We start from the raw sequence: 138,928 nt of genomic DNA, 5'->3' as shown, positions 1-138,928 counted from the left end.
GAAGAGAGACGCAGCTGTAGAAGGATCAGGAGGTGGAGACGGTCTTTAGTTAGCTTTATTACCACAGACTGATCCCTACAGACGCACTAATGCCTGGCTGTAGTATCACTCCTGATGCTGATGTCACTCACGTATCCTTACACCTTTCACTGCAGGAAAACTAGTGCCATCATATTATATTACACTCTCAAAACAGATGTGTTAAAAAGAACACATGATCATTTTAACACACTGGCGCGTCTAGTTAAGGACGTGTGTGTGCACATGGTTTATGATTGTTTTTTTCTAAAATGATCCTAAAATGTTTGTTTTTTGTTGCCCTTATACTAAAACTCAGATAAATAAATCACAAAATAACTGCATCAAATTCTGCTCAGATTTATTTGATTAATTTTCAGACAGGATATGATGATGATATGAATCTGGAATGATGCGTCCTTCTGAGGAAACGGCTCCTCCTTCCCTGGAAACATTTTTCAGAACTCTGCATCAAACTGAAAGAAGAAGATAAAACAGCAACCATATTAACAAGAGAGCCGTACCATTTATACTGCTGTGGTCTGAGACACTCCAAAATATTAGTAACAATCAAACCTTTTAGCTAGACCCTTTATTTCCTGTTGTTTACATGATGATGCTGAAATCACACTTTTTAAATATCTGTCAGCCTGAGTTAAACTATAATGTGTCAAATGATCTTTTTAAATAATAAATGAAGTTAGTCTCTTGCTCTAGTTCATACTCTGGACAGATCTTCACTGTTTGTTCATCTTTGTTTATGTCCATGTGATAAATCTAACCAGACTCAGAAATGTTTACTACCTCTGCCTGATGAAGGAATAAAACAGGAACAAATATTTAAACCAGTGACTGTTTCATTCAGGGGTGTTTATCCTGAAAGGTCTCAGGGTTTCCCATGGAGCTCACATACAGTCCACTGTTCACCCAGAGCTGTTTATCTGCTGCATGTTCACCACGAAGAAGATCGCATGAAGACGGTTTCAGCCTAGTAAAACGCAAAACAGGTGTGGCAAACCAGACTACGGCAAGAGAGAAGAAATTATGGAAGATACGGGTAAATGGCAAAACACTAGAAGGGATGAAAACCTGCCGACTGAAACCCCCAAACACACTCCAGGACCAGGAAAATACAGACTCCCCAGAAACAAAGCAGAAAACACATGAAAGCATTCAGTATTACATTAAATACAACAGGCACACAGTCCTGGTCCTGAAGGTCCTGGTCCTGGAGGTCCTGGTCCTGAAGGTCCTAGTCCTGAAGGTCCTAGTCCTAAAGGTCCTAGTCCTGAAGGCCCTAGTCCTGAAGGTCCTAGTCCTAAAGGTCCTAGTCCTGAAGGTCCTAGTCCTGAAGGTCCTAGTCCTGAAGGTCCTAGTCCTGAGGGTCCTAGTCCTAAAGGTCCTAGTCCTGAAGGTCCTAGTCCTTAAGGTCCTAGTCCTTAAGGTCCTGGTCCTGAAGGTCCTAGTCCTAAAGGTCCTAGTCCTGAAGGTCCTAGTCCTGAAGGTCCTAGTCCTAAAGGTCCTAGTCCTGAAGGTCCTAGTCCTGAGGGTCCTAGTCCTAAAGGTCCTAGTCCTTAAGGTCCTGGTCCTGAAGGTCCTAGTCCTAAAGGTCCTAGTCCTGAAGGTCCTAGTCCTGAAGGTCCTAGTCCTAAAGGTCCTAGTCCTGAAGGTCCTAGTCCTGAAGGTCCTAGTCCTAAAGGTCCTAGTCCTGAAGGTCCTAGTCCTGAAGGTCCCAGTCCTGAAGGTCCCAGTCCTAAAGGTCCTAGTCCTAAAGGTCCTAGTCCTGAAGGTCCTAGTCCTGAAGGTCCTAGTCCTGAAGGTCCTAGTCCTGAAAGTCCTAGTCCTGAGGGTCCTAGTCCTAAAGGTCCTAGTCCTAAAGGTCCTAGTCCTGAAGGTCCTAGTCCTAAAGGTCCTAGTCCTGAAGGTCCTAGTCCTAAAGGTCCTAGTCCTGAAGGTCCTAGTCCTAAAGTTCCTAGTCCTGAAGGTCCTAGTCCTAAAGGTCCCAGTCCTTAAGGTCCCAGTCCTAAAGGTTCTAGTCCTGAAGGTCCTAGTCCTAAAGGTCCTAGTCCTGAAGGTCCTAGTCCTGAAGGTCCTAGTCCTAAAGGTCCTAGTCCTGAAGGTCCTAGTCCTGAAGGTCCTAGTCCTGAAGGTCCCAGTCCTGAAGGTCCTAGTCCTAAAGGTCCAAGTCCTGAAGGTCCTAGTCCTGAAGGTCCTAGTCCTAAAGGTCCTGGTCCTGAAGGTCCTAGTCCTGAGGGTCCTAGTCCTAAAGGTCCTAGTCCTGAAGGTCCTAGTCCTAAAGGTCCTAGTCCTGAAGGTCCTAGTCCTGAAGGTCCTAGTCCTAAAGGTCCTAGTCCAGTAGGTCCTAGTCCTGAGGGTCCTAGTCCTTAAAGTCCTAGTCCTGAAGGTCCTAGTCCTGAGGGTCCTAGTCCCAAAGGTCCTAGTCCTAAAGGTCCTAGTCCTGAGGGTCCTAGTCCCAAAGGTCCTAGTCCTAAAGGTCCTAGTCCTAAAGGTCCTAGTCCTGAGGGTCCTAGTCCTGAAGGTCCTAGTCCTGAGGGTCCTAGTCCCAAAGGTCCTAGTCCTAAAGGTCCTAGTCCTAAAGGTCCTAGTCCTGAGGGTCCTAGTCCCAAAGGTACTAGTCCCAAAGGTCCTAGTCCCAAAGGTCCTAGTTATTTGGTCATAGACAGTGTTACTCAACCAAAGAGCCAAACTGGTGAAAAATATCTTTTCTAGATTTAGTGTAAAGGGGTGAAAATGAGGAGAAACATGGAAAAATGGTCAGAAAGTAGAAAAAATGTTCTGAAAGTGGCAAAAAATTGAGTGAAAAGTGACTGAAATGGGCAAAAAGCAGTCAAGATCGGCAAATTGCCAAAAAAAAAAAGGAAAAGGAAACAAGTGGTATTTAATGGCCAAAAATTGTAAGAAAAGGGCAAAAAAGTGGCAAAAAGAAGAGGCAAAAATTGTCACATCCAAAGGGATATTGAATGGAGAAAGATAGCTTTAAATGGTGAAAGTTTCCCTTTTTAAAGGTCTAATATTTAAAATGAAGACATAAAGGAGCCACAGGTTGAGCATCACGGGTCATGGTTATATCAGAAACATGTCTGTTAAAGAGTACAGTCGTCTACCGTAGGAGTTCAGCCCTGATGACCCCGACCCTGACCCTGGTTTACAGTAGCATGGCGGCGTTAACAGACCGTGGTATTGACTTTAACCTAGCTAGCTAAATGTTAACGTGACAGGATTCATGCTGACTTTACTAAAAGGAGCGATTGTTAAGCTGACTATAAATTTAAACCTCGCGTGTAATTTTGACAGTAAAGCAGAAATAAAATTAAAAACCAACAAATGAAGTTCAGCGCTGTGACATTAGCTAACTAGGCAGCCCTGTTGAAGACGAGCTAACCTTCATCATGAATTTCCTTTAAAAACGTGTCAGTGGAGATTTAATGCTGAATTTACCCTCCTATAGTTTAAAGATAAACATTTCAACAGTAGGAATGAAAACTTACCGAGGTGTTGGAGCAGACCCCGTCAGACAGACTCCTCAGGCTCCTCTGTCTTCTTTGTGTCTTTGGCGGGAACAGTGAGCGTGAAAAGAGCGCCCCCTACCTGTGATAAACTGTCTCCACATGCAGTGAGGACAACCAAGGAGTCACGCCGTAACTCATTACTGGTTTAGATAGTAACTATTGGTGAGTAATAGATTACTTTTTCTGAGTAAGTACCCCACACTGATGAGGACTGAGGATGAACGGTCTAAAGTTACTGATGCCAGATAAAGAGTTTACTGATGAAGGTGGTCTTACCTGAGTCTGAGTCTCCACTCTGAGCCTCCGCCCCCCCCAGGAGGAGGAGCACGACCCCCCAGAAACACAGCATCACCTCCTCTGAGCCTCCTCTGAACCTCCTCTGAGCCTCCTTTCTGCTCCGTCTCCTCTCAGCAGATAAACTCCTCTTTTTCTCCTCTCAGCAGATAAACTCCTCTTTCTCCTCTCAGCAGATAAACTCCTCTTTTTCTCCTCTCAGCAGATAAACTCCTCTTTCTCCTCTCAGCAGATAAACTCCTCTTTCTCTCTCAGCAGATAAACTCTTCTTTCTCTCTCAGCAGATAAACTCCTCTTTCTCTCTCAGCAGATAAACTCCTCTTTTTCTCCTCTCAGCAGATAAACTCTTCTTTTTCTCCTCTCAGCAGATAAACTCCTCTTTCTCCTCTCAGCAGATAAACTCCTCTTTCTCTCTCAGCAGATAAACTCCTCTTTCTCTCTCAGCAGTATATCTCCTTCTCCTCGTCCTGACAGCGGGTATAGCTCCTCTCCTCTGCAGCCTCTCCAGCTGACGGCTCTCCTCCTCTGTGGTTATGGGGGAGGAGAGAGGTTTGTGGGGGAGGAAGAGGGAGGAGGCGAGCAGAGGAAGGAGGAGGTGCAGCTGGGTGATGTTTTCACTCACAGGATGTTCTGTAAATCTGAAAACATCAACAGCGGGCTGCTGCAGCTCCTGATCAACAACAACAGCCCGACCTTTGACTCTGACGGAGACGCCGGCGTCTAATGACAAGGCATTTTATGACACGCCATATAATGACAAGCCGTTTAATGACACAGCATTTTAACTGGAAACCGTCTGATCCCACAGAGTCTCTGATCAAATCCTCTATGTAGATTCTCTCATAAAGGTCTTCCTGATGAGCTCCAGGTCTCATTCTCCTTTAAACACATCCTGACGTTCACTGAGTCACTGATGGTCCTGTTCAGGGTCAAAGAGGTCAGATCAAGTGGGCGGAGCTCTCAGAAGTCTAAATCCTGATCAGAATGGTCTCCATCCAGTCTAGTCTGTCTTTGGGGCTCTGGTATGAAATCTGCAGACTCTTCTTCTGTCAATCTGCAGCCATGGAGCAGAGAGTGAACCAGCAACCCTCAGACCACTTCCTGTCAACATCACTGCTCTGTTTTCAAACCAGACTGACACGTATTCATCAGATGAGTACAACAACAAGTCACCTGTCAACATCATCGTCAGAAAAACGACACTTGAACCAGCAACCACATCAGTGAAGACCAGAACAAACACACTACTATCTGTGTCTGCTTTGAATTACCATGAAATACTGATTAATACTAGAGGACCAGTCTAGAAACGGGCTCAGACCAAGACCAGGATCAAGCCATCTAAGACGGAGCCTACAACTAAACCAAGGACAGGTCTAGACTTAAAAAATGCTGGTATAGAAAACTACTACCACAGAGAAACCAGTATGTGCTGGAGGATTCAGACCCTTCAGTTAAAAGAACCACAACAACATTTTAGTTTTAACGGCTCAGCACCAGTGACGACATGGATTAAAGTACAATCTAAAATAAAATATTATGGCCCTGTGATATCCCTCAGATAACACTCATAATAAAAATGAATGTCGCAAGCCATGTGCCACCAAATAAATCCACATTAGACTGACTCATCATCAGTTTAAATGGAAGGTAACTTACCATTCTCTCTCCTCAGGCTCATTTTCAAGTGTTCACATTTTTAGGACTGTTGGAATGATGCGTCCTTCCCTGGAAACATTTTTCAGAACTCTGCATCAAACTGAAAGAATAAGATAAAACAGCAACGATATTAAAAAGGGAACCATACCCATTTATTCTGCTGTGGTCTGAGACAGTCAAAAATAGTAAGAATCAAACTTGTGCAATATAAGAACCATAAAAAGTCAAAACTGCAACAGGTCACAACAATCCCTCATGTTAACTCTGACGAATCTACACCAAAAAACTGTGTGCCAGACCCTTTATTTCCTGTTGTTTACATGATTTGTATGATTATGCTTTAAAAAATGCTTGTATGGGAACAAGATCACTCTAGAAAAACCTTAAGATCAAGCCATCAGGTTACATTAACACTAAAACTGGAACTAGATTAAAATGAAGCCTAAAAATGCATCAAGATAAAACCTAGAAATACATCAAGATCAAACCCAAAAATACATCAAGATCAAGCCTAGAAATACATCAAGATCAAACCCAAAAATACATCAAGATCAAGCCTAGAAATACATCAAGATCAAACCCAAAAATACATCAAGATCAAGCCTAGAAATACATCAAGATCAAACCCAAAAATACATCAAGATCAAGCCTAGAAATACATCAAGATCAAGCCTAGAAATACATCAAGATCAAAACTAGAAATACATCAAGATCAAACCTAGAAATACATCAAGATCAAGCCTAGAAATACATCAAGATCAAACCTAGAAATACATCAAGATCAAACCTAGAAATACATCAAGATCAAGCCTAGAAATACATCAAGATCAAACCTAGAAATACATCAAGATCAAACCTAGAAATAAATCAAGATCAAGCCTAGAAATACATCAAGATCAAACCTAGAAATACATCAAGATCAAGCCTAGAAATACATCAAGATCAAACCCAAAAAATTCATCAAGATCAAACCTAGAAATACATCAAGATCAAACCCAAAAATACATCAGGATCAAGCCTAGAAATGCATCAAGATCAGACCCAAAAATACATCAAGATCAAGCCTAGAAATACATCAAGATCAAACCCAAAAATACATCAAGATCAAACCTAGAAATACATCAAGATCAAGCCTAGAAATACATCAAGATCAAACCCAAAAATACATCAAGATCAAACCTAGAAATACATCAAGGTCAAACCCAAAAATACATCAAGATCAAACCTAGAAATACATCAAGATCAAGCCTAGAAATACATCAAGATTAAGCCTAGAAATACATCAATATCAAGTCTAGAAATACATCAAGATCAAGTCTAGAAATACATCAAGATCAAACCTAGAAATACATCAAGATCAAACCTAGAAATACATCAAGATCAAACCTAGAAATATATCAAGATCAAGCCTAGAAATACATCAAGATCAAACCTAGAAATACATCAAGATCAAGCCCAAAAATACATCAAGATCAAACCTAGAAATACATCAAGATCAAACCTAGAAATACATCAAGATCAAGAAATACATCAAGATCAAACCTAGAAATACATCAAGTTCAAGAAATACATCAAGATCAAACCCAAAAATACATCAAGATCAAACCTAGAAATATATCAATATCAAGCCTAGAAATACATCAAGATCAAGCCCAAAGATACATCAAGATCAAGCCAAGAAATACATCAAGATCAAACCCAAAAATACATCAGGATCAAGCCTAGAAATGCATCAAGATCAGACCCAAAAATACATCAAGATCAAGCCTAGAAATACATCAAGATCAAACCCAAAAATACATCAAGATCAAACCTAGAAATACATCAAGGTCAAACCCAAAAATACATCAAGATCAAACCTAGAAATACATCAAGATCAAGCCTAGAAATACATCAAGATTAAGCCTAGAAATACATCAAGATCAAGTCTAGAAATACATCAAGATCAAGTCTAGAAGTACATCAAGATCAAACCTAGAAATACATCAAGATCAAACCTAGAAATATATCAAGATCAAGCCTAGAAATACATCAAGATCAAACCTAGAAATACATCAAGATCAAGCCCAAAAATACATCAAGATCAAACCTAGAAATACATCAAGATCAAGCCTAGAATACATCAAGATCAAGCCTAGAAATACATCAAGATCAAACCTAGAAATACATCAAGATCAAGCCTAGAAATACATCAAGATCAAGCCTAGAAATACATCAAGATCAAGCCTAGAAATACATCAAGATCAAACCTAGAAATACATCAAGATCAAGCCTAGAATACATCAAGATCAAGCCTAGAAATACATCAAGATCAAACCTAGAAATACATCAAGATCAAGCCTAGAAATACATCAAGATCAAGCCTAGAAATACATCAAGATCAAACCTAGAAATACATCAAGATCAAGCCTAGAATACATCAAGATCAAGCCTAGAAATACATTAAGATCAAACCTAGAAATACATCAAGATCAAGCCTAGAAATACATCAAGATTAGGCCTAGAAATACATCAAGATCAAACCTAGAAATACATCAAGATCAAGCCTAGAAATACATCAAGATCAAGTCTAGAAATACATCAAGATCAAGTCTAGAAATACATCAAGATCAAGCCTAGAAATACATCAAGATCAAACCTAGATATGTATCAAGATCAAGAAATACATCAAGATCAAACCTAGAAATACATCAAGATCAAGAAATACATCAAGATCAAACCTAGAAACACATCAAGATCAAACCCAAAAATACATCAAGATCAAACCTAGATATATATCAAGATCAAGAAATACATCAAGATCAAACCTAGAAATACATCAAGATCAAACATAGAAATATATCAAGATCAAGAAATACATCAAGATCAAACCTAGAAATACATCAAGATCAAACCCAAAAATTCATCAAGATCAAACCTAGAAATACATCAAGATCAAGCCTAGAAATACATCAAGATCAAACCTAGAAATACATCAAGATCAAGCCTAGAAATACATCAAGATCAAACCTAGAAATACATCAAGATCAAGCCTAGAAATACATCAAGATCAAACCTAGAAATACATCAAGATCAAGCCTAGAATACATCAAGATCAAGCCTAGAAATACATCAAGATCAAACCTAGAAATACATCAAGATCAAGAAATACATCAAGATCAAGCCTAGAAATACATCAAGATCAAACCTAGAAATACATCAAGATCAAGCCTAGAATACATCAAGATCAAGCCTAGAAATACATCAAGATCAAACCTAGAAATACATCAAGATCAAGCCTAGAAATACATCAAGATTAAGCCTAGAAATACATCAAGATCAAACCTAGAAATACATCAAGATCAAGCCTAGAAATACATCAAGATCAAGTCTAGAAATACATCAAGATCAAGTCTAGAAATACATCAAGATCAAGCCTAGAAATACATCAAGATCAAACCTAGATATGTATCAAGATCAAGAAATACATCAAGATCAAACCTAGAAATACATCAAGATCAAGAAATACATCAAGATCAAACCTAGAAACACATCAAGATCAAACCCAAAAATACATCAAGATCAAACCTAGATATATATCAAGATCAAGAAATACATCAAGATCAAACCTAGAAATACATCAAGATCAAACATAGAAATATATCAAGATCAAGAAATACATCAAGATCAAACCTAGAAATACATCAAGATCAAGAAATACATCAAGATCAAACCTAGAAATACATCAAGATCAAGAAATACATCAAGATCAAACCTAGAAATACATCAAGTTCAAGAAATACATCAAGATCAAACCCAAAAATACATGAAGATCAAACCTAGAAATATATCAAGATCAAGCCTAGAAATACATCAAGATCAAGCCCAAAAATACATCAAGATCAAGCTGAGAAATACATCAAGATCAAACCCAGAAATATATCAAGATCAAGCCTAGAAATACATCAAGATCAAGCCTAGAAATACATCAAGATCAAGCCTAGAAATACATCAAGATCAAACCCAGAAATACATCAAGATCAAGTCTAGAAATACATCAATATCAAACCTAGAAATACATCAAGATCAAGCCTAGAAATACATCAAGATCAAGCATGTAACACTTGTCAAACCTAAGGATGGATCTTGTTCAGGAACTGGTCTAGAATTTGGGGAAAAGTGAAAAAATGACCTGTAACTCTTTGTAGCGTGCTTCCTGTACATTTTAGAGATCAGTCCCAGTAGGCTGTCTGTGTGTGGAGAGGATTTACATGTGTACCAACTTTTCTGAAGCATTTCCACAGATCAAACATCTCATGAAAGTTTCCATGGGCTTGAAAGTCATGCAACGTTAAAAACACGCCTAAAGCCAGTCACCCTGAGGATGCTAACCCCTTCAGTGTCTTTGGAGTCCTCGCTCTGAGGAGGGTGCTAGGGCCCTGGCTCTGCTCTCTTTCACAGTGGTTAGTGTGTGAGACTGAAAATGACTGTTAGTACCAGCAGACATGTTAGTGTGTGAGACTGAAAATGACTGTCAGTACCAGCAGACATGTTAGTGTGAGACTGAGAATGACTGTCAGTACCAGCAGACATGTTAGTGTGAGACTGAGAATGACTGTTAGTACCAGCAGACATGTTATGTGAGACTGAGAATGACTGTTAGTACCAGCAGACATGTTATGTGAGACTGAGAATGACTGTTAGTACCAGCAGACATGTTAGTGTGTAAGACTGAGAATGACTGTTAGTACCAGCAGACATGTTAGTGTGTGAGACTGAGAATGACTGTTAGTACCAGCAGACAGGTTAGTGTGTGAGACTGAGAATGACTGTTAGTACCAGCAGACATGTTAGTGTGTGAGACTGAGAATGACTGTTAGTACCAGCAGACATGTTAGTGTGAGACTGAGAATGACTGTTAGTACCAGCAGACATGTTAGTGTGTGACACTGAGAATGACTGTTAGTACCAGCAGACATGTTAGTGTGAGACTGAGAATGACTGTTAGTACCAGCTGACATGTTAGTGTGTGAGACTGAGAAAGACTGTTAGTACCAGCAGAGATGTTAGTGTGTGAGACTGAGAATGACTGTTAGTACCAGCAGACAGGTTAGTGTGAGACTGAGAATGACTGTTAGTACCAGCAGACATGTTAGTGTGTGAGACTGAGAATGACTGTGACTGTTAGTACCAGCAGACATGTTAGTGTGAGACTGAGAATGACTGTTAGTACCACCAGACATGTTAGTGTGAGACTGAGAATGACTGTTAGTACCAGCAGACAGGTTAGTGTGTGAGACTGGGAATGACTGGAAGTACCAGCAGACAGGTTAGTGTGTGAGACTGAGAATGACTGGTAGTACCAGCAGACATGTTAGTGTGAGACTGAGCATGACTGTTAGTACCAGCAGACATGTTAGTGTGTGAGAGTGAGAATGACTGTTAGTACCAGCAGACATGTTAGTGTGAGACTGAGAATGACTGTTAGTACCAGCAGACATGTTAGTGTGTGAGACTGAGAATGACTGTTAGTACCAGCAGACATGTTAGTGTGAGACTGAGAATGACTGTTAGTACCAGCAGACATGTTAGTGTGAGACTGAGAATGACTGTTAGTACCAGCAGACATGTTAGTGTGTGAGACTGAGAATGACTGTTAGTACCAGCAGACATGTTAGTGTGAGACTGAGAATGATTGTTAGTACCAGCAGACAGGTTAGTGTGTGAGACTGAGAATGACTGGTAGTACCAGCAGACAGGTTAGTGTGTGAGACTGAGAATGACTGTTAGTACCAGCTGACATGTTAGTGTGTGAGACTGAGAATGACTGGTAGTACCAGCAGACATGTTAGTGTGAGACTGAGAATGACTGTTAGTACCAGCAGACATGATAGTGTGAGACTGAGAATGACTGTTAGTACCAGCAGACATGTTAGTGTGTGAGACTGAGAATGACTGTTAGTACCAGCAGACATGTTAGTGTGAGACTGAGAATGACTGTTAGTACCAGCAGACAGGTTAGTGTGTGAGACTGGGAATGACTGGAAGTACCAGCAGACAGGTTAGTGTGTGAGACTGAGAATGACTGGTAGTACCAGCAGACATGTTAGTGTGAGACTGAGAATGACTGTTAGTACCAGCAGACATGTTAGTGTGAGACTGAGAATGACTGTTAGTACCAGCAGACATGTTAGTGTGTGAGACTGAGAATGACTGTTAGTACCAGCAGACATGTTAGTGTGAGACTGAGAATGACTGTTAGTACCAGCAGACAGGTTAGTGTGTGAGACTGAGAATGACTGTTAGTACCAGCAGACATGTTAGTGTGTGAGACTGAGAATGACTGTTAGTACCAGCAGACATGTTAGTGTGAGACTGAGAATGACTGTTAGTACCAGCAGACAGGTTAGTGTGTGAGACTGAGAATGACTGTTAGTACCAGCAGACATGTTAGTGTGAGACTGAGAATGACTGTTAGTACCAGCAGACATGTTAGTGTGAGACTGAGAATGACTGTTAGTACCAGCAGACATGTTAGTGTGAGACTGAGAATGACTGTTAGTACCAGCAGACATGTTAGTGTGAGACTGAGAATGACTGTTAGTACCAGCAGACATGTTAGTGTGTGAGTGAGACTGACTGTTAGTACCAGCAGAGATGTTAGTGTGAGACTGAGAATGACTGTTAGTACCAGCAGACATGTTAGTGTGAGACTGAGAATGACTGTTAGTACCAGCAGACATGTTAGTGTGTGAGACTGAGAATGACTGTTAGTACCAGCAGACAGGTTAGTGTGTGAGACTGAGAATGACTGTTAGTACCAGCAGACATGTTAGTGTGTGAGACTGAGAATGACTGTTAGTACCAGCAGACATGTTATTGTGTAAGACTGAGAATGACTGGTAGTACCAGCAGACATGTTAGTGTGAGACTGAGAATGACTGTTAGTACCAGCAGACAGGTTAGTGTGTGAGACTGAGAATGACTGTTAGTACCAGCAGACATGTTAGTGTGTGAGACTGAGAATGACTGTTAGTACCAGCAGACATGTTAGTGTGAGACTGAGAATGACTGTTAGTACCAGCAGACAGGTTAGTGTGTGAGACTGGGAATGACTGGAAGTACCAGCAGACAGGTTAGTGTGTGAGACTGAGAATGACTGGTAGTACCAGCAGACATGTTAGTGTGAGACTGAGAATGACTGTTAGTACCAGCAGACAGGTTAGTGTGTGAGACTGAGAATGACTGTTAGTACCAGCAGACATGTTAGTGTGAGACTGGGAATGACTGTTAGTACCAGCAGACATGTTAGTGTGAGACTGAGAATGACTGTTAGTACCAGCAGACATGTTAGTGTGAGACTGAGAATGACTGTTAGTACCAGCAGACATGTTAGTGTGAGACTGAGAATGACTGTTAGTACCAGCAGACATATTAGTGTGTGAGATTGAGAAAGACTGTTAGTACCAGCAGAGATGTTAGTGTGTGAGACTGAGAATGACTGTTAGTACCAGCAGACATGTTAGTGTGTGAGACTGAGAATGACTGTTAGTACCAGCAGACATGTTAGTGTGAGACTGAGAATGATTGTTAGTACCAGCAGACATGTTAGTGTGAGACTGAGAATGATTGTTAGTACCAGCAGACATGTTAGTGTGTGAGACTGAGAATGACTGTTAGTACCAGCAGACATGTTAGTGTGAGACTGAGAATGACTGTTAGTACCAGCAGACATGTTAGTGTGAGACTGAGAATGATTGTTAGTACCAGCAGACATGTTAGTGTGAGACTGAGAATGATTGTTAGTACCAGCAGACATGTTAGTGTGTGAGACTGAGAATGACTGTTAGTACCAGCAGACATGTTAGTGTGAGACTGAGAATGATTGTTAGTACCAGCAGACAGGTTAGTGTGAGACTGAGAATGACTGTTAGTACCAGCAGACATGTGTGAGAGTGAGAATGACTGTTAGTACCAGCAGACATGTTAGTGTGAGACTGAGAATGACTGGTAGTACCAGCAGACATGTTAGTGTGTAAGACTGAGAATGACTGTTAGTACCAGCAGACATGTTAGTGTGTGAGACTGAGAATGACTGTTAGTACCAGCAGACAGGTTAGTGTGTGAGACTGAGAATGACTGTTAGTACCAGCAGACATGTTAGTGTGAGACTGAGAATGACTGTTAGTACCAGCAGACATGTTATTGTGTAAGACTGAGAATGACTGGTAGTACCAGCAGACATGTTAGTGTGAGACTGAGAATGACTGTTAGTACCAGCAGACAGGTTAGTGTGTGAGACTGAGAATGACTGTTAGTACCAGCAGACAGGTTAGTGTGTGAGACTAAGAATGACTGTTAGTACCAGCAGACATGTTAGTGTGTGACACTGAGAATGATTGTTAGTACCAGCAGACATGTTAGTGTGAGACTGAGAATGATTGTTAGTACCAGCAGACATGTTAGTGTGTGAGACTGAGAATGACTGTTAGTACCAGCAGACATGTTAGTGTGAGACTGAGAATGACTGTTAGTACCAGCAGACATGTTAGTGTGAGACTGAGAATGATTGTTAGTACCAGCAGACATGTTAGTGTGAGACTGAGAATGATTGTTAGTACCAGCAGACATGTTAGTGTGTGAGACTGAGAATGACTGTTAGTACCAGCAGACATGTTAGTGTGAGACTGAGAATGATTGTTAGTACCAGCAGACAGGTTAGTGTGTGAGACTGAGAATGACTGTTAGTACCAGCAGACATGTTAGTGTGAGAGTGAGAATGACTGTTAGTACCAGCAGACATGTTAGTGTGAGACTGAGAATGATTGTTAGTACCAGCAGACAGGTGAGTGTGTGAGACTGAGTATGAGTGTTAGTACCAGCAGAAATGTTTGTGTGAGACTGAGAATGACTGTTAGTACCAGCAGACATGTTAGTGTGTGAGACTGAGAATGACTGTTAGTACCAGCAGACATGTTAGTGTGAGACTGAGAATGATTGTTAGTACCAGCAGACATGTTATTGTGTAAGACTGAGAATGACTGGTAGTACCAGCAGACATGTTAGTGTGAGACTGAGAATGACTGTTAGTACCAGCAGACAGGTTAGTGTGTGAGACTGAGAATGACTGTTAGTACCAGCAGACAGGTTAGTGTGTGAGACTAAGAATGACTGTTAGTACCAGCAGACATGTTAGTGTGTGACACTGAGAATGACTGTTAGTACCAGCAGACATGTTAGTGTGAGACTGAAAATGACTGTTAGTACCAGCTGACATGTTAGTGTGTGAGACTGAGAATGACTGTTAGTACCAGCAGACATGTTAGTGTGAGACTGAGAATGACTGTTAGTACCAGCAGACATGTTAGTGTGTGAGACTGAGAATGACTGTTAGTACCAGCAGACATGTTAGTGTGAGACTGAGAATGACTGTTAGTACCAGCAGACATGTTATGTGAGACTGAGAATGACTGTTAGTACCAGCAGACATGATAGTGTGAGACTGAGAATGACTGTTAGTACCAGCAGACATGTTAGTGTGTGAGACTGAGAAAGACTGTTAGTACCAGCAGACATGTTAGTGTGTGAGACTGAGAATGACTGTTAGTACCAGCAGACATGTTAGTGTGAGACTGAGAATGACTGTTAGTACCAGCAGACATGTTAGTGTGTGAGACTGAGAATGACTGTGACTGTTAGTACCAGCAGACATGTTAGTGTGAGACTGAGAATGACTGTTAGTACCAGCAGACATGTTAGTGTGAGACTGAGAATGACTGTTAGTACCAGCAGACAGGTTAGTGTGTGAGACTGAGAATGACTGTTAGTACCAGCAGACATGTTAGTGTGTGAGACTGAGAATGACTGTTAGTACCAGCAGACATGTTAGTGTGAGACTGAGAATGACTGTTAGTACCAGCAGACATGTTAGTGTGAGAGTGAGACTGACTGTTAGTACCAGCAGACATGTTAGTGTGAGACTGAGAATGACTGTTAGTACCAGCAGACATGTTAGTGTGTGAGACTGAGAATGACTGTTAGTACCAGCAGACATGTTAGTGTGAGACTGAGAATGATTGTTAGTACCAGCAGACATGTTAGTGTGAGACTGAGAATGATTGTTAGTACCAGCAGACATGTTAGTGTGTGAGACTGAGAATGACTGTTAGTACCAGCAGACATGTTAGTGTGAGACTGAGAATGACTGTTAGTACCAGCAGACATGTTAGTGTGTGAGACTGAGAATGACTGTTAGTACCAGCAGACATGTTAGTGTGTGAGACTGAGAATGACTGTTAGTACCAGCAGACATGTTAGTGTGAGACTGAGAATGACTGTTAGTACCAGCAGACATGTTAGTGTGAGACTGAGAATGACTGTTAGTACCAGCAGACATGTTAGTGTGAGACTGAGAATGACTGTTAGTACCAGCAGACATGTTAGTGTGTGAGACTGAGAATGACTGTTAGTACCAGCAGACATGTTAGTGTGTGAGACTGAGAATGACTGTTAGTACCAGCAGACATGTTAGTGTGAGACTGAGAATGACTGTTAGTACCAGCAGACATGTTAGTGTGTGAGACTGAGAATGACTGTTAGTACCAGCAGACAGGTTAGTGTGTGAGACTGAGAATGACTGTTAGTACCAGCAGACATGTTAGTGTGTGAGACTGAGAATGACTGTTAGTACCAGCAGACATGTTAGTGTGAGACTGAGAATGACTGTTAGTACCAGCAGACAGGTTAGTGTGTGAGACTGAGAATGACTGTTAGTACCAGCAGACATGTTAGTGTGTGAGACTGAGAATGACTGTTAGTACCAGCAGACATGTTAGTGTGAGACTGAGAATGACTGTTAGTACCAGCAGACAGGTTAGTGTGTGAGACTGAGAATGACTGTTAGTACCAGCAGACATGTTAGTGTGAGACTGAGAATGACTGGTAGTACCAGCAGACATGTTAGTGTGAGACTGAGAATGACTGTTAGTACCAGCAGACATGTTAGTGTGAGACTGAGAATGACTGTTAGTACCAGCAGACATGATAGTGTGAGACTGAGAATGACTGTTAGTACCAGCAGACATGTTAGTGTGTGAGACTGAGAATGACTGTTAGTACCAGCAGACATGTTAGTGTGAGACTGAGAATGACTGTTAGTACCAGCAGACATGTTAGTGTGTGAGACTGTGAATGACTTGCAGTTCCAGCAGAAAGGTTAGTGTGTGAGACTGAGAATGACTGTTAGTACCAGCAGACATGTTAGTGTGAGACTGAGAATGACTGTTAGTACCAGCAGACATGTTAGTGTGAGACTGAGAATGACTGTTAGTACCAGCAGACATGTTAGTGTGAGACTGGGAATGACTGTTAGTACCAGCAGACATGTTAGTGTGAGACTGAGAATGACTGTTAGTAACAGAAGACAGGTTAGTGTGAGACTGAGACTGACTGTTAGTACAAGCAGACATGTGTGTGAGAGTGAGAAAGACTGTTAGTACCAGCAGAGATGTTAGTGTGTGAGACTGAGAATGACTGTTAGTACCAGCAGACATGTTAGTGTGTGAGACTGAGAATGACTGTTAGTACCAGCAGACATGTTAGTGTGAGACTGAGAATGACTGTTAGTACCAGCAGACATGTTAGTGTGTGAGACTGAGAATGACTGTTAGTACCAGCAGACATGTTAGTGTGTGAGACTGAGAATGACTGTTAGTACCAGCAGACATGTTAGTGTGAGACTGAGAATGACTGTTAGTACCAGCAGACATGTTAGTGTGTGAGACTGAGAATGACTGTTAGTACCAGCAGACATGTTAGTGTGAGACTGAGAATGACTGGTAGTACCAGCAGACATGTTAGTGTGAGACTGAGAATGACTGTTAGTACCAGCAGACATGTTAGTGTGAGACTGAGAATGACTGTTAGTACCAGCAGACATGTTAGTGTGAGACTGAGAATGACTGTTAGTACCAGCAGACATGTTAGTGTGAGACTGAGAATGACTGTTAGTACCAGCAGACATGTTAGTGTGTGAGACTGAGAATGACTGTTAGTACCAGCAGACATGTTAGTGTGAGACTGAGAATGACTGTTAGTACCAGCAGACAGGTTAGTGTGTGAGTGAGAATGACTGGTAGTACCAGCAGACATGTTAGTGTGAGACTGAGAATGACTGTTAGTACCAGCAGACATGTTAGTGTGAGACTGAGAATGACTGTTAGTACCAGCAGACATGTTATGTGAGACTGAGAATGACTGTTAGTACCAGCAGACATGATAGTGTGAGACTGAGAATGACTGTTAGTACCAGCAGACATGTTAGTGTGTGAGACTGAGAAAGACTGTTAGTACCAGCAGACATGTTAGTGTGTGAGACTGAGAATGACTGTTAGTACCAGCAGACATGTTAGTGTGAGACTGAGAATGACTGTTAGTACCAGCAGACATGTTAGTGTGAGACTGAGAATGATTGTTAGTACCAGCAGACATGTTAGTGTGAGACTGAGAATGACTGTTAGTACCAGCAGACATGTTAGTGTGTGAGACTGAGAATGACTGTTAGTACCAGCAGACATGTTAGTGTGAGACTGAGAATGACTGTTAGTACCAGCAGACATGTTAGTGTGAGACTGAGAATGACTGTTAGTACCAGCAGACATGTTAGTGTGAGACTGAGAATGACTGTTAGTACCAGCAGACATGTTAGTGTGAGACTGAGAATGACTGTTAGTACCAGCAGACATGTTAGTGTGAGACTGAGAATGACTGTTAGTACCAGCAGACATGTTAGTGTGAGACTGAGAATGACTGTTAGTACCAGCAGACATGTTAGTGTGAGACTGAGAATGATTGTTAGTACCAGCAGACATGTTAGTGTGAGACTGAGAATGATTGTTAGTACCAGCAGACATGTTAGTGTGTGAGACTGAGAATGACTGTTAGTACCAGCAGACATGTTAGTGTGAGACTGAGAATGACTGTTAGTACCAGCAGACATGTTAGTGTGAGACTGAGAATGATTGTTAGTACCAGCAGACATGTTAGTGTGAGACTGAGAATGATTGTTAGTACCAGCAGACATGTTAGTGTGTGAGAGTGAGAATGACTGTTAGTACCAGCAGACATGTTAGTGTGAGACTGAGAATGATTGTTAGTACCAGCAGACAGGTTAGTGTGTGAGACTGAGAATGACTGTTAGTACCAGCAGACATGTTAGTGTGAGAGTGAGAATGACTGTTAGTACCAGCAGACATGTTAGTGTGAGAGTGAGAATGACTGGTAGTACCAGCAGACATGTTAGTGTGTAAGACTGAGAATGACTGTTAGTACCAGCAGACATGTTAGTGTGTGAGACTGAGAATGACTGTTAGTACCAGCAGACAGGTTAGTGTGTGAGACTGAGAATGACTGTTAGTACCAGCAGACATGTTAGTGTGTGAGACTGAGAATGACTGTTAGTACCAGCAGACATGTTATTGTGTAAGACTGAGAATGACTGGTAGTACCAGCAGACATGTTAGTGTGAGACTGAGAATGACTGTTAGTACCAGCAGACAGGTTAGTGTGTGAGACTGAGAATGACTGTTAGTACCAGCAGACAGGTTAGTGTGTGAGACTAAGAATGACTGTTAGTACCAGCAGACATGTTAGTGTGTGACACTGAGAATGACTGTTAGTACCAGCAGACATGTTAGTGTGAGACTGAAAATGACTGTTAGTACCAGCTGACATGTTAGTGTGTGAGACTGAGAATGACTGTTAGTACCAGCAGACATGTTAGTGTGAGACTGAGAATGACTGGTAGTACCAGCAGACATGTTAGTGTGAGACTGAGAATGACTGTTAGTACCAGCAGACATGTTAGTGTGAGACTGAGAATGACTGTTAGTACCAGCAGACATGTTATGTGAGACTGAGAATGACTGTTAGTACCAGCAGACATGATAGTGTGAGACTGAGAATGACTGTTAGTACCAGCAGACATGTTAGTGTGTGAGACTGAGAAAGACTGTTAGTACCAGCAGAGATGTTAGTGTGTGAGACTGAGAATGACTGTTAGTACCAGCAGACAGGTTAGTGTGAGACTGAGAATGACTGTTAGTACCAGCAGACATGTTAGTGTGTGAGACTGAGAATGACTGTGACTGTTAGTACCAGCAGACATGTTAGTGTGAGACTGAGAATGACTGTTAGTACCACCAGACATGTTAGTGTGAGACTGAGAATGACTGTTAGTACCAGCAGACAGGTTAGTGTGTGAGACTGGGAATGACTGGAAGTACCAGCAGACAGGTTAGTGTGTGAGACTGAGAATGACTGGTAGTACCAGCAGACATGTTAGTGTGAGACTGAGAATGACTGTTAGTACCAGCAGACATGTTAGTGTGTGAGAGTGAGAATGACTGTTAGTACCAGCAGACATGTTAGTGTGAGACTGAGAATGACTGTTAGTACCAGCAGACATGTTAGTGTGTGAGACTGAGAATGACTGTTAGTACCAGCAGACATGTTAGTGTGAGACTGAGAATGATTGTTAGTACCAGCAGACATGTTAGTGTGAGACTGAGAATGATTGTTAGTACCAGCAGACATGTTAGTGTGTGAGACTGAGAATGACTGTTAGTACCAGCAGACATGTTAGTGTGAGACTGAGAATGATTGTTAGTACCAGCAGACAGGTTAGTGTGTGAGACTGAGAATGACTGGTAGTACCAGCAGACAGGTTAGTGTGTGAGACTGAGAATGACTGTTAGTACCAGCTGACATGTTAGTGTGTGAGACTGAGAATGACTGGTAGTACCAGCAGACATGTTAGTGTGAGACTGAGAATGACTGTTAGTACCAGCAGACATGATAGTGTGAGACTGAGAATGACTGTTAGTACCAGCAGACATGTTAGTGTGTGAGACTGAGAATGACTGTTAGTACCAGCAGACATGTTAGTGTGAGACTGAGAATGACTGTTAGTACCAGCAGACAGGTTAGTGTGTGAGACTGAGAATGACTGTTAGTACCAGCAGACATGTTAGTGTGAGACTGAGAATGACTGTTAGTACCAGCAGACAGGTTAGTGTGTGAGACTGAGAATGACTGTTAGTACCAGCAGACAGGTTAGTGTGTGAGACTGGGAATGACTGGAAGTACCAGCAGACAGGTTAGTGTGTGAGACTGAGAATGACTGGTAGTACCAGCAGACATGTTAGTGTGAGACTGAGAATGACTGTTAGTACCAGCAGACGGGTTAGTGTGTGAGACTGAGAATGACTGTTAGTACCAGCAGACATGTTAGTGTGAGACTGAGAATGACTGTTAGTACCAGCAGACATGTTAGTGTGAGACTGAGAATGACTGTTAGTACCAGCAGACATGTTAGTGTGAGACTGAGAATGACTGTTAGTACCAGCAGACATGTTAGTGTGAGACTGAGAATGACTGTTAGTACCAGCAGACATATTAGTGTGTGAGACTGAGAAAGACTGTTAGTACCAGCAGAGATGTTAGTGTGTGAGACTGAAAATGACTGTTAGTACCAGCAGACATGTTAGTGTGTAAGACTGAGAATGACTGTTAGTACCAGCAGACATGTTAGTGTGTGAGACTGAGAATGACTGTTAGTACCAGCAGACAGGTTAGTGTGTGAGACTGAGAATGACTGTTAGTACCAGCAGACATGTTAGTGTGTGAGACTGAGAATGACTGTTAGTACCAGCAGACATGTTAGTGTGAGACTGAGAATGACTGTTAGTACCAGCAGACATGTTAGTGTGAGACTGAGAATGATTGTTAGTACCAGCAGACATGTTAGTGTGAGACTGAGAATGATTGTTAGTACCAGCAGACATGTTAGTGTGTGAGAGTGAGAATGACTGTTAGTACCAGCAGACATGTTAGTGTGAGACTGAGAATGATTGTTAGTACCAGCAGACAGGTTAGTGTGTGAGACTGAGAATGACTGTTAGTACCAGCAGACATGTTAGTGTGAGAGTGAGAATGACTGTTAGTACCAGCAGACATGTTAGTGTGAGAGTGAGAATGACTGGTAGTACCAGCAGACATGTTAGTGTGTAAGACTGAGAATGACTGTTAGTACCAGCAGACATGTTAGTGTGTGAGACTGAGAATGACTGTTAGTACCAGCAGACAGGTTAGTGTGTGAGACTGAGAATGACTGTTAGTACCAGCAGACATGTTAGTGTGTGAGACTGAGAATGACTGTTAGTACCAGCAGACATGTTATTGTGTAAGACTGAGAATGACTGGTAGTACCAGCAGACATGTTAGTGTGAGACTGAGAATGACTGTTAGTACCAGCAGACAGGTTAGTGTGTGAGACTGAGAATGACTGTTAGTACCAGCAGACAGGTTAGTGTGTGAGACTGAGAATGACTGTTAGTACCAGCAGACAGGTTAGTGTGTGAGACTGAGAATGACTGTTAGTACCAGCAGACAGGTTAGTGTGTGAGACTGAGAATGACTGGTAGTACCAGCAGACAGAATCCTGGAGGACAGCGGTGGGTGGAGATGATGGGTGGAGGCTCGTGCCTGTTCGTTGGGTTGGTGTCGAGGTCTTGATGTGTGTGGTTAGCGTTCTCCTCTCTGCATGCAGGAGAAACAGAGAGCATCATGGGAGTGACATGGAGAAGTGTGGTGAATACATGCTCTGCCCCCCCCCCCCCCCCCCCTCCACTAACCACAGTCGTGAGGTTGGTATCTCTGTCAGCATCACAAACATGCTCGTCTGTGGTTTCTTTTTTCTGCAGGAATCTGACGAGTCTACGCTCAAACATGGTCTCTATGGTTCAGCAGATGGGTTAGGGCTCCGGATCTTTCTGCAGAGATCCAGCCTCTGGGACCCACTAAAACTAGCTGGTCTTTCACTCTAACGCTGTGTTTAAGCTGCACCGTCATGGTGGTGGCGTTTGGCATGTCTACCATCTCTGAAGGTTCATCCCATAACAGCTGACAGACTGACCTGCCAAGGCTCTCTGAGGCCCAGCCAAACAGGGGCCATGGAGGTCAGGAAATCTGGGTCCATTGAAGAGTCTAGCTCTGATAACTGTTCTATATGTAACTGAATGTTAACCATACTTAAAAAATGAGTTTGATTCACCTCTGCTGTAGTAGACTGAAGCCTGTCCCAGAAACACCTGAGCTGTGAGGTACACAAATATCAGCATGCATGAGGATGAAGAACTGAAATAACTTTAAAGGGAAAATGATGACAATGCTGCAAAAGAGACAATAATATGAAAAATAGGTGAAAAAAGTAGGTGAAAAAATGGGTTCAAGAGGCAAAAATGGGTACAAAGAGGCAAAAATGGGATGTAAGCTGCAGAAATTGGTTAAGAAGGGCAAAAATGGGTAGAAAAAAGGTGAAAAGCAGTTAAAAAGTGTCAGAACTTAGTTAAACGAGGTAAAAATCAGATAAAAGAGGCATGTTTGGATACTAGCTGTAGAAACTGGAATATATATATATATATATATCTCCCTCCATAGATGTGATTCTAACGAGGATAAACTCTACTGTTGTCGGGGTAAAAGATGAACGCTTACTCGTCCTAAAGCCTTTGAAACATGAACGTTTGATGGTGAGAAGTATTTTCAGCTCCTCTGACTGTTAGGTTGTAAAAGTGAGAGAGAAGAGGCTCACAGGGCAGGAAGTTCCTCCCAACACACACACACCCACACACACACACACACCCAACCACACAGGAGTGTGTGTACCTGCAGAGCTGTTTCTCTGCTCCAGAGCCAGAGCTGAACTCAGACGCGCTGACATGAGCAGGATTGTGTAGAAAGGTGTTGCAGCCAGTGTAAACAGGCTGAGATGACTCGTCACCACATCCTCTTCCTCGCTGCGTCTTCATCCTTTAAGAACACGCTGAGCTGACACGGGCTGCTTTGAGATTTAAAGGTGCAACACAGTGAAAACAGAAATTAGAACTGATAACCAACAATCTCCCTCCATGCTGGAAACTTCTGGAACAGAAGAGCTGGTAAGGAGTGAGAGCTTCCTACACTGACCTACTACTGGGCAACATCCCAGCTTCAGGAACATTCCATCCTCTGCCTTTGGAGATGATGTTATACCTTTAAGTTTGTAGAAATTCCATCCTTGCCTTTGAAGACTTTAACATTTGAAGTCAAACATTCCATCCTTGCCTGTAAATATGACATAAATCTCAAAATCTGTACAACGTTCCATCCTTGCCTGTAAAGATAACATAAATCTCAAAATCTGTACAACGTTCCATCCTTGCCTGTAAATATGACATAAATCTCAAAATCTGTACAACATTCCATCCTTGCCTGTAAAGATAACATAAATCTCAAAATCTACACAATGTTCCATCCTTGCCTGTAGAGGTAACATGAATCTAAAAATCTGTACAACGTTCCATCCTTGCCTGTAAAGATAACATAAATCTCAAAATCTGTACAATGTTCCATCCTTGCCTGTAGAGATAACATAAATCTCAAAATCTGTACAACATTCCATCCTTGCCTGTAAAGATAACATAAATCTCAAAATCTGTACAACATTCCATCCTTGCCTGTAAATATGACATAAATCTCAAAATCTGTACAACGTTCCATCCTTGCCTGTAAAGATAACATGAATCTAAAAATCTGTACAACGTTCCATCCTTGCCTGTAAAGATAACATAAATCTCAAAATCTGTACAATGTTCCATCCTTGCCTGTAGAGATAACACAAATCTAAAAATCTGTACAACGTTCCATCCTTGCCTGTAAAGATAACATAAATCTCAAAATCTGTACAACGTTCCATCCTTGCCTGTAGAGATAACATAAATCTCAAAATCTGTACAACGTTCCATCCTTGCCTGTAAAGATAACATAAATCTCAAATCTGTACAACATTCCATCCTTGCCTGTAAATATGACATAAATCTCAAAATCTGTACAACATTCCATCCTTGCCATTTAAAGGTAGTATACATGATGTTTATCTTAAAGTTTATAAAACATTCCATACTTGCCTTTAAGCAGGGGTGTCAAACTCAAGGCCCGGGGGCCAAACCCGGCCCGTGGGACAGTTACATCCGGCCCACAGGATCATATCACATTTTTATTATAACTGGTCCTGAAATCCAAATATCCTTCAGTCATAAAAAACTGTTAAAAAACAGATAAAAAGAAAATCGGGAAAACAAATTCATTTGTATTTTAATTTTATATTTTCAATTTTATATTGCACAATTATGACTTCAATTTATTATTTGGACTTTTATTTCATATTTTGATCATTTTCAAGTGATAATTTAGACTTTTTACCTAATAACTGGACCTTTTTAATTCATAATTTGGACTTTATCTCATATCTTGACCTTTGAAGTTAACACTTTTAGATTTTAAGTCATATTTTTGCCTTAAAAACATGATTGTGAAATTCTTTTTTATATTTTTGCCTTTTAAAAAGCATTATTTTAACATCTCTTTTCATGTTTTGACCTTTTGAACTAATACTTTTGACTTTTATGTCAGATTTTGAGCCTTTTAACTCATCATTTGGACTTTTTAAATCTCTAAATCATTTTTTCATCAGTGCTGATTTTTTCCCCATAATTTACTACTGGTGAAAATGAGGTTGACAGTTAAATGTGGACCCTGTTAGGCCCTCAGGTTAGACCTTAATTCAGAATCTGGACCTTTCTATGATTGAGTTTAACACCCCCGGTTTAAAGGACGGTCACTGCTGCTTCATACAACACTTTTAAGACACAAGCCCCGCCCTCAATGTTGGCATTTGATATGACAGGATACAACAGGATGTAAGAGATGAGACGGTGCTATCAGAAACTCTATCTATCCCTGAAACTCTGACTGTTGGTTAAACTTCTCACACACTACAGAGAGCCACCTGAGCAACAGGTAAACCACACACAGCTGGTGGGACCCCCCCGCTCCACCCCACCCCGCCCGCTGTGGGAATGTTGAGGCCTCCATGTTCACACAAAGCTCCCCATCATCTGTCAGGAAGCTTCTAGATCGAGGGTTAGACTGATGCTAGAATGATCTTTATTAAACACTGTCTGATAGACGAGGCTGATTTATTTTTAACCTGTTAACTTTAGTTAACTTTAGTTAACTGTAGTTAACTTCAGCCATGGTTCATTTAACCTTTAGGAGGGTCTACCTCCTCACTAACAGCGACATCACGCTGGCTGGTGGTTGTGTGAGTCACGCCTCTAATCACGGATAATCAAACTTAGAATCATGCATCAGACACAGCCACTCACTTCCACGGGCATTTTAGTGTCCCCAGTGAACCTACCAGCATGTCTCTGGACCGTCTAGGTCCTGAAGTACTGCAGCGACCTGAGGAACGGTTTTAACCTGATGTGTTTGATGATAAAGGAGGTCAGGCTTTAAGAGGGCAGGAGGAATAACTCAGATTCTAAAGATCAAAGGTCAGATTTCACTGAAAAACAGATTTATTGTTAATACCAGAGCTGTGGAGACGTCAGCAGGTCAGGACATGGAATCATCAACCTAAACGTTTTATTTTAAGACAAAGTTTCTAAATTTACTGATGAAACAGGAAGTGACTTCATCTCCTTAGACAACATTTACAGCTGTAGAGATCAGGTTCTATAAAATATAGATCTTTATCACTCAGAGATTAAACATTATCAGGTGAGTTCTTCATCTTCGTCTTCACTAAAAGATGCCTGAACATAAAGACAGCACGGCCAGTGTTTCTGTTTTCAAAGTGCAAATGAAGATTTACCGTCCTCCAGAAGACAGCAGGGGGCAGCAGAGCACCCAGCACATTGTATTGTTTAGGATTTCATTATTTAAATCAAAGAAGAAGAGTAAAAATAGGACGCTGTAAAAAGATTCAACATAGAAATACATTTAAAAAATGATCAAAAATAAAATAAAAATAAATCAGAGCTGGACATAAAGACATAAAATGAAAAAGGCAACGAAAAGAAAAAGACAGAGGAAGAGGATTCACGTCAGGGATCAGGCCGCTCAGGTTCTTAAGTTTTCCCTTAAACTGACTCAGCTGGAGGAGCGCTGGTCCGACTGTGTCCTAGGATGATGAAGGACTGGAGTTGGTCTGTGAAACCGCCAAGAAGAAGAAAGAAGAAGAAGAAGAGTGGATCCTGCTACTGTAGATGTTTTTATGATTTAGACCCCAGCATCGACCCTTGTCCTGCGCCCACGTCCAATCACAGCTCAGAGGAGGACCCGGACCCGTGCTGCTCAGAGACGGCGGTTAGGACTCCACGCCGTACCCAAGCATGGCTGTGTCACGTACCAGTAACTGGGAATCAAGACCTCTTCACTGTGCTAGAGTATGCCGCACTCGTCTTAACACCTCACCGATGAACCAGACTTTGGGGTCAATGGATCTGGGCCTGGGTCCCTGATGTGAATCCACTCACAGAAGAAGAAGAAGAAGAAGAGGAAGAGGAAGCAGGATGTGATGGTGGTTGCTCTGTCCTTGGTTTCATGTGGTCCAGGTCCACTGAGGATGAACCTGGTCCTGATCTCTGTCAGTCCGTGTGACATCAGGGTGGTGGTCTTTGTGCATCTCAGGGTTTTTGTCACGGCTGAGGTTTCATCCGTTTCTGTCCTGGAGCAGGTCCAGGTCGACTGTCAGACTCTGATGAGGAAGTCCAGTCCTAGCGAGGCGGGGATGTGCAGCGTCTCCAGGCTCAGGGCGGACGGCGCGTACGGGAAGAGGACCGGGAACGTCTGCTTGGTGTCCACCAGGAGCTGAGGAGGGTCATTCCGGTCCTGGAGGTTGTTCTGTGCACAGACAGGAACAGGAAGGTTAGAATGGGAGAACTCACTACAGGTCAGGGTCTTCACCTGAGCTGGATGGACCAGCACGGACCCCACCACCAACCCCGGACTGCTTTAGCACTAAAAGACTTAAATATCTGTTTAATCATGACTGAGATGTGCAGGAGTAGTTTCTGTCGTCTTTATAGACCTGCACGGTCAAACACTGGAGCTCTCAGCATTTCATCTCTGGAGGATTTCACATGGAGAAGATGCTGTGAGGAGGTTTCATCTCGAGCGTTTGTCAGGATCATCTCTGGGACCCAGGTCTGAGGTTATTCTAATAATAATAATAATAATCTAGGTTCTCCTAGAGACCTGGCTCGATGCTCTTAAGAGTTAAAAAGCGGTGTTGGTGTGGGACTGACCTGGATGTTCCTGATGAACGACACGGTGACTCTCTCCTCAAACTCGTTCAGAGGCGTGTAAAGGTTCAAGATCTTCACGATCTGAAACACAGAGAACAGCACTGATCAATACCAGCGTCACTGATTGGTTCCAGTCATTAATGATGTGTTATATTGATCTGGTTAAATCTGAAGGGGATGGTTGGTGTGCAGATGCCTGTTCAAAATGATCCAAACAGCACTGACACGCTAATACAATCTTCTTAGTGAGGTAAATATTTAGTCTAGAGACATTTAATTCTACATGAATGTAGACGTTTAAGAATGAGCCTGTTTTACCTTTAAATAACTAAAGAAAGGGCAAGACCAAAACAAACTGATCAGAAATCAGGACTCTGCTTCCATACGACTCATTAAAGCTGTTTAAAATCCTGGATTGTTATGGTCCAGAATGTGATTAATCATGATTAATTATCAAGTACTCTGAGATTAAACAAAATTTATTTTAAAAAACTAATCACAATTAACCATCAAGTCTTAGCAATCAATCATGGTAAACTATAAAAACTAAGAAATTTATCACGATTAGCTATGAAAACTCAGTGATTAATCACAATTAACTATTAAAACTTAGCAATAAATCATGATTAAATATCACAACTAAGCCATTTATCTAGTTAGCTATCAACCCTCAGTGATTAATCACTGTTAACTATCAACCTCAGTGATTAATCACAGTTAACTATCAAACCTCAGTGATTAATCACAGTCAACTATAAAATCTCAGTGATTAATTACAGTTAACTATCAACCTCAGTGATTAATCACTGTTAACTATCAACCTCAGTGATTAATCACAGTTAACTATCAAACCTCAGTGATTAATCACAGTCAACTATAAAATCTCAGTGATTAATCACTGTTAACTATCAACCTCAGTGATTAATCACAGTTGACTATCAACCTCAGTGATTAATCACAGTTAACTAACCAACCTCAGTGATTAATCACAGTTGACTATAAAACCTCAGTAATTAATCACAGTTAACTATCAACCCTCAGCAATTAATTACAGTTAACTATAAAACCTCAGTGATTAATAACAGTTAACTAATAACCCTCAGTGATTAATCAGTTAACTATCAACCTCAGTGATTAATCACAGTTAGCTAACCAACCTCAGTGATTAATCACAGGTAACTATAAAACCTCAGTGATTAATCACAGTTAACTATCAACCCTCAGCAATAAATTACAGTTAACTATAAAACCTCAGTGATTAATCACAGTTAGCTAACCAACCTCAGTGATTAATCACAGGTAACTATAAAACCTCAGTGATTAATCACAGTTAACTATCAACCCTAAGCGATTAATTACAGTTAACTATAAAACCTCAGTGATTAATCACAGTTAACTATTAACACTTAGTGATTAATCACAGATAACTATCATACCTCAGTGATTAATCACAGTTAACATCAACCCTTACTGATTTATCACAGTTAACTATCAGCCCTTAGTGATTAATCACAGTTAACTATCATACCTCAGTGATTAATCACAGTTAACATCAACCCTTACTGATTAATCACAGTTAACTATTAACACTTAGTTATTAATCACAGTTAACTATCCAACCTCAGGGATTAATCACCGTTAACAATCATAACTCAGTGATTAATCACAGTTAACTATCAATCCTTAGTGATTAATCACAGTTAACAATCATACCTCAGTGATTAATCACAGTTAACAATCATACCTCAGTGATTAATCATGATTAACTATACAACCTCAGTGATTAATCAGAGTTAACTATCATACCTCAGTGATTAATCACAGTTAAATATCATGCCTCAATGATTTATCACAGTCAACTATCATACCTCAGTGATTAATCGCGTGCTGTAAAAATTAATGATTTGACTGCCCTACTGTAGATCATTATCAACAACTTTAATCCAGCTCAATAATGGCTGGTGTGTTGTCTGGATCAGCTGGTGCATCCGTTGCCATGGTTACGCACCTGTTGGGTGGTGAGGGAGGTGCAGAGCGAGCAGATGGCCTCGGCGTCCTGAGTGGTCTTCTTCTTCATCTGCAGCAGCTGAGCAGCCTGAATGATGGGCTCCAGGGACGCCGCCGCTTTGCTCTGGTACAGGTTATTACCGCGGAGCCACTCCTCCATCTGACTGGTGTTATACCTGCAGACAGGTACGGGTTAGAGGTACAGCCTGTGATGTCACTCTGATGTCATTAACCTGTGGCGTCGTGGGCGTACCTCAGCTGCATGCCCGTGCTCCAGGAAACTGACCTGACCTCCAGCTTAGCTGGGATGACCCACGTCTGTCCAGCTGGGCGTGTGACCCTGCCAGCTGTCGGATCAGAGCTCCAGCGTAGACTGGAGCTGGTGCTAGAGGCAGCACTGAGAACAGACGGTGATGCCAGTCAAAAACACTGGAGACAGATGGACACTGGTTAGACATCTGCAGGATCACTGAAACCCAGTCTGTGATTTAACTTTATTTAAAGAGGAATCCTGATCCAGAGCAGTGAGGGAGTGACCATGGAGAGTTAACTTGGTAAAAAAGTTACCAGTGATCTCTGAGAGATTTATTTAAAAGAGAGACTTCCACTAGCAAACCTCTCTCTGTTCCACGGAGACAGGAACAGAACCTCAGAACTTCTCAACTCCTCTTCTCTTCTAATGATTCTATTCAAAACAGAACTCAAACAAACTCACCAATTAATCAAGATTAATTATAAATGCTAAGCAATTCATCACTGTTATCTGTTAAAATTCAGCAGCTAATAACAGTTAACTATCAAAACTCAGCAATTAATCACGGTTAACCATCAAAACTCATTGAGTAATCGCAGACAACTAGCAAAACTCAGTGATTAATCACAGTTAACTAGCAACACTCAGTGATTAATCACAGTTAACTAGCAAAACTTAGAAAATAATCACAGTATACCATCAAAACTCAGTGATTAACAGTGATCAGCAAACTCAGACTTTTCAGTGATTCTTCTTCAAATTGTGATCTATCACTGCAAAAACTTAATGTCTCTATCTCTGTGGATCTATGATCAGAGGACAGGATCCTCCAGCCGTGATGAGGAGAGACTTCTTCTAAACTAACCCTCTCTATCTCTGTGGATCTATGATCAGAGGACAGGATCCTCCAGCCGTGATGAGGAGAGACTTCTTCTAAACTAACCCTCTCTATCTCTGTGGATCTATGATCAGAGGACAGGATCCTCCAGCCGTGATGAGGAGAGACTTCTTCTAAACTAACCCTCTCTATCTCTGTGGATCTATGATCAGAGGACAGGATCCTCCAGCCGTGATGAGGAGAGACTTCTTCTAAACTAACCCTCTCTATCTCTGTGGATCTATGATCAGAGGACAGGATCCTCCAGCCCTGATGAGGAGAGACTTCTTCTAAACTAACCCTCTCTCTGTCATCTGTGGATCTATGATCAGAGGACAGGATCCTCCAGCCGTGATGAGGAGAGACTTCTTCTAAACTAACCTCTCTCTCTCTGTGGGATCAGAGGACAGGATCCTCAGCCGTGATGAGGAGAGACTTCTTCTAAACTAACCTCTCTATCTCTGATGGATCTATGATCAGAGGACAGGATCCTCCAGCCCTGATGAGGAGAGACTTCTTCTAAACTAACCCTCTCTATCTCTGTGGATCTATGATCAGAGGACAGGATCCTCCAGCCGTGATGAGAGAGACTTCTTCTAAACTAACCCTCTCTATCTCTGTGGATCTATGATCAGAGGACAGGATCCTCCAGCCCTGATGAGGAGAGACTTCTTCTAAACTAACCCTCTCTATCTCTGTGGATCTATGATCAGAGGACAGGATCCTCCAGCCGTGATGAGGAGAGACTTCTTCTAAACTAACCCTCTCTATCTCTGTGGATCTATGATCAGAGGACAGGATCCTCCAGCCGTGATGAGGAGAGACTTCTTCTAAACTAACCCTCTCTATCTCTGTGGATCTATGATCAGAGGACAGGATCCTCCAGCCCTGATGAGGAGAGACTTCTTCTAAACTAACCCTCTCTATCTCCGTGGATCTGTGTTTAGATCTGCTGACAGTAACCAGCTCACAGCTGTGCTAACGGTCCTAGCGCGTAAACAGAATCAGCTGATGAGTCAGAGGATCTCAGAGTATGGCTCGATGCTCAGAGTAGAGAGGAGTGACCATTAATGCTGGTAGAATAATGAGGAATTAAATGTATTTTATTTCAGTTAAATATTTTTGCAGCCTGACTCATGATGGACTCATTTGATTTTGGAGGTCAAAGGTCAAAGGTAGAAGTCGTTGCTTATAATATTTGTACCACAGGAAACATTTTAGAAATTTAACCCTTTAAATGCCATTTCAGGTTAGTAAAAAAGTGAAATTTGTAAAATAAAACACAAGAATTTAAAATTTTTCATTAACTCCAAGCAAAAGGAACTTTTATAAATTGTTACAATAATGCCTTAACCAGGAAAGATCATGTGATTTCCTCTCATACCAAATATGGTCAAATGTCTGACATTTGATGACAAACAGGAAAGACTGTAAATCTGAATCAAACCTTCAGAATAAAAGCCTGATATCATGAATGAATGTTTGACTGTGATGGCTGGAGGATCAGAAATGTGGTTTTAATGGTTTCACAGGTGAGCGGGTCTAAACGTCTACAGAGATTATTACTGACCGTTACACGCCCTGATGTTAAGATTCAAAAACGCTATTCTCTGGTCCAGGTCTTTTACATGTGAACAAACAGACTGTAGTCCTCTTACTGATGACCTTTGACCTCCTTAGTGAAGGATAACTCACCGATCATGGGCTGGATGATTCCCTCGGCCACCTTGATGAGCTGCTGGTAGATCTGGATGGAGAGGTCGCTGAGAACCTGCCGGTACTCGGCCAGGTCAAAGTTCTTCAGACAGTGCTCGTTCTGTTTGCTCGTGTTCTGGGTCATAAATGCCTGACGAGAGGGCGAGAACACGGGACTGAGAGTTATTATTCACCACAGGAGCGTTACAGTGTCAGAACTTAGAGTAGGCAGTGAAACATCCCGACACCTGTTTGATTGCACAGGAACAAAAGCAGAAGCTCTAAACTCTCAGACTGGGTCTTTTTTTCTATAAATACTGGAAACGGCAAACAAACCCCAGAACTGTCCTAGATTTTCTGAAAACACTGTCAACCTTTGGACTTACATCTTTGTCACATCAGTCTTTGTATTTGTGTACCTGACATTGGCACTTTTCAATTTATTGTGGACATTGGTGGTTTTTAGATTTGTTTATTGGACATGGATAATTTTGGGAACTTTGTTTAACATATCAGCAACACTGAGACTTTATATTTTCAAAGTTGTGATTTCTGCAAAAGACTTGAATGTTGCACATTAGCATCGCTGGGATTTAAGCTCTGGAAGAAACAGAAAATTGAATTTATGCAGAGTGTTGGCAAAAATGGGATTTTAGATTTGGCTGTTATTCTTCAGGTTTTGCAGCATGCTAACATGCTAACAACATGCTAACATGCTAACAACATGCTAACATGCTAAAAACATGCTAATATGGGTATTTATGTGAAGACGTCAGAGCTGTGATTTTTGCCTGCTGCAGCATTTTTTGTTGTTTGTAGAAAAATGACTGATTTTCTGCAGGTTTTTAAAGGTTCCTGTCTTCTTGAATACTGTCAATAATTCAAACAAAGACTGTGTCGTTTTGTAAGGCGTGGTATGAAAATGCCTCACAGTATCAAACATTTTAAAATGCTTAAACCGTGGCGTGACAGCGTGCTTCACCTCGTCTCCGCTGTACTGCTTCAGACAGTGCAGCAGGCGGCTGGTGTTGGCCAACCAGAAGGAGGTCATCTCGAAGTCATCGTTGTTTTTCTGCACAGGAAATGAAATGTAAACCTTTAACTCTCTGAACTTTTAAATGAAGATACTCTGACAGCGAGGCTGCGGCGTGCTGGCTCTCTCACCTTCAGGACCTTCTTGATGGCGTTGATGGTGGAGGTGAGCAGAGACTCCACCTTCTGGTCGTCGTTGATGTAGTCGGCGTGACGGATACACATAAAGAGGATGTAAGCAGGAAGACACGGGACCGTGGCCGACACCATGTTGGGCCTGATGTCTGAAAAGGAGAAGAGCACAAGAACCTGATGAACACATGAAAACCACAATGACAGCATGAGGCATGGAGAGGGCCAGACTGAGGACACTGGAGAGGGCCAGACTGAGGAGACTGGAGAGGACCAGACTGAGGAGACTGGAGAGGACCAGACTGAGGACACTGAGAGGACCAGACTGAGGACACTGGAGAGGACCAGACTGAGGACACTGGAGAGGACCAGACTGAGGACACTGAGAGGACCAGACTGAGGACACTGGAGAGGACCAGACTGAGGACACTGGAGTGGTTATAGCTAGTTTAATACGCTGGTTTAGGTCCTGTCATTCATCCTTTACACATCAAAGACTTTAAACCGTAGGATCCAACTGGGACCTCCATAGTCCTGGTCTCACCTGTGATGAGTGTTTTGAGCAATAGAGCCTCGTCCTCTTTGTAGTACTCCAACATCCCCTCGAAGTCCTTCTCCTTCCTCTGGACCGTCACCTGACGACTCAGCTCCGGCCTTCTGCTGGACTGAGCCGCCGCTGCTGCTGCTAAAGAGAGGGAGAGAGAGAAAAGTCAGGGACGAGGAGAGACAGAGACAGGATCAGGGACAAGGAGAGAGAGAGAAAGGATCAGGGACAAGGAAAGAGAGACAAAAAGTCAGGGACGAAGAGAGAAAGAGACAGGAATTTGGGGACGAGGAGAGAGAGAGACAGGAATTTGGGGACGAGGAGAGAGAGAGACAGAGAGTGAGGGACAAGAGGAGAAAAACAGGATCAGGTAAGAGGAGAGAGATAGAAAGAGGAAGTCAGGGATGAAGAGAGAGACAGAGAGTGAGGGACGAGGAGAGAGAGACAGGAATTCAGGGACGAGGAGAGAGAGAGAGACAGGAAGTCAGGTACAAGGAGAGAGAGAGACAGGAAGTCAGGTACGAGGAGAGAGAGAGACAGGAAGTCAGGTACAAGGAGAGAGAGAGACAGGAAGTCAGGTACGAGGAGAGAGAGACAGGAAGCCAGGTACAAGGAGAGAGAGAGAGACAGGTAGGCGGTCAGACAGGTACCTTCTAGCTCCTGGACTTTCTTCATGTAGATCCTCAGCTGTTTCTTCAGCTTCCTCTCGTTCTTCTCCAGTTTCTCCACCAGCTCCTTCAGATCCTGGTCAACAGAAACACAGAAGCATGTCAGAGCTGAGGGTTTGGTGGTCCAGGAGGACTGAGTTTAAACCATCTTAGAGGATGTCTTAGGTTATCACTGTTAGCAGAGTGCTGAGGGTATCCTGACAGTTTTGTTGAAAATCCAGAAAGTTTTTCAGCGTTTCAGAAGCTGAACAGAGCTCAGTTCCATTTGTTAGTCATTGAGGCTCATTATATCTGCACTGGGTTGGGCAACTGGTGGCCCAGGGACCACATGTGGCTCTCCACTTCACTCAATGCGGCCCCAAGTAAATTCATATATTTGACTGTGCTATTGATTTTCTTAATGAAACTGGTTGAAAACACTAAATACATGCAGTGCACAGACCATCCACCAGGGGGCAGAAAGCTGCAACAGAGCACCTTCATACAGCCCATCAAAAATAAAAACATGACACACAAAGTTTTCTACAGATGTTTGAACATTTAAACAGTAATCTGAAATCTTTAAATTATCAACCACGTCTTTCTTCACATCCTGAACCCTGTGATCATAAAACCAGCTGTGATTATGAAAACCAGCTGTGATCATAAAACCAGCTGTGATTATGAAAACCAGCTGTGATCATAAAACCAGCTGTGATTATGAAAACCAGCTGTGATCATAAAACCAGCTGTGATTATGAAAACCAGCTGTGTTCATAAAACCAGCTGTGATTATGAAAACCAGCTGTGTTCATAAAAACCAGCTGTGTTCATAAAAACCAGCTGTGTTCATAAAAACCCGCTGTGTTTATGAAAACCAGCTGTGTTCATAAAACCAGCTGTGTTCATGAAAACCAGCTGTGTTCATAAAAACCAGCTGTGTTCATAAAAACCCGCTGTGTTTATGAAAACCAGCTGTGTTCATGAAAACCAGCTGTGATCATAAAAACCAGCTGTGATCATAAAAACCAGCTGTGTTCATAAAAACCAGCTGTGTTTATGAAAACCAGCTGTGTTCATAAAAACCAGCTGTGTTCATAAAAACCCGCTGTGTTCATAAAAACCAGCTGTGTTCATGAAAACCAGCTGTGTTCATGAAAACCAGCTGTGTTCATAAAAACCAGCTGTGTTCCTTGCAATCCATGTTTTTATGTATTTGTTATTGTTTTTTATGGGCTTCTATGTCTGCTAATAAAGCTGCTGCTGCTGCTGCTGCTGCTGATGATGATGATGATGATGATGATGAAAAACCAGCCGTCCCTCTCACCAGGTTGTCGTTGGTCAGTCTGGTGATCTCCTGCTGGACGCTGTACTCCACCTTGGCCTCAGGTGAGAGCGAGGAGGTGTAGTTGATGATCTCCTGCTTCTTCTCGATGTCGTCTCTCAGCAGCTCGATCTGCGTGTGCAGAGCCTCCAGCTCGTCTTTGTGCTGCCGAGCCTGAGTCTGCAGCTGAGCCTCCAGCAGCCTGACGGGACACGGAGGTGGTTAGTGACCACGGATTTAACCAAATATTAAAATATGAGGAACATCTAAGGAGGTTTATAAAACCTGGACATGATGAGGACTACAGCTGTGCTCCACAGACTGATGCAACATCTCCTACATGTTACTGTCTATGTTCCTCTGTTGTGTTTTATTTTTACTCCTCTGGTTGTTTATGGAAATGTAGTTTTATTTATTGAGGAGATCTTAAGCAGAATCAGCCGTGTTTTTAAACCTCCAGCATGCATCAACCCATAGTGCCGCACAGGCTTCAGCTTCATGAACATCCCTCAGGAGAGTGACGAGAATGTTTGACAGTGAGCCGTGTTTTAGTGAGAGAGGAAGACGAGGAGACAGGAAGTGATCAGCAGCAGCAGCAGTAGAAGAAGAAGAAGTGAGCAAACAGAGACCTGGCCACTTGTTTGAGGCCGTGGTAAGCCAGAGCGAGCTCTCCATCCTCATTCAGAGAGCAGCAGTCCTGCTGAGAGCAGCTGATGAAGAGGAGGAGGAGGAGAGGAGGAAGAGGAGGAGGAGGAGGAGGAGGAAGAGAAGCAAAGGGAGGAAGAGGAGGAAGAGAAGCAAGGGGAGGAAGAGGAGGAGAAGGAGGAAGAGAAGCAAGGGGAGGAAGAGGAGGAGGAGGAAGAGAAGCAAGGGGAGGAAGAGGAGGAGGAGGAGGAAGAGGAGGAGGAAGAGAAGCAAGGGGAGGAAGAGGAAGAGGAGGAGGAGGAGGAGGAAGAGAAGCAAAGGGAGGAAGAGGAGTAGAGGAGGAGGAAGAGAAGCAAGGGGAGGAAGAGGAAGAGGAGGAGGAGGAGGAAGAGAAGCAAGGGGAGGAAGAGGAGGAGGAGGAGGAAGAGAAGCAAGGTTAGGAAGAGGAGGAGGAGGAGGAAGAGAAGCAAGGGGAGGAAGAGGAGGAGGAAGAGGAGGAAGAGAAGCAAGGGGAGGAAGAGGAGGAGGAGGAGGAAGAGAAGCAAGGGGAGGAGGAGGAGAAGGAGGAAGAGGAGGAGGAGGAGGAGGAGGAAGAGAAGCAAGGGGAGGAAGAGGAGGAGGAGGAGGAAGAGAAGCAAGGGGAGGAAGAGGAGGAGGAGGAGGAAGAGGAGGAGGAGGAGGAAGAGAAGCAAGGGGAGGAAGAGGAGGAGGAGGAGGAGGAGGAAGAGAAGCAAGGGGGGGAAGAGGAGGAGGAGGAGGAAGAGAAGCAAGGGGTGGAAGAGGAGGAGGAGGAGGAAGAGCAGCACAGGGAGGAAGAGGAGGAGGAGGAAGAGAAGCAAGGGGAGGAAGAGGAGGAGGAGGAGGAAGAGAAGCAAGGGGAGGAAGAGGAGGAGGAGGAGGAGGAGGAGGAGGAAGAGGAGGAGGAGGAGGAAGAGAAGCAAGGGGAGGAAGAGGAGGAGGAGGAGGAGGAGGAAGAGAAGCAAGGGGAGGAAGAGGAGGAGGAGGAGGAAGAGAAGCAAGGGGAGGAAGAGGAGGAGGAGGAGGAGGAAGAGAAGCAAGGGGGGGAAGAGGAGGAGGAGGAGGAAGAGAAGCAAGGGGAGGAAGAGGAGGAGGAGGAAGAGAAGCAAGGGGAGGAAGAGGAGGAGGAGGAGGAGGAGGAAGAAGAGGTGGAGGAGGATGAGGAGGAAGAGAAGCAAGGGGAGGAAGATGAGGAGGAGGAGGAGGAGGAGGAAGAGAAGCAAGGGGAGGAAGAAGAGGAGGAGGAAGAGAAGCAAGGGGGGGAAGAGGAGGAGGAGGAGGAGGAGGAAGAAGAGGAGGAGGAGGAAGAGAAGCAAGGGGAGGAAGAGGAGGAGGAGGAGGAGGAGGAAGAAGAGGAGGAGGAGGAGGAAGAGAAGCAAGGGGAGGAAGAGGAGGAGGAGGAGGAAGAGGAGGAGGAGGAAGAGAAGCAAGGAGGGAAGAGGAGGAGGAGGAGGAGGAGGACGAGGAGAAAGGGGAGGAAGAGGAGGAGGAGGAGGAGGAGGAGCAGGACGAGGAGCACGCGGAGGAGGAGGAGGAGGAGGAGGAGGAGCAGGACGCGGAGGAGGAGGAGGAGGAGGAGGAGGAGGAGGAGGAGGACGAGGACGACGAGGAGGAGGAGGAGGAGGAGGAGGAGGAGGAGGAGGAGGAGGAGGAGGAGGAGAGAAGAGAAGCAAGGGGAGGAAGAGGAGGAGGAGGAGGAGGAGGAAGAGAAGCAAGGGGAGGAAGAGGAGGAGGAGGAGGAAGAGGAGGAGGAGGAGGAAGAGAAGCAAGGGGAGGAAGAGGAGGAGGAGGAGGAGGAGGAAGAGAAGCAAGGGGAGGAAGAGGAGGAGGAGGAGGAAGAGAAGCAAGGGGAGGAAGAGGAGGAGGAGGAGGGGGAGGAGGAGAGGGAGGAAGAGGAGGAGGCGGAGGAGGCGGACGAGAAGCAGGGGGAGGATTCGGAGGAGGAGGATGAGGAGGTTGAGAAGCAAGTGGAGGAAGAGGAGGAGGTGGAGGAAGAGGAGGAGGAGGAGGAAGAGAAGCAAGGGGAGGAAGAGGAGGAGGAGGAGGAAGAGAAGCAAGGGGAGGAGGAGAGAGGAGGAGGAGGAGGATGAGGAGGAAGAGGAGGAAGATGAGAAGGAGGAAGAGGAGGAGGAGGAAGAGGAGGAAGAGAAGCAAGGGGGAAGAGGAGGAGGAGGAGGAAGAGAAGCAAGGGGGGAAGAGGAGGAGGAGGAGGAGAGAAGCAAAGGAGGAAGAGGAGGAGGAGGAGGAGGAGGAAGACGAGGAGGAGGAGGACGAGAAGCAAGGGGAGGAAGAGGAGGAGGAGGAGGAGGAGGAAGAAGAGGAGGAGGAGGAGGAAGAGAAGCAAGGGGAGGAAGAGGAGGAGGAGGAGGAAGAGGAGGAGGAAGAGAAGCAAGGGGAGGAAGAGGAGGAGGAGGAGGAAGAGAAGCAAGGGGAGGAAGAGGAGGAGGAGGAGGAGGAGGAGGAGGAAGAGGAGGAGGAGGAGGAAGAGAAGCAAGGGGAGGAAGAGGAGGAGGAGGAGGAAGAGAAGCAAGGGGAGGAAGAGGAGGAGGAGGAGGAAGAGAAGCAAGGGGAGGAAGAGGAGGAGGAGGAGGAGGAGAAGCAAGGGGAGGAAGAGGAGGAGGAGGAGGAGGAGGAGGAGGAAGAGAAGCAAGGGGAGGAAGAGGAGAAGGAGGAAGAAGAGGAGGAGGAGGAAGGGCAAAGATGAAGCAGAGGAGGAAAAGGAAGAAAAAGAGGAGGATGAGGAAGTAAAGGAAGAGGAGATAGAGGAGGAAGAGGAGCAGAGAGCGAGAAAGAGCACACAGAGTTAGAACACTCACAAACAGGAAGTGTAAGTGTGTCAGTACCTGGGTTCTTGTTGTGAACAGCTGATGGTCATGTGACTTACTTTTTAGCCTCACACAGGCCGTGGTAGGCTTTGGCCGCCTCCTCTTTGTCCACAGGATCCTTACTGTCATTCACCTCTGGAGCTTTATTCCCGTCCTGCTGAAACAGTGACACAGCCACTCAGAATTTACTGAAACATAACAACCCTTTCAAAATAAAAGCCTGACCCTTTTAGTTTCCATGACAGTAATATCTGCCATGTTGAATAATTATTTACCATAGGAAAGGTCAACCAGCGTGTCTGAGACTGTGATCTATCTCTGTCTATCAGCTATTCTGCTGGACGGTGTCTCATTAGAGCGTACTGTAGCATATCAGCACATATCTATCATGTTCAGTGTGGAGTCGTCTGTGAATATCTAGCTCTGTCTAATAAATCAAGACCGTTCTTCCCGCCTCTTTGACCTGTAGAGCTGGAATCTATTTCCTTGTTAGGATGAGGATGTTGTTAAAACTGGAACCCTCCCAAAGCTCCAGTTAAAGATCCTCATCCTACGCTTTAACCCTCTAATGCTCCGGGTTTTCATCATCTGTGGTTTAGTGGGACTTTGGCCTTCAAATGTCAGTTTTCCTCCTGAGGTCTTGACATAAATGATGTAGCGTCCGTTTGTGGTTTAAATAAAGTTTTGACTCGTCCTGTAGGGGCAGCTCTGATTCGCTGGTTGAATAAACCTGAATAATAAACACTAACAGGAAGCGTCACACTCACCATCTGGTCGTTCTTCTCCAGCAGCTGGGCCGTGCTGACGATCTGCGTCCTCAGGATAAGCACCTCCTCCTTACGGGCGTCCAGCTCCTCATTGGCCGATTTGAGCTGACTCAGCAGCAGGTTGTAGCTGTCCTGCAGCTCATTGGACGAGTTGTTCTGAGACGCCCGCTCGGCGACCGTCTTCCTCAGCTCGTTCAGGTCGTTCTTCAGCTTCTTGTTCTCCGTTTCCAGCTCCTGCCTCTGCAGAACAACCACACCACGGTTAAGACTTCAGGGCTGAGGTCAGAGACCTAGACCTGGATCTGGATCTGAAACTGCCAAACCTGGGACAGTGAGAACCAACCTTTAGGTTGTTGTAGGCCAGATCTGCGTTCTCCTGCTCCGTGATGGGACTCTTGGACTCAGAGCTCTGAAATAAAAGACAGATTTAACTCTAACAGGGCTCTTCTATCAGTCAGACAGAAAACACCAGAAACAACCGACCGACCGTGGCAGGAAAGGTTAGTCTGCAGAGAGGTTCTACCTGTGGATGTTTGCAGAGTTTGTAGCTCTGTTTTGACAGTGTTTGGATTTGTGGACTCTGTTGTGATTTATTTAAAGGACACTGGCTTCATTAGGACTTACTGATTACTGTGCTCATTAGCAGCACTGTTTATTCACTTTAAGTCTTTGCACTGCTTCAGTTTGTGGGTCTAGCATGGGGAAAGTTGGGATTGTAACCTCTGATTTAAGTTTTGAACAGTGACAACTCTGGGATTTATGTGTTGGATGTTGTTAATGTTTGGATTCGTCAAATGTACTTTGACAAAGTTGTGATTTCTTTCTAAGGGCTCTGGTAATGTTAGGGGTTTTGTGGATATTTACAACGTTGGTGTTATTATTGATAAAGACATTAGAAATGATTTTTAACAGTTAAAATGGGCAAAGCTGGACTTTAGTGTTTTACTGTCTGAGTTATTTTAGGATCTGACTGAAGATCTGAGTATTTTTAGGTGGCTGTTCTTGATATTAGATCATTAAATAACAGAAATGTAACTGTTAAAAAACTATTTCAGTCCTGACATATTGGGCCGGTTTTCCTCTCCTGAACTACTTTTTTTTTTTAAGATTTATTTTGGGCATTTTTGTGCCTTTATTTGATAGAGGAGGACAGTGGACAGAGTCGGAAACAGGGACGAGAGTGGGGGAGAGACATGAGGTAAGGGGCCTCAGGCTGGATTTGAACCCGGGCCGCCCGCGTACATGAGGGTGCGCCTTAAACCACTAGACCACCTGTGCCCCACTCTCCTGAACAACTTTTACTCTCATCATGCAGGATTATGTTACAGGATAAACACATCTAGATTTCTAGAAACTTTAGCCACAGGTAGTATTACCTAGGGACCTCTGGTAATCTGTGAAAATCATGTCTGTGTTTTTAATCCCCCAAAAATCTCCACCATGGCTGTCATTGTGGAGAAAACTTCCAGGTCAAATTACCGACCAAACTTCAGCTCACAGAGCTCCAGGTGATTCTGATCCTGTGAGTGAGCATCTCTGATTTAAGGTGGTAATTCTGTTTCTGCGGTCCCTGTGGCTGTTTTTTATAAATTTAAGCTCTGACATATATGACCTCTGCTCTCTGAACACACACAGCCCTTCTGCTCTGCTTCCACCGTGCCTGATCTTATATCAGGATTATTTAGCCGTGTATTTCATGCAAAACACAGTCTATGATTTACAACAGTATGTGGAGGATCGGCTACATGATGAAACTCCACATGCATGATGTGGTACTGTTGGATGTGATTCCACTGCTGCTGTCTGCAGATCCTTCATGCTTTCAGTAGAAATGTCTCTAATCTGAGAACATCACAGACGTCATCTATCCTGTTACTGCAGCGCAGCAAACTCTGACGTCAGAGGATCTTCATGAATAAATATTGAAGTCATATTCAGCCTGGATCATCCACTGTTATCAGAAAAATGAACCAGCAGGTTGATTCTGAGCGTAAATGTGAATGTGAAGGTGAATCTGTGTGTAAATATGAATGTGAAGGTGAATCTGTGCGTAAATATGAATGTGAAGGTGAATCTGTGCGTAAATGTGAATGTGAAGGTGAATCTGTGCGTAAATATGAATGTGAAGGTGAATCTGTGCGTAAATATGAATGTGAAGGTGAATCTGTGCGTAAATATGAATGTGAAGGTGAATCTGTGCGTAAATGTGAATGTGAAGGTGAATCTGTGCGTAAATATGAATGTGAAGGTGAATCTGTGCGTAAATGTGAATGTGAAGGTGAATCTGTGCGTAAATGTGAATGTGAAGGTGAATCTGTGCGTAAATGTGAATGTGAAGGTGAATCTGTGCGTAAATGTGAATGTGAAGGTGAATCTGTGCGTAAATATGAATGTGAAGGTGAATCTGTGCGTAAATATGAATGTGAAGGTGAATCTGTGTGTAAATATGAATGTGAAGGTGAATCTGTGCGTAAATATGAATGTGAAGGTGAATCTGTGCGTAAATATGAATGTGAAGGTGAATCTGTGCGTAAATGTGAATGTGAAGGTGAATCTGTGTGTAAATATGAATGTGAAGGTGAATCTGTGCGTAAATATGAATGTGAAGGTGAATCTGTGCGTAAATGTGAATGTGAAGGTGAATCTGTGTGTAAATATGAATGTGAAGGTGAATCTGTGCGTAAATATGAATGTGAAGGTGAAGACCTTGCGCCTGTTGAGCTCTTCCATCTTCTCCACGCTGAGCTGCAGCCTCTTCCTCTCCGTCTCCAGCTCTCTCACTCTCTTCTGCAGCTTCATGAACAGGCTGATGTCCATGGCTGCCTTCTCCACGCCCATCTCCTGCTCAGGTAGAGACACACAGGTCAGCCCTGCCCCCTTATGACCCCGCCTCCATCCCTCCCTCCTCTCTGACTCACCTCCACCAGCTGGATGGAGTCCTCGGTGTCTCCCACCTCTGAGGTGGAGATGGACGGGTAGTTAGAGTCCGACTCCAGGCTGCTCTGATTGGACGGGTTCCTCCTGTGGCCCGGCTGGAACTGGAGCAGGAAGGGGCGGGGTTAATATTCAAATGCGAGGTTATGATAGGTTAAACATGTGGCTATGAGGTGGAGTTAGTTCCACCTTGCTCAGAGACATCTCCTCCTTCAAGTTGTCGTATCTCTGCTCCACTCTGGAGAACTCTTTCAGAAGGTTCTGGTAGCGCTGGCGTTCTGCATCCAGCTCGCTCTGCAGAGACGCCTCCTTCTGGGACACACCGCTGCCATCTACTGGATCAGAAACATACTGGTGTTTATGTGACAGTGTGCTAAAAGGCTGTGTCTGCAGTAAGGTTAGTCCAGCTTCAGTCACATGAATAAGACATAAATATAATAGAAATGAACTCTTCATGGTTGTGGTTCACAGTTCTCTCTCACCTTCAGAGCTCTGTGAGATCTGCAGGATCCTCTGGTTCAGATCCTCCTTCTCACTCTTCAGCAGACCGTTCTCTGCCTCCAGCTCCTCCACCCTCTGAGAGAAAATAAAACAGGTTTTCATTAAAGTTAGGACAGGAGTCTGAAGGTCGCTGGATCTTGTTGATCTGGCAGAGATCAGATGTGAACACTCCTGCAGGGTCAGAAACCGGTCCTAGGATCTGTGGTTGAATGCTCGCCGGGATGTAGTCGTGGCTGTTTTTGTTCTAACAGAAACACACTGACCATCAAACATCTAACCTCTCCTCCTCTGCTCTCTGACCTGTTGTAGCGTGAGTTTCTCCGAGCCGTGCTCCTCCTCCATCCTCTTCCTCTCGGCGTTGGCCTCCTGCAGAGCCTCCCTAAGCCTCTCCAGCTCCTCCTGCAGGGACAACAGCTGCTGGCCGCCATCTCCCTGCTGACTCTTCATGTGCTCCAGCTGTTTCTGCAGCTTGTTGACCTCTGACCCCAGGTTGGTGTTCTGCTGCAGCAGCTGGTCATTCTGACTGCGTAACTCTTTGCTCTGAAAAGGCAGAAACAGGCGTCAGGAGAGGAAACAGGGGTTAGGGTGAGAGCCGACATTCAAAGATCAGAATGAGAGTAACAGTGTTGAGTAAGGAGCGGTGGATTTAGCAGACCACATTTCAGCAGCTAGGCCAATGACTGCTGTTTTTATTTACGGTTTACACAGCGTTCCAACTTTTTGGAACTGGGGTTGTATAAGGGATTCTAGACTTTTTCTGGATGCGTGGGTTTTTACCTGGTCGTCCATCTTCCTCTGCAGCTGTACGATCTTGTTCTCCATCCCCGTGTTCAGCTTCTTCAGGTGCTGGGCGGAGCGAGCTTCGATCTTCAGCTGCTTCAGCTGCTTCTTCGCCCGCATCCGTCTGAACGCACACTGGATGATGATGGCGGCGTCACGCGCTCGCCGGAACTTCTTTCTCGCCAGCCAGCCGCGAACGCTGCGCTGGATGATCATGGCTTTGTGGTGGAGGAGGAACTGAAGAGGAAGGAGGGAAGGAATGATTATGCTGAGCCGGCACCTTCAAACTAAAACAGACGAGTTTTTGAAAGGATCAGCATCCTTCATCTGTCATCATTAGAACACTAATACACCCACAACATTCCCTCATGGTGTCTGTCTGTCCCAAAAATGGAGCCAGAGTCCCAACAAGCTCCACCCACTTATACAAAATCCATCAAAGCATATAAAACATTCCATCCTCTGCCATTTAAAGTTGAAACCATCAAAGCTTATCAAACATTCCATCCTCTGCCATTTAAAGTTGATGCCATCAAAGTGCATAAAACATTCCATCCTCTGCCATTTAAAGTTGATGCCATCAAAGTGTATAAAACATTCCATCCTCTGCCATTAAAAGTTGAAACCATCAAAGCTTATAAAACATTCCATCCTCTGCCATTTAAAGTTGAAACCATCAAAGCTTATAAAACATTCCATCCTCTGCCATTTAAAGTTGAAACCATCAAAGCGTATAAAACATTCCATCCTCTGCCATTTAGAGTTGATGCCATCAAAGTGTAAAAAACATTACATCCTTGTCATTTAAAGTTGATGCCATCAAGGCATATCAAACATTCCATCCTCTGCCATTTAAAGTTGATGCCATCAAAGTGTATAAAACATTCCATCCTCTGCCATTTAAAGTTGATGCCATCAAAGTGTATAAAACATTCCATCCTTGTCATTTAAAGTTGATGCCATCAAAGCTTATCAAACATTCCATCCTCTGCCATTTAAAGTTGATACCATCAAAGCGTATCAATCATTCCACCCTTGCCATCTAAAGTTGATGCCATCAAAACATATAAAACATTCCATCCTCTGCCATTTAAAGTTGATGCCATCAAAGCATATAAAACATTCCATCCTCTGCCATTTAAAGTTGATGCCATCAAAGTGTATAAAACATTGCATCCTTGCCATTTAAAGTTGATGCCATCAAAGCATATAAAACACTCCATCCTTTCCATTTAAAGTTGACACCATCAAAGCTTATCAAACATTCCATCCTCTAAAGCTGATGCCATCAAAGTGTATAAAACATTACATCCTTGTCATTTAAAGTTGATGCCATCAAAGCATATAAAAACATTCCATCCTCTGCCATTTAAAGTTGATGCCATCAAAGCTTATCAAACATTCAATCCTCTTCCATTTAAAGTTGATGCCATCAAAGCATATAAAACACTCCATCTTTGCCATTTAAAGTTGACACCATCAAAGTTTCTAAAACATTCCATCCTTGCCATTTAAAGTTGATGCCATCAAAGTGTATAAAACATTACATACTTGTCATTTAAAGTTGATACCATCAACGCTTATAAAACATTCCATCCTCTGCCATTTAAAGTTGATACCATCAAAGCGTATCAATCATTTCACCCTTGCCATCTAAAGTTGATGCCATCAAAGTGTATAAAACATTAAAACCTCTAAAGCTGATGCCATCAAAGTGTATAAAATATTACATCCTTGTCATTTAAAGTTGATGCCATCAAAGCATATAAAACACTCCATCCTTGCCATTTAAAGTTGACATCATCAAAGTTTATAAAACATTCCATCCTCTGCCATTTAAAGTTGATGCCATCAAAGCATATAAAACATTCCATCCTCTGCCATTTAAAGTTGATGCCATCAAAACGCATAAAACATTCCATCCTCTGCCATTTTAAGTTGATGCCATCAAAGTTTATAAAACATTGCATCCTTGCCATTTAAAGTTGATACCATCAAAGCATATAAAACATTCCATCCTTGCCATTTAAAGTTTACACCAACAAAGTGTATAAAACATTCCGTCCTCTAAAGCTGATGCCATCAAAGTGTATAAAACATTACATCCTTGTCATTTAAAGTTGATGCCATCAAGGCATATAAAACACTCCATCCTTGCCATTTAAAGTTGATGCCATCAAAGTGTATAAAACATTCCCTCCTCTGCCATTTAAAGTTGATGCCATCAAAGCGTATAAAACATTCCATCCTCTGCCATTTAAAGTTGATGCCATCAAAGTGTATAAAACATTACATCCTCTGCCATTTTAAGTTGATGCCATCAAAGTGTATAAAACATTCCATCCTCTGCCATTTAAAGTTGATGCCATCAAAGCTTATAAAACATTCCATCCTCTGCCATTTAAAGTTGATGCCATCAAAGCGTATAAAACATTCCATCCTCTGCCATTTAAAGTTGATGCCATCAAAGTGTATGAAACATTCCCTCCTCTGCCATTTAAAGTTGATGCCATCAAAGTGTATAAAACATTCCATCCTCTGCCATTTAAATTAGATGCCATCAAAGCTTATCAATTATTCCATCCTCTTCCATTTAAAGTTGATGCCATCAAAGTGTATAAAACATTCCATCCTCTGCCATTTAAAGTTGATGCCATCAAAGTGTATAAAACATTCCATCCTCTGCCATTTAAAGTTGATGCCATCAAAGTTTATAAAACATTGCATCCTTGCCATTTAAAGTTGATACCATCAAAGCATATAAAACACTCCATCCTTTCCATTTAAAGTTGACACCATCAAAGCTTATCAAACATTCCATCCTCTAGAGCTGATGCCATCAAAGTGTATAAAACATTACATCCTTGTCATTTAAAGTTGATGCCATCAAAGCATATAAAACACTCCATCCTTGCCATTAAAGGTTGATACCATCAAAGATTATAAAACATTGCATCCTCTGCCATTTAAAGTTGATGCCATCAAAGCGTATAAAACATTCAGTCCTTGCCATTTAAAGTTGATACCATCAAAGTGTATAAAAACATTCCATCCTCTGCCATTTAAAGTTGATGCCATCAAAGCTTATAAAACATTCCATTCTCTGCCATTTAAAGTTGATGCCATCAAAGCGTATAAAACATTCCATCCTCTGCCATTTAAAGTTGATGCCATCAAAGTGTATGAAACATTCCCTCCTCTGCCATTTAAAGTTGATGCCATCAAAGTGTATAAAACATTCCATCCTCTGCCATTTAAAGTAGATGCCATCAAAGCTTATCAAACATTCCATCCTCTTCCATTTAAAGTTGATGCCATCAAAGTGTATAAAACACTCCATCCTCTGCCATTTAAAGTTGATGCCATCAAAGTGTATAAAACATTCCATCCTCTGCCATTTAAAGTTGATGCCATCAAAGTTTATAAAACATTGCATCCTTGCCATTTAAAGTTGATACCATCAAAGCATATAAAACACTCCATCCTTTCCATTTAAAGTTGACACCATCAAAGTGTATAAAACATTCCATCCTCTAAAGCTGATGCCATCAAAGTGTATAAAACATTACATCCTTGTCATTTAAAGTTGATGCCATCAAAGCATATAAAACACTCCATCCTTGCCATTTAAAGTTGATACCATCAAAGCTTATAAAACATTCCATCCTCTGCCTTTAAAAGTGATGCCATCAAAGCTTATAAAACATTCCATCCTTGTCATTTAAAGTTGATGCCATCAAGGCATATCAAACATTCCATCCTCTGCCATTTAAAGTTGATGCCATCAAAGTGTATAAAACATTCCATCCTCTGCCATTTAAAGTTGATGCCATCAAAGTGTATAAAACATTCCATCCTTGTCATTTAAAGTTGATGCCATCAAAGCTTATCAAACATTCCATCCTCTGCCATTTAAAGTTGATACCATCAAAGCGTATCAATCATTCCACCCTTGCCATCTAAAGTTGATGCCATCAAAACATATAAAACATTCCATCCTCTGCCATTTAAAGTTGATGCCATCAAAGCATATAAAACATTCCATCCTCTGCCATTTAAAGTTGATGCCATCAAAACGCATAAAACATTCCATCCTCTGCCATTTAAAGTTGATGCCATCAAAGTTTATAAAACATTGCATCCTTGCCATTTAAAGTTGATGCCATCAAAGCATATAAAACATTCCATCCTTGCCATTTAAAGTTTACACCAACAAAGTGTATAAAACATTCCATCCTCTAAAGCTGATGCCATCAAAGTGTATAAAACATTACATCCTCTGCCATTTAAAGTTGATGCCATCAAAGTGTATAAAAACATTCCATCCTCTGCCATTTAAAGTTGATGCCATCAAAGCTTATCAAACATTCAATCCTCTGCCATTTAAAGTTGATGCCATCAAAGCATATAAAACACTCCATCTTTGCCATTTAAAGTTGACACCATCAAAGTTTATAAAACATTCCATCCTTGCCATTTAAAGTTGATGCCATCAAAGTGTATAAAACATTACATACTTGTCATTTAAAGTTGATACCATCAAAGCTTATAAAACATTCCATCCTCTGCCATTTAAAGTTGATACCATCAAAGCGTATCAATCATTCCACCCTTGCCATCTAAAGTTGATGCCATCAAAGTGTATAAAACATTACAACCTCTAAAGCTGATGCCATCAAAGTGTATAAAATATTACATCCTTGTCATTTAAAGTTGATGCCATCAAAGCATATAAAACACTCCATCCTTGCCATTTAAAGTTGACATCATCAAAGTTTATAAAACATTCCATCCTCTGCCATTTAAAGTTGATGCCATCAAAGCATATAAAACATTCCATCCTCTGCCATTTAAAGTTGATGCCATCAAATTGTATAAAACATTCCATCCTCTGCCATTTTAAGTTGATGCCATCAAAGTTTATAAAACATTGCATCCTCTGCCATTTAAAGTTGATACCATCAAAGCATATAAACATTCCATCCTTGCCATTTAAAGTTGATGCCATCAAAGTGTATAAAACATTCCGTCCTCTAAAGCTGATGCCATCAAAGTGTATAAAACATTACATCCTTGTCATTTAAAGTTGATGCCATCAAGGCATATAAAACACTCCATCCTTGCCATTTAAAGTTGATGCCATCAAAGTGTATAAAACATTCCCTCCTCTGCCATTTAAAGTTGATGCCATCAAAGCGTATAAAACATTCCATCCTCTGCCATTTAAAGTTGATGCCATCAAAGTGTATAAAACATTCCATCCTCTGCCATTTTAAGTTGATGCCATCAAAGTGTATAAAACATTCCATCCTCTGCCATTTAAAGTTGATGCCATCAAAGCTTATAAAACATTCCATCCTCTGCCATTTAAAGTTGATGCCATCAAAGCGTATAAAACATTCCATCCTCTGCCATTTAAAGTTGATGCCATCAAAGTGTATGAAACATTCCCTCCTCTGCCATTTAAAGTTGATGCCATCAAAGTGTATAAAACATTCCATCCTCTGCCATTTAAATTAGATGCCATCAAAGCTTATCAATAATTCCATCCTCTTCCATTTAAAGTTGATGCCATCAAAGTGTATAAAACATTCCATCCTCTGCCATTTAAAGTTGATGCCATCAAAGTGTATAAAACATTCCATCCTCTGCCATTTTAAGTTGATGCCATCAAAGTTTATAAAACATTGCATCCTTGCCATTTAAAGTTGATACCATCAAAGCATATAAAACACTCCATCCTTTCCATTTAAAGTTGACACCATCAAAGCTTATCAAACATTCCATCCTCTAGAGCTGATGCCATCAAAGTGTATAAAACATTACATCCTTGTCATTTAAAGTTGATGCCATCAAAGCATATAAAACACTCCATCCTTGCCATTAAAGGTTGATACCATCAAAGATTATAAAACATTGCATCCTCTGCCATTTAAAGTTGATGCCATCAAAGCGTATAAAACATTCAGTCCTTGCCATTTAAAGTTGATACCATCAAAGTGTATAAAAACATTCCATCCTCTGCCATTTAAAGTTGATGCCATCAAAGCTTATAAAACATTCCATTCTCTGCCATTTAAAGTTGATGCCATCAAAGCGTATAAAACATTCCATCCTCTGCCATTTAAAGTTGATGCCATCAAAGTGTATGAAACATTCCCTCCTCTGCCATTTAAAGTTGATGCCATCAAAGTGTATAAAACATTCCATCCTCTGCCATTTAAAGTAGATGCCATCAAAGCTTATCAAACATTCCATCCTCTTCCATTTAAAGTTGATGCCATCAAAGTGTATAAAACATTCCATCCTCTGCCATTTAAAGTTGATGCCATCAAAGTGTATAAAACATTCCATCCTCTGCCATTTAAAGTTGATGCCATCAAAGTTTATAAAACATTGCATCCTTGCCATTTAAAGTTGATACCATCAAAGCATATAAAACACTCCATCCTTTCCATTTAAAGTTGACACCATCAAAGTGTATAAAACATTCCATCCTCTAAAGCTGATGCCATCAAAGTGTATAAAACATTACATCCTTGTCATTTAAAGTTGATGCCATCAAAGCATATAAAACACTCCATCCTTGCCATTTAAAGTTGATACCATCAAAGCTTATAAAACATTCCATCCTCTGCCTTTAAAAGTGATGCCATCAAAGCTTATAAAACATTCCATCCTTGCCCCCTCCTTGTCCCCCTGTAGTGACTGTATCTTGTTGCTCCTTGGAGCACAGAGCCCTCAGTACCGCCCACCTTTACCTGACTGTAATCCCCCTCTTAACAGACATGCTCAGACCGTGTGGGTGTGGCCCCCCTCTTAACAGACATGCTCAGACCTTGTGGGCGTGGCTTTACCTCCTTGAATATCCGTCGCGTGTACATCCCTCGGCTGTACGCCTGGATGGTCACCACCGCCTGTCGGACCCTCAGGAACTCCCGCCGGTCTCTCACCATGCGATACTGTTTCTGACAGATGAGCGCCGCTCGACTCAGACGCAGGAACTCGGCGTACCTGGGTACAAAACTCGGTTAGCCTGCCCCACTGCCTCATGGGAACTGGAGTGCACCAGCAACAATGTTTAATCATGAAAAGAATGAACTGTTTGGATGAAGAGGACTTCTGTGACATGGAACAAGCATCCGTATTGTTTTGATAACACATCTCAGTGGACAAGGAACACCTGAGGAGGATGAGCTTACCTGCGGGCCAGGTAACCTCGGCCGTATCTCTGTAGAGTGAGAGCAGACTTCTTGATCTTTCGGTATCGGACCCTCTGCAGCCATCCTCGGACCGTCTTCTGGATCATGATGCAGGCGGCGCGGAACTTATCGGTCCGGAGCTTCTCCAGGTACGCCACCTGACCCGCACGGAAGAAGATCTTCGTCTTTCCAAACTGGAACATGTCTGGCTCCTGAGACATAAAAGGGACTTTTAGAAACCTGCTGAGGGGGTACGATGATGACCACGGAGGCTGGAACCTTAACTGGACCAGCTCGTCTGTTTCTGATCAGACTAGAAGGGTCTCAGAGTCTAATAATCTTATTTTATACCAGTTTCTGATGAATATCCAGAGGATAGATGATGGGTTTACCTTGATCAGAGTCTCCAGCAGGTTTCGACACACCTGCTTCTTGTCTGAGGACATCATGTCTGATTTCTTCAGGAGAACTCGGTACCTGCTGAAGAAATCTGGGTACGTCCACCTGGAAACACAAAAGAGGAAACACTTCAGAGCTCCGATACAGCTCTTTGCTGTGACACAAAACGAGCCGATATAAATCCTGATGATGCTGTTTCCACATATGAGGACCAGTATTACCACAGGAGACCTCGCTCTGGTTCCTATTCAGACCTCCTAAAGACACCTCAGACGATCCTGAGACCATGCAGCCATGTCAGCAGGAGCTGCAGCTAGAGGCGTTATACTCTCAGGTTGTCCATCTTATAAATCCATCAAGGTCAAAATAATCTGGCTCTTCAACAGAAACATCCTCACACAGTCATGTCAGTTAATAAAAACCTAACCCTACAGAGGTCCAGACAGTTGGAGCTAGTAGTCTCACAGTTAGAGAGATGGAGATCAGCTGAGTGACTTTAGTATAAAGACACCTGAGTCTGGAAGGTCCAGTCACTGGTTCATCAGGATTCATGGCTACCATTACACCATGAAGACAAAAGAACACTCAGAGAAAAGGTGATTGAAAAGTCTAAGACAGAAACATCTCCAAGTCTCTGAACATCCCCCAGAGTTCAGTTAAATCCATCATGAAGAAATGAAGGAATATGTCACATGTGTAAATCTGCCTAGATCAGACCGTCCTCACAGACTGAGTGGGCGTGCAAGAAGGAGACTAGTGAGAGAGGACACCATGACACCTATGACTACTCTGAAGGAGCTCCAAGCTTCAGCAGCTGAGATGGAGAGACTCTGCAGACAACAACTGTTGGCCGGGTTCTTCACCAGTCAGAGCTTTATGGGAGAGTGGCAAAGAGAAAGACACTGTTGAAGAAAACTCAGATTCAATCTGGACTAGAGTTCACCAGAAGGACTGTGGGAGACTCCATGGGCAAGAGGAAGAAAGTTCTTTGGTCTGATGAGACCAGGATGGAGCTTTGAGACCATCAGACAAGACGCCAAACACTGACATCAGACTGAGACAGAGGAGACTCTACTAAAGACTGACTGGGAGGAGGAATATTTATGCACTCACTGATTTTACATAACAGATTTTTATTTATTGACATTACTGTGTAGAAATCTGTATGTGACATTCAAGAGTTTTTGTAGGTTTTGTTAAAAAAAAACAAATAACATTAACCATGATTGATTTCTAAAATCAATAAAAGAGTAAAACGTCCAGGGGGTGAATAGTTTTAAAGGTTCTCTACCTCATCGTCTGGTTAGGAATTAAAAAAGCCAACAGTTCAGAAAAAGCCAGACGATGACTCTGAGTTGTTTCTGGACACCAGCAGACCCCGTATGGACCAATCAGCTGATGGTCTAATGAAGAGAATCTGCAGATGAACTCTGTTATGTAACAGAAACCAGCGCCCCTTTTGTTTTTTTCACTGCTCAGAGAATCTTTATTTAATTTAGGTAGACAGAGACGATCTGTGAGTCCTCTGAATGAAACAAACACAGGGCTAGCCCAGGATTATTAAACGATACCAGAGCCAGACGATGATGGAGCTGACAGAGTTTAAGAGGAGGAGGACTCACCTGGACGGGTACCCGGCTGCACTGATCCGGATGGTCTCCAGGACCCCACAGGCTCTGAGCTGCTGCACGGCTCGCCTCGAGTCGAACCTGCAGGGACATGAAGAGTTTAACTGGTCTGTGCCGAGTCCAAGTCATAGTTTCAGGTCTAACCCGTCCCCCTACCTCTCCTTCCTCCTGGACATGACGCTGGGATCTAACCAGACTCCAGCTGACCCGTAGCTGTCAGCAGACCCTCTGACATGTGACTTTGATTGAATTTAACCGCCCTGACATGGCGAGCTCTCAAACAAAGATGGTCTGTCATAAGAACGGAAAAACAGGCGGTCCAACAGGTCACCCCAGAAAGGGGTTTAATTCTAAGAATCAGGGACTTCTTTAACCCTTGGTCCTGGTTTAACATATTTACCAGTCTAGATGGTCCTGGTTTAACACATTTAACAGTCTAGATGGTCCTGGTTTAACACATTTACCAGTCTAGATGGCCCTGGTTTAACACATTTACCAGTCTAGATGGTCCTGGTTTAACACATTTAACAGTCTAGATGGTCCTGGTTTAACACATTTACCAGTCTAGATGGTCCTGGTTTAACACATTTACCAGTCTAGATGGCCCTGGTTTAACACATTTACCAGTCTAGATGGCCCTGGTTTAACACATTTAACAGTCTAGATGGTCCTGGTTTAACACATTTACCAGTCTAGATGGTCCTGGTTTAACACATTTAACAGTCTAGATGGTCCTGGTTTAACACATTTACCAGTCTAGATGGTCCTGGTTTAACACATTTACCAGTCTAGATGGTCCTGGTTTAACACATTTAACAGTCTAGATGGTCCTGGTTTAACACATTTAACAGTCTAGATGGCCCTGGTTTAACACATTTACCAGTCTAGATGGCCCTGGTTTAACACATTTAACAGTCTAGATGGCCCTGGTTTAACACATTTACCAGTCTAGATGGTCCTGGTTTAACACATTTAACAGTCTAGATGGTCCTGGTTTAACACATTTACCAGTCTAGATGGTCCTGGTTTAACACATTTAACAGTCTAGATGGCCCTGGTTTAACACATTTACCAGTCTAGATGGTCCTGGTTTAACACATTTACCACTCTAGATGGTGGATCAGTGGGGCTGAGGGATGTGGACCTAACCCATGTCTGGATATTTTTTAACTGAATGGCGATACGCCGCATAGATCAGGATATTTTTAACCATAGAAAAACAGCTGGTTGCCACGGTAACAGCTTTCACATGTCTGTGTCCATGTGACATATGGTTACACTTTATTTTGGAGGGGCCTTATTAACTAGTAGTTAAATATTTATTTTAAAATAAATACCTTGTATTTTACTATTTTTTCTAAATAATGACCCATTGATTAATTATTTACCTTAGAAAAATCACCTCCTAATTAACTATTTATCTTAAAATAATTAACTTGTATTTAACTATTTATTTCAGAATAATAATAACCTCTAAATCAGTTATATATTTTAGAGTAATTACCTGGTAATTAATTATTTTTGTTAGAATAATGACATTGTAATCAACTATTTTTTTTTTAAATATCTTGTATTCAACTTTTTAGTTAGAATAATTGCCTTTTAATCAACTTTTTATTTTTGAATAAATACCTATTAATTAACTATTAAATACCTATTAATTAACTATCAATTATTATTATTAATTACTATTATTATCATTACTATTATTATTTTAGAATACTTACCTCGTGATTAACTACATTCTTAATAATTACCTAGTATTTAACTATTTATTTTAGAATAAATACCTATAAATTAATTATATATTTTAGAATAATGTCCTAGTATTTAACTATTTATTTTAAAATAATTACCTTGTATTTTACTATTTTTTTCAGAATAATTACCTATTCATTAATTATTTAATTTAGAATAATTCCCTACTAATTAACTATTATTTTAGAGGAGTTAACTCAAATAAAATGTTTATTTTAAAAGAATTAACTACTAATTAAGTATTTATTTTAGAATAATTACCTACTAGTTAAATATTTATTTTAGAAGAACTACCTTGATTTTACCAATAAACGTTAGTAATTACTGAGAAATTTTACAGTAATTACTGCGTAATTACACTGTTATCACAAAAAAATTATGTCGTTATGACATAGAAACCACTTAAGAAATTTTAGAGTAATGACAAATTAAATACCTGGAAATTTTAGATTAATTAAATACTAATTACCAATAAACTTTAGGATAATTACAGAGTAACTACTAAGTCATTTCTTAAAACATTGTCTAGTAAGAACATATGAATTAACCCAGAAATTACAGACTAATTACCGTGTAATTTTGATAATAAATATCAAATGATTTCTTAATAATGAGGCGGTTATGACCCAGTAATTGGAACAGAATTTGACCAAGTAATGACCCAGAAATATGTAAATATTAAGGAGGTTTTACCTCATAATTATGTATTAATCAACACAGAATTCCTGCTAATATTGTGGCTTTTCTCAGGCAGTTATGTGGTATTTTACCAGTGATTTCATGTGATAATTTTCTATATAAGTTGTGTGATAATTCCCAGGTAATTTCTTTATTTTGGACCACTTCATTAATGTGAGTCCATCCTTCATGTTTTCCAAGGAATTTACATGACATAAAAACAACCTTTATTGTGCTGTTAATGTTACCAAAGCTGTTTATTTAAATTTAGAAATTCCACAGGAGTCATGGAGGACGGACTGACTTCAATCTAGTGGGCTTTTATGGTATTTCTGAATGATGAAGTTTTTAAGAAATTATAAATGCAGCCATTCAGAAATGACCTGAAAGTTACTTTTAAATTATTCATGAAGGACTCACTTTATCACAAATTACCTGGGAATTATCGAGTAACTTAAACAGAAACTGATTATCTTATTTCTTAGTTGGTAAAATATCAAATTATTACCAGAGAACTGCCACAAGATAACAAAGAATGACTTCTACTTTATTACTGGTAAATACTTCCTGGGTATTACCGAGTTATTACTGGTATAATTCCAGCTTATTTTTAGGTAATTACCACTTTAATTTAGAGAAACTTCTAGATATTTACACTAATTATTAACATTATGTGGACCTTAACATCCCCTCCTTTAAAAACCTTTACCAGGACTGTTCCTGTGTCACAGAGGAGGAAGAACGCCTCATCTTCATCTTCATCAGCACTGAACGACTGAACTTCTTCATCTGAACTGTTACAGAGTAAACTGGAGCAACGGCTCCCCCTGCTGTTCATCTGGAGTACTGCACCCTCCCTGCAGATTTCTATGGTCCAAGGCTGGAAAGATCCTGTTTTAATGTGATTTACTGTTTAAATGTTTTATTTAATGTTTATTTAATGTGATTTACTGATTAAATGTTTTATTTAATGTTTATTTAATGTGATTTACTGTTTAAATGTTTTATTTAATGTTTATTTAATGTGATTTACTGATTAAATGTTTTATTTAATGTTTATTTAATGTGATTTACTGTTTAAATGTTTTATTTAATGTTTATTTAATGTGATTTACTGATTAAATGTTTTATTTAATGTTTTATTTAATGTGATTTACTGATTAAATGTTTTATTTAATGTTTTATTTAATGTTTTATTTAATGTTTTATTTAATGTGATTTACTGATTAAATGTTTTATTTAATGTTTTATTTAATGTTTTATTTAATGTTTTATTTAATGTGATTTACTGATTAAATGTTTTATTTAATGTTTATTTAATGTTATTTACTGATTAAATGTTTTATTTAATGTTTATTTAATGTTATTTACTGATTAAATGTTTTATTTAATGTTTTATTTAATGTGATTTACTGATTAAATGTTTTATTTAATGTTTTATTTAATGTTTTATTTAATGTTTTATTTAATGTGATTTACTGATTAAATGTTTTATTTAATGTTTATTTAATGTTATTTACTGATTAAATGTTTTATTTAATGTTTATTTAATGTTATTTACTTATTTAATGTTTTATTTAATGTTTATTTAATGTTATTTACTTATTTAATGTTTTATTTAATGTGATTTACTGATTAAATGTTTTATTTAATGTTTTATTTAATGTTTTATTTAATGTGATTTACTGATTAAATGTTTTATTTAATGTTTATTTAATGTTATTTACTGATTAAATGTTTTATTTAATGTTTATTTAATGTTATTTACTTATTTAATGTTTTATTTAATGTTTATTTAATGTGATTTACTGTTTAAATGTTTTATTTAATGTTTATTTAATGTGATTTACTGATTAAATGTTTTATTTAATGTTTATTTTATGTTTTATTTAATGTTTATTTAATGTTTTATTTAATATGATTTACTGTTTAAATGTTTTATTTAATGTTTTATTTAATGTTTTATTTAATGTGATTTACTGATTAAATGTTTTATTTAATGTTTTATTTAATGTTTTATTTAATGTGATTTACTGTTTAAATGTTTTATTTAATGTTTATTTAATGTTTTATTTAATGTTTTATTTAATGTGATTTACTGATTAAATGTTTTATTTAATGTTTATCTAATGTTTTATTTAATGTTTTATTTAATGTGATTTACTGATTAAATGTTTTATTTAATGTTTTATTTAATGTGATTTACTGTTTAAATGTTTTATTTAATGTTTATTTAATGTTTTATTTAATGTTTTATTTAATGTTTTATTAAATGTTTTATTTAATGTTTTATTTAATGTGATTTACTGTTTAAATGTTTTATTTAATGTTTTATTTAATGTTTTATTTAATGTTTTATTAAATGTGATTTAAATGTTTTATTTAATGTTTTATTTAATGTGATTTACTGATTAAATGTTTTATTTAATGTTTTATTTAATGTTTTATTTAATGTTTTATTTAATGTTTTATTTAATGTGATTTACTGATTAAATGTTTTATTTAATGTTTTATTTAATGTTTTATTTAATGTGATTTACTGTTTAAATGTTTTATTTAATGTTTTATTTAATGTGATTTACTGTTTAAATGTTTTATTTAATGTTTTATTTAATGTTTTATTTAATGTGATTTACTGTTTAAATGTTTTATTTAATGTTTTATTTAATGTTTTATTTAATGTGATTTACTGTTTAAATGTTTTATTTAATGTTTTATTTTATGTTTTATTTAATGTGATTTAAATGTTTTATTTAATGTTTTATTTAATGTTTTATTTAATGTTTTATTTAATGTGATTTACTGTTTAAATGTTTTATTTAATGTTTATTTAATGTGATTTACTGATTAAATGTTTTATTTAATGTTTATTTTATGTTTTATTTAATGTTTTTTTAATGTTTTATTTAATGTGATTTACTGTTTAAATGTTTTATTTAATGTTTTATTTAATGTTTTATTTAATGTGATTTACTGATTAAATGTTTTATTTAATGTTTTATTTAATGTTTTATTTAATGTGATTTACTGTTTAAATGTTTTATTTAATGTTTATCTAATGTTTTATTTAATGTTTTATTTAATGTGATTTACTGATTAAATGTTTTATTTAATGTTTTATTTAATGTGATTTACTGTTTAAATGTTTTATTTAATGTTTTATTTAATGTTTTATTTAATGTTTTATTAAATGTTTTATTTAATGTTTTATTTAATGTGATTTACTGTTTAAATGTTTTATTTAATGTTTTATTTAATGTTTTATTTAATGTTTTATTAAATGTGATTTAAATGTTTTATTTAATGTTTTATTTAATGTGATTTACTGATTAAATGTTTTATTTAATGTTTTATTTAATGTTTTATTTAATGTGATTTACTGATTAAATGTTTTATTTAATGTTTTATTTAATGTTTTATTTAATGTGATTTACTGTTTAAATGTTTTATTTAATGTTTTATTTAATGTGATTTAAATGTTTTATTTAATGTTTTATTTAATGTGATTTACTGTTTAAATGTTTTATTTAATGTTTTATTTAATGTGATTTACTGTTTAAATGTTTTATTTAATGTTTTATTTAATGTTTTATTTAATGTGATTTACTGATTAAATGTTTTATTTAATGTTTTATTTAATGTTTTATTTAATGTGATTTAAATGTTTTATTTAATGTTTTATTTAATGTTTTATTTAATGTTTTATTTAATGTGATTTTTAAAGATCTAATCACTGAGGGTAGTAAAACTCACGAGAAGGCCTCTTTTTCGTCGTTGGGTTTGATACAGCGGACGTAGTGAGGCGTGGTGGCGTTCAGCGTCTCCATCAGGAGGTGAAGGGAACTACGGAACTGGACACAGAAAACACCAGAATCAGAACCAGAACCAGAACCAGAACCTGGATCAAACACTCTAAACAATCATGAACTCTGTTAAACTCTGGTTCTGGGTCATGGTGGTGTCCATCAGGGGGCGCTGTGAGCTCACCTGGAGTCCCACTGTCTTCCTGTGTTCTTTATTGGGGGCTTTAGGGACGGTCTTCAGAGACCGGACGTTCACCCGGGCCGACTTTGGGGGGGCGACGTCATCCTTCTCATGGAACAGGTCAGCGACCAGCTGGAACTGAGACACAGAGGCGGCCATATTTATAAGGTCACCATGGGAACTAAAACAACCAATCAGGATGGAGTATTTAACACAGCTGTGAGGAAGCCATAAGAAACCTAACAACATTTAGGTAATAAAAAAAAGAAATATATTTTAAAACATAAAGGAAAAGAAGAAAAAGAAAATGTAGAAAAAAAACAAATAGAAAATTAAAAAAAAACAAAAAAAACAAAGAAGAAACAAAAACATGGCAAAAATGTAAAAAAATAAAAATAGCAAAGAGGAAAAAAAGGAAAAAAGAAAAGAAAAAGGATAAAGTAAAACTGAAACAAGAAGAGAAAACTGATAAAGATAAAGGTAAAGGAAAACAGAAAATTGAAAAATAATATAGCAGAAAAAAAATAAAAATTAACAAAAAATTAAAGAAAATAAAGTTTTATTTCACAAAGTTAAATAGAGGAATAAAATAAATGGATACAAAAGAGAGGGAAGAAAAAACGCCAAAGGTTGACAAATGGAAAAAAAGAAAAAAAACTGAAAAAAAAATTAAAAGATAAAGGAAAATAAAATACACAGAACATGAATGAATAAAAAAAGTGTAAAGAAAAAAGGAAACATGACAAAAAAAAAACTTAAAAAGGAGAAAAAGCAAAAAGAAATAATAAAAGGAAAAAGGACAAAAAACAGGATAAAGGAAAAGTGGGAAAATAGAAATGGAAAAATAAAGGTAATAAAAAGATGATAAAACTTCAAAGAACACATAAAATAATAAAAAAAGAAATGAAAAATAGATAAAAACATTAAAACTCCCCCAATAACTCAAGCACATCATAAAATTTCCTCTTCACTCTTTCAGTCACAAAAAATAGAAAAACAGTGACATGGAGACAGCAGAGCGTCTGTAAACCAGAAGAAGAGGAGAAAAACACTCTGAATGAAGACGGAGGGTTAGAGTTAGCAGGATAAATGTCTCTGTTAAACTCACTTTAAGACAGACTATCAGCCGGATCATAAACCCTGACTCTGTGAGGGACTGGTCTAACACAGAACCTGGAATATTCCAGACTCTTCCACCAAGTTAGCAGGTTGAATCGTCTCTGTGGGGTTTGTTTCTAGTTAATGGATCAGAACCGTGCAGCTCTACAGGACGAAGGCCCTCCATCAGTCTGGACCTCAGACCTGTCTGGACCTCAGACCAGACTGGACCTCAGACCAGACTGGACCTCAGACCTGTCTGGACCTCAGACCAGACTGGACCTCAGACCAGACTGGACCTCAGACCTGTCTGGACCTCAGACCAGACTGGACCTCAGACCAGACTGGACCTCAGACCAGTCTGGACCTCAGACCAGACTGGACCTCAGACCTGTCTGGGCCTCAGACCAGACTGGACCTCAGACCAGTCTGGACCTCAGACCAGACTGGACCTCAGACCAGACTGGACCTCAGACCAGACTGGACCTCAGACCAGACTGGACCTCAGACCAGTCTGGACCTCAGAGATCAGATCTGAACCATGAGTGAACAAACACAAAGAGCTCTGACCCAGTTCTTCATGGTTAACCCTTCACCTGCTGACAGAGACTGAAAGTGCTTTGGTTTAATGGATAATGGAGGGAAAAGGAGGAGGAGGAGGAAGAGGAGGAGGAGGAGGAGGAAGAGGAGGAGGAGGAGGAGGAGGAGGAAGAGGAGGAGGAGGAGGAGGAAGAGGAGGAGGAGGAGGAGGAGGAAGAGGAGGAGGAGAAGGAGGAGGAGGAGGAGGAAGAGGAAAGCCAAAAAGAGTCTACCCCTGTAGAGAAAATCTGGTTCACCTGGCTGGCCTTCAGGATGTTGATCTGCTCCTCGTAGACCGTGTCTCTGTTCTTCTCCAGGAAACCTTCACACTGGTACTCCACCTGAGGAAGAGGAGGTCAGAGAACATCTCAGACTGGAGCAGGACTGGAGGTGGGTTAAGGAGGTCCTAGACTCAAACAGGACTGGAGGTGGGTTAAGGAGGTCCTAGACTAAAACAGGACTGGAGGTGGGTTAAGGAGGTCCTAGACTCAAACAGGACTGGAGGTGGGTTAAGGAGGTCCTAGACTAAAACAGGACTGGAGGTGGGTTAAGGAGGTCCTAGACTCAAACAGGACTGGAGGTGGGTTAAGGAGGTCCTAGACTCAAACAGGACTGGAGGTGGGTTAAGGAGGTGCTGCTATGGTTTAAGGGTCAGGGTTGGATGACTCTGAGGATGAAGGAGCCCCCCAGAGTCCCCCTCAGGTGATAGCGGACTAAGATAAACCTGAGACAGGGAGGTTAGCCACCTTGTCAGCGAAGTGAACGATGATGAAGGAGACGTTGGACATTCGAGGTTTCTGGAAGTGAGCGCTGCTGGAGTGCTGCTTGTAGAGTTTCTGGGCCCAGTTCTGATCCGTCCCCTTTGGCACCTGGTACAGAAAGTGGATTAAATCACAACTGAGAATACGGATTAATCCTGTACCTGGACTACCTGGGCTAACGGGCTAAAGCTAACGGGCTAAAGCTAACAGGCTAAAGCTAACGGGCTAACCAAGGCTAAAACCTTCCTGTGATGTCACAGAGCAGATTCTCTTTCTAACCAATCATCAGAGAGAGACTTCACTGAGACCTGGACCCCTAACCCTGGTCTTACCTTACACTCCTCGTCCAGCAGGTCCAGGATGCCGAGTCGAGCCTCGATCAGGTCTATGCAGGGCTGGTTATCGTAGAAGTCTATGAGGGTCCAGGGGATCTGCTCCTTCATGTACTCCTCCTGCTCCAGCTTGAACACGTGCTGAAGAAGACCATCGACAGGTAAAGGTCACTAAAGGTCATCTGACCCTCACTGAGTTAAACTGCTGAGACCAGGTTTAATACACAGACAGCACAGGTAAAGGTCACTAAAGGTCATCTCACTCACTGAGTTAAACTGCTGCTGGAGCTTTTCGTTGGCGTAGTTGATGCAGAACTGCTCGAAACTGTTCACCTCGAACGTCTCGAACCTGAAAACCATCAAACAAACATCAGCATCTTCATCATCAGCATCATCTTCACATCCATCTACAGTACTGTGCAGAAGTTTTAGGCATGTCAAGCGCTAACAGTTCTTCACAGGTCCTGATGTTCCACAACCCCGGGCTGAAGAGAGGAGGGAGGGCGGCCAGAGTCAGTGTCCACACATTTGACATGTACGTGTGTCACCAACAGCCAAGGTGGAGCTTAACAGTATTTCTTTGCATCCCTGGTAATCTGCCCAGCAACCATCAACAGTTTTCAGGAGCTTAGAACATACACACGACAACCAGGGGGGTGTGGCAACCCTCCTACCCGCCCTAACAGTACCCTGGGCTACGTTGAAGCACCACATCTACCCATAACTCCGCCCAAACAGTAGCCTAGGCTATGTTGGAGCGCCACATCTACCCATAACTCCGCCCCAACAGTAGCCTAGGCTATGTTGGAGCGCCACATCTACCCATAACTCCGCCCCAACAGTAGCCTAGGCTATGTTGGAGCGCCACATCTACCCATAACTCTGCCCTAACAGTACCCTGGGCTAGGTTTAAGCGGCACATCTACCCATAACTCCGCCCCAACAGTAGCCTAGGCTATGTTGGAGCGCCACATCTACCCATAACTCTGCCCTAACAGTACCCTGGGCTAGGTTTAAGCGGCACATCTACCCATAACTCCGCCCTAACAGTACCCTGGGCTAGGTTTAAGCGGCACATCTACCCATAACTCCGCCCTAACAGTACCCTGGGCTAGGTTTAAGCGGCACATCTACCCATAACTCCGCCCTAACAGTACCCTGGGCTAGGTTTAAGCGGCACATCTACCCATAACTCCACCCTAACAGTACCCTGGGCTAGGTTTAAGTGGCACATCTACCCATAACTCCGCCCTAAAGCTGTGGTTTTTGTTTTCATCAGATTATTTTCCCTTGGTAATGTACAAAGACTTCGGTGGCGTCCGTCTTACCCGTAGATGTCCAGGACTCCGATGAAGGAGTGCTGCTTGGACGACGTCTGCAGCGCCATGTTGATGTGCTCCACGATCCAGTCGAACATTCGGGCGTAGATGTGTTTGGCGAGCGCGTCGCGGGCGTTCAGCGCCTGTCTGCCGGACATCTTCTTCACGTACGTCTCTGAGGCAGTCGCCAGCTTCCTGTGGCAGAGCCAGTGCTCCATCTGCTGCTGCTCCACGCCCAGGAGTCTGCAGAAATGCTGCAGGTGAGGGTCATCCCTCTGAGACACAAAGACATGAGCGTTAGAGGATGGACGACCAACCTCACCTCAACATCAGCTGTTACCATGGAGACGTACCGCCACGTGACAGGACTCTCCGTCCCGCTCAGAGAGGATCTCCACGTTCCCCAGGTGGAGGATGGAGGCGACCACCTTAAAGATGCTGAGCTGACTGCTCTCCTTCACACCTGGGCCAACGTTAGAGAGAGAATTATTACTGACATGAAAAATGGTTTTGCTTTAACCCTCAGGCATCACTAGGCATTCTCTTTCTCTGCCCACCAGTTTGGCTGTGTTAGTGCATATGGTCTCATTTCCTGCAACAAAGTTTCTTTCCAGGCAAACTTTTGAATTCAAATTTCAATGTCTCTGATAGGTCAGAGGAACACTGTGAAACACATTTACTACCCTTTAAAGCCATTAAGGACAAAAATGTCCACTTCCAAAAAACTGCTATAAAAAATGAACAGATTCATATTTTCTCTGCTTTTTTGCATAAATCTCTTAAACAACTTCAGCTGTGCTCAAAACTACCAAACATTCAATCATTTTCCATCATGCACACATACAAATGCGAACTTGAAACCTTATAATCTCGATAACACAAGCACTAAAACTACTGAAATGACTAATGGCTTTTCATGCCTATAATGGGGAAATGGCCGATTTTAGTGATGAACAGTAAAAATGACAAATTTGACTATTTTTCTCAAAAATGAAACCATAACATTACAGAATGCATGATTATATCATGCAGTGGCTATGAGATCAAAAATGTGGTTTGAATGGGAGTCAATGGGATGTTTTTGTCCACCAGGGCGGAACGATTTGGGAAAATAATCTAGTTGCAATTTTTTTTACTCAATATTGCAATTTGATTTGCGATTATTTCTGAAGTTCCTCATTTCATGTATTTTCCAACAAAAATAATCAACAATTCATTCCATACTATAGTCAACACGATATTAGATAAAACTAGGGCTGAAAATTTTAGAAAAAATATCTAATTGTGATGATTTTGACTCATTTCGCAAACTAGATATGAACTGTTGTATTAATGGGAATGATCGTTTTTATATAATTCTAATATTTAACAAGAAAAAAAAAATGAAGAAAATATGATATTTTTTGTACACTACTCTCAAAATATGCCACTAGAATGTCCAAAAGTGGCAAAAACATGTAAAAAATTAGAGAAAAGTGACTAAAATGAGCAAAAAACAGTCAAGAGTGACAAAATAGGACAAAAAAATGGAAACAAGTGGTATTTAATGGTAAAAGGTAGCTAAAATAGGCAAAAAAATGGTGAAAAAGTGCAAAAATGGGATAATAGCAGCTAAAAGAAGAGACAAAATGGGCAAAAAGAGGAAACAAGGGGTATTTAATGGCAAAAGGTAGCGTAAATGAGCAAAGAGTGGCAAAAAAATTGGGAAAAAGGCAAAGATGGGGAAAAAGTGGCAAAAAGAAGTGGAAAAAAATTGCAAAAAAAGTTGGGAAAACGGGGTTTTAACGGCAAAGGTAGCTAAATTGGGTGAAAAATGGCACAAAGTGGTGAAAGAGGGCAAAAATGGGACAATTAAGTTTGACAATAAAGCCCTGTGTATAGGTCTGGGAAACAAACTGATTAATGTGAATAACTTCTGAGGTCAAAGTTTCCCTTTTTTTTTAAGGTTTTCAGGGGGAATAATATTTCAGATTAAGGCATAAAAGAGCCACGTGTGGCTCTGGAGCCACAGGTTGAGTATCACTGCCTTAAAGGAACAGGAAAGGCAGGAACGTGTGTTGTTTTTGAGAGAGTACAGACAAATGACAGGATGGACACGTGGATGGATAGCTGTTTTAAGTCGTGTTTAAATGTCTATTTTGGATCTAGCACATTATTTGAGAAACACAGCTATTCAAAAACAACAGAGAGACTGCTGCAGAGGCTGAGTACAGGAGGACAGTCCTCACCCAGCAGAGTGAAGGCCTCTCTGGTCTTCTTAAAGTCATTGGCATCGTTCACTCCCTCGATGAAGATGTTCTCTCCCATCGACGTGAAGGTGAAATCTTCTGCACTGGCTGAACACGGAGACAAACAACACCATCAACATCCAGCTATGAATATTCTTTACCTTCCTAAATGTAATCAGAACCAAACTATCATATTCTGTTTCATGAGGCTGACGTTCTGCTAGAGAGGTTTAACAGCTAAACTGTTCAGCTTTCATGAGGTCCCAGACTCTGGACATGCAAACTCTCGGTAGTAATGATGCTGGTACTACCAACCCAACATGGCCCCTACTTACCCCGTCATACAAAACACAACCATCTTTGGAGCTATCGCTAAAAATGAAAAAGAGCGGCAGAGAAAACAAGAGAGGGCGCAAAGGAAACTTAGGAAGAGGACAGGGCAGGTAGAAACAGTGGGCCTAGTTAAGTTGTTGCTCTACCTCCCAGTACTCCATCAAATTTACAAGAAAAGAGAGCACAGGGACAAAAAGGGAATGTTGAGCCGTGTTGGGAAGCCTGTTAAGGCTACACTGCCCCCTTCTGGCCACAACAAGCAGGTGTACTCACTGAGGCTGAGGTCTTTGAACTCAGGTAAACTGGATGAAGCACACAGCTGGTAGAAGATGTGGTAGTTCCTCTCCTCCTCCGCCTGTCAGACGACACCCAGGGTTAAAACTATCATTTACAGCTTATTTCATTTTAATCCAAGTACATGAAGATAGAGTCAGCCCAACCTGGAACACGACTCGAGACTTCTCCAGCAGGTACGTCCTCATGTTGGCCCCGATGATGTTGTAGTTTCGGCTGAAGCCGATCTGGATGTACTTTCCAAAACGACTGCTGTTGTCGTTTCTGGTGGTTTTAGCGTTTCCTATAGCCTGATGATCAGAAAAATCGGTCAATAACATAACGGGATCATGAAAGCATCATACAATTAAATAAGAGAGTCATCAGCATACAGTTATAGTTAGAGAGTCATCAGCATACAGTTATAGTTAGAGAGTCATCAGCATACAGTTATAGTTAGAGAGTCATCAGCATACAGTTATAGTTAGACAGTCATCAGCATACAGTTATAGTTAGAGAGTCATCAGCATACAGTTATAGTTAGACAGTCATCAGCATACAGTTATAGTTAGACAGTCATCAGCATACAGTTATAGTTAGACAGTCATCAGCATACAGTTATAGTTAGACAGTCATCAGCATACAGTTATAGTTAGACAGTCATCAGCATACAGTTATAGTTAGACAGTCATCAGCATACAGTTATAGTTAGACAGTCATCAGCATACAGTTATAGTTAGAGAGTCATCAGCATACAGTTATAGTTAGAGAGTCATCAGCATACAGTTATAGTTAGACAGTCATCAGCATACAGTTATAGTTAGACAGTCATCAGCATACAGTTATAGTTAGAGAGTCATCAGCATACAGTTATAGTTAGAGAGTCATCAGCATACAGTTATAGTTAGAGAGTCATCAGCATACAGTTATAGTTAGACAGTCATCAGCATACAGTTATAGTTAGAGTCATCAGCATACAGTTATAGTTAGAGAGTCATCAGCATACAGTTATAGTTAGACAGTCATCAGCATACAGTTATAGTTAGACAGTCATCAGCATACAGTTATAGTTAGAGTCATCAGCATACAGTTATAGTTAGAGAGTCATCAGCATACAGTTATAGTTAGAGAGTCATCAGCATACAGTTATAGTTAGAGAGTCATCAGCATACAGTTATAGTTAGAGAGTCATCAGCATACAGTTATAGTTAGAGAGTCATCAGCATACAGTTATAGTTAGACAGTCATCAGCATACAGTTATAGTTAGACAGTCATCAGCATACAGTTATAGTTAGACAGTCATCAGCATACAGTTATAGTTAGACAGTCATCAGCATACAGTTATAGTTAGAGTCATCAGCATACAGTTATAGTTAGAGTCATCAGCATACAGTTATAGTTAGACAGTCATCAGCATACAGTTATAGTTAGACAGTCATCAGCATACAGTTATAGTTAGAGTCATCAGCATACAGTTATAGTTAGACAGTCATCAGCATACAGTTATAGTTAGACAGTCATCAGCATACAGTTATAGTTAGAGTCATCAGCATACAGGTATAGTTAGACAGTCATCAGCATACAGTTATAGTTAGAGAGTCATCAGCATACAGTTATAGTTAGAGAGTCATCAGCATACAGTTATAGTTAGAGTCATCAGCATACAGTTATAGTTAGAGAGTCATCAGCATACAGTTATAGTTAGAGAGTCATCAGCATACAGTTATAGTTAGAGAGTCATCAGCATACAGTTATAGTTAGAGAGTCATCAGCATACAGTTATAGTTAGAGAGTCATCAGCATACAGTTATAGTTAGAGAGTCATCAGCATACAGTTATAGTTAGAGAGTCATCAGCATACAGTTATAGTTAGAGTCATCAGCATACAGTTATAGTTAGAGAGTCATCAGCATACAGTTATAGTTAGAGAGTCATCAGCATACAGTTATAGTTAGAGAGTCATCAGCATACAGTTATAGTTAGAGAGTCATCAGCATACAGTTATAGTTAGAGAGTCATCAGCATACAGTTATAGTTAGACAGTCATCAGCATACAGTTATAGTTAGAGTCATCAGCATACAGTTATAGTTAGAGAGTCATCAGCATACAGTTATAGTTAGAGTCATCAGCATACAGTTATAGTTAGAGTCATCAGCATACAGTTATAGTGTATTTAATGTCATAAACACAACCAAGTGACCATCACTGTCTAACAGAACATAAAAACTCTCTGACCTCCATGATGGGGCTGGAAGCGAGCACCTTCTCCTCCACGTTGGTGTCGTTAGCTGAACCGCCCACTGTGGCGAAGTACCTCATGGCGTATTTTGCTGATACTGTTTTACCTGCTCCGGATTCTCCGCTGACGATGATGGACTGATTCCTTTCATCCCTGCAGAAAGACAGAAACTTTTATTTAAGATTGAAACTGTAAAACGTCACATTTTTATCATTTATTATCATGACATCAACGTGTTCATCTGATGACATCATATCTAAGGTACAGGTCACCTGGCCATCTGTTTGTACGCCTCCTCAGCAACAGCGAAGATGTGAGGGTCCATGTCGCCCATGTTCTGCCCGCTGTACGCCTCGATGACTTCCTCGCCATAAATCTGCAGCTGTTCGTACGGGTTGATGGCCACCAGCACAATACCTGAACCAATCAGAAACACATATATTCAGATTAAAGTGATGAATTTAAAAGTATGTTAAAAGAGAGACAGAGAAGATAACAGGGTCAATAAGAGACAGATGGAGAGGAGCGACTGACCACAGTACGTGTAGATGTGGTTTGACTCGAGGAATCGAACTCTCAGGTTGTGCAGGACGGCCGGTTCATGAAGGTAACTGAGCGCCGTGAGGTCGTTCTCCCCGACCAGGATGTCAGGGTTACGAAGGAATGGGAGCGGGTTTGACTTCGGACCCACAGAATATTCCAGAGGCTGAACGATGATTAAAAACAGGATCAATATACAATCAATACGCCAAAAACACAATCAGAAACTCCACTGTGAGAAACCAAGGACTAACTGACTATGAAGGATTACTGTTACCTCTCTGAGCCCTGAACTGTCTTAAACCTTGTGCCTTCATCAAATTTACTACCTTCTGGACACCTTCGAGGCATAATGTACACATACAGAAAAACTGCCATTTAATCAGCATACATATGTTTTTTTTCTACTTTTTTTTCCCTAAATCTCTTTAACAACTTCAGCCCTCCACAGAACTACATCTGACTACTGTCAGATTTAATTATTTTCAAGATTTTAACCCTTTGAATGCCAGTTTGATTATTTGAAATACTTTATTTTTTACTACAAAAACACAAAAGCTGATTATTTTCCATAATAAATAGTAGAGAGATGGGGCGTTGGGGGTGATGAGAGTCTTGGATGGGTCAAAGATTAGCAACAAAATTGATTTGATTGCATTAATATTTTTTACGTAATGGCAGAAATACCCTCTGGACATCTTTGAGGCAAAAATGCCCCCATTGACTTCCATTAAAACCAGGTTTTTTAATCTCACTGTCATTGCAGTATAAAATCATGCATTCTTTAATGTCAGCATTTCAATGTGAAGAAGTCTATAGAAATTTGACATTTTTACCGTATTCCACCAGATTCAACCATTTACTCACTGAAGGACCATGCACCAGATTCTTCTATTTTTGCCTGTATATTATGGAGAGTTTTGTTTAAATTTTAAAGGGTTAAAATTCTGAGAATTATTGAATGTTTGGTAGTTTTGAGCAGGTCTGAAGTTGTTAAAGAGATTTATGAAAAAAAGTAGAAAACAATACTCATGTATGCTGATTTAATGGCAGTTTTTCTGTATGTGAACATTTTTGCAAAATGATTACAAATTTTAAAAAAAAATTGAGAAAAATGGCCAAAAATGCCCGAGGAGGGCACAAGGGTTAAATACTGTAGATCACAGAGTGCTTGGTCTGACCTGCTTCCTGTATAGTGTGGTTATTATCAGTGTAACTGTATCCTGCAGGAAAATCTGGGAAGGTTCAGCAGGATCTAAAGTGGATAACGCTCAGTCTTAATATCTGTACCAGCCCCTCTACATCACAGGTGACTGGCTCTGCAATACTGGAGGGCGTCTCTGCTTTTTAATATTCTGTGCTGAATATATGACAGGCTGCTCTGACTATCAGGGAAGTTTTAAAGAAAGATATATGGAACAAACGTTAATGATGGCAGCGCCGGTTCCTTTTACACTGTGAGCTCTATGAGCCGTTACAGCCCTGATGAAACTTTACTCCAACCAGGACAAAGGGACCACAGCGCTCAGTTTAAAAGCAGGGAGGATAAAAGCAGGATGAAGTAAAATATGTAAATAAAAGCAAAAGTTCTCAGCTGACCGTCTCGTCCTCCAGTTTGAGGTGAAGTACCGGTTCTCCATCTTTGTAGTCTTTGACGATCTCTGCAGCTTTCCACACCTCCTCCGGGTCCGGGATCCACACCCGCGTGTACTAGGACACAGAAATAAAGGTTTTCATCAGGATAGGATCTGTTACTACTGTTTATCATGACTTTATACACGTATTTATGAAGTCATTGTTTGTTCACGGGTTAAAAACGCCCTGCAGCTGCTCTCTGTGGGTGTTTAGGATGAGATAATCCAGACGAGGATTATGTGGAGATGCTGAGTCAGGAAAACAAACACGCTGAGCAGAAACGGTGTGGATGTCTGCGTGCTGAGTCAGCAGTTTACAGCGTTTACATGGAGGAGAAACAACAATAAAGCAGGCTGACATGTTCCACATCTACTGACTTTTATTATTGTAGTTTCCTAGAACAGACACATTCAGACCTAAAACTCAGCCGGTATGAAAATAACCAGACTAACACTGAATATCTGATATGGTTTAATTTAATAATAATATATGATACTGAATGGGCTGATTCAGAGGTACTTATCAAGTCTAACTGCTAACATTAAACACTATCACCTCTGACAGGAACCCTCACTCCTCTCCAGCTCCTCACACGCCTGAATGTTGGCAACATTATTGAGCAATGAGCTCATTGCTCTCTGGTTTACCTTCAGTCTTTGAGAATTAAAGACCAGTGAATACCCAGCATATGTGACGGTGTGTTTTTATTGATTATCTCTCCTGATTGGACCAGAGCCAACAGGGCTGCAGGTCTGAGATTACATAAACGGAGGGTCATGTGACCTCTCAGCTAAGCGGTGCGTGTGTGTGTATTATTCAAATGTCTCTAGTTTCACTGAAAGTGGATTTGCATCAAACAAAGCAAAGTGGATGTCGTCACCTCAGGGCGGCGTTCTCCTAAAGACTCAGACCTCTCTAAATGTCCAGCAGGGGGCGACGTCACTGCCATAAACAAGGTCAGGGATCAAATCTCCCTCCTCTGAGGATTTATTCCCTCACTGAACACGTTCCTGATGACTTTATGGTCTCAGTCTTCTTCAGCTCGACAGGAAGTTCATTCAGTGAATTTATGGTTAAAGAGGCTAATCTACCTGAGAGCGTTTTCTGACTGAAGGAGTCACAGTCTGATTTTCATTCTGGTCAGCAGGCTGACCTCCAGACATCTGAGCTTTTGTTTCTAATGCATTTTAGTTCCTCCCTCTTCTTAGAGACCAGGAGGACCTGATCAGTCTAAAACTGGCCTCTGAACAGGAAGTAGTTTAGACCAAACATGTGGTCCACCAATCTCCTGAAGGTCCTGTTTCTGCAGAAAATCCTGACCTGGATCAGTTTTAGTTTTTAGTGTTTGGGCCGAGTGTTGTTGGGTCCATAGAGGGATGGGGGACTCATTTAGACGACGGACCATTTTGACTGGTTCAGGACAGGCAGCAACAACATTTACACTAAAAGGGCAGAATATTCTGGAACATCACCAAAATCTGCACAAATTCACTAAAATTGAAAAAGAAATTACCTCAGACTTCTGTGAAAATCCCCATGAAAATATCAAACAATTTTAAAGCAAACTTTCCCAAATCTCCCGAAGGATCTTTCCAAAAACAAACAAACAAACAAACAAACAAACAAACAAATCCACCAGATTTACTTTAAAATAGCAGAAAATTTCAAAGCAAATGAAGGAGGGAAGTCCAGAAGGAGGGAGTCCCATGCGCCTGATACCAGAGAATACTCAGGGTTGATGTTGCTGATAAACTCGATCAATAACAACCATGATCAATAATCATTACTGGCTGTGCTGAACCCAGGTGACGACTGTGATCAGATCTAATGACTACTCTGCAGACAGGAAGTAAATCACATCCTCATCCTCACAAACAGGAACATTATAAACTAACACATTTCTCCCTGTGGTTCAGTTCATTAGAGCGTGAGTTCAGAGTCTGAGGCTTCATCGGATCAGAGCCTCTCTATTAAAGGGTTAAAACCACAGAGCCTCTAAACGGTCATTAAACTGACTTAGAATAGTGCTTCATCCATGCTGGGTTAAATGTGTTTAAACTTTCAGAGAGAGGGTTCAGGTGGTCCAGCAGTCAGGCTGAGGTTCTTTAAGGTCTCACAGGTTCACGCCCACCTTCAGTCTCATTATTAGAACAATACAATACAAGAACTTTATTTTTTTTTTAGAACATTTATAAACCAACATTCTTTCCCTCAGGCAGGCTCTGCTTCATTGGAAACTTCATAAGTAGCAATCATGGCTGTCCATTAGACAAAAACCGAAGGGAAAAACTCCCAACATCCCCAGATTCACAAACATTCTGTCCTGTTTTTGATGATGTCATCTCGTATTCTTGGGCTTTAAAACATTCCAGCCTTGCTGTAAAAGATTATTTCATTCTTGACAGCTTTTAAAGGCCTCTGAAAGATGAGGATAGCCTATACAACATTCCATTCTTGACATTTAATGATGACATCATCACTGATAGCCTATAAAACATTCCATTCTTGACATTAAAAGATGACATCATCACTGATAGCCTATACAACATTCCATTCTTGACATTTAATGATGACATCATCACTGATAGCCTATAAAACATTCCATTCTTGACATTAAAAGATGACATCATCACTGATAGCCTATACAACATTCCATTCTTGACATTAAAAGATGACATCATCACTGATAGCCTATACAACATTCCATTCTTGACATTAAAAGATGACATCATCACTGATAGCCTATACAACATTCCATTCTTGACATTTAATGATGACATCATCATTGATAGCCTATAAAACATTCCATTCTTGACATTAAAAGATGACATCATCACTGATAGCCTATACAACATTCCATTCTTGACATTTAATGATGACATCATCACTGATAGCCTATACAACATTCCATTCTTGACATTAAAAGATGACATCATCACTGATAGCCTATACAACATTCCATTCTTGACATTTAATGATGACATCATCATTGATAGCCTATAAAACATTCCATTCTTGACATTAAAAGATGACATCATCACTGATAGCCTATACAACATTCCATTCTTGACATTAAAAGATGACATCATCACTGATAGCCTATAAAACATTCCATTCTTGACATTAAAAGATGACATCATCCTTGATAGCCTATACAACATTCCATTCTTGACATTTAAAGATGACATCATCCTTGATAGCCTATAAAACATTCCATTCTTATGTTTAAATTGATGCCGGGCATAGAATAATTTTTAATCCTGTAGTTATTCTAGATCAATCTAGATTAAAATGCTAGATTTTAATTTTGCTGAAGACATTAAAGAAATGCTTGACCTATCTAAATATTATGGAAAAAGCATCCCAGACTGGAACACCTCGCTTGCTGAACCCTCACCTTAAACACTAGAGTTTGCTCTTTTATCACGTGGATTGTAACCATGGAAACATAACAGAGAGATGGTGAAGGATGATTCAGATCAGCGCCTGTTCTCTCTTGCTCGCTCACCACCACCCGACCCTCCCCCTCTCTCTCTCTCTCTCTCTAACCTCACTTTAACACCGTAGTGTCCATGATATCCATCATGGAAATCTACCAGATAAAGGCATACGTTTGTAGCGTGCTCACAGGTCATAACAGAGACAGAATTAAAAAGTTGTTCTCCATCTCTCCAGCTTGTCTCAGCGCTGTGATGCCTGAGCGTGTGCTGTATGAAGCTCTCTGTCAGGATGGATCCAGCGGGATTTTTGGGCGCTTTCTTTTAAGGCCCAGTTGATTCGAACCGCGCCGCGCCACGACTCCTCCCCCTCCCCCTGCAAGCATCCTTTCACAAGAGCAATATCAAACCGTGCCCTGGCACACTTGCGTGTTGAAATTGTGCTCAGCGGTGTGTCTGTAAGCCCCTTTAGTGAATAGATTAACGTGCAATAAGTTTTCTATCACGGGATAAGAGTCTCGCATTAACATAGCTCATTGACGCCATTAACATAGCTCGTTAACGCCATTAACATAGCTCGTTAACGCCATTAACGGCCCAGCAATAGTTTAAATATGACATCATCATTGATAGCCTATACAACATTCCATTCTTGCCGTTTAAGTCTAGAGTCAGCTGGTCTCTGAAGGACCACTGTCAGGTGCAGAGGAGGGGCAGAGTGCTCTGGTATCAGGACTAGTCAGCTGGTCTCTGAAGGACCACTGTCAGGACCAGAGGAGGGGCAGAGGACTCTGGTATCAGGGCTAGTCAGCTGGTCTCTGAATGACCGCTGTCAGGACCAGAGGAGGGGCAGAGTGCTCTGGTATCAGGACTAGAGTCAGCTGGTCTCTGAATGACCGCTGTCAGGACCAGAGGAGGGGCAGAGTGCTCTGGTATCAGGACTAGAGTCAGCTGGTCTCTGAATGACCGCTGTCAGGACCAGAGGAGGGGCAGAGTGCTCTGGTATCAGGACTAGTCAGCTGGTCTCTGAAGGACCGCTGTGATAGTCGTGTTAACAACCTCAAACATTTAAACTCGTCTTTCACTCCAAACCTGTCCGACCGCTTCACACCTGCTTCCTCCCACACACAGACCCCCCCCCCACACACACACACATTCACTCACAAAGGTTTCTATACACACTGTCCTAGACCCCTCCCCCTCTGTTAGTTTGATCATGACTTTACTCCCTAAAGCGTCACAGATTAGGGACAGTGTTAAACACCACAGTCTCTACCTACAGGAGGATGAACATGTGACACAGGAAGTCCATCCTCTGCTGGATCTGCCTAAAAAAACTGTGGGGACAGGAGAAGTCGTCTCCTGCAGGCACCACTACCCTCCAGACCATGAACACAGACAGTAGCGACCATAGAGGGGGGGGGTGAAGTCTGACATACTTCCAGTGACTATACTGGGACTGTGTTCATATAAGCTGATACATGCTGGTGTGGTTCCCACGGTGGTGGTGGTGGGGGGGGCTCTGAGGTGGGTCAGGGTTATTTCAGTCACTCTAAACAAACTTCTTTCTGTTCAGTATGTGATGGTGTGTGTTTTGTGAGTGTGTCCCAGATTTAGATCAGAGGTCCGCTCTGATTGGCTGTTGGCTCATGAATGAGCAGTGATGTAGGGCTGTGTTTACAGACATGATTAATGTCCCTCTGTCTCTCTGTTTACTCCGTCGTCCTCTTTCAGCTCCATCAGTGTTCAGCCATGACGTCAGAAAAATGTTTAAAATGATGAACATGTCTGACTCAGGTCTACCAGAGTCCACGGGACGTCTCTAGACCGATTCACTTTAAAACCCCAGGCCTTCTCATTTTACAACAACTCTGACTTTATGTTTGAACATTTAGGAGAGTTTTCAGGACTTACTTCATCATAAAGGAGACCCAACGTCCACCAGCTCTGACATCTAATCTGTCAGCTGGGAATGTTGGGGGCTTTTCCCCCCATTGTTGCCAACAGTTGGCCATAGTTGGCAACTTTTGGAAAAGTTAGTAGAAATGGTTTATGGATTTATCTACCATCTCTAACATTCCTTTATGATGTTTTGTAGATGTATCTATTTCTAACATTATTTTATTATGCCTTATACATTTATCTACCATCTCGAACATTACTTTATGATGTTTTTAGATTTACCTACTATTTCTATCATTATTTTATGGCATTATATAGATTTATCTACCATCTCTAACATTATTTTATTATAGTTTATAGATTTATCTACCATCTCTAACATTATTTTATTATAGTTTATAGATTTATCTACCATCGCTAACATTATTTTATTATAGTTTATAGATTTATCTACCATCTCTAACATTATTTTTTTATAGTTTATAGATTTATCTATTATCTCTAACATTATTTTATTATAGTTTATAGATTTATCTACCATCTCTAACATTATTTTATTATAGTTTATAGATTTATCTACCATCTCTAACATTATTTTATTATAGTTTATAGATTTATCTACCATCTCTAACATTATTTTATTATAGTTTATAGATTTATCTATTATCTCTAACATTATTTTATCATGGTTTATAGATTTATCTATTATCTCTAACATTATTTTATCATGGTTTATACATTTATCTACCATCTCTAACATTATTTTATTATAGTTTATAGATTTATCTACTATCTCTAACATTATTTTATTATAGTTTATAGATTTATCTACCATCTCTAACATTATTTTATTATAGTTTATAGATTTATATACCATCTCTAACATTATTTTATTATAGTTTATAGATTTATCTACTATCTCTAACATTATTTTATCATGGTTTATAGATTTATCTACCATCTCTAACATTATTTTATTGTCTTATATGGATGTATCGACCATCTGGAACATTGTTTTATAGATTTATCTACCATCTCTAACATTATTTTATCAAGTATTCCTCTTTCATCTACAGGATGAAGCCCTTTTATCAGCTCAGGTTGTCCTAAACATGTTAAATAATAACTAACACTGTGTTTTTTACCCTGCTCTCTGACTGTCAGGATCACAGCGTCTCTCAGGACGACACTTGACACGTCAGGCTCAGGTTTCCCCGCAGAGAGCTGAGGCTCCGCCCACCATGTGTCAGCACAGTGTCATCATCAGCCCAGGGCTAAAGCTGGGCGTCGGCCCGTTGCTGTGGAGGAACTTTGATCGAGCAGACGCCAGCGGGAGGTTGGAGGGTTGGCCAACAGACGAAGGATCTCACTGATAGAGAGAGGAAGCTGCAGGTGAAGGTGATGACACACCTTTGATACCTGCTCTGATCCAGCTGATAACCAGTCCTTTAGTTCCTGAACTCTGCTCTGACTCACCTTTACCGTCAAAAGACTGACGGCCAAAATACAGCGAGGGATCTAAAGAGTTTTTCAGCTTTTTCAAACAGATAAACCTCAATTTAAGCCAAAACAATGACAACATAATGGATCAAAATCAGACGATAAAGCACGTTTTCACAAAGGCATTTCATCCACTATTACACAAGAATGACTCACAAATAACCTCCTTTGATCCCAGTTTAAAAAAAACTTCAAACAACATTTGGATAACAAGTACCATCAGACAGACGAATAGAAGAGCAAAAAACACTGGAGCAAAATTAATATTAATATCAGTCTATATCAGCTGTTAATATCAGTCTATATCAGCTGTTAATATCAGTCTATATCAGCTGTTAATATCAGTCTATATCAGCTGTAAATATCAGTCTATATCAGCTGTTAATATCAGTCTATATCAGCTGTAAATATCAGTCTATATCAGCTGTTAATATCAGTCTATATCAGCTGTAAATATCAGTCTATATCAGCTGTTAATATCAGTCTATATCAGCTGTAAATATCAGTCTATATCAGCTGTTAATATCAGTCTATATCAGCTGTTAATATCAGTCTATATCAGCTGTAAATATCAGTCTATATCAGCTGTTAATATCAGTCTATATCAGCTGTAAATATCAGTCTATATCAGCTGTTAATATCAGTCTATATCAGCTGTAAATATCAGTCTATATCAGCTGTTAATATCAGTCTATATCAGCTGTAAATATCAGTCTATATCAGCTGTAAATATCAGTCTATATCAGCTGTTAATATCAGTCTATATCAGCTGTTAATATCAGTCTATATCAGCTGTTAATATCAGTCTATATCAGCTGTTAATATCAGTCTATATCAGCTGTAAATATCAGTCTATATCAGCTGTTAATATCAGTCTATATCAGCTGTAAATATCAGTCTATATCAGCTGTTAATATCAGTCTATATCAGCTATAAAAATCAGTCTATATCAGCTGTAAATATCAGTCTATATCAGCTATAAAAATCAGTCTATATCAGCTGTAAATATCAGTCTATATCAGCTGTAAATATCAGTCTATATCAGCTATAAAAATCAGTCTATATCAGCTGTTAATATCAGTCTATATCAGCTGTTAATATCAGTCTATATCAGCTATAAAAATCAGTCTATATCAGCTGTTAATATCAGTCTATATCAGCTGTTAATATCAGTCTATATCAGCTGTAAATATCAGTCTATATCAGCTGTAAATATCAGTCTATATCAGCTGTTAATATCAGTCTATATCAGCTGTAAATATCAGTCTATATCAGCTGTAAATATCAGTCTATATCAGCTGTTAATATCAGTCTATATCAGCTGTTAATATCAGTCTATATCAGCTGTTAATATCAGTCTATATCAGCTGTAAATATCAGTCTATATCAGCTGTTAATATCAGTCTATATCAGCTGTAAATATCAGTCTATATCAGCTGTAAATATCAGTCTATATCAGCTGTTAATATCAGTCTATATCAGCTGTAAATATCAGTCTATATCAGCTGTAAATATCAGTCTATATCAGCTGTTAATATCAGTCTATATCAGCTGTTAATATCAGTCTATATCAGCTGTAAATATCAGTCTATATCAGCTGTAAATATCAGTCTATATCAGCTGTAAATATCAGTCTATATCAGCTGTAAATATCAGTCTATATCAGCTGTTAATATCAGTCTATATCAGCTGTAAATATCAGTCTATATCAGCTGTAAATATCAGTCTATATCAGCTGTTAATATCAGTCTATATCAGCTGTAAATATCAGTCTATATCAGCTGTAAATATCAGTCTATATCAGCTGTTAATATCAGTCTATATCAGCTGTTAATATCAGTCTATATCAGCTGTTAATATCAGTCTATATCAGCTGTAAATATCAGTCTATATCAGCTGTTAATATCAGTCTATATCAGCTGTAAATATCAGTCTATATCAGCTGTAAATATCAGTCTATATCAGCTGTTAATATCAGTCTATATCAGCTGTAAATATCAGTCTATATCAGCTGTAAATATCAGTCTATATCAGCTGTTAATATCAGTCTATATCAGCTGTTAATATCAGTCTATATCAGCTGTAAATATCAGTCTATATCAGCTGTAAATATCAGTCTATATCAGCTGTAAATATCAGTCTATATCAGCTGTAAATATCAGTCTATATCAGCTGTAAATATCAGTCTATATCAGCTGTAAATATCAGTCTATATCAGCTGTAAATATCAGTCCATATCAGCTGTAAATATAGTCTCCCTGCTGCTGCTCCGTGTGCGAGGATGTCATGTTTGACTTAAAGGAAAACATTTCTTCCTATATTTTCCTACCATTGTAAGATAAAACTACCATTTAATTAACCCATGATTACCCTGTGGAGCCCAGGGTGTTGGAGCCCTGCAGCTCAGACTGCTGTCAGACTCCGCTGAGTCCACCAGCAGACAGATGGAGCCACAGGTTGAACCCCCCTCCTCCCCTTGGATGATTTAATCTGAGCCGCTTTAAGAAGCCCGCTCACTGAGCGACTACAGGAGGATTAGAGCAGACTGTTTACAGCGCTCTGACAGGACAGGGAGGAAAACACGCCGTCTCATTAAAAACAGGCTTAGTAATTGAACATGATTAATAAACCAGCTAACCATCTAGGCTGACTCTAGCATCACTCTTCATGTTTTAAACAGAATTATTCTCACTAACACAGCTCAAATCTTCATAAACACAGATCCTCTCAACATTTTTTACATCAGCGCTGAGACGTCACTTTACACCACGTTCCACATTATTATGCAAATGATATTTTTCTCTGATTTTCCTAAATATTAATGCAAATGACAGTCAGAATATTTTTCAAGTCATCAGCCATTAGAGCATAATTCAAATGTTGTTGAACAAACTTCATAATGATAAAAATTATAAAAAAAATAAAAATAAAAACCTCAGAATGCACTGTTCCACATTATTAAGCACAACAGCTTTTTAAAACATTTTATAGGGTGTAAAGAACTGAAAATGGTCATTTGTTGAATCTGCAGCATTAGGAGGTCATATTTACTGAAATCAAAGCTATTTCAATCAAAAACATCTGAACAGGCCAAGTTCATGTTAACATAGGAGCCCTTCTCTGATATCACCTTCACTATTCTTCATCCATTGAACTTGTGAGTTTTTGGAGAGTTTCTGCTTGAATTTCTTTGCAGGATGTCAGAATATCCTCCCAGAGCTGCTGTTCTGATGTGAACTGCCTCCCACCCTCATAGATCTTTAGCTTGAGGATGCTCCAAAGGTTCTCAGTAGGGTTAAAGGTCAGGGGAGGATGGGGGCCACACCATGAGTTTCTCTCCTTTTATGCCCATAGCAGCCAATGACACAGAGGGATTCTCTGCAGCATGAGATGGAGCATTGTCATGCATGAAGATCATTTTGCAACAGAAGGCACGGTTCTTCTTTTTGTACCATTGAAGAAAGTGGTCAGTCAGAAACTCTAGATACTTTGTCGAGGTCATTTTCACACCTTCAGGGACCCTAAAGGATCTAACAGCTCTCTCCTCATGATACGGCCCCTAACATGACTCCGCCCCCTCCTTGCTGACGTCCCGGCCTCATTGGGACATGGTGGCCATCCACCAACCATCCACTACTCCTCCATCTGGACCATCCAGGGTTGAACGGCACTCATCAGTCAACAAGACTGTTTGAAAATGAGTCTTCATGTATTTCTGGGCCCACTGCAACCGTTTCTGCTTGTGAGCATTGGTTAGGGGGGGCTGAATAGTAGGTTTATACACGACTGCAAGCCTCTGGAGGATCCTACACCTTGAGGTTGGTGGGACTCCAGAGGCACCAGCAGCTTCAAATACCTGTTTGCTGCTTTGTAATGGCATTTTAGCATCTGCTCTCTGAATCTGATGAATCTGTCCGTCAGAAACCTTCCTCATTATGTCTTTATCTGCAGGAACCCGTCTGTGCTCTGAATCAGACACTAACGTCTTCACAGTATGATGATCACGCTTAATTTTTCCTGAAATATCGAATGTTTTCATTCCTTGTCCAATGCATTACACTATTTGACACTTTTCAGCAGCAGAGATCCTTTTTCTTTCCCAGACTGCTGAAACCCGTGGCCTGATTAATAATGTGGAACATGTGGAAAAGAGCATTTTGAGGTTTTTATTTTTAAAAAATAATAGTTATCATTATGAAGTTTGTTCAAAAACATCTGAATTATACTCTAACTGTTGATGACTTGAAAAATATTCTGTCATTTGCATTGATATTTAGAAAATCAGAGAAAAACGTCGTTTGCATAATAATGTGGAACGTGGTGTAGTGTCCATGCTCTGTATCAACGATCCACCAATCAGAGCTCTCCTTCCCTCCTCTGACTCTGACATCAGCCTATCCATCACCTCTGACCGTACCTCAGTATCTCTACACGCTGCTAAGAATGAGGAATGATGGTTAGCCACCAGCTAAGAGGCTAGCTGTGCCTCTTTAGCAGCTTTTCTCCATCCTGCTGTTAAAGGACACTGAAAGACTCATTAGACCATAAATCTGCTGTAGTACTGGTTAGACTGGAACGACAGCTGGAGGCCGAGACTGGCCTGGTGCAAAAGGCAAGGATGGAATGTTGGGACTTTTCCTCCAAATTATAAATTGGCAACTTTTGGAAAAGAGGGAAACGCTCGCAGCTCACCAGCTCCACCCACATTATCAGGAAGTTGCCAACAACAGTCAGTCACATTAAAGTAAAACCAGAGTTTGTTCTGACAGGAAGGTGTAGAAGGTGTTCATGCTGGCTGTTCCTTAGAGAATTAAAAACATTCAACAGGTTCCAGCGTCCATCGGTCATCAGGAAGTTACTGACTGATTTCCTAAAGGCTAGTAGCCGATCAAAGCATCAGAATAGAGTTATTTCAGGCTTTTATTTTGGTTAAATTAGTGCATTGGTTCCTTCATTACTCAGTACTTTTCTCACAAAGCTCTCCTGTCCCGTGGTTTTCATTCTACAGCTAAAGTGGAGACTTAACGGCCCCGTAGAGGAGGTAAAAACTAAAATCCTAACACCTGAGAGGATTAAACTGATGAGTATAAAAATGTAAACAGTTAAAGATGGTTTCAGTGCTGGTGTCAGCTCATAGTGTCTGTTACTTAAAGTGTCTGAGGAGCAGAAAGACGGCCGGTTGGTCTATTAGAGAGAATTAAACACACCCATCAATCCAATCAGATGATCCGGATTAAAAACACAAACATGCTGATTGATTAATGGATTGAAGAATAATCTTATAAAGAAGAGTTACAGTCCTGCTTTAAAATCGAACGACTGACAACAGCGATAAAAAAACCTGAATATGAGATCAAGTTTAACAGGAAGTTCACCACAGAAACATGATTGTACTGCTGAACTGATTTATTTCTTACAGCAGAGCTTAATCTGGATCAAATTTAAACCTAATCATGTAAATAAAAATCAGTAAACCCTCACACTGACAGTGATTAGAATTTCCTGTCTGATTCTCTTAGAGGCCCGTGTCCGTCCCACAGCAGCAGAGCAAACGCTCACACCTGCAGGATCTGTCCTGGTCCTGATGCAGACGTTTAATAACGCTGAGACTCATTTCTAAATAAGAGTCCACAAACTGCGGGAAAACAGGAAAAAAATCCAACCAAGCTTCATATTAAAGACCTCAGTCTGGGAGGCTCCAACCTGATCATGAGTAAAATAATCACACTGACAAATCTGAGGAATATTAAGACAAATAACCAACTGTGACAAACCTTAGTGCAGTTTAGAGAACGCTCAACGCACCCTAAAGTATCTTTAATGCGGCCTAAGGTAGACTTCATGCAACTTAAAGTATACCCAGTGCACATTTTAGCATGCTAACTGCAACCTAAGTATCCTTAATGCACCTAACAGTATGCTCAATGCACACTGAAGTATGCCTATTGCCCTATATAGCATGCTCAGTGCATATCTTTAGTACCATTAACATATTCTGGATGCACCTTTAACATATTCTGGATGCACCTTTAAGTATTCTGGATGCACCTTTAAGTCTGCTGGATGCACCTTTAAGTATTCTGGATGCACCTTTAAGTATTCTGGATGCACCTTTAAGGATGCTGGATGCACCTTTAAAGATGCTGGATGCACCTTTAAGTATTCTGGATGCACCTTTAAGTATTCTGGATGCACCTTTAAGTATTCTGGATGCACCTTTAAGGATGCTGGATGCACCTTTAAAGATGCTGGATGCACCTTTAAGTATTCTGGATGCACCTTTAAGGATGCTGGATGCACCTTTAAGGATGCTGGATGCACCTTTAAGTATTCTGGATGCACCTTTAAGTATTCTGGATGCACCTTTAAAGATGCTGGATGCACCTTTAAGTATTCTGGATGCACCTTTAAGGATGCTGGATGCACCTTTAAGGATGCTGGATGCACCTTTAAGTATTCTGGATGCACCTTTAAGTATTCTGGATGCACCTTTAAGGATGCTGGATGCACCTTTAAAGATGCTGGATGCACCTTTAAGTATTCTGGATGCACCTTTAAGTATTCTGGATGCACCTTTAAGGATGCTGGATGCACCTTTAAGTATTCTGGATGCACCTTTAAGTATTCTGGATGCACCTTTAAGGATGCTGGATGCACCTTTAAAGATGCTGGATGCACCTTTAAGGATGCTGGATGCACCTTTAAGGATGCTGGATGCACCTTTAAGTATTCTGGATGCACCTTTAAGTATTCTGGATGCACCTTTAAGTATTCTGGATGCACCTTTAAGTATTCTGGATGCACCTTTAAAGATGCTGGATGCACCTTTAAGGATGCTGGATGCACCTTTAAGGATGCTGGATGCACCTTTAAAGATGCTGGATGCACCTTTAAGGATGCTGGATGCACCTTTAAGTATTCTGGATGCACCTTTAAAGATGCTGGATGCACCTTTAAAGATGCTGGATGCACCTTTAAGGATGCTGGATGCACCTTTAAGGATGCTGGATGCACCTTTAAGTATTCTGGATGCACCTTTAAGTATTCTGGATGCACCTTTAAGTATTCTGGATGCACCTTTAAGTATTCTGGATGCACCTTTAAAGATGCTGGATGCACCTTTAAGGATGCTGGATGCACCTTTAAGGATGCTGGATGCACCTTTAAAGATGCTGGATGCACCTTTAAGGATGCTGGATGCACCTTTAAGTATTCTGGATGCACCTTTAAAGATGCTGGATGCACCTTTAAAGATGCTGGATGCACCTTTAAGGATGCTGGATGCACCTTTAAGGATGCTGGATGCACCGTTAAGTATTCTGGATGCACCTTTAAGTATTCTGGATGCACCTTTAAGTATTCTGGATGCTCCTTTAGGTACGCCCAGGTGACCTGAAAGTATGGTCCATGCACCCTTAAGTGTCTTCAGTTCACTTTAGTGTTTGCTCAGTGCACCCTTCAGTATCACTAAGTGTAACAACTAAAGAAAGCAAAAACATTTCACTGAATTTTAAACATTTGGTGAATCACTAATAATAGTCACCAAAAACTATTTCACAAAATTAACAAATGCTTAATTATTTCATCAAGTCTAAAGTTATTTCACAAACTTAATAAAATGTTTGTAAAACTATACCACAAAATAACTGGTGAACTATCATGAAATAATTCTGCGTGTAGTGAAATGTTTTTGGTCAGTGGCCCTTCAGGGCCGCCGTAGTCCATCAGACTGCTGTTTATCTCCATGAACCTGGGCTGCTCGGTGCTGGTGTTGAACTCTGTTTAAAAACGTGTAGATTTGAATTAAAGTGTCTTAAATCTGATTAAACCTTTAAAACCCTTGATAAATAAACTCCGCCCATCCTTCTAGAGAGTTCGGCTCCTACCCGGCCCCTCTCTGAGCTGGTTCTAGGCTCCTATTGTAACTTTTAGTCACTTTGGGGTGACCGGAGCAGTATTACAGAGGTGGACGGGAACAGGTGTCTGAGAGCTGGAAATCTCACTGAAATAACGCGAGGTTTGGTTCAGCCCGAGCTGGACCTGTTGGAGTGAACTAAGCGGGTCTTTCTAAAGTCTGGAGTTTTAAACCAAGTCCTGAATGAAGACCCAGACTCTCAGGAGCAGGATCACAGTACCTGACGGCTAAGGAGTGACGTCAGTGCGTTTTCAGGTAAAATGGCTCACCTTTGTGTACAGCTCGTTCACAGACATCGTGTCCCCTCCCCGAACGATCAAACTACGAAGCTCGTGCTGCTGTCGCTCCCGTTACCGGCCCATCACGATCCCATACAGGTGTTTTAGTCCGAACCAGGTGTTTCTAGCCGATCCAGGTGTTCCTGTCTGAACCAGGTGAGCCTGGAGTCTTCATGCCCCCGGCACAGGCAGGTGTCCTGGCCGAGTTTCGGTCACTTCTCTCGGTGTAGTTCCAGCTGTCAGCTCCGGTGCTCAGCTCGGTGATTCCCCGGTAAAGTGGGGTAGTTCCGGTAAAATCACGGATCAGTTTCCGTTTGAGACTTTAACCTGATAAATGATCCAGAAACCCTGTCCCTGTACTTCCTCCCCACACCAGCTCCATCCAGGGCTGGTCTCTGCTGCACACACACACACACACACACACACACACACTCCCAGTGGACGATCCCAGCACTGCAGCACAGCGGGGCCCAACATGGAGGTCTCAGCCCCACAGACGGCCCTCTGAGGACTCCTAAGGGCCACACGCTGCAGTCACCTACAGTTCAGTCCGGTTTATGTTTGAGTTTTATTAGGATGGAGAGATCTAAATTATTTGTTCTCATTCACTCTTAGTTAAACCTGAGTCTGGAGCTGTTTCAGCTTTTAGTTTGTTTTCATGTTAAATAAGGAACAGAGGACGGAAATTTGCTTCTCTGCTTTGAAGAACCTTAAAAATGCTCGGTCCCTCTGCACATGCTCATTGGTAGAGTCTGGTCCAGGTCTGGGGCGGTCATCTCCACAGCACCAAAGAGGAGGACTCTCTGATCAGATGTTACTGTAGAGCAGGGGTGTTCAGCAGTGTGAGAGTGAGCCTCACACTGATCCCTTCAGTGGACCCCCACCCTCATAAAGATTCACACTGGAAAAAAACAACTTAACCATATTTTTAACAGTTTTATATCTTTGATATTTTGGTCTGCAAATGTTCTGAAACATCCGTCTTTACCAGGTCATCAGTTATTTGGTTTCACTAATGAATTTATTGACAGAACTACCTGATTATTCTGCTCTGGTAACCCTTAAAGCAGCGTCACTCAACCAGAGAGTCTGAGAGGTGAAGAGTGGCAAAAATGGGTTGAAGTAGCAAAAAAAAACATGTTAAAGATGCAAAAATGGTCAAACGTGGAGAAAAAGATGGGTGAGAAGTGACAAAAAAAGAGTAACAGGTGGCAAAAATAAGGCAAAAAAAGAGTAAAAAAGCAGTCAAGAGTGGCAAAAATGGGCAAAAAGCAGGAAAAAGGTGGTAAATAATGACCAAAGGAGGCTTAAGTGGATGAAATGTGTAAAAAAAAAAAGTATAAAGGGGCAAAAAAAGTTTCCCTTTTGAAGGTTTTCTGGGGGACTAACATTTAAAATGAAGACATCATAGAGCCACTGATAATCACACGCTGAGTATCACTGCCTTAAAGTTGCTATCAGTCTGTTCATGTAGCTCCATGTAGCAGAGGTTAGCCAAGCAAATCACCTTTTATCAGGTTTCTGGTTCCACACCTCCCTGAAGCTCTGTGGCGCCCCCCAGGGGAGACCCGCCTCACACTTAGAAAACCACTGCTCTAGTGTTGTCCATGATACTGATGACATCATAACAGTGATTCTGATTCTCTACTCACTGAAGGACAGTTGGACCCAGGACCGCCCCAGGCCAAAGGCCCTAAGCAGACTCTGATATCAGATTATAGTTATTTACTGTCATTCCTGAAGAGAAAAATGAGTTTTAGTGGTTGAATGTTATGCTTGATTAATTTCTGACTTCTCAGAGAAGCCCAGTGAGCCGGCTCAGATTTGGGTGAATTCAGTTTGAAATTCCTCATTCCTGTTCAAAATGGTAAAACATGGAGAGCTGACTGAAAATGAAAGAGTCTGCATTAAAGCACTTCATGACGCTGGATGGTCTCTGAGACAAACAGGGAAAGACAGAAAGTGTTCTCAGTGTGGTCCAGTATGTTTGGAGTCAGTCGCCCAGACTGGTTCTTAGAAAATAAACCAAGGAAGAGGCAGGAAACCAAAGTTAGCTGAAGCAGATGTCAGAAGGAAGAGCACTGCTGATCTTCAGGCAGAGATGAATCTTCTAGATCAGAGTCTGAGGAAGTCTCCAGAATGACCATCAGCAGACGACTGAGGGAACAAGGCTTAGAGGGAAGAACAGCTGCTAAGAAGCCATTATTGAGGCCTCAAACATCCAGAAAGGCCTCAGATTATCCAGGGAGCACAAACACTGGACTGTTGATGACTAGAAGAAGGTCCTCTGGACGGACCAGTCCAAGTTTGAACTCTTGGGTCAGCATGGTCGTGTTTATGTCTGCAGAAAAGCTGGGGAAGGTTTTGATGCCAGATGAACCCACAGAGAAACACGGTAGAGAGTCCATTATGGTACGGGGTTCTATTTGTGGATACGGCGTGGGCAAATGAGTGAAAATGGACGGGATCATGAACAAGAACGTCTACCACAACATCTTAGTGCATCATGGGATCCTTCTGGACTGAATCTGATTGGTTGTGGGTTCATATACCAACAAGACAATGACCCCAAGCAGACTTCAAAGCTGTGCAGAGACTACTGGAGGACTGGAACTGATGGGCTGGCCGAGTCAAAGTCTGGATTTGAATCCTATTGAACAAATTTGGGATTTAGTAGATTCAAAGATTGATGGCACAAAAGTTTGATCTAAAGCAAGTCTGTGGGAACAGCTAGGAACTATCTGGACCTCAGTAACAAAAGAGACTGTGGAAAAGTCCATAAAAACAATGGCAGCAAGAATGAAGCTGTTATCAAGGCCAAAGGAGGCCATAGAAAATATGAGGTTTTTGGTTATTATGTGTGAAAAAGGACTATTTAGTTGTTTCAGTTTGTTATCTGCTCAATAAATAACAATAACATTTTTAGTTTTAAACAAGTTTTTAAAAGATTTCTAAAATATTTCTGTGTTCTCGTTTGTATGACAGGTGGTCTAATAAATTTGTTAAGCACTGTATATTGTCTTTATTTATTTTCACCTGTGATCTGATTTTAAAACAGCTGATCTGTGTGAGGAAGTTTGACGTCATTAATTCCTGATCAGAACCAGCGCATTAACTTCACAGAGTTTTATCAAAAATTCACAAAATAAACAATGATAGAAGTAAAAGTTTGACAAGAGAGGTCGGAGAATAACGGGTGAATTTACTGGACAGACGTGATGAAAGTTACTGTGCAAGTAGTATCAGGAGACGGAGAGAAGGAACACCGCACGCAGTTTATTGATCACTGATGGCACCGATCTCCAAAAATATATAACTAATGTGTGACGGCCAGGTAAAGTTTATGTTTGGTCAACACTGTATACACAATACCAGGATCATATTTAATTGCTCAGTGCTTAAAACGCTCAGTGCACCCTAAAGTATGCTCAGTGCATCTTAAAGCATGCTCAGTGCACCCTAAAGTATGCTCAGTGCATCTTAAAGCATGCTCAGTGCACCCTAAAGCATGTGCAGTGCACCCTAAAGCATGTGCAGTGCACCCTAAAGCATGCTCAGTGCATCTTAAAGCATGCTCAGTGCATCTTAAAGCATGCTCAGTGCATCTTAAAGCATGCTCAGTGCACCCTAAAGCATGCTCAGTGCATCTTAAAGCATGCTCAGTGCATCTTAAAGCATGCTCAGTGCACCCTAAAGCATGTGCAGTGCACCCTCAAGGTTGGGCACTGCACCGTAAAGCATGCTCAGTGCAGCTTAATGCATGCTCAGTGCACCCTAAAGTATGCTCAGTGCACCCTAAAGTATGCTCAGTGCACCCTAAAGTATGCTCAGTGCACCCTAAAGCATGCTCAGTGCACCCTAAAGTATGCTCAGTGCACCCTAAAGTATGCTCAGTGCACCCTAAAGTATGCTCAGTGCATCTTAAAGCATGCTCAGTGCACCCTAAAGTATGCTCAGTGCACCCTAAAGTATGCTCAGTGCATCTTAAAGCATGCTCAGTGCACCCTAAAGCATGTGCAGTGCACCCTAAAGCATGCTCAGTGCACCCTAAAGCATGCTCAGTGCATCTTAAAGCATGCTCAGTGCACCCTAAAGTATGCTCAGTGCACCCTAAAGTATGCTCAGTGCACCCTAAAGCATGCTCAGTGCACCCTAAAGTATGCTCAGTGCACCCTAAAGTATGCTCAGTGCACCCTAAAGTATGCTCAGTGCACCCTAAAGCATGCTCAGTGCACCCTAAAGTATGCTCAGTGCACCTTAAAGCATGCTCAGTGCACCCTAAAGTATGCTCAGTGCATCTTAAAGCATGCTCAGTGCACCCTAAAGCATGTGCAGTGCACCCTAAAGCATGCTCAGTGCACCCTAAAGCATGCTCAGTGCATCTTAAAGCATGCTCAGTGCACCCTAAAGCATGTGCAGTGCACCCTAAAGCATGCTCAGTGCACCCTAAAGTATGCTCAGTGCATCTTAAAGCATGCTCAGTGCACCCTAAAGCATGTGCAGTGCACCCTAAAGTATGCTCAGTGCACCCTAAAGTATGCTCAGTGCACCCTAAAGTATGCTCAGTGCACCCTAAAGCATGCTCAGTGCACCCTAAAGTATGCTCAGTGCACCCTAAAGTATGCTAAGAGCACCTTCAAGTATATTCAGTGCACCTTTTAGTATGGCTATTGAACTGTGTGGCTATTGAACTGTTTAATATCACTGATGCATCTGGAATGCTCATCCACGCCGTTTCAAAGCCACCAGTTGTTGAAAAACGAGTTCAGATCAAAACAAGTTCATGCTGAAAGTTTGGATCAGTTCCAGAGTTTTAACTGTCAGATCAGACAAACGTTCAACTGTGGCTCAGAATCTAAAGGAAATGTCAGCATCTAAACAAGAACAGGACATAAAACACTGAGTAGAAAAAGCCGTATTAGTCTTTCTGTCACTAATGAATGACTTTTCCCTTAGCAATCATTCATCTCTGTTTTGACTGAAACCCTCTCAGTAATCATCCCATTATCTCTACATCAGCATGGTTTAGTTATTTTAGTCTCTTCTGCTGTCAGTGATGAACCTCACACACGTCAGTAAACCTCCAGTCTCAGAGCAGTGAGGAGAACCTGAGGCTGGTTTCTCTCAGAGCAGTGAGGAGAACCTGAGGCTGGTTTCTCTCAGGTGAACATGGAGCTGATAACCTTATCGTCCTGTTGTGTAACCTGCTGATAGTCTCGCCTCTGTCGGCGCTCCTACCTTGGAGTAGGGGTAATATTGGCTGGTCATCCTCAGATCTTCATCGGCGTCCCACTCTCACCTGTCTCATCAGATCATGTGAGTGTGGGAAGAGCATTTTCTATTATTACCTGTGCAGGTAATGAGTCCCCTCCTTAGCCACTCCCTCTGCAGGTATGAGCTGTTTACCTGTGCAGGTACACCCAGAACTGGCTGAATCACTGCACGCCACAACAATGGGGCTAAAAAAAGACGCGCCGCTGCAGGAGGCCCACATGACGGGTTTTATTTAGCCACATTAGCATGTTAGCATGCTGTCGTCCTGCAGGGCCTTTTAAAGTTTCCTGTCGTTTTCACTCAGATTTATCAGTTTTGTCGTTTCAGCCATGATTTAATTTCCTCTGTTCTTCATCCTGATGTCTGATCTATGTTTTTAGATCATGCTCCTCCTAGCTTTATTAGCCACATCAAACCTTTTCATTCTGTCTGATTCTGTTCTGTCCTCTCTGTATCCAGGTGAGATGATGATGTCATCACCTGTCTTCAGGTGTGATGTAATGATGTGTCATTAGCTGTAGGTGGATGTTTGCAGCTTATTGAGAAACTTTTTCCATCAGCAGCAGACGCTTCACTCTAAGCAGCAGAATAATGTTAGAATCATAAACTCCTCACAGCTGATAGTCTGACAGTAAATTACATAAAGGTTCAATAAAATAGATAAATAAAGATACAGGCTGTTTGATGGAGGGGAACGCTCCAGCTATCAGAGAAGCAGCAGGTCATCTCTGGACTGTTGGAGTCAGTCTGACTGTTATCAGCGTTAGTATGAGAGTAACTCTGGGACTGTACAGACCGATATAACCGCATAAATGATACTGCCTGATGCTTCATGTGAACCTGACCACTAAGCCACTGTAGTCCTAATGGCTCTGTGAGCTAACGACCCCTCCTCATTGGTCAGGCAGCATGGGGGAGGGTCAAAGGTGACATAGGAAGCCAAATCAGCCTGGTGAAGGTCAGAGAGCGACGCTAAAGAGTGCTAAAATCTGGGAGACAGGTAAAGAGCGGCTCAGACTACATGATTGTTTGGTAGTTTACGATGGCACCGTGTCAGACTACGCGACCAAATCTTGCTCCGTCTTGGCCGACAGCCTGGCCACACTACAAGAGTGATCCTGACCGCTCGCCGTACGCTGACGTCACCACCGTCTCCGTGACAACATGCTGCCTTTACTGCAGAGGTCTAAACACAGGCAGAGCGGACGCCTCTCTGAAAGACCGTACCCAGGGTCCCTGTGATGTCTGAGTCTGGACCTGTCTCTGGGTGACATACGGGGGCGATGTAAATTCATGCAGGATTTTCCTGCATCATGAGAGTCCGGTGTAGAATTTTTGTGCATGAATCCAGTCTGTGGTCCTGTCTGTGGTCTCTGGGCCTCAGTTACAGCGTCCTGATCCAGATCTTTCCTAAACCAGTTCTTAGAGTTTCTCAGAGAACCTTAAACTGCTCTCTCTGTGTTCTTGTCCTGTCCTTACAAGCTGGAGGTTCATGCATGTTTTTCTTCATAAGCATAGAGACACGCCCCTTTTATGCCCATATAAGGTCATGAGACTGAAGGGCAGTGTGCAAACACAGAAGTAAAGAGACGTCAGTAATGTCCAAAATAAACTTTGATTGACTTCAGGATCATAAAACATTAAACTGAGAAATCCTGTTCTTAAATGTGACTTTATTTCATGTTTTATATTTAATATTCAAACTGGTGTTACCTCGTCTTTTATGACTGTGTTTGTGCAGCTCAGCGTTTCTGTAGCTTGGTGGGAGGGGCATGCGATGTACCGCCCTGTACCGTCATGGAGGTGATGCTCATTTCCTGCGGCTGGTCCCTGACCATAGACCATGCGGAGGTGGAGTCTCTGTGGACAATGTGAGCGTTTGATTCGTTCTCCTTTATGTCTCTGTACCTCAGACACTCAGCTGCTGCTGGCTCCTCACAGATAAAAGATCAAATCCACAAACAGATTTATAAACGTCTGAGGGGACATGGAAATAATAGTTAACATGAAAAACTGATCCAGAATAAAATCCTCCACCTCACAGCATTCTTGTTTCATCAGGAGGAAGTCTCTTTCACAATAAAAGCCTCTCAGACTTTATGCAACCTGCTGGTCTCCCTCACCTTCAGTCAACATGAGACTCCAGGTGATCCGGTTTAATCTGCAGGTAAGACGGAGGGATGGGGAAACACGGGGGTTTTAGTTTTTATGGGACTGCTGTCTGTGAGGGATTTTTACTTTAAAAGGTTTATTTAGCTATCATGTCCTTATATGGACACTTCCTGTCCCCAGTGTTAATAACAAAGGTCTAAAAATATGAATATAGAAACAGAAGTGGGAGATTTTTTTTCAGGAAACTCGACTTATCCATGTAGGAGACCAGAAACCAGCAAAGAGAGAGGATCTAACACTTCTGTCCACAAGGGGGCGCCAACAACCAAACAACCCTGAAGCTCTCTAAGAGGCTTTAAGTCCAGATGTTCTAATAAACTGTTCATAACTGAAAACACTCCAGTCATTAGATCTCGTTCCTTAAATAAAGTCTGAAGATGGATTGTTGATTCTCAGTCCTGACTCCGTTCATCAGCAGGTTGACCAGCTCCTCTGTTTACAGCCAACGTCTGGAGGCCGCAGCACGTTTCATTTTGTGCTTGCGTGTGATTGGACGATTCAGTAAATGTTTAAAAACAATATTTCAGCTGGTCTGAGTGATTTCATCAAACTTTATTTAAAAGAACATCAGCAGAACCGTGACCATGTGGCCTGAGGGGGGACTGGGACTCAGGAGGCAGACCTAGTCCCGCCTGCTCGTCTGAAGGGGTGGGGGGGGGCAGAGGTGGTCTGGGACAGTGGTCTGGACAGGATGTGGTGGATCCTCTGATTGTAGACTTCCTGTTGGATCAGACCCTGCTGGTGCTCCCTCTTGTCCTGAGCTCTCTGATTGGTCCGTTCCTGCTGCTGAAGCCGAATCTGAGCTTGGAGGTCGGACTGGTACGCCGCCTGAGTCTGCCTCTGTCTGCAGAGACCCACATGGAGACCCACGGTTGGTTTTACCGCCATTTATTTTATTTATTTATGTTTGTTTGTGTTAGTTACCGTTTCTTCTCCTCGTCCTCCGTCAGCTTCATCTCCTCCATCGCTCTGTTCAGCTCATCTCTCTCTAACGTCAGCTCCGCCTGTCTCTGCTGGTTCAGCAACACTGGAACAAAAACGCAGAAGCTGATTGGACGAACAGCAAAAACACAGCAGACAAAGAAAATGGATGGAGGGATGTACGTTGGATGTATGTTGGATGTACATCAGATGTATGTTGGATGTATGTTGGATGAATGTATGTTGGATGAGTGTTGGATGTATGTTGGATGTACGTTGGATAGATGTTGGATGTATGTTGGATGAATGTATGTTGGATGAGTGTTGGATGTATGTTGGATGTACGTTGGATAGATGTTGGATGTATGTTGGGTGAATGTATGTTGGATGAGTGTTGGATGTATGTTGGATGCCGTTGGATGCTGTACTCTTACGTTTGTGTTGGATCTGCAGCCGTCGGGCCTCCATCACCTCCTCCATCAGGCGGTTTCTGGCCTCCCTCTTCAGGCGGTTCTGGTCCTCCCGTTTCTTCCAGACCTGGTTCAGTTTCTCCTCCATCAGCTGCTCCACCTCCTCCTCCTCCCTCTTCATCCTCTGGAGCTCCTCAGACAGATACTGACGGTACCTCCGCTGCTCCTCACGCAGCTCCACCTGAGGAGGAACCAGGAAATGACATCATTATTGAACCTTCTCACTAAAACTACACATTATTGATCAGCGCGTCAGACAGGAAGTACAGGAGGAAATGACCTGCTTTGTTGGGGTTTTTAGTAATTTAGAGAGGGGTAGGGGACTCATTTTGATGACGGACCCCAAGGACTGGATAAGGACAGGCACCAACCTCATTAACCCTCAGACATCACTTTTATTTACTACCCTTTAAAGCCATTAAGGACAAAAATGTCCTCTCCTAAAAAACTGCTATAAAAACTTAACAGATTAATATTTTCCTGCCTTTTTTGCATAAATCTCTTAAACAACTTCAACTGTGCTCAAAAACACCAAACATTCAACCATTTTGAGGATTTTAACCCTTTAAATGCCAGTTTGATTACTTAAAGTCAATGTTGTTTTTATGAAAAGTGTGAAAAAATGTGAAATCTTCCTTTAACCAAAGGATGGCTGGGGCATTATTTCTAAATCCAGCTTGGACATGTCAGTGATCAGCCAAAATACTGACTTTGATGCATTTTTAGTTTTTGTGTAGCATCAGATTTAAAATTTACCACCCTTTAGAGTCAATAAGGTCAAGTGAATCAAGAGGACAGTAAAAACCACATCCTAACATCCTAATCTACAGTTTCTGGTAAAATCCATAATTATCAAAGCAAATTCCCTTTAAAACTTTCATACAGAGTCTCAAATATTTACATTCACTAAAAGTGCATGAAAGTGACAGGAAATTCTCCAAAACATCCAAATAAATTTCTAAAATTCCCATGAATGCTCTTAAAAGTTTTTAAAGGAACCTTTCATAGAAATTCCAATTAAATTCACAAAAACACTTCCATAAAAACACCAAAATAAACAAAGATCTCAGAGCACCCGCACGCCAAGAAAAAAGTCATAAAACACAACAAACATCGGAACAAAACACTTGAAAAATTTCTCCAAAATCTACTGAAATTTCCACTAAAAGCCCAAAGATTAAATAGAAAATTGTCCCAACATTTCAAGCTGATTAACTGAACATGAATGTAAATTCTGGAGTTTTCTCTTTTCTAACCCTCTGTGCTCCATCAGCTCATCCATACTAAACACTTCCTGTTCTCTAATGAGCTCTAAACATGGGAGCGTTGGGAAGAAGGAGAAATCTTTAATAGCAGACGTCACAGAGACATGGACAGGTGAAGTCTGCTCTAACAGCCAATCAGCTCCTCACAGCACTCTGACGCCCTCTGCTGGTCACTGCACAAAACTACATCAGAGTAGTGTTGTAGCTGTATTTCTATTTTAATGTCAGAATCTGAATAAATACTTCTACTAGACCCTTAAATCCTCTTTAGATGACTGTAAATAAGAAAATATAACTGTATAGATTCATTAGCTCCCGTAGGATTTCACAGGATTAGCGTATCATGAGGTTAACATGGATGTGGTGATTTATAAACCAATATTTTCATGATCCTGTCAGTTATTTAGTTTTATGTAGATCATAGTTTTTATTTTAGAAATTCTTATTAGAGCTGTTAAATAAAAACAAACAACTAATTGTCCATTGATGGCTATGAAAAATGTACTTGTGCTGTATTTCTATTGAAAGAGGTCAGAACCATGATGGCACACTGGTTCAGACCTAGCCCCGCCCCCCCAGGTGAGGTTACCTTCCTCCTGGCTGCCTCCTGTCTCTCGTCGGTCCCCTGCTGCAGCAGCGTCTGCAGGATCTTCATGTCCAGCTGCAGCTCCTCCTGCTGCTCCTGAGACAGACGCTTCATCTTCAGACGTAGACTCTGGTCCAGCAGACGGCGCCGGTCCTGCTGCTCACGGAGACGCCGCCGCTGCTCCCGCTGCTGCTGCAGATGCGCCATCTCCTGCTGCTGCAGCTGGGAGAGAGCGAGGACGATGATGATGAAGATACCAGGACAATAATAATAATAATAATAATTTTAATAATAATACCAGGAATCCAGTAATAATAATAATAATATTAATAATAATTCCTATGATAATACCATGACCCCAGACCTGTCATTAAGGTCTGAGAATTATTTAATGATATTATTCTTATTCTTATTCTTATTCTTATTATTATTATAATACCATGAGCCAAGTCTCCTCCTCCTTCAGCTGTAATAATTGTTCTATAATAATAATAATAATTCTGATACTAATAATAATAATTCTTATAATAATACCATGACCCCAGACTTGTCATTAAGGTCTGAGAATTATTTTATGATACTATCATTGTTATTTTTATTATTATAATTATTATTATTATTATTATCATTAAAAGCATGAGTCTAGTCTCCTCCTCCTTCAGCTGCAATAATTGTTCTGTAATAATAATAAAAATAATAATAATAAAAAAATAATAACAACAATAATAATAATAAAAAAATAAAATAAAATAATAATAATAATAATACCCTGAGTTTATTATCCTCCTTCCTCAGCTCTTATATTTTTTCGATAATAATAATAATAATTATTATTATATTATTACCCTGAGTCTGGTCTTCTCCTCCCTCAGCTCTTATTATTTTTCTATACTACTAATAATAATATTAATAATAATATTAATAATTATTATTATTACCCTGAGTCTAGTCTCCTCCTCCTTCAGCTTTTATTTTTTTTATAATAATAATAATTATTTTTATAATATTACCCTGAGTCTAGTCCCCTTCTCCCTCAGCTCTTATATTTTAACTATAATAATAATTATTATTTTTATTATTATTTTTTCATTATAACCCTGAGTCTAGTCTCCTCCTTCCTCAGCTCTTTCATTTTTTTTATAATAATAATAATTATTTTTATAATATTACCCTGAGTCTAGTCCCCTTCTCCCTCAGCTCTTATATTTTAACTATAATAATAATTATTATTTTTATTATTATTTTTTCATTATAACCCTGAGTCTAGTCTCGTCCTCCCTCAGCTCTTTCATTTTTTTATAATAATAATAATTATTTTTATAATATTACCCTGAGTCTAGTCCCCTTCTCCCTCAGCTCTTATATTTTAACTATAATAATAATTATTATTTTTATTATTATTTTTTCATTATAACCCTGAGTCTAGTCTCCTCCTCCCTCAGCTCTTTCATTTTTTTTATAATAATAATAATTATTTTTATAATATTACCCTGAGTCTAGTCCCCTTCTCCCTCAGCTCTTATATTTTAACTATAATAATAATTATTATTTTTATTATTATTTTTTCATTATAACCCTGAGTCTAGTCTCCTCCTCCCTCAGCTCTTTTATTTTTTTTATAATAATAATTATTTTTATAATACTACCTTGAGTCTAGTCTCCTCCTCCCTCAGCTCTTTTATTTTTTTTATAATAATAATAATTATTTTTATATTATTACCCTGAGTCTAGCCTCCTCCTTTCTCAGCTCTTATATATTTACTATAATAATAATAATAATAATAATTATTATTATTATTATTATTATTATTATTATTTTTATATTATTACCCTGAGTCTAGTCTCCTCCTTTCTCAGCTCTTATATATTTACTATAATAATAATAATAATTATTATTATTATTATTATTTTTATATTATTACCCTGAGTCTAGTCTCCTCCTTTCTCAGCTCTTATATATTTACTATAATAATAATAATTATTATTATTATTATTATTATTTTTATAATATTACCCTGAGTCTGGTCTCCTCCTCCCTCAGCTCTTTTATTTTTTTTATAATAATTATCATTATTTTTATATTATTACCCTGAGTCTGGTCTCCTCCTCCCTCAGCTCTTTTATTTTTTTTATAATAATTATCATTATTTTTATATTATTACCCTGAGTCTAGTCTCCTCCTCCCTCAGCTCTTTTATTTTTTTTATAATAATTATCATTATTTTTATATTATTACCCTGAGTCTAGTCTCCTCCTCCCTCAGCTCTTTTATTTTTTTTATAATAATTATCATTATTTTTATATTATTACCCTGAGTCTAGTCTCCTCCTTTCTCAGCTCTTATATATTTACTATGATAATAATAATAATAATTATTATTATTATTATTTTTATATTATTACCCTGAGTCTAGTCTCCTCCTTTCTCAGCTCTTATATATTTACTATAATAATAATAATAATTATTATTATTATTATTATTTTTATAATATTACCCTGAGTCTGGTCTCCTCCTCCCTCAGCTCTTTTATTTTTTTTATAATAATTATCATTATTTTTATATTATTACCCTGAGTCTAGTCTCCTCCTGCCTCAGCTCTTTTATTTTTTTTATAATAATAATAATTATTTTTGTATTATTACCCTGAGTCTGGTCTCCTCGTCCCTCAGCTCCCTCTCTCGCCGTCTCTGCCGTTCTGCAGCCTCCATCTGCGTCTTGATGACATCCCGCTGCTCCATGTTCCTCTCCTGTTGGCGCCGCGCTCTCTGGGCCTCGCGCTGCTCTTTGGCGCGTCGGTCGGCCTCCCACAGCTCCTCAAACATCTTCTCCTCCTCCTGCTCCCGCTGCTGCTGCTCCTGTCTGCTCCTCACCTGATTGGCTCTCTCTGCGCACACCTGCTGCTCCCTACGGCGGCTCAGGGCGGTCCGCAGCTCCTCGCACTGCTCCCTGAAACGCCACGGTCAGAAAACACGCCCACACACTGAGGTCTAGGATGTGTCCTGAACCTCCTCCTCCTATAGGACGTCCTGAATGACGTCTCCTGAATGTTTTACCTGAACAGCTGCTCCATCTTGGCGTCCACCAACTGCTGTCTGTCTCTCTCTCTCCTCTCTCTCAGGGTTTTCGCTCGCTCTCTCATCTTCGCCTGTCTCTCCACTGATGTCTCCACCTTCTCCTCCATCTCCTGAAGGAGCTGCTGCTCCTCTTCCTCCAGCAGGACCCGAAGCCTGAGCAGATAGAGACAGACTGAGATTTATATTCAACCAGCTGGATCACCACAGCAGGACCGGTATCAGACACTGCTCATAGTCCTGGACCTGTGGGACTGACCTCTCTCTCCTCTGGTGGATCTGGACCTCCTGATCATCCAGGGCGTCTCGGACTCCTCTCTCGATGGTTCTTCTCAGGAACCGCTTTTCTGTGCTCTTCAGCCACGAGTTCTTGATGTCCCAGGTCTGCTGGTCCTTGGAGAACTCCAGGACCTTGTCTCGGGCCTCCTCCTGTCTCTGTCGGTCCAGGATCAGATGGTCGGCCGGCCTCCATGACGGGAACTTCGCACTCTGATCCACAAAACACAAAAAACCAGGCTGATACCACGGCTTCTGAGCACAAATTACAGCCAGAAAATTATCATTTTTTGGAACTGAAATGTTTATTTAACTTTCTCCTGAAATCCAAAAAATCTACATTTCCATAAATTTAACATTTATATGTTTTTGTATCTCATTTGATACAGCAGGTGTTTTTGTTAACTGATAATCCACCTGAGGGCATTTTTATCATTTATCAGATGGTATTCAGAGTTTTTTTAGTCATTTATTGATCATATTGATTAGATAGAGGCATCATTAAAGTATGCATCATTAAAATAAGACTCAGGGCCTTCAGGAGATCTGTGGACTTCAGTTTTGGTCTGAGATAAGGCTGAGGTTTTAGACAGGTCCTTCTGATCCCAAAGAAAGAGGAGAAACTAAAACTACCTCAGAAACTAAAGCTCTGGTCTCAGCAGGATTACATAAATCCAGTTTCTCTAGAACAGGGTTACTCAACCCTGCTCAACCAAGAGCCAAACAGTTGAAAAATACCTTTACAAGAGCCACAATCTAAGAGCTGGAAACAGCTTAAAGTAGCGATAAAAATAAGTTAGAGGTGGCAAAAACATGAGAGAATAGTGAGTAAAATGGGCAAAAAGCCACCAGGAGTGGCAAAATAGGGCAAAAAATAGTAAACAAATTGTATTTAATGACAAAAGGATTTTTAAATGGGCAAAAAAATATAGAAAAGGGCAAAAATGGAATAAAAGTGGCTGAAAGAAGAGGCAGAAGTGGGCAAATCAGGAAACAAGTGGTATTTAATGGCAAAGGGTCACTGAAATTAGGGAAAGTGGTGAAAAAATAGCAAAAACGTGGCAAAAAAATGGGATAAAAGTGTCAAAAAGAAAAAAAGGGGCAGCTTATATGGGTGGAAATTGCCAAAAAAAAAAACAAAAACAATGAAGTTTGACAATGAAAGCCTTCTGCATCAGTCTGAGAAACAAACTGATTACTGTGAATACCTTCTGAGGTCAGAGTTTCCTTTTCTGAGCTTTTCTGTTGGAATAACATTTAAAATGAAAACTGAGAAGAGCCTCCTGCAGCTATATGTAGGAGTAACCAGAGGTGTACTAGCTCAGTTTGACCGTCAGTCTGCAGTGTAACGGCTGTCTCCTGAGTCTCAGCTCCTCTGAGCTCCTGGATCAATAACAATAATCAGTAATAATCAATAATAGTAATTATATTTCAGTTAGTTTTTCTCACCACAGCCACAGAATGAGGCGTCGGTCCGGTAAACTCTCGACATTTAGTTCTCTGACTCAGCAGCATCTCAGCTCCTCAGCTCGTCCGGTACGCTGACAACAAACTGTTACCATGGTAACCACAAACACGGCGACGTCTCCGCGTCATCTCCGCCTCTGACGTTTCACGTTGACACCTCTACATTTGTCAGAGCCCAAAGTTTTATAACATGTGAGTGAATATCAGCCTGAAGCTGTTTTTAACGCTTCATGTGACGTCAGACTACATTACCCATGATCCTCTTCACCTGGAGAGATAGTGGAGTACCAGCAGCTCTAGAGCGCCTCCTGCTGCATGGAGTTCAATGTTAACGTAAATAAGAAGGAAGCGTTGAAATAAAAGGAAACTTTCCTGCCTACAGCGCTGCAGGCTAAACACGGGGGTCAAAGAGACTCACTCGCTACTTTATCCCACCAAACCCAGTTAGCGCTGCATCTTACCATTGAACAACTTTACTGAACAAAACCCCGATAATAGGTCAAACTCTAACCAAGGCTGCGTTCGAAAAGTTCAAAAAAATGACCTCCTAAGTCCTTTCCTATTCACTTTTCTTTAACCCCGACGAGAAACGTCACAGGGTCAAGGAAAGGAGGACTGTGGTGAGTAAGGAACCCGACCGCGCTTTCTCTAGGTGGATGTTACGGACATGACGTGTGTTTTTGTGTAAAAACTACAATTTAATGTTGATGGACTACAAAACTCGCATCTTCCACTCGGTGCGTCCTCTGTGTTGTTTGTGCTGTGAACGCTAAAGCGTCAGAGATAGGAGCTCATTCAGCAGCTTAAACGGTGAGCCTTAGGGATCCGACTGGACCCTAAAAACCCCCAGAGACTGTTCCCTCCCCAGCTGTGATTATTGAGGATATCAGTGTGTGAGTGTGTGTGTGTGTGTGTGTGTGTGTGTGGGTGTGAGTGTGTGTGTTGGATCAGTAGCATTGGAGCTAGCATCCTGGCTAACAGTTTCCTCATTAGCAGCTATTATTGAGTTGAAATTGGTGTTGAAATTATAAATTCATGCTACTTCTAACCAAGTTAACCAGTTTTTCTACTCATTCAGCAACTTATATTGACAACTTAAACATTTTTGCTACTTTTTTTAACCCTTTCTAACCACCTGTTAGCAACTTTAACCCTTTTTGCCATTTTTATTCCACTTGTAACCTATTTTGTCTCCTTTTTGACACTTTCAACCCATTTTTCCACATTCTTGCCATTTTTCACTCACTTTGCCTTTGTTTGGCCACTTTTTGACAAAGTTTGTCCATTTTTTTATACCACTTTTAACTCTTTTTCAACCACCTTTTTATAACATTTAACCCTGTTTGGTGACTTGTAACCTGTTTTGTCGCCTTTTTGACACTTTTAACCCACTTTTTGGCCCTTTTGCCAACTGTTACCCATTTTTGACTTTGTCTTGCCACTTTTTGCCCAATTTTGCTGTGTTTTTTCCGCCACTTTCAAACAAATTTTGCCACCTTTTGCCACCCCCAGTTGTCTGGGCCCCAGAAGCCTCTCCCCTTTATCCCCCCTTATGTTCACCTGTTATATTATTTAAAAGTCTGTTTTGTATTGATATGAATATGGTGTGCCTTGAGATTTTGGTTTAACCTTAGGTGTGCCTTTGGTGAAAAAAGTTTGAAAACCACCGGTCTAGTCATGTGTTGGTATTTTAACCCCTTAAAGCCTGCTGTATCATGTATTTGATACAGACTTTTATGATACCTCTATCTAATCAATATGATCAATAAATTATTAAAAAGAACGTTCTGATCCAATCTGATAAATGATAAAAATGCCCTCAAGTAGATTATCAGTTACCAAAAACACCTGATGTATCAAATGAGATACACAAATAGATATATGTTAAATTTATGGAAGTTTGGATTTCAGTAGAAAGTGAAATAAATATTTCTGTTCTAAAAAATGAGAATTTTCCAAGAGTACCTTTCTGCAGACAAGCTGGCCGACATACATCCAATCCATACCATGCGTCTAAGGTTAGGCTGAGGCATCAAAACCAGAGTGGTTAGGTTCAGGGTAAGGCAGTGGGGAAGTGATGTATCTGAGACCCAGCACCAAGGGTTACCAGCACCAGCTGAGTCCAACACGAAGAAGAAACCAGCTCTGATTGGATGTATAGCGACGCCCATGTCGGCTATCTTGACTGCAGTTGGGTCCCTCTCGAATTTTCTGGCTATAATTTGTGTTTTCAGGCTTTAATGGGTTAAAAGTATAAATGAAATATTACTAAAGTCACCACAGTGGTGGGATTATTCTGGGAGTCTGAACTGGAATCTGGTAAAGGTGGAAGGAATTCTAAAGATGGACAGGTGAAGATTTAGAAAGAAAACCTCAAACTGATTCAGATTCAGATTCAGATTACTTTATTAATCCCTGAAGGGCAATTCAGTTTACAATTTGCCTTATTAACTGGGTCAGGGTCTCCTCCTTGTCTTCAACACCACAGCCATCCAAAACATCTGAGTCTGTGGGGTGAACTGAAGACCAAGGTCCACGCCAGAGGACCATCAAATCTGGTTGGTTTTTCAAAATAAAATCAAATATAACTACATTATCAATATGTTATAATGCTGTTAACTCAGAACTCCCTGTTTCCTCAAACAGACTACAGAAAAGAATGTTAGATTTTAAATGTTAAAGCCACAGTTGGTTCTTATGTAGAACCGTCAATTAAAATATATCAGATACCTGTAGGGAATTTTTCAAAATAAAATATCATATGTGACAACATTAGCCAGACAGTTCAATGAATTTAAGCAGAATTGCCCTTTAATTCTTAACAGACGTTGTACAGTAAAATCTTTGATATTTACAGTGAGTAGGGACATGTAGAATAAAAACATGCTGATGTCAGCGTTTGGCGTCTTGTCTGATGGTCTCAAAGCTCCATCCTGGTCTCATCAGACCAAAGACCTTTCTTCCTCTTGACCATGGAGTCTCCCACAGTCCTTCTGGTGAACTCTAGTCCAGATTGAATCTGAGTTTTCTTCAACAGTGTCTTTCTCTTTGCCACTCTCCCATAAAGCTCTGACTGGTGAAGAACCCGGCCAACAGTTGTTGTCTGCAGAGTCTCTCCATCTCAGCTGCTGAAGCTTGGAGCTCCTTCAGAGTAGTCATAGGTGTCCTCTCTCACTAGTCTCCTTCTTGCACGCCCACTCAGTGTGTGAGGACGGTCTGATCTAGGCAGATTTACACATGTGACATATTCCTTCATTTCTTCATGATGGATTTAACTGAACTCTGGGGGATGTTCAGAGACTTGGAGATGTTTCTGACTTAGACTTTTCAATCACAATGTTCTTTTGCCCTCATGGTGTAATGGTAGCCATGAGACTACTAGCACCAACTGTCTGGACCTCTGTTGAATTACTTCACTCACTTTAAGGGTTAATATTTATACAGTCACTTATTTTTACGTAACAGAATTTTATTAAACTGACATTACTTTGTAGAAATCAGTTTCTCTTTGGTTCAAACATCCGAGGGCTGAAGACTTTAGTAGATACTGTCCTTGTTTCCTGTGAGGATTATTTTCAACATAAAACCTTAAAAATTACCAAAGTATGGAGGAGAGGTTCCCTTTAATTTTCTTAAAAAGGTAAAGTAGTCTCAAGTTTTTAGGGTCATGACCTCAGACATGTAGAGTGAGAATCCATATCAATATTCCAACCCTGGAATTTTTCAAAATAAAACATCAAATATGATTATGTTATCAGCTCAGAATGAAGTTACAGCGCAAGAAATATAAACCCAACATCAATAATGACAACATTATCAGGACTTTCAAATGACATTCAAACAAAATTGAAGCTACGAAGCAAAAAAATGAAAATAAAACTGGCTCAGTGATAGGGCTGGGCGATTATGGCAAAAAACAAAATCACAAATAACTGACCTCGATTATGATTAATGAACAATATTTCAACCCCAACCTCTGACTCTGTTCTGTGAATATTTGTATAATTTTAGAACAATCAGCTGACAGGAACAGATTAATAATTTATGGTTAGTTATTTAAATATCTGAAATCTAAACACACATCAGCTGAAATGAAAATGGTTCGATTAAAAACTCAAATTTTTCCAAGAAAAGGGGAAAAGATTGAAATAATTGACACGGAAGATTTACGTCAGTTAGAGGCTCTAAATGTCGGTTTAGATTATTCTCTGATTAACTGCCCAGCTCTACTCAGTGACGAACATTGCTCCCGTCAGCTCTGTAGTTTTCAACAGAGGGAAGCTGATCTTTCTCGCCAGGGGGCGGGGCCATAAGACCGAGACATCATGATTTTGTCTCTGCTCTGTCTGCTTTCCCAGCTGCTCGCTGGTACCGCAGGCCTGCTCTGGTTCCTTCATTCTCTCGACCTTTAATCTCCTCCAGCCTCCTGACCTTCTCTGCGTCTCTCTCCTTCATCTTCTCAATCAGGAAGTCCAGATGGACGTGGGTGGACAGGGAATCCTTGTTCAGAGCGATCTCCTCCAGTTTGAGAACATGCTGGTAGGACTGGTCCAACCACCGACCTTCGTCCTCCTGAAACTCTTCCATTAGCTTCCTACGATCTTCAGAAAGACGCCCATGAGCTGCTTTTGCCTCATCAAACTTCTGTTTCATATCTTCAAGTGTCTTTGGAACTTTCCTCTTCTTCGGCACATATTTCTTCTTTCCTTTTACGTGGCTGGATACCGGACATTTCCCTGAACATTTAGTGCAGAAACCGTCTTTCATGACGTCACAGCCGCTGGGATACCAGGCAAGGGTGCATGGATGGTGGCAGGTCTGTTTACATACGGTGCAACAGAGGGCACCATCAAAAAACACCAGCGCCCACATCCCTCCACTGACGTCTTCTTCTTCTGTGTATTCTTCCTCCACCTCCACCGTGAACTTCTCATTGCTCTTCATGACTCGTTCAGCTTTCCTCAGGTCTTCCTCGATCTCTCTCTTCTTCTGGTCCGTCATCTTTGTTCTGTCTTGAAGGTCTTGGATGCAGGTTGTGAGTCCGATCCGGGCGTTTAACACCTCAGAGGTCATCTTCAGGTTCTGAGGCTCAGCCTGACTCAGAAAGTCTGCTAATTTCCTGATTCCTGTCTTCGTTATGTCCCATTCTACCTTGGTTTCCTTGGTTTTCTCTTTGTGTTGGCAGTTCTCAAACAGAAAGTGAACGGGACGGTTCTTCTCATTTTGGGCACATTTAATGTCTGCAGCCTCGATGGCGTTTAGAACATTTTCTGGCATCCTTCCATATGAGTGAGTGATGAAAATGACGATGTTCTTCTCCATGTTGTTTCCAAACAGAGACACCACAGAATCAAAGACGTACCTCAGACGGTCACTCAGACGGTTCTCACTGGCCTTCAGCACCAGGCCAACTGCATGGAGCTCCTTAATCTCATCCTTTTGGTGGAACAGGTCCAACAATCTTCTCCTGATTATTTCATCATGTTCAATCCCTCTAGTATCTCCGTATCCTGGAGTATCGATGACGGTCAGAGAGTAGGGCAGAGATTTATCTTCAAAACCAAAGATCTTGTACACGATCACGTCTGATTTCAGACCATCACTCTTCCTTTGAGTCTTCTCCTCCTCTACGATCTTAAAGCAGACGTTGTCCTCCCACTCCACCCCCAGGTCGTAGTTGACCAGAGCGTTGATCATGGTAGATTTCCCTGTTCCTGTTTCACCAATGAGCAGTAAGGTTCTGTTGCTCTTGTTTGGATCTCTCTTTCCTAGAGTCAGTCTTCTTATTGATCCAATTTTGTCCTTCTTTGGTGTCAGCTGGTAGATAGCAGGAGGTCCAGATTGGATCAGATCTTTGCAGACGATTTTGTCATATTTGTGTGAGGTGTCAGGATTCCTGTGGAAAAAGCAAACCATCAATCAGACCTTGAATTTGGTTGAAAATGAACTGGGGATGTTGAATTTTAGAGGTACAGTCCTTAACAAATGTATCAGCCCACCCTAACCCTAACCACAGTCAGGTTTCTGCCACAGCTGCCCTAAATTAACAGCATTGGTAATTACCAAAATCACTTTTATGTTTCTGCAATGGTTAATACACCAATATGTAGAAGCTCTTTAACCCAAATGATATTTTTAATACTAAAATAGAATTATTATTGTTATCCATGAATTTTACAATTTACTGATTTACAAAAAACCCTGAAAAAATAGTAAAGCACATGAATATTTCTGATGAATGTGTCAGATTATAGTTATTTACTGTCATTCCTGAAGAGAAAAATGAGTTTTAGTGGTTGAATGTTATGCTTGATTCATTTCTGACTTCTCAGAGAAGCCCAGTGAGCCGGCTCAACTTTGGGTGAATTCAGTTTGAAATTCCTCATTCCTGTTCAAAATGGTAAAATGTTTTTAGTTTTAGTTTTTAGTTTTAAACAAGTTTTTGAAAGAATTCTAAAATATTTTTTTCTCGTTTTTATGACAGGTGGTCTAATAAATTTGTTAAGCACTGTATATACAGAGCTGTGATAAAGTATGCCCCTGATTTCTTATTTCTTACTTTTTGCCTGTTGGTCACACTGAAAAGTTTCAGATCATCAAATAAATTTAAATATTGGACAAACATAACCTGAGTAAAAACAAGTCCGTTTTTAAACGATTTCAATGATTCATCAGAAACAAAACTTCAGCAGCCAGGACAGAGATGCAAAGAGACAAAACCAAAACTGATAAAAGCTCGACTCATGTCGACTTACTGATCATCTATAGAGCCAGTGACCACAGGAGGACTTAGAGAAACCGCCAGTGGATGACTCTGAGAAACCACCACAGGAGGACTTGAGGGAACCACCACTGAAGATTTTATACTGTGGTCCAACTGTTCCTGATCTATTTGTGAAAACAATAAAAAGACAATAATAAGAAAAAAACAGCATCATAAAAACACGTTGTCCTTATAAAGACAGAGAAAAAAATCATGTTTGCTTTTGGACACAGACAAAATTGAGACAGACATTTAAGTGTTTCTGACCAGGGTCTAACATGTTGGGCCTTGTTTGGCCCTGGAGGTCCTACAGATAGGCCCAAAGAATTCCTTTCAGGTCATGTTTGGGAGCATATGCCAGTTCAGCACTTAGCTGCATCATCCTTGGTCCTGTATCTACTGCTCTGGCCTCCTGATGGCCATCCTCCAGGCCTGCTCCAGGACTATACCCATTGCTTCAGGTATTCTCCCAGCTGACCACTCCACAGTGCACGTGGCTGACCCCCGATGTCTGGTCTAGCCCACTGGGTCCGTCAGTAGTGAGCTGGATCAGGTGGGTCAGGTGTGCGTAGTAAAGCTGCTGCTCCTCTACCATCTAACCCTTCCCATCCCTGCTCTCCTGAGTATGTCAGCATCAGCCACACGGTCTAACGACGATACCCAAAGATGAGCCATAGAGAAGTCACAAAGGAGTCTAGCTGGTGCCTCTGACCATCAATCAACATCCAAGCCTCACAAGAGTAGAGTAAGACCGGGAGAACCAGGGACCCAAAGACTCAGACTTTAGTCCACAAGGTCAGAAACGGGGAGCACCACTCTGTCCGGCTCAGAGAAGCCATCGCCCTGTGCAAGACCAGGTCTGAAGTCAGTCGCTCAGTCAGTGGATCAGTTTATCACCCTGCCAAGATAAGTGAAATACTCAGAGGTGTCGACTAAGTACAAATACTTAGTTATCTTACTTAAGTAGAAATTTTGGGTATCTATACTTTACTGGAGTAATTATTTTTCAGCCGACTTTTCACTTCTACTCCTTACATTTTAAAAATAGCCTCGTTACTCCTATTTAATTTCAGCTTGTTTTCATTCTGGCCTGTCATCGTTCAAAAAACACAAATAAAAATCCCAAAAGCCTATCCAGAAAAATCGTGCCATTTGAAAAGATTGAATAAACATAACACCATTCTGACACCCTATTGGTTTGTATGCGATCCATCGCACCTGCGCACGCCACAAATCACGTCACACTCCAGCAAGGAAATATCAGACGTATGCAGCCTAGTACAAAGATGTCCGTGGCAGAGACTCAACAGAACTGGAGCGAAATGTCCCAACCAATCACCAGCGAGGAGGTTGGTAGCCAGGAAGACCAGTACTTATAGGCAACAGTCATCATATCTTCACTCCATGAAACATGTTGATGCTCAGTAGTTCACATACATGGTTCTTGAATGTATTTGTATTGTTCTAAAATGATTCATTTTCAATGGGACAAATGCGGCTGAAACAGGTGCATTCTAACCTGACACGCATCTGGGAAAGCTTCAATAGGAAACGTTTGAGAAAAGGCAGAGGATTTGAAAAGAGGAGTGTGACTGGATGAACGTTCTGTCTGTCACATCTCTACGGGCCAATCAGAGCAACAAAACACGTGACGTAGCTGCTATCGAGCTCCGTGTGCGCAGCTAGTGAGGAGTAACGCGAAACATGGCGACTACAGACATGTCAGTACTCGACTTTTGTCATTTTTGAAAAGAAAACAACTCACTGCTGTTCTTTGTTCTTCTAACGAAGAAATTTCATCAAGTTCTGATCAAACTGGCGCTTTAGCAGCATCCACGCTGATCTCTTCCTCCATAACTGCACCAGCTCTTGCTGCTGCTTTACGTAACGACACTGCCATGCCTGAAAGTACCGCCCCTCATCACTGATTGGTCCTGTCACTTTCTAACTGGGCCCAAACAGTTCAGACAGGAGCTTAACAAGATGGATTAACCAGTGAAAAACAAGGAAACAGGCGTATCCATCTGCTTTGCAAGGTTAGGTACATCCCACATTTTTCAACATTAACATTTTATAATAACATTATAGTCATTATGGCCTTCAGAACATTTTTTTGTGTGTGTGGGGGGGGGGGGGGGGGTAGTGCACTATAGGCCCCTGTGGTGCAGCCTAAGCTTTTGTCCTTAATGGCATTTTTTCCCTTACATTACTTTTACTTTTATACTTGAGGTAGTTTTTAAACCAGAACTTTTACACTTTTACTGGAGTAAAAAGCTTGAGTCGATACTTCCACTTCTACTGGAGTTTTTTAAACCCTAGTATCTATACTTCTACCTGAGGAATGAGTGTGAATACTTCTGACACCTCTGGAAATACTCTACACCTTCCGTGCTTTCACCATCCATGGACACAGGTTCAAGCAGAGTGGCGCTCCAGGGACACACTGCTGCCAGACTGGAGAGCTCTGATAGACAAAAGAGGGAGAGAGGCAGTACGATTTGCCGGTGGATCGCGGTGCAGTCGCTGTATGTGGAAATTGGAGGTGAGATGTAATGCCCTCATCCTGGAACTTTGAGTCTAGCCTCCAATTTCCACATAGGACGACTGCGCTGCGCACCGAAGCGCCATGGGTTTGGTCTGACCGAAGCCAAGCGACCTCGCCCGCTGGAGGCGAGTCTAGAGCACTGCACCGCAACACGCAGCCCTGATCAGTGGGAAGAGATCATGGGAGAACTGTGAGTTCGAGCAGGAATAGTATATCAACAGCGGACTACTTTACCTTTTGGGGTTAATTTATCATCCTCTCTGGTTTAAGTATATAATGTATATAATGCTTCCTCCATTGAGTGAGTAAATAAGAAGTCGAAAGGTTCATGTTTGCTTAAAGGATCTGTGGTTTTATGTGAAATTCTTTGGTTAAATATCCCCAAAAGATAACTTTTCCTTGTCAATGGCGCCATTGTAGCTCTGTGACCCACTGACCTCTCAGTGACCCTTTGCTTTCGCTGCAGGATGGGATGTCATGTTGATATAGTGATGATTTATAATCATAAGTCCGTGCATTGTGTTGTATTTTGAAAGAACCGGATGTTCTACGCTTGTGACTTCCTCTTCTGGAGCTTTCTGATCGACGGATATTGACATTGTTTGGCAGCAGCTGGCGCTGAAAATAGACCTGCAGTATATCTTGAACGAAGCAGAGTGAAGTGTCGGTCCAGGCACACGCTGCTGCCGGTCTGGAGCACCGGCTATGGAAATGCTCTGATAGACTAGAGAGGGAGCGATGTGCTCCACAGTACGATTTGCCGGCGGATCATGGTGCGGCCACTGTATGTGGAAATTGGAGGTGGTAATGCCCTCATCCTGGAACTTTGAGTCTAACTGTTCAGGCCACCGCTGTTGGAGCAGCAGACCACTGATCCTGTTTACAGTATCAGTCAAAGGACCCTGGCACTGATGTCCCTGTAGCTGTTTCCCTCCCCACATCACCCTTTCCCTTCCAGACTGGAACAGCAGCGACCCTCTTCAGTCAGCAGGGATGAAGCTGTTCTCCTTAGGAGCAGATGAGGGCATGGAGGGAGGTTTCAGCACCCCCCTTCAGCATCTCAGCCTGGGTCCCACATAAACCTGTTTACTGGCCATTACAACAACTGAAACCATGAACACCATTTAAATGATCATGAAATATTCCAGAGATGTTAGTTTTAAAAGCTGCAGAACAACATCATTATTCTGTATAGATCTTTAGTTTGTGTTTCGTCCAGCATATCTTTGGTCTAGGACCTCTCTCTGTTAGTGAACAGGTTGGTATGTTCATGATGGAGTTTCATGTTTATCTCCGTCTACAGCTCACCTTGTGCTCCCATGCTGCTTCTGCTGCTCTGTAGCTTCTCTGCCAGATCATTGTGGTTGATGATCCTCAGAATCTTCTCCACCACGTCTGAGGACTGGTGGCTGTAGGTTCCTATTATCTTATTCACCGTACCCAGCCGGTCTGCGTGCTCCAGTTCACTCCAGGGGATGACTGGTTTCAGCTCACCACTGTGCCGCAGAAAATACTTAAACTTGTTGAATTCCTCTTTTCCCAAATCTCCCAGAATTTCTGAAAGTAACTTATGGTCAGACATCCTCCTGGCCTTTAAGCGTCACGTTTCCCTGTTAAACAGAAAGACAACCATCTAAACATTTTATCGGTCTGCAGTTCAGAGATAAAGACAGACTTTATTATCTATGTTTGAACTTTACTCCTTTATATGACTCAGCTAAAGATCTACCACCATCAACAGAAATGTACTCAATAACAGCCTGAAAACATATTAAAACATCACAAATTATAATGTTCACTTACCACCGATATGTACTGTTCAGAGTCTGTAAATGCCAGCGTCAGTCTGGAGGAACAGAAAAAACATGATGAAATAAAAACAGGAGCTGTTTTATGAGCTAGCATTTCAACTTAAACCAAATCTAAATGACTCAAACACAACATTACACCTTTTCTCCTCCTACAGTTGTTATGTTGGCTTCAGTCAGTCTCTCATGATCATAAATTCAACAAGAGATGCTGCAGGGGAGCAAAGATCAGCAACCTGCTCTGATTAAAAACACCACAGAGATAAACCACAGCTAACGACACAGGAGGAGACAGACCAGTAAGAACCCACCGTGGCATGGTTGGCATGCAACATTTAATGTTCTGTAATGTTCCTTGTAAATCTTTAATTTTTAACTCATGAAGTATCTATGTGAAACCTAATGAACATCCTGGTGGGTCATGTGACTGGTCATGTGATTTCATGTTTTACTTCCAAGATGTCTGTGTGCAGGTTGACACATCTGACAGAACTAGCAAATTTTCAAAAGCTTCTTTTTCAATGCTGAAGGTAAGATTCATTTAACAATTCTCATCAAAACATAAAACATTCTTTCATACATTTAAGCTGTTGGAAACTTATTTATCAGAAAAAAAAAAAATATATATATATATGTATATATAAAATTAGATAAATATGGTACCATATACGTCACCTTTAACCTTAGAATACTAATGAAAAACCTCATGTGACATATGTCACAATAAGAAAAAAATGTAATATTCTCTATTCTTTACTTGATATATTTTATACTGTTAAATTGACAGCATATTAAAACAAATATAATGAAAAAATTGTGTTATAGCCATGTAATAATAACAGAATTACTAATAAAATGCATAAACATTTTTCGACCACTAATAAATAATATAAACAATAAAACTATTTTCTACCCTTTATCAGTCAATGTTCAATGTTATCAAATTGTTTTCTCTTAAGTATGGATAACTAGAAGCATTACAGTGAGTTTGAGGGATGTGAATATAGCTCAATTGAATACACTGAAGATCCTGAGTCAAAATTATCTTGACTTGGATTAAATTTTTTATTTTTGTTTGCAAATTTATTAAAAATATAAACTGAAATATCACATTGGCATCAGTATTCAGACCATTAGTCATTACCTAATTGAGGCACCTCTGGCAGCAATTACAGGCTCAATCCTCAGTCTGTATGTGTATATATTTTGTATAAATATATTAGGGGTGCACCGATACATCAGCCAAAATTGGTATCACTGCTGATTTCCTTAATTTAAGAGATTGGCGATCGGCTGATCCTTGCAAATAAGATCGGTGGATAAGATTGGTTTCATATACCTCTACATACTAAAATGTGAAAAAGGAAAGACTAAAAGAACTGATATGATTTAGTTGTTAGGACACCAATGCTCTAAGCTTTTCATTTATATTTGAGAAAACTACCTCATGTGCATTTAAAACAGCAAGTTTGTATTGTTTTGGGGTACAGTTTAATGTTATTCAGTAAAATAAGATTGGAACATTGAAGGTGTATGCTGTCAGTTATAAAAAAAAAAATGTATCGGCCAAAATCGGGATCAGCAGGTCAGGCTTTTAAAGATCTGTGATCAGCCAGAAAATTGCAATCGGTGCACCCCTATATATGTGTGTATATATATATATATATATATATATATATATATATAAATATATACACATATATATATGAATATATATGTTTATATATATATATATATATATATATATATACACATATATATGAATATATATATATTTATATATATATATATAAATATAAATATATATACACATATATATGAATATATATATTTATATATATATATACACATATATATAAATATATATACATATATATAAATATATATATAAATATATATACATATATATGTGTATATATATATATTTATATATATAAATATATATATTTATAAATATATATACACATATATATATGAATATATATATATATAAATATATATATGTACTTTTTTTTCAATCTGTATTCATCATTAAAAAAAAAATGTAATATAATTTTTTTAATTTTAAAACACTACTATGGAGGACTGAGAGTGCCAAAATGAAATATATAATTCATTAATTAATTAAATGTGTTATAAATTGATTAAATGTGCCATGAATTAATTAAATGTGAATTACACATTTAATTAATTCATAAATTACACATTTAATTAATTAATGAATTATATATTTCATTTTGGCACTCTCAGTCCTCCATACCCCTACTTCTGTGTATTTCTTCACATTTTTCCACTTACTCAGCAGAATGCTTCCTCGCTGTAGTCACTAGCTAGCCTGCCGTCGTGGACGTCTCTGTCTGCTTCCACTGTAAGGAGAGCAGGGCGGGTCGGTGTGGATGGAGCTTATCAGCTCAATGACGTAGTTGGATTTGAGCAGAAACAAAGATGAAGTTTTATTATTCATTTACTTGACATCAAACAGGTCAGCTCATCCAGACCAGAGACATTTTTAGGTAAAAAGCAGCCCAATTCAAACTGCAGACTTGGCAACCCTGCTAACAAACGACCACAGAGAATGTGATTAGTGGAGATTCTCTTGATAAAATGGCAGGTAAGTTTCATAAACTGTTTTCTGTGGCGTTTATTTAGGCAGTAATCAGAAAATCCTTGTGGAAACCTGCAGGCTTGTGTTGATGGAATCAACCTGATGCTCACGTTTCGGTTTGCTGGTAAAACGTAATTCCTGCAGCGATCTAATGCAGTCAGAATCAGCCATAGAAAAGAAAATACCACTCTAAATACTGTCCTGAACTTTCTGATGGTTCAAAAAAACATTCTGAGCAAACTCACAAATCACATGTTGAAGTATGGATTAAGAAAAAACGGCCTGTCAGGATTCATCTTTTACATTTGTATTCATTTATTTAACCAGGAAGGTTCACTGAGATTAAAACATGTTTAAAGGCCAATGAAGAAGCCAATATTACAAAAGCACATTTAAAAAGATGATAAAATCACCAGATTTATACAAATTACACAAAAAGTTGATGATTTTAAGTAGAATAACATTAAATTACAAAGGTAGAGCACAAAGCTTGATAAAAATCGATTTTTAAAAACAAACCTGAGTTAAATAGTTTGAACATAGCCAGAGTCATCTGAAATATTTGAGCTAATAATTCAAAGCATTAAAATAAAGGAGCACATCAGTCAAGACAAAGTAGATTATTGTTACTAAAGAAAGGTGGACCAAGTCAACACAGCGAAATATGTCAGATTTAAATTCATTCTGCATGAACGTCTTAACCTGTGAAATGTTTTCTGTTTTCAGAGGTCTGTTGCATATTTAGTTGTATTGATTTACTCTAATTTAGTAACAAGTGCTTTACAACAAGAACAACAGCAACATTTCTACAGAAACGTACATGTTAAACAAGCAAAGACGAATTATCACAAGATCAGAAATAAAGGGACGGTGCTGACATTGACATGCACTGTCATACATATAAAGAGACAGAACAGCTGTGGTGGAAACGGGGAATGCACAGCAACGCTGCTTCTACTGTAAGAATATCTAAGAATGAAGAATGGGTGTGACTTTCCAGGAACGTCTCAACAGCAGCGTTTCACATCTGTAATGTTTGGGAACATAACAGTTGTGTTTTTTATACTCATATCACCAAAATCAAACCCGCTGATTCAGAGACGGTCTGAATTTTTATGAAATGGGATCAACGTGGTGCAAACAGGAGACCAGTTGGCCAACAGCGACGCCCCAATGACAGCTAGTAGTCATGTTGTTTTAAATGATCCAGATAATGTTTGAGAGGTTGATATCTAGAGAGAAGGATATTATTATTGTTATTATTATTATTATTATTATAACAGCATTGCATTGGCCATCTAACACTGCACTCATCTTTTTGTTTTCATGTTGTTAAGTGTTGCTAAAGTGTTCCATGAATTTAAAGTCAGATTTGTGTGCTAGAGGAGGGGGCTTTGAAGAGTGGGCTAGGTCTAGAGGAGGATTCAGCGTTAGCTCTACGTTATTGATTTTACCGAGCTGATAAGCATATGACTGTTTTTTCTTTTCTGTTGTGGATGCTGGTCTGATTGGCCCTCCAAAAAAGCTTTCAGTCGTATGACCAACGCCTCCAGCTTCAGTGGTGTTTACATACTGGTATATCTCCTCACACCACCACCACCACCATGAAGGGCTCTAATTTCGTGGCGCAGCGCAGGGTGGCGGAGCGTGGCGCACCCCGCGCAGTGGTAATTTCGTGCCAAAACACTGCGCGGAAGGTGCGCTGAAAGCCCGCCAGCTCCAACCTGGTCTATTCTCGGCGCAGGCGAAGCGCGCCCGGTGTAGTGGTAATCTGGCTGACAGGCGCGCGGTGTGCACACGTCACCAAAACCTCACAGGCAGGTTTCCAGAGTGTCAGACACATTTCAATGCAATAAACAATCACAGCAACCACTATTTAATGGAACCGGCTGAACCAGCATATACATTTGTATCTATATAAATCATCCCGTCTCATCTGATGTCAGATCAAAGATGTTTGTCACACGTAATTGAAACTCAACCTGATGGCAGCTGGGAGTGATAAAAACTAGTGAGTTCACATCTCTCAGCCAACCACAAACAGCCACGGCATCCGATACGGAGTATATATTCAGCTTCTCTCATCTCATGAAACTCAAAAGAAAAGAAAAAAGAGAGAGACGCTCGCTGAATAAATGTAAGTCAGCCGGTGTCTTAAGGATTTACCTGTGATTGCCCATATTTCTCTGTTTTAATCTTTATTCTTAACGTGATCTAAAAAGATGGAGTACATTATTGCAAGGAGGATGAGGAGGAGATCCCGGGAGAGAATATATCACCAAAGGTTCTCCTATTTGGCGATGACAGAGCAGGAATGCAGGTGGATCACAAGCATGATGCCTGGATTAGCCTGCTGCTGTGTTTAATGTGATTGTCACTTCATTTTGTACTCCTATTCATGACACAGGAACAGATTACATCTGTCCCACATGGTGGTCCACACAGTGACGTGCATCGTGGCCTCTGATGCGCAGCCCGGTGGCCACTGTGTGCCTTCTTTGCTCTGACAGCTTTTATTTTTTGGCCCTTCTTACATCATTGAACCGTTTTTTACATTGGGCAGCGGTTCTCAGAATATCTGGGCAAACTTGATTGACAATATTAGTAACTTCCTCCCAGGCAGTTTCTGCATCATCAGCCCAGGAGGTCTGTTAGCATTACCATATATTCTGGTACTGCCAGCTTGGACCTCCTGGACCAGCACATCAGTTTCCTCCTGGGAGGAGTTTGACTGCCTGGAGCTGCTGCTGCTGTCTTCGTCCATGGTGGTGGCGAGGTGAAATTGGCACTGCGCCTTGCCCGCAGCGCATTTAAAGGCGAGGAGAGGCGTTCATTTGATTGGTGGAGGTTACACTCGGCTGTGTTAAACCCACTCACGCCTTCTCTCCTCCCTCTCTGCCACTTGTGCCGGTGGGAGGGACGGAGGCGTGGACGAAAATTGCAAAATGCCCTGGACACACCCCGTTGGCGCTGGGCAGGTGCGCCACGCCTGCACCTGGTCTACAAAAATAAGGATGGTTTGATGTATGAACAAAGTGTTTGGGTGAATAATGCTGCTGTTGGAGGGAGAAGAGGAGAGACAGAAATTCTTTATCATTAAAGCACAGGTGAGTGCTTATTAGTGAACATCATTAATGTTATTCTGAGGATCACTGTCAGCTGTCAGCGTTCTGGTGCTGTAGTATTAGATAATGGCATTCATATTTGAATCATATTTGATGTCAGGATTAGTAGAAGTCTGCTAACTAGTCCTGTATCATTCCCTAAAGGAGCAGCGGACTGTCTAACAGTATTAACCCTTTATTTGCTCCTCCCAGGTTTTCTTTCTCTGGTGGTGTTCTGTAGGAGTTTAACCAGGCGTGCCTCCTCCTCCTGTACTTCAGCCAGTTAAAGATTTGGTAAATAGAGCTGACTAAAACAAGGTAAGTGGCAACTGAGTTCCTCTTTACTGTACAGCAGTAGGACGCCGTTCTTAACCACCAGGGGGCGCTTCCATGAGTGTGTGAGATCTAATGAAATGAAAATGTCCATTTCCACCACTGCCAACACAAAAACACCATGAAAGCTTTGATCAAACACGGTAATATGCAGATAAAGAAGAAATAAAAACAGCTGCCTCCCATAAACCACACCATCAGAAGGAAAACCACAAGCTGAGTTGTAATGAGGCAGATCTTTGCAGATCAGTGTTTTATGAATGTCCAAGACCAAAGAAAGACTCATCAGTGTACAGATAACACAGTAGTGAACACATGGTAAAAGACTGCTCAGACGTTGATCACAGAAACATGCATATTTGAAACTGGTGTGCTGTGAAGGGTTTGTCTCTTGAACATGGGAAAAAAACAGAAACCCAGTGGCATGATAATAAGGCTTCTAGACAATCTTCAGTCATATTTTCTCTCAATATTGGACAACGTTACCACGTATCACAGATCTCATGCATGCCCAGTGTTCATTGGACCATGAAATATCTATCAGTAGTTAAATGTGACACCTGCTCTCACTCTACCAAACATGTATTGCAAGCCTGCTCTGGCTCCTTTATCCAGTCGAGCCTTCATCTGCTCCAGTTTCTGGACCTTCTCTGTGTCTCCTCTCTCCTTCATCTTCTTAATCAGGAAGTCCAGATAGATGTGAGTGGACAGTGAATCCACATTCAGAGCGATCTGCTCCAGATTGACAACATGCTTAAAAGACTCCTCCAGCCACTGATCTTTGTCTCTCTGAAGTTCTTGCTTTTTCCTCTCCAGATCCTCCAGAAGGCTGGTAGTCTTCTCACAGTCTGCTTTACTCCTGTCATACTTCTCTTTCACTTCTTGAAGGGTCTGCTGAACTTTTCTTGTCTTGGTCATGTAGATCTTCTCTTCTTTCACATGATCAGACACAGGACATTTCCCTCTGCATGAAGTACATCGGCCTCTTCTCATGACCTCACAGTCCCTGGGATACCAGGCCATTGTACATCCAGGGTAATGGCAGTTTTCCTCACATTTAGTACAGCACACAGCTCCTTCATAAAACACCACGAGCCACATTCCACCTTTAAAGGGTTGTTTCTCTTTGTAGACCTCGTCAACTTCTACGGTGAAGTTCTCGTTGCTCCTCATTTTTTGCTCATGTTTCTTCAGCATTTCCTCAGTCTGTTGGATTTCTTTCTGTTGTTTTTCAATCAACTCGACTCTCTCTTGGAGGTTCTGGATGCAGGCTTTGAGTCTGATGCGTTCGTTCAGAACAGTCACTGTTGTCTCCAGCTTCTGGGGTTCAGTTTGATCCAGAAATTCTGAGAACTTGCTCCATCCCGTTTTTGTAATCTTATTGCGCTGAATCAGGACTTCTTTGCCCTCTGTTCGGTCTTCTTGCTGACAGTTATTAAACAGGAAGTGCACCGGTTGTTTGTCAGCATCTTTAGCACACCTGATGTTTGCAGCCTTGAGAGCCGTGAGAGCATTTTCAGGTGACACACCAGTGGAGTGTGTGAGGATGGCAACGATCTTGTTCTCCATGTCTTTTCCAAACAGAGACACCGCTGAATCAAAGATGTACCTCAGTTGGTCGTTCAGTCGATTCTCAGTAGCTTTCAGCACCAGACCCACCACATTAATCTCATGAACTCCGTCCTCTGAGCGGAACAGGTCTAGCAGTCTTTGACTGATGATGTGGTCTTGTTCAGTCCCTCTGGTGTTTCCATATCCAGGAGTGTCAATGATGGTCAGAGAGTAGGGCAGAGGTTTGTCTTCAAAACCAAAGATCTCATATACAATCACATCAGATGTCTCGGTTTCTGATTCACTTTCTTCATCAACCTTCTCTACGATGTTGAACCAGACATCATCCTCCCACTCCACTCCCATGGCGTAGTTCACAAAAGTGTTGATCAAAGTTGACTTTCCTGTTTTTGTCTCACCAACAAGCAAGATGGTTTTGTTTTCCTTGTTTGGGTCTTTTTTACCAAAAGTAATTCTTGTCAGAGTTCCAATATTCTCTTTCTTTGTGTTCAGCTGGTAGACTGTAGGAGATCCTGAACGAATCAGACGTTTGGAGATGTGGTCGAATCCAGATGATTTGCTCCTGTTAAAAAAGTGAGCAGAAAGGTGGGACAGTGTGCACATTAAAGACATTTTAGATTTATTTCAAGCAAGCATGTACATGAATTTTAACATGCCAAGGTAAAAATGACTCTAGAACATTTCAGGAGTTAATTCATTGTTAAAGACACAGGCCCTGACTCAGGTATCTGTAGCTGACATTTCCAACTCCACTGCTGTGGGTTCCAAGCTCAGTAATTTTGGAGCAAAGTACAGTCAGCGATTCAAATCGCTTGAGTTTGTCTTCTCATACTTTTATGTTTTGGTTTGGCAGTTAGATGAGTGACATTAGAGGAGGACTTGGTTAAAGACACAACCTGATTGATTTCCGTATACCTCCTATGCTGTAGACCCTACCAACCTCAATGATATGAAGCGGGTGATTAAAGTATCGGGTAATCCTTCAGTCTCACAGTTGTTCTGGGGTCTTTAGACATTAATCTCACTTGTTGTCTTCATCATTCTCATCATTTAGGAACCAGCCCCGGCTATCTGGTCGGGGTGGGGGGTTGCTGTTATTTACAAACACATTTTTAAATGCATTCCCATCACACACAGTAGTTTTTATCATTTGAAATCTTTGCTTTCATCATCAGAGCAAAAGAGCCTATTTTAATGTGAATCATCTATAGACCGCCCAGACCCATCAATGCTTTTATCCAGGAGTTTTCTGATTTTTTTTTTTCATATTTTCTAACAAAACATGACAAAGTTATGATTTTAGGGGATTTTAACATTCATGTCTGTTGTCCTTCACAATCTCTGACTGCTGACTTTCTAGAAATTTTAGAATCTTTTAACCCGACCCAGGCCATCCAGGAACCCACACATGCAAAAGGTCACACACTTGACCTGGTTTTATACTGTGGCCTCAGCCCTAATGATTTATGACAAAGGATATCTGTGCGTCAGACCACAAACTGATTTTATTTAACATGGTTTTATCCCAGACAGATGTTATTGAAACTGCTACTGTCTGTAGAAGGGTTTTTAATTCAGAGTCTGCTAGCAAGTTTAAGGAACTTTTAGATTCTGCATCTTTAACTGCCTTTAACCCAGATTTAACACAGAAGAGCTCGTCTCTCTTTTAATCAGACTCGTATATCTGTCTTGGACTCTGTTGCCCCTTTTAAAGACAAAAAGTCAAATAAGGCACCCCAGCCCTGGTTGACAGAGTCTCTAAATGAATTAAAGAGAGACTGTAGGAGAAAGCAGAGGAAATGGAGAAAAACAGGTTTACAAGTTTTTAAAGATATCTGGAAAGAAGCGATGAAGAACTTTCAAAGGGCAGTTAAAGATACAAGGACAGCTTTTTATTCTAACTTAATTTTAGCTCATCACTCTAACCCCCGAGTTTTATTCAAGGTTTTAGACTCGATCACCGCCCCCTCCCCTTCTCATTTTAGTGATGCTTCAAACAATTTATGTGAGAAGTTTTTAGTCTATTTTAATAACAAAGTAAGGGACATCAGAGACAACACTAGACCCCCAGCCCTTATTTTAAACACAAGTAGGGATGTTTTAAATTATTTTAGTAGTTTTGAGCCTGTGTCCTTGTCCTTTTAATCTGAAATTTTATCCCACATGAAAACAGCTGCAGTCTTGATTTTATTCCCACCAAATTTCTCAAAGAGGTTTTTAGCACGGTTGGGCCCAGTATTTGATCAATAATTAATAGTTCTTTGACAGAAGGTGTAGTTCCCTCTGTTTTTAAACACGCTGTGGTCCAACCTCTTTTAAAGAAACCCAACCTTGACCCCTCTGATTTTAATAATTTTAGACCAATTTCAAAACTTCCTTTTTTATCCAAAGTTTTAGAGAAAGTGGTTTCTACACAGCTTTTATCTTTTATGTCTCACAACAACCTCTTTGAGAAATTTCAGTCTGGTTTTAGAGCGGGTCTCAGCACTGAGACGGTCCGGTCTATAGTCTGGTTTTAGAGCGGGTCTCAGCACTGAGACGGTCCGGTCTATAGTCTGGTTTTAGAGCGGGTCACAGCACTGAGACGGTCCGGTCTATAGTCTGGTTTTAGAGCGGGTCACAGCACTGAGACGGTCCGGTCTATAGTCTGGTTTTAGAGCGGGTCACAGCACTGAGACGGTCCGGTCTATAGTCTGGTTTTAGAGCGGGTCTCAGCACTGAGACGGTCCGGTCTATAGTCTGGTTTTAGAGCGGGTCTCAGCACTGAGACGGTCCGGTCTATAGTCTGGTTTTAGAGCGGGTCTCAGCACTGAGACGGTCCGGTCTATAGTCTGGTTTTAGAGCGGGTCTCAGCACTGAGACGGTCCGGTCTATAGTCTGGTTTTAGAGCAGGTCTCAGCACTGAGACGGTCCGGTCTATAGTCTGGTTTTAGAACAGGTCACAGCACTGAGATGGTCTGGTCTATAGTCTGGTTTTAGAACAGATCACAGCACTGAGACGGTCTGGTCTATAGTCTGGTTTTAGAACAGGTCACAGCACTGAGATGGTCTGGTCTATAGTCTGGTTTTAGAACAGGTCACAGCACTGAGATGGTCTGGTCTATAGTCTGGTTTTAGAGCGGATCACAGCACTGAGATGGTCCGGTCTATAGTCTGGTTTTAGACCAGGTCACAGCACTGAGACGGTCCGGTCTATAGTCTGGTTTTAGAGCGGATCACAGCACTGAGATGGTCCGGTCTATAGTCTGGTTTTAGACCAGGTCACAGCACTGAGATGGTCCGGTCTATAGTCTGGTTATAGATCATGTCTCAGCACTGAGACGGTCCGGTCTATAGTCTGGTTTTAGAGCGGTCTCAGCACTGAGACGGTCCGGTCTATAGTCTGGTTTTAGAGCGGTCTCAGCACTGAGACGGTCCGGTCTATAGTCTGGTTTTAGAGCAGGTCTCAGCACTGAGACGGTCCGGTCTATAGTCTGGTTTTAGAGCGAGTCACAGCACTGAGACGGTCTGGGTCTATAGTCTGGTTTTAGACCAGGTCACAGCACTGAGACGGTCCGGTCTATAGTCTGGTTTTAGAGCGGATCACAGCACTGAGATGGTCCGGTCTATAGTCTGGTTTTAGACCAGGTCACAGCACTGAGATGGTCTGGTCTATAGTCTGGTTTTAGACCAGGTCACAGCACTGAGACGGTCTGGTCTATAGTCTGGTTTTAGACCAGGTCACAGCACTGAGACAGTCCGGTCTACAGTCTGGTTTTAGACCAGGTCACAGCACTGAGACGGTCCGGTCTATAGTCTGGTTTTAGAGCGGGTCCCAGCACTGAGACGGTCCGGTCTATAGTCTGGTTTTAGAGCGGGTCACAGCACTGAGACGGTCCGGTCTATAGTCTGGTTTTAGACCAGGTCTCAGCACTGAGACGGTCCGGTCTATAGTCTGGTTTTAGAGCGGGTCTCAGCACTGAGACGGTCCGGTCTATAGTCTGGTTTTAGAGCGGGTCTCAGCACTGAGACGGTCCGGTCTATAGTCTGGTTTTAGAGCGGGTCACAGCACTGAGACGGTCCGGTCTATAGTCTGGTTTTAGAGCGGGTCACAGCACTGAGACGGTCCGGTCTATAGTCTGGTTTTAGAGCGAGTCCCAGCACTGAGACGGTCCGGTCTATAGTCTGGTTTTAGAGCGAGTCACTGCACTGAGACGGTCCGGTCTATAGTCTGGTTTTAGAGCGGGTCTCAGCACTGAGACGGTCCGGTCTCTAGTCTGGTTTTAGAGCGGTCAGCACTGAGACGGTCCGGTCTATAGTCTGGTTTTAGAGCGGGTCTCAGCACTGAGACGGTCCGGTCTATAGTCTGGTTTTAGAGCGGGTCACAGCACTGAGACGGTCCGGTCTATAGTCTGGTTTTAGAGCGGGTCACAGCACTGAGACGGTCCGGTCTATAGTCTGGTTTTAGAGCGGGTCACAGCACTGAGACGGTCCGGTCTATAGTCTGGTTTTAGAGCGGGTCTCAGCACTGAGACGGTCCGGTCTATAGTCTGGTTTTAGAGCGGGTCTCAGCACTGAGACGGTCCGGTCTATAGTCTGGTTTTAGAGCGGGTCTCAGCACTGAGACGGTCCGGTCTATAGTCTGGTTTTAGAGCGGGTCTCAGCACTGAGACGGTCCGGTCTATAGTCTGGTTTTAGAGCAGGTCTCAGCACTGAGACGGTCCGGTCTATAGTCTGGTTTTAGAGCGAGTCTCAGCACTGAGACGGTCCGGTCTATAGTCTGGTTTTAGAGCGGGTCACAGCACTGAGACGGTCCGGTCTATAGTCTGGTTTTAGAGCGGGTCACAGCACTGAGACGGTCCGGTCTATAGTCTGGTTTTAGAGCGTCACAGCACTGAGACGGTCCGGTCTATAGTCTGGTTTTAGAGCGGGTCTCAGCACTGAGACGGTCCGGTCTATAGTCTGGTTTTAGAGCGGGTCACAGCACTGAGACGGTCCGGTCTATAGTCTGGTTTTAGAGCGGGTCTCAGCACTGAGACGGTCCGGTCTATAGTCTGGTTTTAGAGTCTCAGCACTGAGACGGTCCGGTCTATAGTCTGGTTTTAGAGCGGGTCTCAGCACTGAGACGGTCCGGTCTATAGTCTGGTTTTAGAGCGGGTCACAGCACTGAGACGGTCCGGTCTATAGTCTGGTTTTAGAGCGGGTCTCAGCACTGAGACGGTCCGGTCTATAGTCTGGTTTTAGAGCGGGTCTCAGCACTGAGACGGTCCGGTCTATAGTCTGGTTTTAGAGCGGGTCACAGCACTGAGACGGTCCGGTCTATAGTCTGGTTTAGAGTCTCAGCACTGAGACGGTCCGGTCTATAGTCTGGTTTTAGAGCGGGTCACAGCACTGAGACGGTCCGGTCTATAGTCTGGTTTTAGAGCGGGTCACAGCACTGAGACGGTCTGGTCTACAGTCTGGTTTTAAAGCAGGTCACAGCACTGAGACGGTCCGGTCTATAGTCTGGTTTTAGAGCGGGTCTCAGCACTGAGACGGTCCGGTCTATAGTCTGGTTTTAGAGCGGGTCTCAGCACTGAGACGGTCCGGTCTATAGTCTGGTTTTAGAGCAGGTCACAGCACTGAGACGGTCTGGTCTACAGTCTGGTTTTAAAGCAGGTCACAGCACTGAGACGGTCTGGTCTATAGTCTGGTTTCAGAGCAGGTCACAGCACTGAGATGGTCTGGTCTATAGTCTGGTTTTAGAGAAGGTCACAGGACTGAGACTGTCCGGGATAGAGTCTGGTTTTAGAGTGGGTCTTAGCATTGAGATGGTCCGGACTATAGTCTGGTTAAGACAGGGTCACAGCTCTAAGACAGTCTGGTCTGTTGTCTGGTTTTAGAGCAGGTCACAGCACTGAGAAGGTCCAGTCTATAGTCTGGTTTTAGAGCGGGTCTCAGCACTGAGACGGTCCGGTCTATAGTCTGGTTTTAGAGCTGGTCTCAGCACTGAGACGGTCCGGTCTATAGTCTGGTTTTAGAGCGGGTCTCAGCACTGAGACGGTCCGGTCTATAGTCTGGTTTTAGAGCGGGTCACAGCACTGAGACGGTCCGGTCTATAGTCTGGTTTTAGAGCAGGTCTCAGCACTGAGACGGTCCGGTCTATAGTCTGGTTTTAGAGCGAGTCTCAGCACTGAGACGGTCCGGTCTATAGTCTGGTTTTAGAGCGGGTCTCAGCACTGAGACGGTCCGGTCTATAGTCTGGTTTTAGAGCGGGTCACAGCACTGAGACGGTCCGGTCTATAGTCTGGTTTTAGAGCGGGTCACAGCACTGAGACGGTCCGGTCTATAGTCTGGTTTTAGAGCGGGTCACAGCACTGAGACGGTCCGGTCTATAGTCTGGTTTTAGAGCGGGTCTCAGCACTGAGACGGTCCGGTCTATAGTCTGGTTTTAGAGCGGGTCACAGCACTGAGACGGTCCGGTCTATAGTCTGGTTTTAGAGCGGGTCACAGCACTGAGACGGTCCGGTCTATAGTCTGGTTTTAGAGCGGGTCTCAGCACTGAGGCACGGTCCGGTCTATAGTCTGGTTTGAGAGCGCGTCACAGCACTGAGACGGTCCGGTCTATAGTCTGGTTTTAGAGCGGGTCTCAGCACTGAGACGGTCCGGTCTATAGTCTGGTTTTAGAGCGGGTCTCAGCACTGAGACGGTCCGGTCTATAGTCTGGTTTTAGAGCGGGTCACAGCACTGAGACGGTCCGGTCTATAGTCTGGTTTTAGAGCTGGTCTCAGCACTGAGACGGTCCGGTCTATAGTCTGGTCTAAGACCGGGTCACAGCACTGAGACAGTCCAGTCTATAGTCTGGTTTGAGACCAGGTCACAGCACTGAGACGGTCCGGTCTATAGTCTGGTTTTAGAGCGGGTCTCAGCACTGAGACGGTCCGGTCTATAGTCTGGTTTTAGAGCGGGTCTCAGCACTGAGACGGTCCGGTCTATAGTCTGGTTTTAGAGCAGGTCTCAGCACTGAGACGGTCCGGTCTATAGTCTGGTTTTAGAGCGAGTCTCAGCACTGAGACGGTCCGGTCTATAGTCTGGTTTTAGAGCGGGTCTCAGCACTGAGACGGTCCGGTCTATAGTCTGGTTTTAGAGCGGGTCTCAGCACTGAGACGGTCCGGTCTATAGTCTGGTTTTAGAGCAGGTCTCAGCACTGAGACGGTCCGGTCTATAGTCTGGTTTTAGAGCGAGTCTCAGCACTGAGACGGTCCGGTCTATAGTCTGGTTTTAGAGCGGGTCACTGCACTGAGACGGTCCAGTCTACAGTCTGGTTTTAAAGCAGGTCACAGCACTGAGACAGTCCGGTCCAATCTTTAGTCTGATTTTAGACCAGGTCACAGCACTGAGATGGTCCGGTCTATAGTCTGGTTTTAGAGTGGGTCACAACACTGAGATGGTCCAGTATATAATCTGCTTTGAGACCGGGTCACAGCACTGAGATGGTTCAGTCTATAGTCTGGTTTTAGACCAGGTCACAGCACTGAGATGGTCCGGTCTATAGTCTGGTTTTAGTCCGGGTCACAGCACTGAGACAGTCCAGTCTACAGTCTGGTTTTAGAGCAGGTCATAGCACTGATACCATCTGGTCTATATTCTGGTTTGAGACCGGGTCACAACACTGAGGTAGTCCGGTCTATAGTCTGGTTTTAAATTAGGTCACAGCACTGAGACGGTCCGGTCTATAGTCTGGTTTTAGAGCGAGTCCCAGCACTGAGACGGTCCGGTCTATAGTCTGGTTTTAGAGCGAGTCCCAGCACTGAGACGGTCCGGTCTATAGTCTGGTTTTAGAGCGGGTCACAGCACTGAGACGGTCCGGTCTATAGTCTGGTTTTAGAGCGGGTCTCAGCACTGAGACGGTCCGGTCTATAGTCTGGTTTTAGAGCGGGTCTCAGCACTGAGACGGTCCGGTCTATAGTCTGGTTTTAGAGCGGGTCACAGCACTGAGACGGTCCGGTCTATAGTCTGGTTTTAGAGCGGGTCACAGCACTGAGACGGTCCGGTCTATAGTCTGGTTTTAGAGCGGGTCACAGCACTGAGACGGTCCGGTCTATAGTCTGGTTTTAGAGCGGGTCTCAGCACTGAGACGGTCCGGTCTATAGTCTGGTTTTAGAGCGGTCACAGCACTGAGACGGTCCGGTCTATAGTCTGGTTTTAGAGCGTGTCCCAGCACTGAGACGGTCCGGTCTATAGTCTGGTTTTAGAGCGAGTCCCAGCACTGAGACGGTCCGGTCTATAGTCTGGTTTTAGAGCGGGTCACAGCACTGAGACGGTCCGGTCTATAGTCTGGTTTTAGAGCGGGTCTCAGCACTGAGACGGTCCGGTCTAAGATCTGGATATAGACCGGCTCAAATCACTTACACGTTCCGGAGAATAGTCTGGTTTTAGAGCGGGTCACAGCACTGAGACGGTCCGGTCTATAGTCTGGTTTTAGAGCGGGTCTCAGCACTGAGACGGTCCGGTCTATAGTCTGGTTTTAGAGCGGGTCTCAGCACTGAGACGGTCCGGTCTATAGTCTGGTTTTAGAGCGGGTCTCAGCACTGAGACGGTCCGGTCTATAGTCTGGTTTTAGAGCGGGTCACAGCACTGAGACGGTCCGGTCTATAGTCTGGTTTTAGAGCGGGTCACAGCACTGAGACGGTCCGGTCTATAGTCTGGTTTTAGAGCGGGTCACAGCACTGAGACGGTCCGGTCTATAGTCTGGTTTTAGAGCGGGTCTCAGCACTGAGACGGTCCGGTCTATAGTCTGGTTTTAGAGCGGGTCTCAGCACTGAGACGGTCCGGTCTATAGTCTGGTTTTAGAGCGGGTCTCAGCACTGAGACGGTCCGGTCTATAGTCTGGTTTTAGAGCGGGTCTCAGCACTGAGACGGTCCGGTCTATAGTCTGGTTTTAGAGCAGGTCTCAGCACTGAGACGGTCCGGTCTATAGTCTGGTTTTAGAGCGAGTCACTGCACTGAGACGGTCCGGTCTATAGTCTGGTTTTAGAGCGGGTCACAGCACTGAGACGGTCCGGTCTATAGTCTGGTTTTAGAGCGGGTCACAGCACTGAGACGGTCCGGTCTATAGTCTGGTTTTAGAGCGGGTCACAGCACTGAGACGGTCCGGTCTATAGTCTGGTTTTAGAGCAGGTCTCAGCACTGAGACGGTCCGGTCTATAGTCTGGTTTTAGAGCGGGTCTCAGCACTGAGACGGTCCGGTCTATAGTCTGGTTTTAGAGCGTGTCTCAGCACTGAGACGGTCCGGTCTATAGTCTGGTTTTAGAGCGGGTCTCAGCACTGAGACGGTCCGGTCTATAGTCTGGTTTTAGAGCGGGTCTCAGCACTGAGACGGTCCGGTTTATAGTCTGGTTTTAGAGCGGGTCTCAGCACTGAGACGGTCCGGTCTATAGTCTGGTTTTAGAGCGGGTCTCAGCACTGAGACGGTCCGGTCTATAGTCTGGTTTTAGAGCGGGTCACAGCACTGAGACGGTCCGGTCTATAGTCTGGTTTTAGAGCGTGTCACAGCACTGAGACGGTCCGGTCTATAGTCTGGTTTTAGAGCGGGTCTCAGCACTGAGACGGTCCGGTCTATAGTCTGGTTTTAGAGCGGGTCACAGCACTGAGACGGTCCGGTCTATAGTCTGGTTTTAGAGCGGGTCACAGCACTGAGACGGTCCGGTCTATAGTCTGGTTTTAGAGCGGGTCACAGCACTGAGACGGTCCGGTCTATAGTCTGGTTTTAGAGCGAGTCCCAGCACTGAGACGGTCCGGTCTATAGTCTGGTTTTAGAGCGAGTCCCAGCACTGAGACGGTCCGGTCTATAGTCTGGTTTTAGAGCGGGTCCCAGCACTGAGACGGTCCGGTCTATAGTCTGGTTTTAGAGCGGGTCTCAGCACTGAGACGGTCCGGTCTATAGTCTGGTTTTAGAGTCTCAGCACTGAGACGGTCCGGTCTATAGTCTGGTTTTAGAGCGGGTCACAGCACTGAGGCAGTCCGGTCTATAGTCTGGTTTTAGAGCGGGTCACAGCACTGAGACGGTCCGGTCTATAGTCTGGTTTTAGAGCGGGTCACAGCACTGGGACGGTCCGGTCTATGGTCTGGTTTTAGAGCGGGTCTCAGCACTGAGACGGTCCGGTCTATGGTCTGGTTTTAGAGCGGGTCTCAGCACTGGGACGGTCCGGTCTATGGTCTGGTTTTAGAGCGGGTCTCAGCACTGAGACGGTCCGGTCTATAGTCTGGTTTTAGAGCGGGTCTCAGCACTGAGACGGTCCGGTCTATAGTCTGGTTTAGAGCAGGTCTCAGCACTGAGACGGTCCGGTCTATAGTCTGGTTTTAGAGTCACTGCACTGAGACGGTCCGGTCTATAGTCTGGTTTTAGAGCGGGTCACAGCACTGAGACGGTCCGGTCTATAGTCTGGTTTTAGAGCGGGTCACAGCACTGAGACGGTCCGGTCTATAGTCTGGTTTTAGAGCGGGTCACAGCACTGAGACGGTCCGGTCTATAGTCTGGTTTTAGAGCGGGTCTCAGCACTGAGACGGTCCGGTCTATAGTCTGGTTTTAGAGCGGGTCTCAGCACTGTGACGGTCCGGTCTATAGTCCGGTTTTAGAGCGGTCTCAGCACTGAGACGGTCCGGTCTATAGTCTGGTTTTAGAGGGTCTCAGCACTGAGACGGTCCGGTCTATAGTCTGGTTTTTAGAGCGGGTCTCAGCACTGAGACGGTCCGGTCTATAGTCTGGTTTTAGAGCGGGTCTCAGCACTGAGACGGTCCGGTGTATCGTCTGGTTTAGAGCGGGTCTCAGCACTGAGACGGTCCGGTCTATAGTCTGGTTTTAGAGCGGGTCACAGCACTGAGACGGTCCGGTCTATAGTCTGGTTTTAGAGCGGGTCTCAGCACTGAGACGGTCCGGTCTATAGTCTGGTTTTAGAGCGGGTCTCAGCACTGAGACGGTCCGGTCTATAGTCTGGTTTTAGAGCGGGTCACAGCACTGAGACGGTCCGGTCTATAGTCTGGTTTTAGAGCGGGTCTCAGCACTGAGACGGTCCGGTCTATAGTCTGGTTTTAGAGCGGGTCTCAGCACTGAGACGGTCTGGTCTATAGTCTGGTTTTAGAGCGGGTCACAGCACTGAGACGGTCCGGTCTATAGTCTGGTTTTAGAGCGGGTCACAGCACTGAGACGGTCCGGTCTATAGTCTGGTTTTAGAGCGGGTCTCAGCACTGAGACGGTCCGGTCTATAGTCTGGTTTTAGAGCGGGTCTCAGCACTGAGACGGTCCGGTCTATAGTCTGGTTTTAGAGCGGGTCACAGCACTGAGACGGTCCGGTCTATAGTCTGGTTTTAGAGCGGGTCTCAGCACTGAGACGGTCCTCCTCAAGGTGACCAATGATTTGTTTTTAGCAGCAGATAGAGGGGAGGGAGCCGTTTTAATTCTTTTAGATCTCAGTGCAGCTTTTGATACTGTTGATCATGCTATTTTAATGGATCGTCTTATTAACTGGGTTGGCATCAGGGACTCTGCTCTTAGCTGGTTTTATTCTTATCTTTTAGAGCGAACCTTTGCGGTCACCATAGGTAACCTCTCCTCCTCTACCTCTGGTCTTACCTGTGGTGTACCACAAGGTTCTGTTTCAGGTCCGATTTTATTTTCTACTTATATGCTGCCCCTTGGTCAAATAATCCAGAATCATAAAGTCTCTTTTCACTGCTAGGCAGACGACACACAGATAGACCTGCCCCTGAAACCTGAGGACCCGAGAAACCTAGCTGCTGTAAAAGACTGCCTGTTTGATATTAACTGTTGGATGGCCCAGAACTTTCTTCAACTAAACACCTGCAAGTCTGAAATAATCATGTTCAATTTACAAAATCCCTCAAACATAATCAATAACAGCCTTGGTTCATTATCATCAAATATCAAATCAACAGCCAGAAATCTCAGAGTTCAGTTTGATTCTAACCTCAGCTTTGCTGCTCATATAAATAAAATCACACAGTCATGCTTCTTTCACTTACGCACTATCTCTAAATTAAAACCCATCCTCTCCCAGTCAGACATGGAAAAAGTCATCCACGCCCTCATTTTCTCCCGTCTAGATTACTGCAACTCACTTCTCTCTGGTATTACCCAAAAATCTCTCTCCCGCCTCCAACTGGTCCAGAATGCAGCAGCTAGGCTTCTAACAGGTTTTAACAGACGACATCACATCACCCCCATTTTAGCATCTCTACATTGGCTTCCAGTTAGTTTTAGAACTGACTTTAGGATTTTACTCATTAATTTTAAAGCACTAAAGGGTCTGGCCCCAGTATATGTAACAGGACTTTTAACCCCCTATGAGCCAGCCCGCACCCTGAGATCCTCTGGTGGGGACCTCCTAGTTATTCCAAAGTCGAGACTTGTAACTAAAGGTGACAGGGCCTTTTCCCTCCGGGCCCCTCGACTTTGGAACGACCTCCCTGAGGAGATAAGGCGTACAGAAACAGTCACTGCTTTTAAATCACTTCTTAAAACTCATTTTGATAGACTTGCTTTTTTGTGATGTCGTCTTCTTACTCATTCTTATTCCTTTAATCATAATTCTACCTTTTTATCTCGACTTTAATTATTACAGTACTGCTACTCCTGCTATTTTACTGTTACTATTATTGTTACTATTAACTCTTTACTACTTCTGATTTTTAGCTTAACACCTTTTACTGTTCTTATCCATGTTTTAATATCTCTTACTCCTCTTACTGTTTGGATTTTCTATATTAATGATCTTGAGTTTTTAATCTAGGCAGTTCTTACTGGTTTTTGCTTTCATCCTCTTGACCCGTGTACCATTTTAGCGTTTTCCTTCCTTATACTTATTCTCTTGCATTTATTTTTTCCTTTGCAATTTTACCTCTCTTGGTGTTTTTGGTTCTTATTGCTTCTCTTTTACTTGCCTTTTGAGGCGTCGGTCCCCTTGGTCTCGGGTTTTGTGGTTGGGTTCCTGTGTTGGCCGGGTACTCGTTGGTTCTTTGTATTTGATGTCTTTGTTTTAATGACATCTCGGTTCTGGCGATGCCATGTGAAACATATCAAAACTCTTATGACTTCCATGGATTTTTCATTTATAACAATGTCTCATTAATAATGTTGTTTGGGCTGAAAATATAGTCTTGATTTTGATCTTGTGTAGTTTCTCTTCCCTTGAGTGTTCTCTTGTTGTTGTTTGTTGTCTTTGTCTTTTGCTGGGTTCTTCTGGTTGTTTTTCTGCATGTCAAAGCACTTTGTAAACCCCTGTTTTAAAAAGTACTATAAAAATAAACTAAAGTTATTATTTAGACCCTGGTAGTTCTAAAGGGGTCATCATTTAGACCCTGGTAGTCCTAAAGGGGGTCATCATTTAGACCCTGGTAGTTCTAAAGGGGGTCATCATTTAGACCATGGGTGATCTAAAGGGGGTCATCATTTAGACCCTGGTAGTTCTAAAGAGGTCATCATTTAGACCCTGGTAGTTCTAAAGAGGTCATCATTTAGACCCTGGTAGTTCTAAAGAGGTCATCATTTAGACCCTGGTAGTCCTAAAGGGGGTCATCATTTAGACCCTGGTAGTTCTAAAGAGGTCATCATTCAGACCCTGGTAGTTCTAAAGAGGTCATCATTTAGACCCTGGTAGTCCTAAAGGGGGTCATCATTTAGACCCTGGTAGTCCTAAAGGGGGTCATCATTTAGACCCTGGTAGTTCTAAAGGGGGTCATCATTTAGACCCTGGTAGTCCTAAAGGGGGTCATCATTTAGACCCTGGTAGTTCTAAAGGGGGTCATCATTTAGACCCTGGTAGTTCTAAAGGGGGTCATCATTTAGACCCTGGTAGTTCTAAAGGGGGTCATCATTTAGACCCTGGTAGTTCTAAAGGGGGTCATCATTTAGACCCTGGTAGTCCTAAAGGGGGTCATCATTTAGACCCTGGTAGTTTTCAGTTTTTTTCAAGTAGATTTCTTTGTGTGTGCAGAGTAAAATAATCTGTGCATCGAAAATAAAACTAGGATGTTTGGAAAAGTTGGGTTAAAAATTCCTTGCTCTGTTTTACAGAACTTAGAAAATACTCTTAAATAAATGACATTTTCACAGGGAGCGTATAATTTTGTCCACATCTACAGTGTTTAACAAATGTTTTAGACCACCACCCACAGTCAGGTTTCTGCCACAGCTGCCCAATACCCCAATATGTAGAAGCTCTTTAACCCTAATGATATTTTTAATGCTAAAATAGAATTATTATTGTTATCCACAAATTTTCAAATTTACTGATTTACAAAAAAAAAAACCTGAAAAAATAGTAAAGCACATGAATATTTCTGATGAATGTGTCAGATTATAGTTATTTACTGTCATTCCTGAAGAGAAAAATGAGTTTTAGTGGTTGATTGTTTAGTGCTTGATTCATTTCTGTTCAAAATGGTAAGATGTTGAGAGCTCACTGAAAAGGAAAAGTCCCCATTAAAGCACCTCATGATGCTGGATGGTCTCTGAGACAAGTGGTCTAATAAATTTGTTTAGCACTGTACATGCCTACATATTTCAGTTATCCACGGATAAGTGGAAGAAAATAGACCAAGGTTCAAATGAGCCTTAACTTTTTAGAACATGCCTTTTTTAAAAATGTCACTGTGCTGATAGGCACAGAGATATGTACAAATATTATATATTATATTATTTTTAATGTAAGTATTACTTACAATGCCATTGTTACAGCTTCAAGAGCAGAAGTGGGGAGCAGATTTTGTTGTCTGTAAAAAAGGAAAAAAAGGTCAGTACCTTACACCTGCTGCCAACTGTCATAGTTTTATTTGCAAATAATAACTTTGTATAGCAAATATGTTGTTACTGTTTATAATGTAAGAGATTATTAGATCATTTTGTCATCATGGAAACATTTTACATCAATCATCCCTGGTAGCTTTGTGTGTTAGGGACAGTAATTAAAAAATACATAAACAACAGATGAGAAGAATCAGTCCCTTGATGCGCTACAAGTTAATTTTGACCATCAGAACTGCTCACAGGCCAAGTAGTTATTTCAGGAAACTGTTGTTAGAAAAATGTTTCTCTCTATCATTGGGTGATTGATCAAAGGATTTAAAAACAATAATCCATCCTCTTCAATAAATAATCATTATTCAGAGCATTAATGGTTACAACTAGGGGTGCACGATAACTATCGGGCTGATAGCAGGAAATTATTACGTCATTCTTATCGGTCCGATATCATTGCGACGAGCCCCGATAACATCTATATTTTTGTCAGCACGGCAGTGCTGGCGTTTGTTTTCTTTCTCAGGAGACTACACATTCCCAAACAGCAGGTGGCGCCGCAGTACACGACCTGCTATTAAAGCACCAAAGAAGAAGAGGAAGTAGCAGCCCCTGTGCTAAAATGCTAACAACACGGTGGCGTTATTCAGTATTTACGGGGAGGATAACACGACCGTGTGTGTAGAATCTGCCCTGCAAAGGTCGCAGAGTAGAAAGAAGTCCTCGACGGATCTTATGAGTCACTGATAGTCATCATCCTAACGACGTGAAAACGGCAGCAGCCACTAGCCTCAGCGGGCATTAGCAGGCATTGAAAACTGCAGAAAGTTTGCCAGAGCCAAAAGGCCCAACGCTATAATAACAAAATCAGTCTGACAGGCTCCTGATCCATCGCTGCTTTCATAGACGTAGACCTGCCTGCTCTGGTTGACGTGGTTTCATTCAGTCTGATCCACGTTAGGAACAGAAGTTAGCCACAGACCACGGTGGATTTCACATCCTTAACCTATCTCTGATATGACTGATGGCAGTGTGTATTTTTAATCTTTATGTCAAACATCAGCTCGCTTTAATTCTGGCTTAAGCAAAAAACCAGACCCCCAAAAATCTCCATTTGTTCATAACAGCCTGTTATCATTTGTTTTTATGGGGGAAAACCGTCTGTCAGCTGTTTGTGTCTGCTGTACTTGGTACACAAATGTTTAACTAAGAAAAGTGAACTACAATAACAGTTATAAAGTCAGAATGGTTCTTTGTTTTTGGAAAAACATCAGTGATATCAGTTAAAATTAGGCATAAATATCTTTGCTCTCTACATATTAACCCCTTCTTACCCCCAGATGTGCATAAACACATCAGATAAACTTATTTCGTTAAATCAACAATTGAAAAAAATATATCGGTTATTATCGGTTATCGGTTCAAAAAAATAGTTATCATGCATCACTAGTTACAACCTGGCATTGAATTACTTGTCAAGTAAAAACTTATTTCAAAAGAAATCTGATTAACAAATGTAAAAGAAGCATAGAGCAACAGTTCAGACATGTCATTCAATTCTTATTTCTCTTTTTGGAGGGATCGCTTTAGGGATTGATGTAATTTTCCAGAGAAGAGAAATTTTGCTGTAACCTTTAGTGTCCACATACAGTGGCTGCGCCACGGTCAGGGTTCCCAATTTTATTTTCCATTTCCTGGTTGAAACCATGGCTGAAGAAATGGGCGAAACTGTCCTTGTTCCATTTGTTCATTTTTAACCAGAAACAAGTAAACGAAAAAACGAGCCGTTTACTGTTTTTTTTTGTTTGTTTGTTTTTTTAAGATTTATTTTTGGGCATCTTTGTGCCTTTATTGGACAGAGGAGGACAGTGGACAGAGTCAGAAACAGGGTCAAGAGTGGGGGAGAGACATGCGGTGAAGGGCCTCAGGCTGGATTCGAACCTGGGCCACCCGCGTACATGGGGAGTGCCTTTAACCACTAGGACACCTGCTCTCCTGTTTTTTTTCATTTTTGACAGAAAAACGGAAAAACAAATGACAGCATTTTAAAAAAGGGGTCCAATTTTTGTTTTTTCAATTCCATTATTTTTTTTCCCTTCATTTAATGAAATACATGAGGAAAAGGACGTCATGTGACCACTGGGAAAACTGAGCTTTTCAAAATAAAAGCCTCCATGTCAAGCAAGAGACATCCATTGTCTTTTATTGTGTAATAGTTGCCCTAATTGCTCTATATACAAGTTATTGGTTTAATATTACTGTATTGTTTGGTGTTCAGGTTTATTAATTATTGTGTGTACGAATAAATAATCAAGTAAATAAAAAAATAAATATAAATAGACAAGACAACAGTCAGAGGAGTGCATACAGAGAGTGGGTCAGGCTGAAAAAGCAGCCAGTAGATGTAGGTGTGACATTTTTTTCAGCTCCAGGCACATATACCAATATTTAACTATTAGAGCTCTTTATTTTATTATTATTATTATTATGTTGTATATGGGTTATTACTAGTTCTCTTACTGAAAGTAGCTATTTAATTACTCTCATTTCAGGTCCATGCATAGCAGGCCTTTTACGTCAGAACATTTGCTGATTGTGTGACTTTCCATCGGTGTTAGTTTGTGCCACGAACTAGTCCCTTCTGCAGTAATTTACTTGATTGTTTATTTGTACACACAAACATAAATAAACCTTTACACCAAACAATACAGTCATATATTAAACCAATAAATTGTATATAAAGCAATTAGGACAACTATCATATAATAAACAACTTTATTTTGAAATGCTCAGCTTTCCCAATGGTCACATGACTTCCTTTCCTCATGTATTTCATTAAATGAAGAAAACAAAAAAACAGAATTGAAAACAAAAATTGGACCCCTTTTTTAAAATGCTGTTATTTGTTTTTCCATTTTTGTGTCAAAAATGAACAAATGGAACAAGGACAGTTTCTCCTGTTTCTTCAGTCATGGTTTCAACCAGGAAATGGAAATTATATTTTGGTACGCTGACCCGCCGCAATCCGTCTGTGAAACGCCCTGCAGAGCAAATCTCTCCCTCTCTCATCAGAGTAGTCCCATTGCATCGCAGCAGGACTATTTACCAGTGCCAGCCACTGCCAAACCAATTGATCCAAACAGCTGAGTATCTCTTCAACTTCAAAATACAACAAAGTGCACGGACTCCTGTGCAGCTGTCACTATATCGTTACGTCTCATCCTGCAGCTCAAGCATAAGGTCATTGGGGAG

At 41.4% G+C, this 138,928-nt stretch overlaps 4 protein-coding genes across 4 annotated transcripts; all 4 read right to left on the bottom strand.

Annotated features, from left to right (window-relative positions):
- Positions 1-25,916: 25,916 nt before the first annotated feature.
- Positions 25,917-87,061, bottom strand: myo5b (myosin VB). The gene is made up of 40 exons (XM_041811052.1): positions 86,663-87,061; positions 71,604-71,714; positions 69,999-70,170; positions 69,737-69,881; positions 69,461-69,617; positions 67,391-67,534; positions 67,224-67,305; positions 66,618-66,725; positions 64,743-64,852; positions 64,399-64,664; positions 63,338-63,419; positions 63,071-63,211; positions 62,724-62,846; positions 62,235-62,318; positions 60,304-60,438; positions 60,070-60,167; positions 53,875-53,961; positions 52,246-52,357; positions 51,854-52,065; positions 51,509-51,665; positions 44,649-44,888; positions 44,172-44,411; positions 43,853-43,946; positions 43,560-43,702; positions 43,355-43,474; positions 43,143-43,277; positions 40,780-40,845; positions 40,437-40,676; positions 39,729-39,826; positions 36,811-36,891; positions 36,185-36,383; positions 34,861-34,954; positions 34,211-34,351; positions 33,667-33,818; positions 33,485-33,574; positions 32,466-32,653; positions 29,931-30,074; positions 29,679-29,853; positions 27,671-27,751; positions 25,917-27,266 (listed from the first exon to the last, which is right to left on the bottom strand). Exons 1-40 carry the CDS (start codon positions 86,687-86,689, stop codon positions 27,114-27,116), a joined length of 5,427 nt encoding a protein of 1,808 aa, XP_041666986.1. The 5' UTR covers positions 86,690-87,061; the 3' UTR covers positions 25,917-27,113.
- A 7,665-nt stretch (positions 87,062-94,726) lies between these two features.
- On the bottom strand, positions 94,727-102,221 carry cfap53 (cilia and flagella associated protein 53). The gene is made up of 8 exons (XM_041811051.1): positions 102,156-102,221; positions 100,690-100,919; positions 100,413-100,586; positions 100,002-100,305; positions 97,363-97,581; positions 95,473-95,689; positions 95,042-95,144; positions 94,727-94,961 (listed from the first exon to the last, which is right to left on the bottom strand). Exons 1-8 carry the CDS (start codon positions 102,219-102,221, stop codon positions 94,727-94,729), a joined length of 1,548 nt encoding a protein of 515 aa, XP_041666985.1.
- Positions 102,222-105,461: 3,240 nt separating this feature from the next.
- Positions 105,462-117,820, bottom strand: LOC121524681. Its single transcript, XM_041810141.1, has 5 exons — positions 115,588-117,820; positions 113,285-113,327; positions 112,790-113,091; positions 108,929-109,061; positions 105,462-108,069 (listed from the first exon to the last, which is right to left on the bottom strand). Exons 3-5 carry the CDS (start codon positions 113,061-113,063, stop codon positions 106,497-106,499), a joined length of 1,980 nt encoding a protein of 659 aa, XP_041666075.1. The 5' UTR covers positions 113,064-113,091; positions 113,285-113,327; positions 115,588-117,820; the 3' UTR covers positions 105,462-106,496.
- A 378-nt stretch (positions 117,821-118,198) lies between these two features.
- Positions 118,199-136,279, bottom strand: LOC121524682. Its single transcript, XM_041810142.1, has 2 exons — positions 135,601-136,279; positions 118,199-121,465 (listed from the first exon to the last, which is right to left on the bottom strand). Exons 1-2 carry the CDS (start codon positions 135,606-135,608, stop codon positions 119,872-119,874), a joined length of 1,602 nt encoding a protein of 533 aa, XP_041666076.1. The 5' UTR covers positions 135,609-136,279; the 3' UTR covers positions 118,199-119,871.
- Positions 136,280-138,928: the final 2,649 nt, after the last annotated feature.

The sequence above is a fragment of the Cheilinus undulatus genome, linkage group 17, assembly GCF_018320785.1.
Source record: "Cheilinus undulatus linkage group 17, ASM1832078v1, whole genome shotgun sequence".
In the NCBI taxonomy this organism is placed as follows: Eukaryota; Metazoa; Chordata; class Actinopteri; order Labriformes; family Labridae; genus Cheilinus; species Cheilinus undulatus.
This window is presented reverse-complemented; position numbering and strand designations above follow the sequence as displayed.

Excerpts from the sequence above, each read along its gene's own strand:
- LOC121524681 (XM_041810141.1), bottom strand. The coding sequence starts at position 113,063 with ATGTCTGACCATAAGTTACTTTCAGAAATTCTGGGAGATTTGGGAAAA. Across the intron at positions 109,062-112,789 it reads AAGCAGCATGGGAGCACAAG|ATCAGGAACAGTTGGACCAC; the intron begins GTGAGCTGTAGA and ends TTTCACAAATAG. Across the intron at positions 108,070-108,928 it reads ACTGGCTCTATAGATGATCA|GAATCCTGACACCTCACACA; the intron begins GTAAGTCGACAT and ends CTTTTTCCACAG.
- myo5b (XM_041811052.1), bottom strand. The coding sequence starts at position 86,689 with ATGTCTGTGAACGAGCTGTACACAAAG. Across the intron at positions 60,168-60,303 it reads GGAAGACAGTGGGACTCCAG|TTCCGTAGTTCCCTTCACCT; the intron begins GTGAGCTCACAG and ends TTCTGTGTCCAG. Across the intron at positions 53,962-60,069 it reads GACGAAAAAGAGGCCTTCTC|GTTCGACTCGAGGCGAGCCG; the intron begins GTGAGTTTTACT and ends ATGTCCCTGCAG.
- cfap53 (XM_041811051.1), bottom strand. The coding sequence starts at position 102,221 with ATGCTGCTGAGTCAGAGAACTAAATGTCGAGAGTTTACCGGACCGACG. Across the intron at positions 100,587-100,689 it reads ATCCACCAGAGGAGAGAGAG|GCTTCGGGTCCTGCTGGAGG; the intron begins GTCAGTCCCACA and ends CTATCTGCTCAG. Across the intron at positions 100,306-100,412 it reads AAGATGGAGCAGCTGTTCAG|GGAGCAGTGCGAGGAGCTGC; the intron begins GTAAAACATTCA and ends GTGGCGTTTCAG.